The sequence below is a fragment of the Trachypithecus francoisi genome, unplaced genomic scaffold (genome assembly GCF_009764315.1).
Source record: "Trachypithecus francoisi isolate TF-2019V2 unplaced genomic scaffold, Tfra_2.0 Lachesis_group5, whole genome shotgun sequence".
NCBI classification, from domain to species: domain Eukaryota; kingdom Metazoa; phylum Chordata; class Mammalia; order Primates; family Cercopithecidae; genus Trachypithecus; species Trachypithecus francoisi.
The window spans coordinates 104919872-105064050 of NW_022681470.1; the positions used below are offsets into that span (position 1 = coordinate 104919872).

At 44.5% G+C, this 144179-nt stretch overlaps 2 protein-coding genes across 2 annotated transcripts; one reads left to right on the forward strand and one right to left on the reverse strand.

Annotated features, from left to right (window-relative positions):
• Window positions 1-201: 201 nt before the first annotated feature.
• PTGFRN (prostaglandin F2 receptor inhibitor) lies at window positions 202-80148 on the reverse strand. Its single transcript, XM_033199213.1, has 9 exons — window positions 79818-80148; window positions 44622-44990; window positions 41638-42051; window positions 35790-36170; window positions 23093-23518; window positions 17437-17856; window positions 10425-10532; window positions 5599-5904; window positions 202-3772 (listed from the first exon to the last, which is right to left on the reverse strand). The coding sequence occupies exons 1-9, from the start codon at window positions 79864-79866 to the stop codon at window positions 3606-3608; spliced, it is 2640 nt and encodes an 879-aa protein (XP_033055104.1). The 5' UTR covers window positions 79867-80148; the 3' UTR covers window positions 202-3605.
• Window positions 78732-80916, forward strand: LOC117076135 (vegetative cell wall protein gp1-like). Its single transcript, XM_033199215.1, has 2 exons — window positions 78732-78916; window positions 79189-80916. The coding sequence occupies exon 2, from the start codon at window positions 79560-79562 to the stop codon at window positions 80241-80243; it is 684 nt and encodes a 227-aa protein (XP_033055106.1). The 5' UTR covers window positions 78732-78916; window positions 79189-79559; the 3' UTR covers window positions 80244-80916.
• Window positions 80917-144179: the final 63263 nt, after the last annotated feature.

Genomic DNA, 144179 nt, shown 5'->3' on the forward strand with positions numbered 1-144179 from the left:
TCACCTTTCCACCTGGTGGGAACTTCAACACTGATCCCATCAAATCCGTTTCTTCTCTTATCATCAGTGAAAATCTGCAGTGCTTTTACAGGATTCAAAGAGATCAGAAGGTGCTAAAGTTCCTGCTGGAATCCAGTCACAATCCCTCATGCTGAAGATATGAAAGGATAACAGAGGCCAACATCAAGCTCCTCACACAACTTCAATTTAAATTAAACTTCCTTTAATGAAATAAAAAACAAATGGTGCATTGCATAATATTTGTGGTCACAGTATAAAACAATACAATTAGTTCATATAACATTGGATATGGACAAAAATACACAAGATCCTTTCTTTGTCTACGGAAAATTCTGCAGATCCTTATGTGCCACACTTAAAAAGAAAGTCAACGTTTTTTCTTCTAGGGATCTGCACACGTATTTATCACTGAGAATTTGGTCAAACAGTGGAGGAGAACTTACCCAAATCCCAGTTCCCTTCTTCCTCTGTTGTCATCGGTGAAGCTAAAAAAAAGTTTTCTGAAAGTAGCAAGTTGTGTAGTATTGCTTATTATTCCTGCCAAAAAGGCTCAGTCTTTGGCTCACAGATGTCAGTGACAAAATCATGGCTGCAGGCAGTCTGCAAAGCAAGAAGCAAGGGCCACCGGGGAAACAGACGAAGGTCTGGGCAGGAGGGGCCTCCTCTACCAAGATCTCAGGGAGCCCCTCAGATGGTGGGGGTGAGGTGGGGAAAGACACTCAAATACATACATTTTTAAATTAAAATTTAGCCCAGTTGGTGAGTCAGAGTTCTACTGTCCCATGAAAAATCTGAAAAGTTGTTAAAAAGTTGATTTGCATTTTCCTTTTTTTCAAAGTGAAAGGTGTATGTAAACATCATAAAGTAAACAATGTACAGAAATTTCGAGGCTTCTATCTGAATATAGCTTAGGCTCTTTCTGGGGCTATTTTTATGATTAGGAAAAAAAAAAAAACCCAAACTTTTATAAAGTTCCTCTTTGTTAAGAAGTGCAATTCCACCCGTGAGACGTGGCTGGGTCCCTCTTTCATTCACACCAGTGCTGCTGGTAGGAACCTCTTCTAGAAGAGCACTTGTCGCAGGGGTCGGGGGGGGGGGGGAGCCCTATTTGGTACAACAAAAGAGTGCATCTCACCACATGAAAAATACACATTCCTGGCAAATGTATATCCCTAGAAGGAACTAGGTCCTTGATACAATGCCCTGGGATTTCTTGCCCCTTCCTCCCAGCCCCCAGGTGACATGCAGCTTGGGTAGCCCAATGGACACGGGGCAGGTGGGTGGAGGTCAATGCCTTAACAACTCCAGCCCTGAACTGCAGCATCAGTATGAAAGGAAAAGGTACAGTGTGTAAGCACCTGTCACATTTACCACCATCGAGTGTCTGCTGTGACTCAGTCCATGGTTTTACACACACCCGGTCATGTCCAAAGCTAAGCACCCTTTCTTCCTACTAAGAAGGGCCTGTGCCAGTAAAATCCTGAATCTCCTTTTAATAGATGCAAGGGCTGAAAGGGCACTAGCTGTTACTAATACAGCACCTGTTTATATATTTGTTCTCTCTTTAATTCTCACCTGTACAATCACCTACAAGCTGCCTCTTCTGAAATAGCAGTTAGGATATAACATGCAGAAAATACCCAAATCTAGTGCCAACAAGGCCTCGTCCTCTTCCTCTAGTCACTCAGGCCCTGGTGGGGTATACCTGTTGCCCGTCTTCCCACCACAAGCCCGGACCAAGGAAAGGCTACTGTCAATGCAGAATCTAATGTTTCTATCCCGTGCACGGTCCTCTTGGGGGGTAAAACTCAATGGGAATCTGCCTCCGGGGCGACTCAGTGTTAAGTGCGGAACCGGCCGTTGGGGAGCAGGGGGCAAAGGTGAGCCAGGAGGAGCACAACTCCTGGCCCACAGTGACAAAGAGCTGCACATGAATGGCCATCATTTTGTATTAGTTTATTGCTCAAAACAAATGAATCTTTTTTTCCCCTTTGGAAGAGAGAGCAGTGTTAGATCCTTCAGAGCCAGGATAAAAGCAGAGGATTGCAATTAGGGCATGAGTCACCAGCAAGCCTCAGAAAACTCCACTGGGATGCTTCCGAAAGGCCAGTGCTGTACAGGGGGCGAGACGCTTCAGGGAGCAGGAGGCTCCGAGGGGAGAGCTTTTAAAGCAGCAGCAGAAGCCCGGGATGTAGAAGATCTCTTTCTGTCTACTCTCCTATTCCTGATGGGAGCAGTCGGGCAAAGCAGACCGCTCTCGACTCTGCTCTACAGGCCATTCACATGACAGCAAATTGCTAGGTTTCCTTCATGTCCCTATTAGGAAAGCAAACTTACCACAAAGTATACCCTTTCTCACTAACCCCCTGCAGTGGACCTTCAAAAGACCTGAAGGACTGGAAAGGTCATAGAAATTACATGGTGCTTCTAGGTAATTTCTGATTCCTTGAAGTCAGTCAGTCTCACAATGAGCAATGTGCCTTCAGGTTAAGGAGCCCAAGCAGCGTGTGAAGGGCATGGTGTATCTGTGGGTTCCCCTGCAAGTGTCTTGGTGACCAATGCCTTTGCCTCCCACAATGGGCAAGGCAGAGGAATAGTGGTGGCTTCTTTAGTCTAATTTGCACCTGGCACCACTCTGACCCTCCCGGCTCCAGCTGCATAAAAAATAACTTCGCGGGATCCCTCTTCTGCTCTTCCTGGGGTCCCCTGAGGCACAGTGGCCTCACAACTACTGAAGCAGGTGTCTGTTCCTTTCCTTATCCCCAACCTCTCCTTCCTTGCAGCCCTTCTTACTGCCCTGGACAGAGGTGGCTGTGTACTTTTCTTCATATTCATTCTTAAGGCTAAGGTGGCAAGATAAGGTGCTCAGTGGAGAGCCAAATTCTAGATTCCAGGGCCGCCATTTCAGCGCTCTCACAGAAAACAAATACAAAATAAATGGAAAAGGGACAGAGAAGCAAAAAAAAAAAAAAAAAAAAAAGCATTTGGGCTCGATAAGAAGTTATATACTCCAAGTTTGGATTTCAAATGTAGTCTAAACCCCTGAAAATAGGGGGTAGGGTAGGGTCGTAAAAGCCACAAATTAGCCTTCAGCACAGGTCTGTGTTGTCTGTCAGCCCGGTAGAGGGTGGCGCTCAGCAGCTCTCTGAGCACACGCCTCCAACGCGGAAGCTGGCTCTCAGGCGGGCAGGCACATTCTCACTGAAGATAAAGAACTCTGCATGCCATCACCCCTTCCTCACCACAACCCCGTGAAACAAAAGCTATAAACACACACAAGTCAGAGGATCTATAAACCAGTGGGAGAAAAATAATTAGATGAAGGTTAACCATTAAAAAGCTGCAGCTGGGAAAACACACACTCGATTGTTACATCAGAAAGTGCCGTGGGAAGAAGAGCCGTGTGCTGGTAAACATGTCCGCGCTCAGAACTTGACATGCAGAAAAGAGAGAGCGCCAAGTCCCACCTGAGATTAGAGAGGACTGGTTTTTAGTGTCACACACTTTGTTTTAAAATATCACTGTCCTCTTCTTGCCTCAATTGCTCCTAGAACGTCCCTCTGTCACTCCCCTCCCGGGCCAGCCTAGTCCATCTCCATCGACATGAGCCTGCGGCGCTCGCGCCGTGTCTCCTGAACCTCCTTCTTACAACACCAGTGGGAGCTGCAGTACCCGATGAGACAGGACAGGAGTCCGATGACCGTGGACAGACCCACGCCGATCAGCAAGGGATACTTGAAGGCGTTCAGCACTGGGAGGGAGAGATCAAAGGGGAAGCTGGTCAGTGCTGCGAGGAAGGCTGCTTTAGGGGCACCCTCACCTCCCTTCCCCACTGGAGCAGGATCTCCCCGAGAGATAAGGCCTCATTCCTCCTGCATCTAGCACCTAGCACACGACTGGAGACCGGAGAAGCTCAGCCTTATCTGTCACAAAAATGAGCAAATGTCTTCCCACCCAGCTCTGTGGGGAGAATAAAAACTATAAAGAAGATTTCACTCGATGCCTTTGAGTGTCAACTTGCTTTTTAGGGTTTTGGCAAAAGATTGATTTTTAAAAGTCAGTATAAGGGCATCGCACATTCAGCAGCAGATGCATCCTTAAAAAAACTGCATAAATCAATCCTATGCATCAAATAACTGAAGTGTACTAAGGGAGCTATTTTAAGTAACACTATAGTAAATTATCTAGCAAAGTGAATAATTACTCCCTTGTTTGTTAAATCTGGGTTTTTATACGGAGTTACTTCAAGCAAGGAATTCCTAAGATACAAAATATGGTACAGATGACTTAAGTGTCAGAAATGCACAAACATCATTTAGATTCCACCCTTGAAATCCCACCTTCCCTTCCCATAAGTACCCATGCTCCTTGGGTGGACGCTGCCACTGGACTAGGTGCCTTATGTTTGCTAAGGTTTAATTTTCAAAATAGCCCCGTAAGACTATTAGCTCATTTTACGGAGAAAATGGATCAGAAAGGCTAAGTAGTCTGTGGAAGAGCAAGGGCTCTAATTTCCATCTGACCAATCACTAGGTTTCTACTCAAAAGCTTTCTACTCATCCTCGGACGCCCCTGGACTTTAATTCTCTTTATGGAGTTATTTCAACTAACATGTACTTTCTGAAATTTTCCACAAAGGAGACATGTTTGTTGTAAACCAAGGAACAACTGTCCCCATTCTGGGATGCTCAGGGAACAAAGCTCTGACTGTCTAGTTAGGTCGACCCTGGTGTTCGTCGTGGTCCAGTGAGGCTGGGAGCTCATCCTCCCATCTTGGGGCTCTGTGAAGTACCCACTCTTTGCCAGTGACTCCGGGAGGAATCTCTTTTTTTTTTTTTTTTTCTTGACGCGGAGTATTGCACTGTCGCCTGGGCTGGAGTGCAATGGTGCGATCTCGGCTCACTGCAACTTCCGCCTCCTGGGTTCAAGCAATTCTCCTGCTTCAGCCTCCTGAGTAGCTGGGATTACAGGTGCCCACCACCACACCAAGGCTAATTTTTTTTTTTTTTTTTTTTTGTATTTTTAGTAGAGACGGGGTTTCACTATGTGGGCCAGGCTGGTCTCAAACTCCTGACCTCATGATCCACCTGCCTCAGCCTCCCAGAGTACTGGGGTGACAGGCATGAGCCACTGCGCCCAGCCGTGAGTCTCTCTTCTTTAAGAAGCAAAACCAGTGGTAGTGAGAGTAGCAGATCACTAAGCTACAGCTCCCCTATCGACCTGAACCCTCTCTCTCAAGGCTGCTCTCTGTCTGCGCCTGGCAGAATCCGTGCCAACCCTCGGACACAATAAAGCGAGTTTCTATAAATGTATGGAAGAGGCAACGCCTTGAAAATTTTTCTAGTAAGTCTTGAAAATCATTTATCAATGGTGCCACCAGCACATAATAGCACAGCTGGGGAAACAGCAAGGGCTGCTGGGGCTCCTTCTGGGTGTAGACTCAGGCCAAGTCTAGAAAGAAAGCAGGACATGCTACAGCACATTCCTCAAACTGTGGCCACCTGGGTTCTGTCAGCTACAGCCTGGCACAGAAAGAAGACATTCCCAAACACTGAGAAATTTGGGTGACATTCTTACCATCCATTTTCACAGTTATAAAAACGGGCTTGGAGTGGATCTCTGTCTCCTTCTGCCAGGAACCTGTTGGTGACTTCACCCATGGAGTCACGGAACAGTAGTAGTTGCCAAAGTCCTGGTCCTCAGAGCCATGCACTTGCAGCAAGAATTCCAGCACACTCACGCGCTCCAGGCTGAGGTCGCTCTTCCAGTCCCTCTGGGAGGTGGTCACGATACCCTTCCGATCCAGGGAAGACAGGAGCACAGGAGCCTTGTCCAGGCCAAAGGAGTGCACCGCAAACCAGGACACATCAAAGGCCATGTCATCTGTGGATTACCAAGCCAAAACCCTGGGGTCAGTGCAATGGGCAGAAGTCACATGTATGGCCACCATCCATGTATGCGGCCCTTACTACGTATGGCAAGCACAGCACTACATGCCTTCGGTCTCACTGAATCCTCACAGCAGCCCTATGAGGAAGGCACTATCATACTTTTATTCTGTTATTATTGCCAGACTATATACCTGCTCAAGGTCATGTAGCCAGCAGGTAGCAGAGTGTGCAGCTTAACCCAGGGAGTACAGCTCCAGAGCCCAGCTTCTTAACCACTGCACTGCTGCCACCCAGACTCAGGGGCCACAGAAAGAAGAGTCAGGGTCAAAAACTGTCTCCCACAGAGAACACTGATCCGAAAACTGGTATGCGGGGACACTGCAGGCTCTGTCTCCCAAAGAAAGCCAGCTCCTTTGACATTTCAGGCAGAAGAACCCAAGACTGGAAGGACACGAAAGTCATATGGAACAAAATGTACATAAAATGAATTGCACTAAATTTAGAGCTGTAAACAGTTTAGGTTTTATTGTACACTATGGTTTTTCTTTCCTTGCAGAAGTGCTTAAGTTCAAAACGAGGAAAAAAAAATGTCAAGCTGAGAAAATGGAACACAGTTTAACAGTCCCAGAGAGTAATGCTGAATCGTAAAGTACTCTGCAAAATTAAGGTTCTAACAGCCTCAAATAAATTAATATGGGCATAAGAGAAAGAAGACTTTGGCACAAGTGGTAATTCTCATGGAATGTGAAAACAGAGCACACATCATAAGCCCTTGACCTCTTCCCTTGACTGGTACCAACCATTATCAGCTGTGTCGGCTCTGAGCTTCATCCAGCAACAAAAGACAACAGCCACAACACTGTTTTCTCTTAAATCCACTTGAGAAAGGATTTTATATAAATGTCAAATAACAATTTTTGCTGAACAAGAGATAACATTTATTCATTTAGTCAAAACACACTGATAGCCTCAAAAAGCACATTATAAGGCAAATAAATTATGTTCAGATGCTTACATATTAAAAACGTAAGCAGAACTAAAAGCAAGAATTTCTATGAAATTATCCAAACGATAATTCCTTTTTAGCTCACTCTAAACATGTAATATCTTCTCTTTTTCTCCCACTGACCCACTGTGGCACTTGAGCATAACTTTTTTTGTTGTTGTTCCCAGTATCTCTCCAAGGAAACCAGCTCCCTGGGGGCAGAGGGTGTGCCATAAACAGTCTCAGGCTCTCACAGTGCCAAGGGCAGAATGGACACCCGCATCACTCTCTTGTCTTCAATGAAAACTCTTAACTCAGTGCTGCTGTCACCTGCAGGTGCTGGGTGGTTGCTGAAGGCAAAAAGCCAAACCAGGTTCCCAGACTCTAAGCCCTGATCCCCACGGTGCCTTACGGTATGGGAGCCAGGCTCCAGGGCCAGGCTGCCTGGGCTAGCATCCCAGCACCAGCACTAATGAACCATGTGACCTGGGCGAGTTCCCCAAGTTCACTGAGACTTAGTTTCCTCATCTGCAAAATGAGAATGACAGCACCCAGGGTTAAATTAACTACATTCATTAAAATGCTTAGAACAGCACCTGGAGCACAGTAAGTGCTCAATAAAAGTTGGTCACCATGAACATTATCTCCACAGTACAACACACATGCTCCTACACACAGACCTGCTAAGGGGAAGGGCATTACCAGCTGCAGCAAATGCCGTTGGTGCCGGTCCACACCAGCTGGCAGGCTGAGCCTCTGGCTGCTGCAGGCGCTGGCTGTTAAAACTCACACACCTGTACCCTTCCCCTCTCCAGAGGCCCGGGCTTAGGCTGACACAAGCCACCACCTGGAGGTTCTGAAACACCCTCACTCCTTGGCCACTCAGCCTGTGGACAATGACTGACTAGTGAAGGGACAGAAAAGCCCAGTCCCCTTCCCTCCGGTGGGCCTGCTCTGTGGTACCCTCATGCTCCAGAGCTCCCCGTGGGGAGGTGGACTTGCTCCGAATTCATGCCTCGACCTCGGCCTTCTTCTCCAGCTCTATCTCAAGTCCCTGCCTCCCTCAGTGTTCTCCTGAGAGCACTCCCTCAATCCACCACTCACATGCTTGTCTTGTCTGTCTTTGCTTGGGGAGAACCTGACCTAAGATACTGCCTCAGAAGGGCCACAGTCCGCTGTCCCCCACCCCTGCTCTGCACAGAGCACCTTGGGCCACAAATCACTTATGCAACATGTCCTTCACAAAAGAGCATTCCCTCACAGCCCACAGCATGTGTGAGGAAAAACTAAATTACAACTTGTGTTTAATAATTCAGAATCTTCCACCCACACAGTCCAAGAGTGCAAAGTTCTGCAAAATTGTGATCTGAAAGATAACAGCTACCTATAGCTTTTGCAATTAATTACACTGGAGGAAAAGACTTTTACATTAAGGGCACAACTGGTGACCTATTAATTTACTGAGAAAGAACATTTAAAGGATTTATTTTTGTATGTATCATAAATGAGCTTTAAGGGCAAACATGGTATTACATTTTTCCAACTTTTGAAAAGGATTGTCCTCCCTTTTCCCTGGTAGTCTCTTCTACTTTTAGCTTCATTTTCTCTTCTGAATCCTGCTTTCTGTCCTCAATCTTCCCCATCTCAGGTACAGGAGTGGCTTCTCATTCCTCTTCCCCTGTGAATGGAGCTGACCAACTACATGGATGTAGATGGGATTGTTTCTTTTCCTTTTCTAACATCTCCCACAAACTCTCCTTCTGTTTCCTACCTCTAAAGATCAACCATGTTCAGCTTCCCTACTAGAGCCAATTTTGGTATCAATCAACTAGTCCAGGGGTCAGTAAACTGCAGCCTGCAGGCCAAGTCCAGCCCACCACCTGTTTTTGTAAATAAAGTTTCACTGAGGCCGGGCGTGGTGGCTCACACCTGTAATCCCAGCACTTTGGGAGGCCGAGGTGGGCGGATCACGAGGTCGGGAGATCGAGACCATCCTGGCTAACACGGCGAAACCCCGTCTCTACTAAAAATACAAAAAATTAGCCGGGTGTGGTGGCGGGCGCCTGTAGTCCCAGCTACTCGGGAGGCTGAGGCAGGAGAATGGCGTGAACCCGGGAGGCAGAGCTTGCAGTGAGCCGAGACTGCACCACTGCGCTCCAGCCTGGGCGACAGAGCGAGACTCCGTCTCAAAAAAAAAAAAAAAAAAGTTTCACTGAACACGGCTATGCCCATTTGCTTACACTATTATCTATGGCTTCTTTCATACTACAATGACAGTGTTGAATAGTTGCCACAGAGGCCATCTGGCCCGCAGGGCCAAAATATTTCCTACCCAGGTCCTTTACAGAAAATATGTGCTGACCTGAACATTCAACTGGGAATCCTGCAGAAGCCAGATGTCCACCTGGATGGTGGCGGCATCCAGGTCTCTGCTTCCAGATGCTAGTGTTACCCAGTCCCCTGCTCAGGGACTCACTGGATTCACTGCAGGCTACCACCCTTTGCTTAGAGCTTGCCCCTTCATACAGAATGGAAAGCTAATTTTAGTTTCTCCCCAGGGCCACACTTCCAGCAGTCTCCACACAGAAACTTGTGACCTTTGTAGAGTTTGGCCTTTTCAAGGTGCAGATTTAGCCGGCAGCCATGGCTCTACTTGTGATGGGGTGGGTCAATACAGAGTGTTGAGGGTCAAAACATGCAGGAGAAAAGGGAAGCCCATAGGGAATTAGGTTCTTCATGAGTTCTTTAGGAAAAGGCAGAGGTGGGTACAGTCCAGCTCAGTAACAGAGATCCCTGAGTGCATTTAAAGTTCTTTCAAGCCTTATGGGTGGAAGAGTGAGAGAGGGACATCAACTGGTCACTGAATGGGGCTAAACAGAAAAGGAGTAAGACTGATGCATCCCACAACTCTTAGGCATCCTGTCAGCAATGCTAATATTTTCTGCAAAGAAAAGATGTATAATGATTTCCTAAGAATTCTAACTACAATAGCACCCTCTGGTCACCGGTTACTCCTTTGCTCTGTATGTCTTCATAGCATTAATTGCTGTGATATTATAGAGCACTTTATTTCTTGCCCATGTCCTCATCTAGGTTGCCATGCTCCCTGAGGACAGACTTTGGGCATTTTGTTCACTCCTCTATTCCCAGTATCTAGAGCAGCACCTGTATACCAAAGGAACTCAATACATATCTGAATGAATAAATGAGTGAAAGATACAAGAGGAGGAGCCAGACTCTGCCAATGGGTTTCAAATCAGCTCGAAACAGGCCTGGAAGTGACCCACTAACTGTCTTGACAGCTCAGAGTCAAATGTCTGGATGCATTCCCACACCATCTAGCAGATAGATGCATCCACTCAACAAGTATTTATTAAACACTTAATGAGTACAAACTACTAAGCCAGGCAGTTAGGGGATAAATAGATAATCCTACCCCTAACCTACATCTGTGTAACACAGTGCGGATGATATAAGAAACATTTACAGAAAGCAACATGGTGAAGGGGTGAGGATGAGTGAGGTACCTGGATCCAGTGCTGCTCCCTCGACAGTGATGATACAGAACAATTTGATCAGATCTCCCCGGATGACTGATGGTGTGTCCGAATGCACAGAAGCATTAAATATAGGACCTGGAAAAAAAGTAATGCCAGCCTCATTATTCTCTTTCATGCTTTTGTCAAATTCCATTCTTTGCACTCTAAGGGGCATCAAAATGTGGTTCTCTTCCCTGGGAACTGGTCTAGAAACTCACAGAATAGGTGTTCCAAGGTTGCCTCTCTTCTATTCAGAGAGACACGGGCATTAGGCACATCCAAGTGAGCTTCATCTTAAGATTACAACCAAAATAGAACTCTTCTGAAAGAATTACTTTTGCTCTGGCTTTTCTTTCTGATGGCCACAGTGACCTCATTCGAAAGCTACCCTCCACCCTGGAACAGCCTGGGCTGGTTCTAGTTCAACATAGTTCACTTCTAGGCCAGGGTGGCTTAGGGATCAGAGGAACAGGGACTGAAGCAAGAATGCTTTTGGTCCCAGTGGAGTAAGTGGCCTCACTGCACTGTGCTAGGTGCTGGGGAAAGGGGCCTTGTTACCAAGAGTCTGAAATCTGGTAAGGAGACAGACATGCCAACAATGATGTTTCTATGAGGTATGGTGGGAGAACTCAAGGCACAGCTCCAGCCTGCCAGGGAAAATGGAGGCAGCCTGGATATGCCTTTTTCCTTTTTTTTTTTTTTTTTTTTTTTGAGATAGAGTCTTGCTCTGTTACCCAGGCTGGAGTGCAGTAGTGTGATCTTGGCTCACTGCAACCTCCACTTCCTGGGTTCAAGTGATTCTCCTGCTTTAGCCTCCTGGGTAGCTGGGATTACAGGCATATGCCACTATGCCCTGTGGATTTTTGTATTTTTAGTAGACACAGGGTTTCACCATGTTGGCCAGCCTGGTCTCGAACCCCTGACCTCAAGTGATCTGCCCATCTCCCAAAGTGCTGAGATTACAGGTGGATATGCCTTTAAAAGACTACTCAGGTTGGGGAGGCTGTGTGTTGTAGGAAAGCTGGAAGTATAGGGAAACTTTCAGTATTTTTTGCTCAAAAGCTGGGAACCTAAAACTGCTCTAAAAAATAGTCTGGGCCAGATGCAGTAACTCATGCCTGTAATCCCAGCTCTTTGGGAGGCCGAGGCAGGTAGGTCGCTTGAGCCCAGGTGTTCAAGACTAGCTTGGGGAACATGGCAAAATCCCATCTCTACAAAAAATACAAAAATTAGCTGAGCACGGTGGTGCACACCTATAGTCCTAGCTACTCAGGTGACTGAGGTAGGAAGAGGATTGCTTGAGCCTGGGAAGTTGGGGCTACAGTGAGTCAAGACCGTGCCACTGCACTTCAGCCTGGGTGATAGAGCAAAATCCTGCCTCAAATAAATAAATAAATTAAATTAAAATAAAGTCTGGTAAACAAAAACAAACTTACAAAACCCTACCCGAACTGGATTTGTCTTACATGCCTCCCTGAGAACGCTGTAGGCAGAATTATTATTTTTAACTCACTTATGAATTCCTCTTAGGTGAGAACATTCCATAGCTTTCAGCTTAGCTAATCCTAAGGGTTCAATGTTTACTTTATCCCAACTCCTAAAATCTAGGAACAGGCAAACCTAAAAGAAATTCACAGAACATCAATGCTATGGGACTCCCCTTGGGTCTCCTGGGAAGCAGCGATTGAAGGCCCTAGGTGCTGACTGTAAAACTATTTAGAAGTTAAGAATATAGGTAATACTACTACTTGTTCAGATTGCCAGAAAGAAACAAGTATCCTAAAGTACCTTTTCTAAACGTGCAGAAGAAATGGCCATGACAGAGGGAGTAACATGATGAAAGGGCTATATTTTCATTTTGACATGATGACTAATAAGATGAATTCATCAGATTGCTTTCCTAACCAAGTATATAAATACTTTGTGCTTTCCTGGGAGAAAGGTGAAGGATGGTTATAGAATATTGAACCCTGGGGGTTAGGCAGCTCTGGATGGGGAACTGCTGAGAGTTCTGATTATTCAGGGAATAGCAGGGGCGTATGTAACTCTAAGGGGATAAAGAACTGACAGAATGGCTGTTCCAGGAAATGGGGAAATGGATGAAAGCAAAGACAAGGAAGCCTGACCTATTTCTGGACATCATCCCCTTCAATTAACTCAGCTCTAAGCCCTGGCTCCCTCAGGCCTTATACCCTGGACTTGCTCTGCCTGGAGTGGTAAGGTGGGGCAGGATTAAGCCAAACTGCCCAGAGTTGGCTCTGTGTGGTGACTGGGGACACTTATGCCATAGGCGGCCATCTGTCAGTGAGTACAGGTTAGCAGCAACCATGGTGAGCAAGGGGGGGTGTGTGTCATATTTTTCTCAGATTAGAAATGTCATGGTAATACACAGAACTACACTGAGGGGCTTTTCTAGTGTTCAGGCCCCTCCTAAGAGAACATAAAACGACAAAACATTAAGAAATTCTCATGGATTTATCTGTTTAATTTGAAGCAGCAAAGAAGACTTACTTAATTCGAATAAATTTCACTTTTTCTTTATGTTTCCAAAGAAAACCCAAATACCTCCTAGGTCACATTACAGTTCTCACTTCCCCTACTGGACGTGGGAATCAACGGAGCATTTGTGCTGCAGCTCACAAGGCAGACAAGGACTGGGGGAAAAGGCCTGCATTGTGGTGAGCTATTCACAGGAGTGGATTTCCTCCTAATGAAATCAGCAGCTCACTGTTAATATGGGTCATTATCCCAGGCTTAGAAATATTTTCATTATGGTCAATTTCTGTGGTAATGCTGTTTTTGTGAGGGGATTTGTCTGGTTTACTTCACAGATGACAGGGTATGGTACAGAGAGTTTAAATGAACAACCAGAGTCACTAGGGGTCCCCCAACTCCTAGTCTGCAGAGAGTATAGGAACTACTTAACTTTTAAATACAAACATTGACATAAACCATGTTCCAACCTTGGCTTCTAAAAAAAGCTGTTACTGGTCCTTTTTTTAATGAAAGCAAAAGTTACAGACCATCTGCATGTCCATCCATAGAGTAATGGCTAAGCAAATTCAAGTATGTAAAGTTATTAAAGGTGGTACTAATATTTACCTAGAACTGGTTACAATATGGAAAGTGCTGATCTTATAACACTAAAGGGAGAAAAGCAGGTCCTAAAATTGTATGTACAGCTTGATCTCAAAGTCATGAAGAAAACATACAAGAAAAACATTCTAGGAAGATGAACAACACAAATTAACAGTCTCTGGTAGGAGGATGGATGAGTCTCTTTTCCTTCTTTCTACATTACTCTATTTTCAAATTTTCTATATATATTACGAAGAAAAAAATTTATTCTTCTTCTTTTAAAAGGCCAAAGCCTACACTATCATATTTAAATACCATTTTCCTCTTGACACTTTGAATCAGTAAAAGCTAGCACTCAGTAGGGCTCCTTGGTTTTCAGTACCAAAAAGCAGATGCCCTGAAATCAGGGGACAGGGAGGTGAACATTGAAGAACCCCTTCGTTGCGTGTCTTAAGGTATGTCACTGATTTTTAGGAAGCAAAGGCTGTTCAGTTTCAAATCAATGTTTGCTGGTGGCTATTCAGGGCTACAGTATTGTGCTGGGTGCTGAATTTGATGGCAGCTTCTTCTAATTAAAATGTGAACTGGCCATGACAACTCTGTGGATTAAATAAAATAAAAACCTTAGGCAATCTACTCAACCTGGAAGCTACAGTGGTTTTATCTGTTATGCTGAGATTTAAAGAATTGAGGAATAGATTCAACATCCACTCCTCACCCAGAAATAGATACAAAAGACTCTGTGTCTCCCCTTTTCCACATGAGAGTTTAAAAGAAAGATCAAATAACAAATGTAAAACAAGATGGAACAGATTCCTACAGACAGCAAAACAAATACACAAATAAAGGACAAAAACCACATAATCATCTCATCTCAATAGACACAGAAAAAACATCTGACCACATTCAACACCTTTCCATGACAAAAATACTCAACAAACTAGGAATGAAAAAAAAACTAAGAATGGAAGGAAACACACTAGGAGTAGAAGGAAACTTCCTCATTCTGATAAAGGGCATCTATGAAAATCCCACAGTGAACACGATACTTAAAGGTGAATGAGACTGAACACTTTCCCCCTACGATCAGAAACAAGACAAGAATGTCCACTTGTGCTACTTCTATTCAACACTGTATTGGAGGTTCTGGCTGAGCAATTACTCAAGAAAAAGAAATAGAAGATATTCAGTTTGGAAGGGAGAACTAAAACTAGTTCTATTCACAGATGACATAATCTTGTATTTTAAAAATTGTAACGAGTCCCCAAACTTTAGAAATAATTAGAATTAATAAACAAGTTCAGCAAAGTCACAGGATTCAAGATCAATATACAAAAGCCAGTTGTACTTCTATAAAACTGCAATGAATAAACAAGCAGAAAAGTAAATTAAGAAAGCAATTCTATTTACAATAGCATCAAAAAGAATAAAATACTTAGGATAAATTTAACAAAAGAAACATGATTTGTACACTGAAAACTACAAAACACCATGGAAAAAATTTAATACCTAAATAAATGGAAAGATATCCCATGTTTATCAAATGAAAAACAATATTGTTAAATGGCAATGCTTTCCAAATTGATCTACAGATTTAACACAATCCTCATCAAAGTCCCAGATGCCTGGACTGTGGAAATTAACGGGCTGATCCTAAAAGTCACATGGAAGTGCAAGGTATCCAAAACAGCCAAAACAATCTTGAAAAAGAACAAAATTGGAAGTCTCCAACTTCTTGATTTCAAAACTAACTACAAAGCTACAGTAATCAAACAATGTGATACTGGTATAGGAAGAGAAATCTAGATCACTGAAATAGAATTGACAGTCTAGAAATAAACCTTAACATTTATGATTAAATGATTTTTGACAAGGGTACATAAACAAATCAATGGGAGAAATACACTTTTCAATAAATGGTGCCAGGACAACTGGCTATCTCCTTCCAAAATAATAAAAGTTGGATCCCTTCCTCTTAACTACATACAAAAATTAACATGAATCATAGCCTAAAATGTAAGAGCTAAAACTATAAACTCTTGGAAGAAAACATAGGTGTTAATCCTCACAGCCTTAGCTTAGGCAGTGATTTCTTAGACATAGCAAAAACACAAGCAGCAAAAGGAGAAAAAAAAAAGCAGATGAACTTCATCAAAATTTAAAAATTTGGTGTTTCAAGAGACATCATTAAGAAAGTGAAAGACAACACACAGAATGGGAGAAGATATTTTCAAATAATAATGTTTATGGCAGCACTATTCATAATAACCAAAAAGTAGAAATAGTCTAAACGTCCATCAACAGATGAATGGATAAACAAATGTGGCATATCCATACAATGAAATATTATTCAGCCATAGAAAGGAATGAAGTACTGATACCTGCTACAACATGAATGGACCTTGAAAACATTATGCTAAGTGAAAAAAAGCAAGTCATGAAAGTCCACATATAATATGATTCAATTCATATGAAATACCCAGAAGAGGCAAATCTATAGAGACAGAAAGTAAATTAGTGGTTGCCAGGGGCAGGGGCATGGGGGCATGGGAATGATTACTAACGAGAGCGGAGTTTCTTTTTGAGGTGATTAAAATGTTCTGGAATTAGATAGTGGTGATGGTTGTACAACTCTGTGACTATACTAGAAACCACTAAATTGTACACTTTTATAGTGAATTTTACGGTATGTGAGTTCTATCTCAATAAAGCTGCTATTAAAAACAAACAGATACACAATAAAGGAAGCCTATGCTTTCTCTGCTCTTTCCAAATCTAAGGGCTTAAATCAATATTTACCCTTTAATTTAAAGGTCAAGCGATGTTAGAAGATTATTTCACTATATACCATAAAAGGTTATAATAATACAAAATAATATTAATAGAAAACAAACTTTATTAGAGTCTAGCTTATCTTTAATATAAATACTAATTATTTAATTCAATAAATATCTTGCATTCATTATACTGATTCAATTGATACCTGAATGTTTACAGAGGAGTATCAATATATACATTCACAAATTTCTAACTAAAACCCAGGAACCCAGGGCAGAGTTAGTGAAAACATTTAGTCTTAAACTCACAAATGATAATCCTTTGCATTGATATTCTAAATAAGATTGGGGTTGAAATACTTTCAAATCATCTTCCTACTGAAACACACACATACACAGACAAAGGCTGTTAAAAATCTTCCACTTTTGGCAAGTCATTTAACACCTTGGGAGGCTCGATTCCCTCCTCTCTTTCTTTATACTCCACCATGTTCCCTAAAGCATCTGAAGTAGCTGAGCTTCAGTTCATTTTCTTAAAATGAAAGCAGAAATGAAAACATACACTCATCCAAAAACTTGTACATGAATGTCCACAGCAGCATTATTTATAATAGCCAAGAACTGGAAACACCCAAATGTCCATCAGCTGATGAATGGATAAACAAAATGTGGCACATGCATACAATGGCATCTTATTCAGTCATAAAAATGAACAAAGCACTGATACATGCTACAATATGGATGACCCTTGAAAACATTTTGCTCCAAAAAAGAAGCCAGATACAAAGGCCACATATTATATTCCATTTATGTGAAATGTCCATAATAGGCAAAATGTCTAGAGACAGAAAGTAGATCATGGTTGTTGCAGAATGGGAGGTGGGGAATGGAGTGTGAATGGAGGATATTGGCTGAGGGGTCCAGGTTTCTTTTGGGGTCATGAAAACGTTCTAAAACTGGTTGTGGTGATGATCACACAACTTTGTGAATATGTGAAAAGTCACTGACTTATGCACTTTAAACAGGTAATTGTATGGCATATGAATTGCATCTTAACAAAGCTGTTTTTAAAAATGAGGGCATCTGATCAAAACCCTAGAGTCTCTTCTAGCTCCATCTAGGATTCAACAGGACTCCCTGCTCACCTGAGGTTTGGAAGTCTATCTCAATAGGATTGGAGAGACTGGTTGCTGCTTCTCGCCAAAGGCTGCCTCTGACAGGAGACCAGGCTGTCACCATGCAGCGGTACAGCCCTGCGTCTGAGACCTGAGTCTGGTACATTCGATAGCGGAACTCATCCTCCTGCACTTTTTCTAAAACAACGCCATCCACCCGTGATGCGTCTGTCCAATTCTCCAGCTTCACCACAGAATCCTGGTCCAGAGAGATGATGTACTTCGTTTCATTGGGACTGGAGAGGTCGCCGACAGGCTTCTCAGCCGTGATGAGAACAGAGTAGCGTGGCGACTTAATATTCTTGGAAGATACTTTGCAAGTCATCTCAAATGTATTTCCTGCAGCAAAGAAAGGCTTTGGCTGCCTCGCCTTCACCACAAGCACAGAATCTGGAAGGAAGGACCAGAAGGATATGATTTCCAACAAGATCAGTTAAAATAAAAATGCAACTAAAAGCAAAATAACCAAGAAATAGAAATTTATTTGCAAATTTCCACACAAAAGCACCTATGAAAATCGGGAAACTCAGAAAGAAAATCATGTGTATCTATAAGCAGGCTAAAACCACCCCATTGGAAGTTAACAGTCTGAAATTAATCAGTGGGTGTCAGGAGAGAGGAAATTATGGTGAGAACCAGTTTTAAGGCTTTTTAAGTCCTTAAGAAGTTTCACCAGGAAGAGTTTGGTAACCCACTATTGGTGCTCCAAAAGATGCAAGGCAGAGGGCACTTCTAGCAAGGTGGGAAAGACATGGTTGAACACAACACCATGACCTCCAAGCCAGGCTCCTGGCCATACAATTTGCCTCTCCTCCCCAGGGGTCTGCTAAATGCAGGGAAAGTGCCCGTAGCTAAGCCAGCCTGCAGGGAGGAATATAGCAAGGGAGAAATGAGTTCTCTCTGTTTAATCATATGATAGTGACATTACAGATTTATTGCTAAAATGACTGTAGCGTATATATTTGCAGATCTAATAATTTCCACTTGGTTTACACTTTAATTTCAGAAATGCTATTTAAACATTTTGAGAGGTGTCTATGGCTATGCTAACTTTAGGTTTAAGCGGATTACTCCTTGTGTCTCTGTCAAAACAACAATGCCTACACAGGTACACATTAGAATTCATCTATTACAGTAGCACAATATCAGGCACTTGGAAGGTGCTTAAATATTTGTTGAGTGGATGAATAAATGAATTAGACACATTCTTTTTATCCTTTAATAAGATGATGAATCCTATAATCCGTCCAGTTACAAGATGAGATTTTTACGTTAGATTTTTTGGAACACTTGTTCTACCAAACCGATTAGCAGAACATATATATTATGAACTCTCTCCAGAACCACTGACTGCTGAGCTTCCACTGAGCCACCACATTCTTTCTTGATTTTCCTGTGAGTTTGGTCATTCATTCACCAATTTAAACATGTATTTATTGAGAGCCTTCCATACTGCAGGTACTGGAAACATAATGGTGAATAAATAAATACAAAAATCCCTCCCTTTATATGCTAGTGAAGGAAGACAAATGAAATACACAAAATATATGGTATGGTTAGATGGCGATAAATGTTTAAGAGATAATAAGCAACCAAGGAAGAGAAAAAGCGTGGATTTGTATATGGAAGGAAAGTGTGTGTGCCGCAACCGTAAATACAGAGATCAGGGACATCCTCACCGAGGAGGCAACATTTTAAAAAGAACCTGAGCTGGGTGTAGTGGCTCATGCCTATAACCTCAGTGATTAGAGAGGCTGAGGCAAGAGGACTGCGTGAGGTCAGGAGTTTGAGATCAACCTGGACAACACAGCAAGACCCTGTGTCTCGAAAAATAAAATTAAATAATTAGCCAGGCACAGAGCATGTGCCTATAGTCCCAGCTACTTGGGAGGCTTGAGCCCAGGAGTTTGAGGCAACAATGAGTTATGATGGTGCCACTGTACTCCAGCCTGGGTGAGAGAGCAGGCCCATGATTCTAAAAAAAAAAAATTAAAATTAAAAATAAAATAAAATAAATAAAAAGGACCTGAAGGAAGTGAGGGAGCAAGTCCTATCTATCTTGGGAAGAGCATTCTAGGCTGATGGAACAGCAGGCAGAAAGCTACAAGCCAGGAACACACCTGGTATATTTGAGGAGCCCGGAAGGGCAGAGTGGCTGGATGGAGTGGGTGCTGGGGAGGGTGCTAGGTGAGGCCAGAAGGTAATGGGACCAGTTGGTACAGAACACCTAAGACCACTTAGAGGATTCTGGGTTTTGCTCTGAGTGAGATGGAGAGGCTTTGAAGATTCAGACCGGAGGAGTTTCAGGACCTGACTTATATTTAACAGGATTGTTCCAGCTGCCGTGTGCTAGGGCAGAGCAAGGAGACGAGCTGGGAGGCCAGGGCTGTAATCCAGGCAAGGGTGGTGCCGTAAATGGCAGAGTGTGAAAAGTAACCAGATTCTAAGTCAATTTTAAGAACGAGGAGTCCAGGATGAAGGTTTTGGGCTGAGCCACTAGAACAATGGTGCTGGAGAAGGCTGGGAGAAGAGAGCTGGCAGATGCGATGGGAAGCGTCCTTTTGAACAGGAATTTGAGATGCCCATTAGTCAAATAGTGTCAAGAACGTAATGTAATATTGAGTCTGGAGTTCTGGAAAGAGGTCCGGGGTAGACATGTAAATCTGCAGTCACTGGTGTCTAGGTGGTATTTAAATTCATGAGATTAGAGACATCACCAAGAAGGTGAGGTTAAATAGAAAAGAAGTCCAAGTCCAAGGACTATGTCCAAAGACTATGTCCTGAGGTAGTCTAATGTTCCAGGGTTCAAAAAATGAATAGAAGCCAGCAAAGGAGGCGGAGAAATAGCTAATAAAGTTGGAAAAACGCCCTGAGAAGGCAGTGTCCCACAAGCCAAGGGAAAAACCAAAGGACTCCCAAGAGGAGGGAATCACTTGTGTCAAATTCTGCTAAGTCAAATAAAATAACTGACAATAGGATTTTCCAATATGATGATTACTGGCCACCTTACCACAAGCAGCTGAGGGGAAAGCCTGATTCAAGTAGGTACCAGAGAGAATGGAAGGAGAAAAACCAGACACACTGAGTATGTATACATCAAATATTACTGTTATAAAAGGAAAAAGTATTAAGTAGACAAATGGGTGCCGGCAACAGACAGATGGATGAAGAAGCAAGATCAAGATTAGCATAAAAAAGGTGGGGACCTGGCACGGTGGGTCATGCCTGTAATCCTAGCACTTTGGGAAGCCAAGGCAGGAGGATCATTTGAGGCTAGGAGTTCAAGACCAGCCTGAACAACACACTGAGATCCTGTCTCTACCCCCACCCCTCAAAAAAATAGCCAGGCATGATGGTAAAGGCCTGTAGTGCCTCTAGTTCCAACTACTCGGGAGGCTGAGGTGGGAGGATAACTTTAACCTACCTAGGAGGCTGAAGCTACAGTAAGCCATGATCATGACACTGCAAGTCAGCCTGGGTAACAGAGCAAGACCCTGTCTCAAAAATAATAATAATAATAATAAGCTGTATGTGGTGGTGAGCACTTGTAGTCCCAACTGCTCAGGAGGCTAAGGTGGGAGGATCACTGGAGCCCAGGAGGTCGAGGCTGCAGTGAGCTACAATCACACCACTGCACTCCAGCCTGGGCAACAGAGTGAGACCCTGTCCCTAAAAACAAAACAAAACTAAAACAACAAAAAATACCACAACCCTCACTCCCTACCCCCTCTTAAAAACCCAAGGAAACCTGGATCTAACAGCACATTGACGGACCGATGGGAAAGGTCCAGAAGGGAGAGAATTACTGAAGATGTAAGAGAGAGCAGCCATGGTCTAAGTAGTGAGAGCGGCTGGCCTCTGCCAGGTCGTATGCTAGGTGACCTGGTCTCAGCCCTGGGGCAGCGTGAATGAGTATTCTCCTGATTATTTCTACTTTTAGGAGAACAGGAAGCAGGGCCAACAGCTGAGAAAGAAGCTGTGGGAGGAGGTTTGCAGAGACAGAAGGTTGTATGCAGTAATCACTTAGGAGAGTGGGGAGATAAACAGACTAAGGAAATGCAGAATAATTCTCAGGCAGTGCTGAGAGCCCACTTGTCACAAGTGACCACTACTTTAAAGGGAGACCAGTCAACATGTTTGAATGTTCCTCTCCAACCACATTAGCTCTGTGGGCACGGGTAGGGAGGCTGCAGAAAGCTGCCTTTGAACTGGGCTGTGGTTTGGCCAGAGTCTAATGCAAACTGAGAAAGGAAGGGAGCTAGGGGTGTATGCAAGGGAATGATTAAGACTGACTGGGAATTTAGGCTAGGTAACAGTAGGTGACCACATAACTTACCCCTACCTCCCAGCTTTAGCTCTGAGAATGAAAGAAGGTGCTATCATAACGTACACCAGTCCAGGTGTACGCTGGACTACAAACAGGCACCCTAGTGAGAGAGACGTGAAGACACAATGGGAGTGAAGGACGATGTCAGGTGGTAGGATTAACAGATTGTTGGCCCCAGTAGGATTCGGGGATTGTTGCTGGAGTACTAGAGGGAGCGGTGTAGAAAGACAGGAGATATGTTTAGAGAAAAGGATGCTTGAAATTGAGACTGTGGAGGAGTTTCAGTTATCAGAAGGAAGACGGTCTAATGTAGCATATAAGCACGGGAGTGTAGGACCAAAATAGGATAGAGGACATGATGACTAGAGAGAGGAGGACAAGCAACTGAGAATGACAGGATTAACTGTATTACAGTTCGACACCTTGGCTGCACATGAAAATCACTATGGGAGCATTTAAAAATTCCAGTGCCCAGAATGCGTACACTTCAGACCAATTAAAATAGAATTTCTGGTGGGACCCGCCCGATCTTGTCTGATCTTGGAAGCTAAGCAGGGTCGGGCCTGGTTAGTATTTGGATGGGAGAATTTCTGGTGGGACAAAGCACCAGCATTTTTTTTTTTTTAAGTTCCTAGGGGTGCTTCCAACTGTGACCCAGTGCTCTACACAGATACTGAAGTTACCAAGATGGGAGCAGTGTCAGAGTGGCCATGAAACAAACACTAACATCCTCAAAGAACGAATGAAGGATCTAGGAGGCAACAGGCAATAGTAACGAGAAGAGGTGGTATGCTGTGATGATGACATGAGATTCGAAGCTAGATATTTTTAGGAGTGGGCAAAAACAGCCTGGAAGCTGCAGGGAGGATCAAGGAGGGCACCTGCTCCACCTCTAGGCCCAGTTATGAGAAGTGTGGGAAGAAAATGGGCACCACTTAGGTGGGCTCTGGGGGAAACTGTCCTCAGAGAGGTAACTGTTTCTCCGGGGAAAGAGTGTCCTCAGAGTCATCAGGTTTAACATAAGAAAGAGAAAAGGAACATTCAGAGGTAAAGTCCAGGAAACAAGAGACTTGGCTGATGACAGTGAGTTGGAGAGGGACCTCTCTGGGGCTTAGGGATAGAGGAGGGGTGATAGTGAGTCCAAAGAGGTGTAGCAGGTCGCATGGCGATCAATGTCCAGGACATACATTCCTAGTGTAAGTGACAACCTGCAGAGGGTGACTGTGCATCTGAAAACACACAGAGGCATGACTTAAGCAAAGACAAAACAAAAATGAATAACAAGAAAAAAGTTCCTACCTTCTAATGCCCAAAATATGTTAATGGGCTTGGAGAAGACATCCTTGCTTTTCACCCAGCTGTTGTTCCGCTGTTTGGTCCAGGCAGACACGACACAGTAATAATTGCCTCTGTCTTCCTCTGTAGTCCTTTGGATCCGGAAATTGAACGTGTCTGTATGTTCCTTAGAAAAAATAAAGTCTCCATCCTGGGCCCGCTGCCTGCTCCTCTCTCCATATTTCAGCGTCCAGTCCCCATCCATGATGGCAAGCAGCTCGCTGGTCACCACATCGTCGCTGCGCCGGTTCATCCTGTAGTACCACGAAACTGTGAATCGGACATTCGCCTCCCCACTCTTCGTGTCCACCACCCGGCATGCCAGTTCTGTGGGGTCATCCGCAAACCCGGGGACCTTGGAAGCATTCAGGTACACCTGGTAGTCTGGTTCTGAACAAGAGAGACAGAAAGGCCAGGATAGGAAAATAATTAGAGCAACGTAGCAAGAATTAGCAAAAGGAATGAGACAAGGACTGCTTTTGTTTGGACAATTAAAGGTTTCTCCTGCCAGACTACAGAGACAGAAATCAGTCATTGCATTGGATAGGATCTTGTAACAGTGTTCTTGCAAAACCTGTAAAACACTGCCTCTCATACCTCCCACCCCAAGAACACCTCCCAAGGGCGGAAGCCCAGTGTCCTCGGCCAAAGTCTTGATCTTTCCACTGCACTGGGGTCTGCTGTCAGTTTCCCCAAGAGGTTAAGTTCTTCTGAGAAGAATCTCTTAAGAAGGTCAGTGTTCACCCCCTACCAAGATTGCTCTGGAATGCCAAGCAAGACCACAGACCTCCAACGCCCCCACTGGAGCAGTATTGGAAAACCCCACCCAACACTAGGCCCATCAGTCTCACAGTGGTTCAGCTTCCTGTCATCCTTGGCCATGCCCCAAATGCAAGGCCCTCAGGTCATCACTCCCCCTACATATTCCTGTCCTCATTTTACTGTTCCTCTGCCTTTTTCTGCAGAATCTGTGTTCAGTGGTCAATAAGCACTCCCATCCTCAAACTCTCCCACAGACATTCTTGCTACTACCACATGTAACTCACCTGTGTCACTGTGAATCTGGCCCTAGTGAGCACCCCATGACCCTGCAGGGAAGGGTGGGAGGGAAGCTAGCATTCTCCTAGCATTCCCTTTCCTCTGCCACAGTCCTGTTTTCACTGGGAGAAAAACCCCTCCCTCCTCTGGGGTTCACTGCATCAATTTAATCCATTTCTGCACCTCCATGGTTCTGTCCTCCTTCACCCCAAGGCTTCCTCCACACCTGCCAAGGAGCTGGTGTTGGAATCCTCTTGTGGTTTCCTCTCCTTTCCCCCAGCTCCTCTACACCTGATTACTTGAGGTTCTCCAGTCTCCACACAGTCTCACGCCACTGTGATGACCTGTTCGGGATGCACTACAAACTTCCACTTATTCTTCAATGTCACCTGGGTCCCCAGAAGGGATGTCCTCTGTGCTCCCATAAGCCATCTATGCACCCTTGGATGCCAGTTAGCCCACTCCACAATGACTCTTTGCTTACAGTCTCATCCTCAAGCTCCAAATACACTGCCTTTTATGCAGTAGGCACTAAATGTTTACTGCCTTAATGTTCAGGCTTTTAGAAAAGGCTACATTTTTCTTCTTTTTTTTTTTTTTTTTTCTGGACAGAGTCTCACTGTGTCTCCTATGTGGAGTGCAGTGGCGCCATCTCAGCTCACTGCAACTGCCTCCCAGGTTCAAGCATTTCTCATGCCTCAGCCAACCAAATAGCTGGGAATTCAAGCACACACCACCACACCCAGCTCATTTTCGTATTTTTTTAGTAGAGACAGGGTTTTGCCATGTTGGACAGGCTGGTCTCAAACTCCTGACCTCAAGTGATCTGCCCACCTCAGCCTCCCAAAGTGCTGGGGTTACAGGAACAAGCCACCGTGCCCGGCCTATAAAAGCTACACGCTTTTCTTCCATAGCACTTTGCCTTCTGGGAGAAAAATAATACTACCTAAACAGAACGTTCCATTTATCAACACTATCTTTATCTGCATCACTTTGATCAAAGTTTAGTTTTATTTAACATTGTTTTCATTTATGACATACAGATTACAAGCTGCTGAGGTCAAGGAACTTTTCTTGTGATTTACACTTCTAATGGAATTTATAACATCATGATTTCTCCAAGAATGATTCAGTGGGCCAGGAAATGGAAAGAACTCAAAATCCTAAATCCTCAAATGTCATATTCGCACGTATTTAATTGCTTGCACCCATCCATGAGAGCACATTGTACTGTGATGTGGACACCACAGAGAAATCCACACGCTGTGGGACTGCCAGGGCTAGAGAGGAATCCAGCGGCCATCCTGACTGCTCAATTTACAGGCTCGTGTGCTGTCACACTGCTAGGGGACATCCTGCTCCTGGGCATGGTGCTAACACACCACACCACACATCATCCTAGCAAAAACTGACCGAAGGACACACACCACCCAACTGTGTTTACACCATCATATGCAAAAGATAAGGAATGCTCAAATTACTCCACAACTAAACTTTCATGTCAAATTCTGGATGCAGCAATGTGGGTGAAGAGCAGGATAACTAAGTCCATCTCATGTGGAAAGGGCAGATTTGCACCAGCTGTGCACAGAGCAAGACTGCCCCAGAACACTGAACATTAATTATCTGCAGGCAGCAGCCAGCAGTGGCTGTTACATGGAGACTCAAGTCCATTTCAAGCACAACGCATAAGACTCTTCCTGTGTGGCATGAGACTGTGTGGAGACTGGAGAACCATAATCCTGCACAGCAAACTGTGAGGCAGCAGAGAACAGTGGTGAGGAGACGAGGTCTGGAGTCAGACTGTGTTCAAATCCTGGTTCTGCCATTTACTTGCTATTGACCTTGGGTAGACTACGCAGATCTCTGGTGCCTCACCCATAAAAATGGGGATGATAGTAACTAGCTCGTAATGTTATTGTGAGGGTTAAGAGTTAAAATAGGCCAGGCGCGGTGGCTCAAGCCTGTAATCCCAGCACTTTGGGAGGCCGAGACGGGCGGATCACGAGGTCAGGAGATCGAGACCATCCTGGCTAACACTGTGAAACCCCGTCTCTACTAAAAAATACAAAAAAACTAGCCGGGCGAGGTGGCGGGCGCCTGTAGTCCCAGCTACTCGGGAGGCTGAGGCAGGAGAATGGCGTAAACCCAGGAGGCGGAGCTTGCAGTGAGCTGAGATCCGGCCACTGCACTCCAGCCTGGGCGACAGAGCGAGACTCCGTCTCAAAAAAAAAAAAAGAGTTAAAATATACTGTACTTAAAATGCCTAGACTGATGCCTGGTGTGTGTGTGTATGCAGGTACACACATATTCATATACACAGACACGTGTATATATTTGTGATTATTATTCGCAGTTCCCATTTCTGAGGGGAGAGCTTTTTTTTCTTTTTTTTTTTTTTTTTTTTGGAGACGGAATCTGGCTCTGTCGCCCAGGCTGGAGTGCAGTGGCGCAATCTCCGCTCACGGCAAGCTCCACTGCCTCCCGGGTTAACGCCATTCACCTGCCTCAGCCTCCCTAGAAGCTGGGACTACAGGCGCCCGCCACCACGCCCGGCTAATTTTTTTGTATTTTCAGTAGAGACGGGGTTTCACCGGGTTAGCCAGGATGGTCTCGATCTCCTGACCTCGTGATCCGCCCGCCTCGGCCTCCCAAAGTGCTGGGATTACAGGCGTGAGCCACCGCGCCCGGCCCGAGAGCTTTAAATAAGTTAGTGACTTGCCCACACAGCTCAAAAGTGGCAGATGGGAATGAAGCCCTATCAAGCCCTATCTTCTCCCACCTTTCAAGTACATCCTTAACTCACAGATGAACCAAACCTATTGCCTTCTAAACTTTGTATTTTCTAAGTTCCACTGACTGACATATGATTTTTAGGAACGCTGAGTGCAGTGCTGCCATGACACTAAGTTACTGCCACAGGGAATCTGACCCAGAAGACAACTCCCTGCAGGCCGTCGCCTCAGCCTCACTGACCAGTGTGATCCAAAACACCATGAAGTTGCCTGTGGGGACTCCTCTTCTGTCTCCTCACAGGTGACAGACCCTTTGATCCTTCATGGTTTACTTCCACCCCCGTGCAGATTCTTTCAAAGTGGCACCTTTTCAAAGGCTGTCAAAATGATGATGAAAGACGCGAGATGCTCATTGCAGCATTATTCACAAGGGCCAAGATATGGAAACAATCCGTGTCCATCAACAGATGAATGGATTAAAAAAATGTTGTATATATACACAATAGACTACTACTCAACCATAAAAAAAAAAAAAGAACAAAATCCTGCCATTTGCAACAAAACGGATGAACCTGGAGGACAGTGTTAAGTGAAATAAGCCAGGCACAGAAAGACAAATACCACATAATGTCACTCATATGTGGGAGCTCAAAAAGCTGAGCTCATAGAAGCAGAGAGTAAAATGGTGATTACCAGAGGCTGGGGGATGGGGAAGGGAGAATGCTAGGCAAAGGACGCAAAATTTCAGTTAGACTGGAGGAATAAGTTCCAGAAATCTATTGTACAACATTGTGACTATAGTTAATAACCATTTATTGTATACTTGGAAACTGCTAAGAGAATAGATCTTCAACATTCTCAGCACAGAAAATTGTAAGTATATGAGGTAATGGATATGTTAATTAGCTTGATTTAGCCATTCAACAATGTATACATATTTCAAAACACCATGTGATACACCATAAACACATATAATTTTAATCTGTCAATGAAAAAAACACGTTCGAGTGACTTGACTCACCTATTAGTGGTCAGATCACAGAACACACAGAAAATGGGTCAAAACTAGCTCCTGTGCCAACCACCTGGGCAGCTCTCTCTCTCTTCCCACTCCCTGGCCTGCTCACACCACAAAGCTCACTCCCCCAGACATGAAAACCCAGCTCTTCCTTAGCCTCCAGACCCAAACGCTGGCCTCAGCTGAGGTCTGGGCATTCTGACTGGGCATCCATGGCATCTTGACCGCAGCACGCTCACAACTGAATTCACCTCACTCCACATCTGCCTCTGCAAACACACAAACACACACACACACAGCGAGCAAGTGAGAGAGAGAGAGAGAGGGCTAAAACCTTGCTCCAAACACAGCCAGCCCCACCTCCAAACTTTTCAACAACCATTCCTGCTACCACATTCCTGCCATTCATTCTCAAGGTCGCTCAGTGTCAAAGGTGTGCCGTCTTCAACGCTCTCCCTTCCATTCCACCTCTCCACTCTGAGGGTTCCTGAGTCTCGCACATTCTACCTCCTCAGTGTCTCTTCCATTTCTTTGTTCCCAGGCCTGATGCAGAGTAGACACTTCATGAATATTTGCAAATAGAAGCGAAAACCTCATGAAGAACCCCTTCACCCTGGCTCTCACTCCCTCTAGCCAAGACTGTAACAACCTCCCAATGCCACCTGACATGACTGACATGACTGCTTGGGCCTCTGCTCTATAAGCCTCCCATGGCTTCTTCCCTCACCTACTGAGTTAAGAAAATGCTCCCCAGCCTGGCTTCAAGGCCCTCCACTGCATGCACCCAGCCGCAGCAACCACTGCCTTCTCAACTCCACTCAGATAGCACCTCTCACCATTCCTTAGCTAATCCTATGCTTCCAGTTTCTCTGCCTTCCTTCCTGCTGTTCTGTCTGCCTCAGCACCTGGGCCACCTGCTCAGTAAGCAGTTCAAATAATGACTGAAGAGATTCTTTCATTCTACTCCATTCTCCACCCTGAAATGAATCTGTTTGAATCCTACGTATCCAAACATAGCGGAATGAGAGTATGGGGGACTTGCACAATGTGTGCATCTAGCTATAGGAATTCCAGCTTGCAAGGAAAGAACAATCTCTTCATTGACCTCAACAGTTGGTCTCTTCATTCTCTCTTAAAACGAACCTTAGGCCTCAGAAAAGGAGGTCTCAGTTTTAATGCAAAGGCAAACAAAAACAAGTGGATTTTTGGCTTGTGAACTTATGAGGGGCAGGTTCATTTGAACTATCCGCCAGCCTTGTAGGTCAACTTTAGACTTACACTCCTGGAGAACATATGATTCTACCATGTCAGAATGGTAGGAGTAGGAGTGGGTTCTGATTTCTTTTTTGTTTTGGTGCATGGACAGAGATTGTCCTTTAACACTGTTTTACAATTTTAAAAATGGTTTGCAGAGATTGTGCCCTTCTTCAACGCCTGTCATGTACACACCTCTTCTGTGGATCCTCTCCCACTCAACGAAGAATGCCTCCTTTGAACTCGCATGTCACACTCCTACTTCATATTCAACAAATCCCACCACCTGCCAAGCTCCCAGCTCTCGAAGGATTTTATGCGAATCCTGCCTTGAACTTTGGTTATTTGTATGCATGTCTTAGGGGCCTTCCACAGGACTCTTCCCAGGGCCAGGGATTGCCACCTTGATTCTCTGTACGTGATGTGCATGCAGTGCCTTGTACATAAAAAATACTAACATACTGGCTGAATTGAACTAAATTTAATATTTTGCATTAAAATGTTCATTTTGGGCACAAGCATTTCACCACTGATTACTGCTACATTCTGCTTGATCTCATCAAGAAATCAGCTAAGAATGCAATGGTGGTTATGTTTAAAAACTGCTTATCATTAAAGATGCATACTAAAGTGGTGAACAGTCAAATGACATGATGTCTGGGATATACTTTATACTCTTCCAGAAGAAAACAGTGTGTGTTTTTGTGTGTGTGTGTGTCTGTGTGTGTCTGGTGTCTGGAATAGGGAAGAGAGATAAAATAAGATCAGCAAAATATTGATTATTGTTGAAGTTGGTGGTTATTTCTTCCCTGTGAATATTTGTAAATTTCTATTTTTGAAAGTTAAAAACAAACAACAACACACATTGTAAGCCCTCTCACAGAATACTGAGGCCAGTCCAAGTGCGGCATCACTGACGTTCTGAGAAGCAGGGATCTGCTCCCTAATCTGGATGCCAGGAAGGTGTCTGCTCAAGTCCACGCCATCTCTCAAGCAACACACAGACTCCAAAAGAGTGACCCTCCCCAAAAGAAAGGCTTTAAAAATAATGGCTCATTAAACTCCTTTGTCACAACTTTCAAAACAATGAAAAGCTTTCAGAATCACTGGCTAATTTGTAAAAACAAGTATTGTGTGCCTACTACGTGCAGGAGCCTGATCTAGAGATTTTCACACAAAATACCTCCTTTTACTCTCATGACAATTTTGTAAGGAAGGTAGTATTATCCCCATTTTACGATAATAATGCTAAACAACGAGCTTTTATCAAGGGCTTTCTATATGCCAGGCACCAAGCTATATACTTTCCTTGTGTTTTCAGTTAATCTCCATAACAACCTTATAAAATTGGTCCCATTTTCACGTACACTTCCAATTGAAAAACAAACAAAAAGCAAAAATGAAGCCCAGAGGAGCTAAGTTAGAAGACTAAGGCCTTGCAGAGTGTGTGAGAGCAGAATTACAGGACAGGCTTTGGCTCCATGGCCTGGCTCCTAGTATGATCAAATTGTGCAACCTCCTTACACACCCAGGTTATTAATCTTTCTCAAAGCCTGCTACGTCCCAGAAGACAAGAGTGATAACAACAGCTGAAGCACTAATCCTGAACTGTGTACAACAGGACCATGTTCTAATACCCGCTCTGAAACTTAGTTAACTTGGCACAGCTAATTACAGGAATGGCTGCATGCACCAGTTAAAAGAAACAGAAGGAGTACTCAGCCTCTGCTAATGACAGGGTTTCATTATTTTGAATTGGGTAGGTACTTTAGAGGCAGCTAAAGCATATTGACCAATTGTCAAAATGACACCACGATCATTATTTGTATAACAATTAAATATTCACCAACATTTAATGAGTGAAGGCTACAAATAAGGAGCTATTGTTGGGAGGGGGTGGGAGGGGGGACTCGTTACCTTACTGTGGCAGAACCATTATGAGGACGTATGGAGCACTAGCCATTTCAGAGCAATAAAAATAACATTTGAATGCAACATCTATGCCCTGCACCCAAAGAAATACTCATGAAGGGCCAGGCATGGTGGCTCACACCTGTAATCCCAGCACTCTTGGGAGGCTGAGGTGGGCAGATCACCTGAAGTCAGGAGTTTGAGACCAGCCTGGCCAACACGGTGAAACCCCATCTCTACTGAAAATACAAAAAAAAAAAAAATTAGCCGGGTGTGGTGGTGGGCGCCTGTAGTCCCAGCTACTCAGGAGGCTAGGGCAGGAGAATCGCTTGAACCCGAGAGGCAGAGGTTGCAGTGAGCCAAGATTGCACCACTGCACTCCAGCCTGGGCGACAGAGCAAGACTCCGTCTCAAAAAAAAAAAAAAGAAATACTCATGAAGTTTTTCTTTCTTCATCCTCATTTGCTCCTTCCAGAGAAGGAAAAGTGAATTACCAGCCTTGAGGGGGAGGAAAAGGGCTGGATGTGGTCAGCTCAACACCTTTCTTTAGCTCCTCTTGGGAGCAGCTGCTTTTAGGACACACGTTCCTAGTCCTCTACGCTGGGCTCCTCCGTACCCTAAGACAAACTCTTAGGTCTTAACTGGTTAAGAACTTGGTGGGGAAGACCCTCAAACACGAACAAATCATCATCGCTACCACCAAGAAAATGCAGTGAGCATTTAAGAGCCAGGCACCGTACTAAGCGCTTTATATGCATTTTCATATTAAACCAGGAAACCAAAACTTACTTGGAAATGTTCATCGACACACCCGAGGCAACATCCCTAGAAGGTGGTGAAGGAGGACTAACACAGGTCTCCTGACTCCAACACTTGGCCACGTGCTCTCCTGCCTTCCAGAATAATCCTGGACAGACAGCTGATAATAGTTATCCTTAAAAAACCTACAGGTCTAAATCTTATCTCCTATAAATGGCCCAGAACTCTAAAGTTTCTACCAAGTACTTAGCAGATTAACAGCTCCTTTTAAAGAAAATAATTACCTTCCTTGCTGGCGTACTGCTGAAGAGGGGCCAGTCCTTTAGTGGGGAAGAATGCAAATCAGGTTCTTAAGACTGAACAGCAGAACTCAACCCTGCCTCCTCCAGCTCTTATATCCAAAGCCTGTGGAACCCCTTCCAATTAACACCACAGAAGTCTGGTACTTCGGGCAGAGAGCTTAACCATGAACTGATTAGTATCCAACTCTTGCCAAAGGCTCATTTAAGACATCTGATAGCAGAAGGAGATGGCTTAATGTGCAGATTAACTAGCCATTCTGCTAGGTTCTCTGTTTTAGACATACTAAATTGGATCAACACAAAGCATCATTTGTCGTCACAGTAATTCAGCTTCTTACAGAAACCCTTCACACACTTAAGATTTATGTCCTCAGCTTTTATAGAGGGTGGATATAAGAAACATCCATTTAAACAATCATTTAGGGCCTTTTGTAAAAGAACAGTTGAAAGCCCTGTCCATTATGTTTTCCAATGTCCCAAAATGAAAGAGCACATGATAAATTCAGTGCCAAGAGAAAGTTTGTCTCTCTGAGAGAGTTTGTTTTCCTTCCTCAGAGGAGAACTGTATAATCACATTTTTTTTTGTCTCAACTCTTCAGAACTTCAGAGGCAATTTCAGTGCTCAAATATAATAACTAATTCATACCAATCACCTTGTAATATCTATTCTTCTTTTACCCTTTTGATCTTGATTTTATTTTTGTGTTTCCTGCTTTAAATTGTACTTCATTTTGCAAGCCAACTTAAATCTTTTTTCTTTCCCTTCAAAGTAGGACATACATTCTAAGTAAAAGAGGATTTTTCTCACCCTCTAAAAAATTATCATGATCCTCTCAATGGCTGCAAGTGCTCTGGACTTGCCAGACCCATTCACGTCATCGCCCTCTCTTCCTGCTTAGCACAGTAGAATTTTAGAAGACCCCAATCAGCTTCAACCCCCTCACCTAGCTCAGTATGCAAGCCCCAAGCAAATGAAGCCAAGAACTACCCTTGGACTCTTAGGACTATGCTCTGGAGTTTCAGGAGTGAAGCTGAGTCCCAAGGCCAAAAATATTTTCACATTGAACATCTAATGCATATAAGGTCCTTAGTCCAGTGCCTGGCACACAGTAGAAACTCAATAAATGGTAATTACTCATTTTAATCTGCCAAGTGGCAAAACTGAGTTTTGCATCTTACCTGTGTAGCAAACCAGCTCTCTCAAGAGACAACATTCCAGAGTTACACGACCTAAGACCACCTATATAAACAGAGTGCTTGGCAGGTTGTCCATCTTTTTTGGTCATTTCTCAATTACCTTATATTCATCCCAAGTTGTATGTGGTACGGTATCCATATGCATATACGTGCACGTTACGTATCTCGAGACAACCATGGAGTGTCAGGCCAGGCTCACTGGCTTCTGGACCGAGTCCAGCAGGGAATTCTTTGAGAAGGACCTGCTGCTGTGCTCATGCCCTACCCGCTCCTGACAAGTGTCCAAGCAGCTGTAGTGGTCTGAGTCATAGGCACAGGGAAGGAGGAAAAGATTTAAGAGGAACACAAAAGAAGAATGCAATCGTTTTTCATACCACTCGCACTTTCGTTAGGTTTACTCAGGGGCAAATATCTCTGAATATCCTAGGAGGTGAACATTACTGCTTTCCTAGCAATTCTAGTTTTCCTATGCACAAATTTTAACAAAATTCACGTGTGGGTACTGGTTTATTTACCCACTCAGCTAATATTTATTGAGTGCTTATTACGTGCAAAGCATCGGGGAAGGTACAGGTTCTATATCTGTTAGCATCAGTCAGGGAAAAGCACACTGATGACTTTCACAATGGTAGTGGCACTCCATAGGAAAACAAATGACAGGATCCTTTGGATAATAACTGAGCCTCTTCCACAATTTAGTCTCTTTATTTCTTTTCACTCTCTGGAGAACACAGCTACCAAAAAATCCCTTCCAGTTAAAGAAGCCCATTTCTCCCAGAGCTCCCTCCTGTTGTCTGACAGTCCCTGCATTTCCCCCCGGGTATGCCGGGATCAATGCACAAGTACTTCAAAGAAGCCTCAAATTGGAGTGCAAGCAGCACTTTCAATGAAAAAAAAAAAAAGTCCTCGAGCTGGGATTCAGAAGTTGAAGGGGGAGCCGGTACGGAGAGCCAGTGCTGGGATTTGACAGCACCATACAATACACCAAGGATCAGAGCTGTGAGACAAATTCAGCTCCAGAGATGAAAAATCTTCTTTTGGTGCTGACAACATCTGTTTTATTTTGAAGGTTGCTAAGGAGAGTTCTAGCTGGGCCAACATTGTTCCAGTTCAGTACTTCATAGTGACTCTCTTGCACGGGGTTCAGACGGCAGGAATAAAAAGCTCACCAGATAAATCCCGCTTCTTTCTTTTCAGATATCAAAGGATCACTTTGCGAACAGGGCTGATGAACACCCTGCCTCGTCTCCATCGGAATCGGATTGTCCTTTCTGCTTACTCTCATTGCTCTTCTCCCTGCCCCCTCTGTCTCCACTGGCCAACTCCCCATCTTTGCCAAATAAAGGCTTATTAGCGGGGAGAAAAAAGAGAGTGAATATGCCACTAACCCAAAAGAAGATTTCCATGCAGAGATAAGGAAGAGATAAGTATGAGGTGAAGGTCATAGCAGAAGGATCAGAGAAAGGAGGAAATGGTTTCCTGGCCTTTAAAGATCTGTTTTGCCTGCTAATAACCAGAGCAATGCCAAATGCCTTCATCAGGGCTCAGGCACTCATGGACAGTAGAGAGAGCAAAACAGGGGAGAATGCGATGGCAGGCCTGTCCCATCTCTGTAATAATGGAGGTGGGGAGCAAAGCTTTCCACACCCAGCTTGACCTCATCCCTCCTTTGATTACTTGCAATTATAAGACACAAAAAAAAATTAGGAAAAGTTAGTGTACATTTTGCCGAGAGGGCAAACATTTAGGGAAAAAAGAGGTAGGGGAAGAGGAGCTTAGTATAAAATAAGAGGACATGCCAAAGATCTTCACATATACAGTGGGTTGTTATAAAATGGGTGGCAAGGTGGTCAACATTTGAGAGCCACGCTGCTCTTCCATTGGGGAAATTATATCCGGGGTGAGAGCATCCACAAAACAAGCCAACAGAAGCAGGCGGGCCCTTTAGTTGTAACTGGTATATAAAGATATATTGTGGGATTCCAGGGTGTGACGTGGAAAAAAAAAAAAAAAAAAACGCTTTCCAATAACTGAAGGAATTATCTTTCTGCATTGGGCTTTGGAAAAACACCAGCTCCTGCCAGGGAGCACCTAGGAGTCTAAGAGAAACAAACGAAGAATGGCAGCGTTCTCCCTCCAACAAAGATTCATTTCAAAGAGCCATTCAGCAGTGCCCTGACCCTGCAAATGTCGACAACAAAAGGAAACTATATACTCTCAAATGAGGGTATTGAGACAACTGAGGCCACATTATCTAAACATTTCCCTTGCCTGCCAGATTCTATTTCATCCCCAGCTTGGGATCTATCTGGGCCAAAGTATGCATGAACCAACAGAAATAATGTCAAAATAATGCAAAGTGCAGAGCCTCCTGAGATAACTCCTTCAGATAACTCCGAGGAGGGGTTAAGCTGGAGAGGTTAAGAGTCATTCCCCAAACCACTCACCTAGCCAGGTCACACCCACACCAGCTGGGGAAGACACGGCCTCTGCCACTTTGTGCCAGCTCCTGTTGTGTCCAGGTGCCCACAGGGACACATGGCAGAAATAGTAGCCAGAGTTTTCTTTGCTAACATCCCGAACCAATAAATGGTAGGAGCGTGCATCCACATGACTCAAAGCAATGTGAGGCGAGCTGTGCACCAGGGAATCACGGTCAAGCCGCGCCAACACGTGGGAGCCAGGTAGGGTGCTGTCAGGTGTCCTGCTGAAGGACCATGTCACCTCGGGCCGGACGTCATCCGCTCGGTCTGTTGTGATGTTACAGGTCAGGTCCAGTTCCTTTCCTTCAGCCACGGACACATTCTTGGGCACAGCTGCTCGCAGAACTTGAAAATGAAAAACAAATACATCTAGGTAATTGATTATGTTTGCCCCTTCTATTCTCCACCCTCTTTAGAGCATCTCCTTTTAAGTTCTTATTTACAGCATTAAAGTTAGAAGGCTTTGTACAGTTGTAAGTGCTTCAGAATTATTTAATGAATAAATTAACAGAACATACCACATTTCTTTTTATTTTATAAAAACGATAGCCACAAACATTTATATATACCTGCTATATATGCCAGGCAGTGTTTTGAGTGTTTTACATATAATAATCCTCAAAACAACTCTAAGAGGTAGGTACCACTATTATCCTAATTTTACTATGAGGAAACTGAAGCACAGAGAAGTTAAGTAACTTGCCCAAGGTCACACAGCTGATAGGTGGCACAGACGGAATCCAAATCCAGGCTATCTGCCTTTAGAAACTCTGCTCCAACCTGCACGTTATGCACATGTACCCTAGAACTTAAAATATAATAATAACAATAAAAAATTAAAAAAAAAAAAAAACTCTGCTCTTCACTGCTATGCTATCTTTTGATAAGCAGTCTACTGAAGACTATAAAACTAGCTGGGCGCGGTGGCTCACGCCTGTAATCCCAGCACTTTGGGAGGCCGAGACAGGTGGATCACGAGGTCAGGAGATCGAGACCATCCTGGCTAACACGGTGAAACCCTGTCTCTACTAAAAAAATACAAAAAATTAGCTGGGCATGGTGGCGGGCACCTGTAGTTCCAGCTACTTGGGAGGCTGAGGCAGGAGAATGGCGTGAACCTGGGAGGCAGAGCTTGCAGTGAGCCGAGATCACGCCAGTGCACTCCAGCCTGGGTGACAGAGTGAGACTCTGTCTCAAAAAAAAAAAGAAAAGACTACAAAACTAAAATTATACATTCTCCATGTGCATGATGAAACTTGGGTGATTTTACAGAAAAGGAAGGTGTGGTTCTGACTGGTACATATTGTTAGCTGGGGGCTAGGGAATGGGGCAGCAGAAGTGAGGGTGAAACTGTCTAAGGGATAAATGGGAAAAGTCCTAAACAGAAGGGCCAGGAAAGTGAAACCAGACAATTTTCCTTGAGGCAAGTCTTCAAAATGTAATGTACTGAGAGTATCATTTATTTCTTAGACATACCCACATAAAAGCCAATCATAAAACATATCCTAAAACTAAAATACGATGATTTTTCGATTATCTGCACTACTGTCCTTTCTCATTAGTGTGGATAATTAAAAGCAGACTATATTTAGATGAAGTACTGAAGTATTTAGTGTCACAGATTCAAGACAGATCTAGTTCCAGCATTCCCCTGTCAAAGCTTTCACGTGGAAACATTTTATTCGATTCAGAAGATTTTAAAAGAGCATCTGTAATCTGAGTAGAAAAACATCAACTTGTGAAATGCCCGGGAACAATTACTTAGATGACAAGTACCAAGCACCTCCCAGGGGTTTCAAGCGGAGGCACGGCCCTGGCCTTCTAGCAAGTCGCTGGCATCAACAGCATGGCGCTGGCCCCAGTAAGCTCAGGGACCCAAGTCAGAAAAGACCAACTCCAAAGCCCGTGCTCTTCGGCGTAAATTACTTTCATATGAATATGTCCAAAGCCTGACAATATTTCAAACAAATATTTCAAGTCAAGTTCAAGATCCATCTAGACAGAAGACAGAAAATGAGGTGGGCACAGTATTAGAAAAGGGAATTTAAAAGTTCATTTTCTCCTTCCACCTAGTCTCCTTATTCTTTCTCTCCCTCACCTCTTTAAAGGGGCCAAAAGTAACCTGAGGGTATCATTTTTAGAGGACTAAGTATGGAAACTGCTGCCCTGAGCCAGGCTCTGCAGTTTGAACCATTCTACACTCAAAGCTTGGGGCCAGAAACCCTGGAATCCTGCTGGAGTCACCTCTGCCAGGACTTCAGCTACTGGAAGTAAAAGACGACTCAGGAGGGAGTCGGGTCAGTGAAGAAGTACTTAACAAGCAGCTGTGGACTCTATGGATGGAGAAAACAGAGTCTCAGGTTCAGAAAATATTGGCAGGGATGTCTCTTCAGCTGTGTAGTTCACTTTGTAATTTTCTCTGTGCAAGTGGCTCAATATCTTGTCACATCACTAACCAGAGGTCCCACACATTCTGGATTTGGGAGTTTACTGCTGGGAGACAGGATGGAGTAGGTTAAAGGAAAATAAAGGACCAGTTCTAAGTATTTGTAATGAAAGAAGGGACCTCAGACAAAGCCTGTGGTGGGGCAGGTTCTCTGTCTCTGAATATAACTAAATCCATAAATCAGACACAAAGTTTGCAGTAACCAGACCACTCCCATGATAGGGAGGAGGGGCTGGAGAGGAAGCTCACTGCCACATGGATAGCACAGCTTCACTCTGTACCATTTATCATAACAATGTGATAAGAATATATAAGCAACCAGCTACGGATAGTGCAGGTGTGCACAAGAAGAGAAGGACCATGAGCCTAGTGTGGCGGTTCTTAGCCTGGGGTCCACAAAGAGAATTCAGAGAGTCTATGAACTTGGATGGGAAAAAACTCCACCTTTACTTTTATTAATCTGCACCTGAAATACAGCATCTCCTCCCACTGTGAAAGTAAGCAACAAACCAGTACAGTATTGCCTGTGTCTGGGACTACCCCAAATAGAAATCACAGATACCTTCTCATGACATTAGTTGCTGCAGACATCCTGAAATATCATGTAGACTCATTACTATTCAGAAAGTACAGTTGTCGTTAAGCCTGCCACTATCTTATTATCAATGCATTAATAAAGCTGCATAATATTACTACAAAACCAATTTGCTTTACAAGCATTTTGATAACTATTTCTATTAATTATTTTCCTTTGTCATTTTGTATACTGTATTTTATGAATTAAAACATGTTAATTCTGAGAAAAGGTCTGCAGGTTTCAAAAGGCTGTCGAAAAGTCTCATGGCACGAAAAGATTATGAACGCTGTTTCATCTGAGAGCCAGATATTACCTGCCTAATAAGTTCAGAGTGTTCAAGTCTCTTAGGTAGATATTATAGGTCTTACGGTGTGTTTGAAACAAAAAAAAAGTCTTTACAATTCATATTCTTTCATAAAAGTGTAACTTTCTACAAAGCTGAAACTCTTAACTCTTCTGCCTCATTAAAAGAGTTGTTTGATGCAAGTTTAATATACAGAGGTTTCTTAGGGCAGATTCCAGAGCAATCACTTCTGATCAGGAAGGTAACTTAAGTCCATCTGGAAAGCGATTTCTGCAGCCACTGGAGGCCAGATTGACCAGTAACGAGCAGCTCCTTTCCTCGATGGCCACAGTCACTCAAGAACTTCAGACCTGCTTTTACACCACCCACTTTTCCAAATCCAGGTTCTGTGCTGTGGTATAAGTGCAGAGTAAAGAGCTCAGGACAATGCAGCTTCAGAGACAAAATATTCCCCCTGCGTATTGTTTCCTGCTTTCCTTCCCATCTGAACAACAGAGATGCCACATATTCACATTCATGCTCAGGAAATGAGTCCAACAACCAAGGTCTTCCCAGTTTAAAAAACAGAAGGCAGCAGCAACAGCAGCAAAGTACTCTGAGATCTGAAGATGTCAGACTTGCAGAAAACCAAGGACGTCCATTCATCCTGAGCAATGACATTGCCCTGCCTTGGTCTCTATACACTGTCTCTGTGAGGCCTGAGGCACAGTCCATGGGAACAAGCCTCAAATACCTCTGACTTAAGGGCCCAGAACAGAGCTGAGCACACAGTAGGTTCTCCATTGATGCTGGCTAGACAATGAGTCAACAATAGCATGTTTTCCTTTTATTTTTATGTGTTTTCTTTTTTTTTTTTTTTTGAGATGGAGTCTTGCTCTGTCGCCCAGGCTGGAGTGCAGTGGCCGGATCTCAGCTCACTGCAAGCTCCGCCTCCTGGGTTTAGGCCATTCTCCTGCCTCAGCCTCCCGAGTAGCTGGGACTATAGGCGCCCGCCACCTTGCCCGGCTAGTTTTTTTGTATTTTTTAGTAGAGACGGGGTTTCACCATGTTAGCCAGGATGGTTTCGATCTCCTGACCTCGTGATCCGCCCGTCTCGGCCTCCCAAAATGCTGGGATTACAGGCTTGAGCCACTGCGCCCGGCCTTATTTTTATGTGTTTTCTAAAACGCATTTTGTATTTTCTTTTTTTTTTTTTGAGGCGGAGTCTCGCTCTGTCGCCCGGACTGGAGTGCAGTGGCCGGATCTCAGCTCACTGCAAGCTCCGCCTCCCGGGTTCCCGCCATTCTCCTGCCTCAGCCTCCCGAGTAGCTGGGACTACAGGCGCCCGCCACTTCGCCCGGCTAGTTTTTGTATTTTTAGTAGAGATGGGGTTTCACCGTGTTAGCCAGGATGGTCTCGATCTCCTGACCTCGTGATCCGCCCGTCTCGGCCTCCCAAAGTGCTGGGATTACAGGCTTGAGCCACCGGCCCGGCCCTGTATTTTCTTAATTACTTCTATAACTGCAATAGAGGGTTGGAAAAAAAAAAGCTGATTCACAGATGACAGGACAAAGGGCTTCTTGTATAGACCCCAGGACTGGATGCTCCTGTGGTCTGTATGACACAGGAAAGCAAGTGGCCCTGCTCTAGAGAGCTCCTCCCACTACCAGGAAAGGCACATCTGAGGGGACCGAAAGGCAGGCCTAGAGAATACAAGTTAGATGAAAGGTTTTGGGATGAGCCAGGCACACACCCCAACAGCTGCAGAGAAAGGCAGGTCCAAGGACTCAGGAAACACCAAATCCGATAAAGCTTACGGGGCAGGGTGTGGCACCTTCACCCCAAAGCCCCACTGAACACCAAGCCCCACCTAATCTGGCTGAGGGACTGCAGCACCTAAACTCTGAATGAAAGATCTGCCTTCCTGTTATGTGCAGGCTGTGGTTTTCCATGGACATGAATTTAGATAAAAACAGCTGCAAAGCAAAACAACAGGCATCCTCAGCACAAAACAAATGCACCCCCATACACACCTCCAGCCTCTCAACACCCTACTCCCTTCTCCCCTAAAAATAAGGCCTCGGGCCGGGCGCGGTGGCTCAAGCCTGTAATCCCAGCACTTTGGGAGGCCGAGACGGGCGGATCACGAGGTCAGGAGATCGAGACCATCTTGGCTAACACGGTGAAACCCAGTCTCTACTAAAAACTACAAAAAACTAGCCGGGCGACGTGGCGGCGCCTGTAGTCCCAGCTACTCGGGAGGCTGAGGCAGGAGAATGGCGTGAACCCGGGAGGCGGAGCTTGCAGTGAGCTGAGATCCGGCCACAGCACTCCAGCCTGGGTGACAGAGCGAGACTCCGTCTCAAAAAAAAAAAAAAAAAAAAAGGCCTCACATGGGAAGCAGAAACAGTTGTCAGAAGGCCATGGGGCTCCCTGGCCCAGTTCTTTATATCGCTATCATTAGTCACAAAATAACAGCACCTATAATGCATCGTTTCCAGCTCACCTGTCGGCTGGATCACCACGGTGGCAACTTCCACGGCCTTTTCTTGGATTTCCTGCCAGTTGCCCTGCTCGGCGATCCACTCGCTGACGATACACCTGTAGGAGCCCTGGTCGGCAGACAGAGCCCGGGACACGGAGAGGCGGTAGGCGTCACTGCCCACGGTGTCCAGGCGCACGTCCCCACTGTGGTAGCGCTGCTCATACCCCAGGCCCGGGTGGAACCTGCCCTCGTGGGTCAGGGCGAGCACGTTCCGCCGGGCCGGGCCGCGGTGCAGCTCCCACAGCAGCGCCAGGTGCGTGTGCAGCGGCGAGGCGGAAGCTGCGGTGCAGCGCAGCTCGAAGGGCTCCCCCTCCCGCAGGCTCAGGCTCGGCGGGGGCCGCGCGCTGGGGCCCACATGCAGGGAGTCGGCCAGCACTGCGGAGAGACAAAGCTGGGTCAGCAGCCGGTCCACACCGACCCCAGCCAGCAAGGGCCAGTCCACCACTGCAACCACAAATTTCCTCCTTCCTCCCCAATTCCAGGGCCCAGTGGGCACGTTTTCCCATTTGGATTCATCTGTAATCTCAATTGACTTTCTGACTTAAAGAAAAATAAAGGTACCAAAAAACGCCATGCTAGAAGTGGGTGGTAAAAACTCCCTGTGGGAGTCGTGCCTTGGGGATGGGATGTGCTTCTGCCACCCTTAAGGAAAGTTACTTTACCCCTCTGTGCCTCAGTTTCCTAAAAGGGGCATGACAGCTGGACCTTCGTCACAGAGTTGACATGAGAGTTAAGTTAAACAGGGCAAGTTCCCAGGACCGTGCCTGGCACTCAGCAGTCATGATGAATCATTGGGTATGACTGTCAAACATTTCTTTGGTTAGGACCAGGACTAGGGTAGGGAGCCTGCAGAATCTGCAGATAAAATGACCTTCTAGACTTAAAGTAGCAAGATCCACAGCGGAGAAAGGATGGCATGAGCTGCCTGTTGCTTGCAGCCTGGGGAATGCCCAAGAATGTCTAGGGTGAACACAGCATATCCACATGATAGGAACCGGCCCAGGCACTTCTACAGTCTAGAAAAAGGGGGCGGCGATCAAGTAAGTATCGGTGGTGTATTCAGGAAAAAAGCAGTAAGCGATGAATACTGCTACTCTGGTAACCAGAAAGGGGGCCACTACCAAGCAGCAGGAAACATCCATCAGGCTTGTCAATGAGCTGGCTAAGAGGACCCTCCAACACCACTATTCATCAGCTCTTTGGTTTTTTTCCCCCAATTCCACACTCAGAAACTAATTCAGTGTCCTTGAGAAGGGGCTATTCTAGGTAACATTTAAAAGCTGCTACATTTTTAGGACACATCCCGAAGACCCATCTCTACTGCAAAATAAATATAATGACCTTCTAGTATATATATATCCGTCTGTGAGTCTGGTTAATATGACTCAGTTCTCAAGGCCAGCTCATCTCTCAGAGCACAGATGAATGGTTTCAAGAGCCATGAAGCTGCAGGCCATGCAGACCCTGGACCACACATGGCAACCATCAGAGGCTCCACCTGGGCAGCAGTCAGTCTCTCTCATGGTCATCCATTGCTTTCCTCACCCAAGAAAGGCCTCCTCTTGTGTCTCCTGCCTTCCACAGACAGCAGAAGAGGCTGAAAGACACTGGAGGAAGCGGGATGGGGGTGGAGGAATTCTCCCCTTGCCCTCCCTCCCACTCAAGAGGAGACTCCAAGGGGACACAAGGGTGTGTCTGGCTTAATGAAAAGGTGGCATGTGGCATTATTTAGCTCCAATACAAGAGTGTCTTTTTCTAAAAAAAATGTCTGGGATTTTTCTATAGGAATAAAGAGGTAGGTTGGGTGTTTCATTACCTCTTTAATGGACATGGCAGTTTTATCCCCTGATGAGTCTAGTGAGGGAACAGTCTCTGAGCTATGGTAGGGTTCTACAAGTCATGAGGGAATGAATGCCTCAATCAACCCTCGCTTTTTATATCATCATGTGCATTTTCTACTTTCTGATAATTACACACATTCTGACCCAGACATAAATCCTTTTGGGAACAAGGCAGGGTACAAATAAATGCATAATTAAGTAACAATAACAACAATTATAATGTTTCTATTTTCTTAGCCCCAAATTAACATGGTTTGTTCTTGCTCGTTTACTAATTAGCTGTGTGATTTTAGGCAAGTAATTAACCTATGCTCTTCCATTTTCTCATGTATAAATTAGGGAAATATTCTGCCCTATTTTGATTGGGTTCAGAGAATTGAATGTGTGAGTACATCTAAAAGGACTTGGAAAATGAAACAAACAAACAAAACCCCCAAAACAAATCCCAAAACATTCCAGGTACATAAGGTGTAATTATTTGCAAAGCTAGGTCAATAAGCTAGTAGAGACCACGTCTTCTTTCTCTACCTATAACACATACAACTTCTGGTACAAACAAGTACTTTTAAATCATGAAAGTCACAGAGAAAGACATGAACTTTGAAATGCCTGTTATTCCCATAAACCTGAGCATCATTAACATGACCATCCCCTTCCTGTCACTAACCACTGAATGCTTACCATGGCACTGCTCTAAGGCTTTACACCTGGTAACTCACCTGTCCTCACAACCTTTAAGGTTACAGGAGGAAGCTGAGGCATGTAACATGCCCACAGCCATGCAGCGGACAAGTAGTAGAGCCAGCAACCGGACTAAACAAGCGCAGGCAACCTCGCTCCAGAGCCAGCTCTCCACTACCACATCATGCTGCCTCTACCTCACTGGGCATAGGGTGGCTCAGAACCATACTGGAGTGAAGAGAAAGGGCCCTCTAAGGTCATCTGGCCCATCCCTGCCTTTAATCAGGTAAGTCATGATTATTTCCCTGGACAGAGGAGGGAGCAGAGCCTCAGAGAAATTAAGTCTCTTGACAAAGTCAACCACAGCCCAGGGGCAGAGAAAGGTGTGGCCCCTGGCATAACAAGCCCATGTGAGGACTGTACCTTTAACCTGCACTGTGTCCTCATAGTTTCCCTGGACAGTGGCATCTGTGCTGGGGGTTGAACATTTGTAGTGGCCTTGGTCTGAAGGCTGGACGTTCTTTATGTGGAGCTCCACGGCGTCGTTGGCAGTCCGCCTTAACAGGATCTCGCCCCTCTGCAGCCGCTCCTGGTACAGCTGGGCTGGGAACCCCACCTCCCAGGTGCTTGCAAGTTCCACAAAGTTGCTCCCCAAAGATGAGAAGCTCCAGTCAAAGTTCTGCTCACTGGGGCCATCATAGTCACTGACGTTGCAGGGGATGACCAGCTCAGTGCCCACCACTCGAACCAGGGTCCCTGTGGGGACTCTCACCACACGGCCTCGACAAAGAGCTGCAATGATAAGAGATGAAAGGCAGGTCTTTAATCACAGCAAGTCTTCCCAGGACAAATGTGGCAAACCTGTGGATGCTCCTGCTCACAGGCATGGCAGAAACGTGGAAAATGTGTCTATGCAGAAGGTTAGGCCTGTCCCTTAAATAATGAGCCACGAATGCAACCTCAAAATGAGCGTCTCTCTCACAACCAGTTTCCCAGGACTAAGAGGGAGGAAGATAAGCATTAAAAGCAGGCTGACGGTAAACCTCAATAGTTTCTTCCCTCCAGTTACTATTTAACACACCCTAACCACTCGATGTGATGTAAAAATATTTTAGGTTTTGTGTGAAAGAAAATGGCACAGCTAGTCAAGTGTTTACATTTCTGCCCACCCTATATCAGCCCTCATCCCTAGAGACCATTATCCTCTGGGGCTCCTGACACCTGATTTACAATGATGGATGCCAATTTTTAAATCCTAGAGCAGCCCTGCTGATAAAATGATTTAACTCCTGTTATCTGACATTGCCTATAAATTAATTTTAAAATATGATGATTTTACCAAGTATTAATTTTCTATTTTCTGACTCATTTCCTTCTCTACTCTTTGTTCTGATCTAAATTCAGAATGAGGATGGGGAAGTACAAAGGGAGAGAGGCAGGCTGGTTGCTGGGTGTTCTTAGGAATGCAGCGGCTGGTTGCCGGGGATAAGCCCAGTGGACACAGACAAGACTTCACTGGCTTTTCCTTCCCTAAGAGTGTGCAATTCCCAGGACTCTCTGGTAGGGACCCTACGACTGGCATCTGTGAGTCCTTTAAGATGTCTCCACTGCAATCAACTTCAGCATGATTTTGCAGTGTATTTACTACCTGTTTAGCATTTCAATTGCACCAAATAAACACATATGGCTCCTTCTTGATGTTCTTGCAACAATATATAAAAGAGAAAGCATGTCTGAAATCAAGGAGACCTAAGTTTCAATCTGAGACCTCTCTTACCTTTGACTTCTGCCACTATGAATTGGGACAAGAAGGCTTCACTGAGTTAATGAATTAAATGTCTAGGTGAGAATCTGCCATGTAATAAGGGCTCCAGGAAACGGGAACCTTTTATTAATATCGTATGTTTATCATTTGTTATAGGTTGAATTGTGTCCCCATCCAAAATTCCTACGTGAAACTTCTAGCCTCCAGTACCCCAGAATGTGACCATATTTGGCAGCAGGGTTGTCACAGATATAATTAGTTGTGATGAGGTCATACTAGAATATGGTGAGCCCCTAATCCAATATGACTATCCTTAAAAAGTGGGTAATTTGGACACACACATGCCCACAGGGAGAAAGCCACATGAAGATAAGGCAGAGATTAAGCAGATATGTCTACAAGCCAAGGACCTTCACAAATTGCCAGCAAGCCACCAGAAGCTAAGGGAGAAGCATGGAACAGCTTCTCCCTGTCAGCCCTCTGCAGGAACCACTCTCGACACCTTGATCTTAGACTTCTGGCCTCCAGCATTGTGAGGCAATAAATGTCTGTTTAAGCAACCTGGTTCATGGTACTTTGTTGCAGCAGCTCTAGCAAACTAATATACTACTGCCACTGTTTTTTCACTGGTTTAATTCATGTTTTCAAATTCTGGGTTGCCACCCTTTAGTGGCTTGTGAAATGAATTTATAGTAGTCGTGACCAGCATGTGCATGTTTTTAAAGACAAAATTAAACCAAATAGAAAATACTAAATATTAGTACATTGCACTTAGTAAGAGATAAATATTGTTTCATTACATTTTGTTAAGTTAACAAAAGTATGTGTGTACCAGAAGATGATGAAAACCTTATACCTTAATTTGAGTCAAGGTTAAAAAAAAAGATCACCGTGTTAAAGCTATCTCATTTTCTCCACCTCTTATTATTTACTTTGAAAAGCGAAACAGGAAGTATCCATGTAAGAAAAAAGGTGATGGGGAAGAGTGTGGGTTCTGAGAAGGGGCTAACTGACTGCCTTCCCCTCCCAGCCCATCTGGGGGGGCAGGTCCAGACTGAACTCCAGCTCAAAGAAAAGTTGCTGAACCCTAAATCACATTACTCTCCTTAAAAATAAAATAAAGTTATGGGTGCTGGTAACTTAGAAGAACTATGGGTCACATATCTTTCTGCAGAGAATGGTAGAACCAACCCCACATACTGCTGAGGAGGAGTGCTGGAATGTGATACTTCTTTCTTTCCTTCCATCTATCTTTCCTTCCTTCCTTTTCTTCCCTTCTTTCTCCCTTCTTTTATTCCCTTCCTTTCTCTTCCCTTCTTCCTTCCTTCCTTTTTTTTTTTTTTTTTGTTGCCCAGGCTGGAGTGCAGTGGCATGATCACAGCTCTCTGCAGCCTCAACCTTCTGAGCTAATGCAATCCTCCCACCTCAGCCTCATGAGTAGCTGGGACCACAGGTGCACACCACCACACCCAGCTATTTTTCTATTTTTTTGTAGAGATGGGGTCTCGCTATTTCACCCAGGCTGGTCTCAAACTCCCAGGTTCAAGCAATCTCCAACCTTGGCCTCCCACGGTGCTGAGGTTATAGGCATGAGCCAGCCCACCTAGCCCATGCTACTTCTAAGGCAACTCAGTGGCTCAGGATGACACCCTGACCTCACACCTGTTAATTCTGGCAACCATGAGGCAGACCCACAGTGGCTGCCCAGCTTTAACTGTCTTAGATGAGGCTGACGGTACCCCCAGTCCCAGGTATGGGCACTGGGGCTAAAACCAGGTAAATCAGAATTCTCCTGGTTCTTTTTTGCTGAAGCTTCTTAGAGGCTTTAGCTTCCAGTGGAATCAAGGTAATATAAAGATAATGTACTCTAAACTGCACACAGGCGGGTCTCCTGACCATAAGGAGAAGTTATGCACAGGAGAAAAGACCCAGGCCCAGGACCCAGCACCTGAACGACAGAGGTCAGAAAGCCACCCCAGTTGCTGCCAAATGGCAGCATCTGAGCTTTTGGATCCAGTCATGCCTTCTATACCATTCCCAACACAATCGAACATGCACTCTCATGTGTAAGAATGTACACCCACACACACAACCCCACACCCCTTTCCCTGAACATTTTAGTTTATTGCAATTCCATTCATCCCCACTTATGTTTATTTTCTAAAATTTTTGTTTGTTTTGAAACAGAGTCCCACTCTGTCACCCAGGCTGGAGTGTAGTGGCACAACCGTAGCTCACTGAACTCCTGGGCTCAAATGATCTTCCTACCCCAGCTTCTTGGACAGCTGGGACTACAGGCGCCATGACACCATGCCCAGCTAATCTTTAAAAATGTTTTGTAGAGATGGGATCTTGCTAGGTTGGTCTCAAAATCTTGGCCTTGTGATATGGTTTGGCTATGTCCCCACCCAAATCTCATCTTGAATTCCCATGTGTTGTGTGAGGGGCCCAGTGGGAGGTAACTGAATCATGGGGGCAGGTCTTTTTCATGCTGTTCTCGTGATAATGAATAAGTCTCACGAGATCTGATGGTTATAAAAAGGGGAGTTTCCCTACACAAGCCCTTCTCTCTTTGCCTGCCGCCATCCAGGTAAGGTGGGACTTACTCCTCCTTGCCTTCCGCCATGATTGTGAGGCTTCCCCAGCCACGTGGACTGTAAGTCCAATCAAACCTTTCTTTTGTAAATTGCCCAGTCTCGAGTATGTCTTTAACGGCAGCAATGAAAATGGACTGATACAGTAAATTGGCACCAGTAGAGTGGGGTGTTCCTGAAAAGATACCCAAAAATGTGGAAGCAATTTTGGAACTGGATAACAGGCAGAGGTTGGAACAGTTTGGAGGGCTCAGAAGAAGACAGGAAAATGTGGGAAAGTTTGGAACTTCCTAGAGACTTGTTGAACGGCTTTGACCAAAAGCCTGATAACGATATGGACAATAAGGTCCCAGGTGAGGTGGTCGCAGATGGAGATTAGGAACTTGTTGGAACTGGAGCAAAGGTGACTCCCGTTATGTTTTAGCAAAGAGAATAGCAGCATTTTGCCGCTGCCCTAGAGACCTGTGGGACTTTGAACTTGAGAGAGATGATTTAGGGTATCTAGGGGAAGAAACTTCTAAGCAGCAAAGCATTCAAGAGGTGACTTGGGTGCTATTAAAGGCATTCAGTTTTATAAAGGAAGCAGAGCATAAAAGTTTGGAAAATTTGCCTGACAATGTAATAGAAAAGAAAAATCCATTTTCTGAGAAGAAATTCAAGCCAGCAGCAGAAATCTGCAATAAGTAATGAGTAGCCTAATGTTAATCCCCAGGACAATGGGGAAAATGTCTCCAGGGCATGTCAGAGGTCTTCATGGCAGCCCCTCCCATTACAAACCAGAGTAGAAAAAGTGGTTTCATGGGCCGGGCCCAGGGTCCCTGTGCTGTGTGCAGCCTAGGGACTTGGTGCTACTCCAGCCATGGCTGAAAGGGGTCAATGCAGAGCTTGGGCCACGGCTTCAGAGGGTGCAAGCCCCAAGCCTTGGCAGCTTCCACGTGGTGTCAAGCCTGTGAGTGCACAGAAGTCAAGAATTAGGGTTTCGGAAACTCCTCCTCAATTTCAGATGTATGGAAAAACCTGGATGAAAGGTGTAAGTTTGCTGCAGGGGCGGGGCTCTCGTGGAGAACCTCTGCTAGGGCAGTGCGGAAAAGGAAATGTGGGGCCAGGACCCCCACACAGAATCCCTACTGGGGCATGGCCTAGTGGAGCTGTGAGAAGAGGGCCACCATCCTCCAGACCCCAGAACGGTAGATCCACCAACAGCTTGTACCATTCACCTGGAAAAGCCACTGACATTCAATGCCAGCCTGTGAAAGCAGCCGGGAGGGAGGCAGTATCCTGCAAAGCCTCAGGGGCAGAGCTGCCCAAGACCATGGGAACCCACATCTTGCATTAGCGTGGTGATGTGAGACATGGAGTCAACGGAGTTCATTCTGGAGCTTTAAGATTTGACTGCCCTGCTGGATTTTAGAGTTGCATGGGGCCTGTAGCCCCTTTGTTTTAGCCAAATTCTCCCATTTGTGGGAGGGACCCAGCAGGAGGTAACTGAATCATGGGGGCAGGTCTTTCCCGTGCTGCTCTCATGATAATGAGTACGTCTCATGAGATCTGATGGTTATAAAAAGGGGAGTTTCCGTGCACAAGCGCTCCTCTCTTTGTCTGCCACCATCCACGTAAGATGTCACTTGCTCCTCCTTGCCTTCCACCATGATTGTGAGGCTTCCCCAGCCACAAAGAACTGTAAGTCCATTAAACCTCTTTTGTAAATTGCCCAGTCTTGGGTATGTCTTTATCAGCAGCGTGAAAACGGACTAATACACCTTGGCCTCCCAGAGTGCTGGGATTATATCATTATAGCCACCAAGCCCAACCTACTTATGTTTCTTAAAGTAAAGGTAATTTCTGTCACTGGCAACTCAAAGAACACTGAAATAATGTATCACTACCCAGCAGTGACGAATTCTCTGAAGCCATCATTCCCACAGTTCACAAAGAAATGAGGTGATCACTTTTTTACATTTAATTCTTGAGACAACCAGACAATTCTGAATCTCCCAAAGAGATCTTCTAGAAGAAAGCATCATGGTGGAGATTCTTTAGAGGCAAAACAGCCTTGTGCTTAACCCTCTTGTGCCTCAGTTTCCTCATGTGTGAAATGGAGACCATGGTCACCACACTCCCTGAGGGCTATAGTAAGGATTAAATGAGGAAATGCACTTACAACACTCACGATCCCTGGCCTGGGGCAAGGGGCTGCAGTTATGTGCTGGGCAGACCACCCCTAAGATAAATCTGATCATAATCATTCACCTTGCTTCCTCGGCTAGGTTTACAGAGGAATTTCCTAATGTGCTCATCTTTTCCATTCCTATCCCTTGTCAAGAAGCTGGCCAGGGTGGACGACCTATCCACAAGCATGAGACTGCATCCTTGTAAGGTCTCTATCTTTATCCTTGTGATGAGAGCTTTAGAAACTGATTCATCTCCTTGTCTGGACTCTCCAATCCTCCCACAGGGCTGCCAAAATCATATTTTCCACATACAAATCCAATGTCACTTCACTGATCAAAAGTCTCTAATGGCTCCTTATCACCTATAGGACAAAATCAACCCATCAGCCTCCCCCATCGCTGTCACCCCGGCCCAGGCCAGCACCCCTCTCATCTGCATTACTGCAATGTCCCTTACTGGTCTCCTGGCTTCCATTCTTGTTCTCTATTCTCAACACAGCAAAGTGATCTTTGAAAAATTTAAGTTGGGTTATATCTTACTCTGGTCAGAGGTCTCCAATCCCTTCCCATCTCATTCAGATGAAAGCTGAAATCCTTACAGAGGCAATCCTTACAGGACCTGGCCTTTTTTGTTTCTTGGATCTCTTGTCTCTTCCTCTTCCTCCACTATACTCCAACCATGCTCTGCTCCCAAGGTTTCACCTACTGCAACCTCAGGGCCCTTGCACATTTCCTCAGCCCAGGACACTCTCAGACATTCATCCCACTGGTTCCTTCACCAGCTTCAGATCTGTATTCTAATGTCACCTTCTTAATGAGGCCTTTCCTGACCACCCTAAAGTGGCACATCCCCATTCTTGCTCCTGCCACATTTTCTCCTTATCCATTATTACTAAAACACTTTATGAACATTTATGTTTTTACTATTATTTATTTTCTTTTTTTTCCCCCAGTAGAATGTAAGTTCCATATAAGTAGTGATTTTTGTTCTGTCCATTGCTGAATGGCAGTGCCTAGAACAGGACCTGGTAAAATAGTAGTTGTTCAACAAATATTTGTTTAATGAATGAATGAATGAATGAATGAATGAAAGACATACAAGACCATTCATGATCTGGCTCATGGTTACTACTTTAGCTTCATCTCCGACTGTTCTCCCACTCTCTGATGCTTCTATCCCACAAAACAAACATCTCTTCACTTTCTGGAAATGCCATGCTCTCTAGTGCTTCATGGCCTTTGCTTTCATGCCTCCATCACCTGGAATACCCTCTTATCAATCTCTTCACCCTCTCGCAAGAGGCAGCTGCAGCACCACCTCCTCTGTGAAGCCTTCCTCAACTCCCCTAGGATCACTTAGGTATTCCTTCCTTCACGTTCCAACTCAACCTGCAAAAGTACCTTCAACATCGGCTATATGATGGCGCCACTGGGAAAAGTAAAGCAGATATGAACAGATGCTTGAAAGATCAAATTCTAATCTGAAAAGATATAAACCTGAGCACTGTCTTGCATGCAGAACTAGGATGCCCCCCTCATCCATGCAAACCAAGATTTTAAATTTTGGTAACAGAATTTCAAATTGCCACCAAGCAATCTGGTATTTAGCACAGATTTCTTGTAATATTGTTAAATAACAGCTAATGATATTTAAAAATAAATATAACTTGGAAAAAATAGAGCATACGGCTCTTTTCAAATCAAAAAGAGTATCTACATAGCCACATGTTGCCAATTTTTGTCAAAACCTTTTGTAACAGTTGATAACTGAGGGAAAAAGAGGAAAAGAAAATTTTCCTCTATTTTTCCAAGTTCTACCAGTGTTCAAACTGAAAGTCCCAAACACTTCTTTATCTGAACTGTATTAGTTTAGATCCCCATAAAAACGTCGTTACTAAGTAACAATCTTGAATTATGGCTTCGTTTGTTTTCAGCAGTCAATATAAGAAACTTTCATACAACAAACATTTATCAGTCTTAAAATCCTATTGAGGACACTACTGGGTGGTTCAATAACACAAAAATCCACATAATAAAATTCCATTAAAATTTAATACCAGAAAAAAAAATACCTGTTGATGGAACATTGTACATTATTTCCCAAAAAACAAGAACTACACAGGTTTCTCTTACCTCTCAGGGCAGTTACCACAGCCTCAGTGTACCTTTGATACCCAGGACAAAATAAGGGCACTTTAATTATCAGCTTTGTGCAGTGTTTCCGTCTATGTATGTGTATTTCATTGGAAGTTGGCTCAAATATTTGGGGGTAGTAAGCAGAGTTTAAATTTCAAAAGACCAATAATTGAGATTTCTACTTTTAGATTTTTGCTTTTTGCTATGATAGAGTAGCTAATATCAGACCACTCCGCACCCCCTGCCCCTACCCTCACTCCCACTACAGAAACCATAAAAGACAGATAAAAGCTAACTGAATGCAGTGGTGAACAACCAAGGCAGCCAGGCTCAAGGGTCCAAGATCACAGAAAGATACTGAGGTGGACTCAACAATACCCACTGCCTTTTCTCTTCAGATATTTGCTATTTTTAAGTGGTGCAGACTAGAAACCAAGTAGAAGTTAGTAACTCAGAGCTTCCAGCACCTTGTGGGGCCAAGAAGACAACTGGAGTTCAGGGATACTAAGAAGGTCAGAGTTTGAGGAGCAAGATCCTAGGGAAAAAAAGGCAACAGCAAGAAGTGAGTTTGACATACTACATTGCTTTCCCCTCAAGGTAACTGACATTATGAAAGATACATTGAAGGGTATGGGGATGTGGCAAGTGGCTGAGAAGCTAAGCAGAAAATAAACACTAGGGGGCTAAAAGCTTAAGTAAAATTTTTGACCATCTCACAATATGGGGAAACAAAAACTAGAATTCTGAGTCCACAAAGGAAGGTGGTAAACACTCAGATTTTCAGTTACAACTCTGGAAGGGCTATGCTCTTGGAATAAGAGCAAAGCAGAAAAAGCAACTAGCTCTCATCAAGACGGAAAGACAGTCTCAAAGCTTCTCAGTTCCTCACTGGATAAAGATGAGCTTCTCTTACTCTACAGGCCTGTTAGGAAAAAAGTAAATCTTCTCAGATAGAAGATAACATCACATAGAGCCACTACAATTTTTCAGTGCTCAATCAAAACTTACCAGGTATTCCAGATGACAGAACCAAATGAGTAAAAACAAAAGAGAAAAAATAGACAATAGAAACAGACCTGCAGGGATGCAGATATTGGTTTTATCAGACATAGATTGTAAACTAACTATAATTAATTTACTAAAGAAATAGAAAACAGGATTTCACCCAAACTGAAATATATTAGAACAATCAAACTGATATTTTAGAACTAAAAAAAAAAATACAATATCTGAAATTAAGAGGTCAATAAACAGGTTTGGCAGCAGATTAGATGCAGCACAAAAGAAGTCAGCAGCCAGGCACAGTTGTTCTTACCTATAATCCCAGAACACTGGGAGGTTGAGACAGGAGGACTGCTTGAGCCCAGGGGTTCAAGACCAGCCTGGGCAACATAGTGAGACCTTGTCTCTATCAAAAAAAAAAAAAATTAGCCAGGTGTGGTGGCACACATCTGTAGTTCCAGCTACTCAGGAGGCTGAGGTGGGAGGACTGCTTGAGTCCAGGAGATAGAGGCTGCAGTGAGCCATGACTGTGCCACTGCACTCCCGCCTGGGCAACAGAGTGAGACCCTGTCTCAGAAAAACAAAACGATCACAAAAGAAAACAAAATAAAACAAAAGTCAGTAAAAGTTATCCACACTGAAGCCCAGGGTATAAAAAAGAATGAAAAAAAGTCAGACAAGAATTTATGAGACACGGTAAAAAGGCCAAACACATGTGTCACAGAGGGCCAGAAGGACAGGGAGAGACTGTAGTAGAATTAGGCACAATTTTTGAAGAGCTAATGGCTAAGATTTTTATCAAACCAACAAAAGACATCATGCCACAGAATCAAGATAAGATATGGATCATAAACAGAATAAATACAAAGAAAATCACACCTAGGTAAATCATAGCAAAACTGCTGAAAGGCAAAGAAAGGAACAGGAGTACAACTAATGGCTAACTTTCAACAGAAATGATGCTCATGAGACGACCACAGAATGACATTTTTTAAGTGAGGAAAGGAAGTAACTGCTAACCTAGGATTCTGTACAGACAAAAAAAATCCTCAAATAGGAAGGCAACATAAACATGCTTTCAACCAATTCTCAACTAGGGAAAAAGAATTAATTGCACCAAAAAGAAATACTAAAGGGAGTTCTTCAAATAGAGGGAACATAATCCCACTTGAAATCACGGAAATGTGAGAAGGCAAAATGAGCAACAGAAAGAATAACTATGTGGCTAAACCTACTGAATATTGACCATAAATACAATATTAGTAAAGTCTTCTGGAATTCAAAATATATACATAATTAAAACATATGACATCAATAGCAGAAAAAGTGAGGGGGGGTGGAATACATTGGAGCTTAAATGTTGTAAGATCTTTCATTATCCTGGAAGCGTTAAAAGGATCACTAGTAGACACTAACAGGTCACTGATGTGTGTTCTAATCTCTAGAGTAATTCTAAGAGAGTAGAAAGTGTTCTAATCTCTTTCATTCACAAAATGAAAGACTGAATAACAAGCTAATTGGTGGGGGAGGGCTGAATAAAAAATACTTGATTAATCAAAGACCCCATAGTTTCAGCTAAAATCATATAAGCATTTCTCAAAGTACTTATTTCATGATATATTCAGTTTGATTTACTATCAAGTCTCCTAGTCTCTCTCCACAACAATATTAGGATCGAGTAAGAGGAAAAATAATAATGTACTGTGTGTTTCTTATATGACATGCATTGACTGACTGAGCCAGGCACTATCCACAAATTGTCTTAATCCACAGAAGACAACTGTAAGGTAGCTATTACCACCCCTATCATACATACGAGGAAATTGAGAATCAAAGAAGTTGAATTACCTCCTGAAGGTCATAACAGCTATAACATGAGGGACTCAAACCCAAACTTGATAGTGCAGCATAAGCCAAAGATAGGTTGAATTTGGTTTGCCTTCAACTGCATTATATATTATCACTCTCTGTCGATTTTTGTCTTTAATCTGAGTAGCAAGAAGAAACAGCTTAAAATTCCCTATATTTCATATTCTCCATGGGCAATGGAACCAAGATAGGCAGCAAAGTAACACAGAAATGAGTCACTGAAAGAAGAAATATTATGTACTTTCAATATGAAGCAGATGAGAGAAATAAGAGAAATTGGATTAAAAATTTCTTCAAAAATTTTTCTGATGTACTACCTTTGTTATTTTAAGTGATACCAACTTTAACATCACACATATTTACACTCAAAAATGGTGCAGAGAACTTTATTCCAAAATCATACATACAGGAGGGACTTTTAGAAGCCCTCTGCTCTGACTTCTCAGCAGTAGAAAATTAACAACCAGGAGTTAATTGTTTCCAGATTACCATTTCCCTATCTCTGGAATACTCAGGAAAGTAATTAAATACCTAGACTTTCTTCTATCAGGTGGAATAGATAGGGACAGGTAGAAAAAGGCAAGTTTTTCAAGGTAAACAACTACTCCTGCAATGTTTATTTCAGTAAGTGCTACTGGCAACCATGAGGAATAATTAAGAAAGACAAGGTAATGAAGACTACACTTCATTTATCTATACTTTTCTACTTCCTTCTGATATCCATGGGAAAAGGATTTTATTTATCAGGTTATCATCAACATTATTTTAAATCAAGACCTGCAGAGTACAGCATATTTGCTAAAAATTCTTGCAATTGTTTCTATTACTGCTCAAATTTTGTCATTTCACTGAGCTGCCTAGAAGCAAACAATCTGACTTTCCAATCTGAACCATTTGTAAGATAAGTATCAGCAGTTATTGAATCCAGTGGTACAAGTGAGTTGAAATGCTGAAACTAACGAGGTTATGGTTTTCAGCATGCCTTGTAAATGGGTGCCTAATTCCCACTTCCTGAGTCCTTAAAAGGCTTTTAGGAGAGACTGGGGCCTATGGATTTCCACATGGAGTTCCCAGCCCACATGTGAGCTAGAAATGAATGCACAGAAAATCAAACTTATAAAACCTTATAGTGCCTTTATTGGAGTAGCTGACTCAACAAATGAAAAACCTTTGTCTCCTCAAGTCTGCCACTGAGAGGTGTGGCAGGAAAGGATCATGCCAACTTTCATCCAGACGGTCCCTAAGTAATAAAAATGCAGCAAGGCACATTAAACAAGCTATAGCCAGCAGAGCATGTGTAATAAAGTCACATATGGCAGAACTTCAAAACCCCATCCAGAAGCAAACAAGGTTCTACCAAAACAGTGCTTATAATCATTAAAAAAAAAAAAAAAGGCCGGGCGCGGTGGCTCAAGCCTGTAATCCCAGCACTTTGGGGGGCCGAGACGGGCGGATCACGAGGTCAGGAGATCGAGACCATCCTGGCTAACACGGTGAAACCCTGTCTCTACTAAAAATACAAAAAATTAGCCGGGCGAGGTGGCGGGCGCCTGTAGTCCCAGCTACTCGGGAGGCTGAGGCAGGAGAATGGCGTGAACCTGGGAGGCGGAGGTTGCAGTGAGCTGATACCCGGCCACTGCACTCCAGCCTGGGTGACAGAGCAAGACTCCGTCTCAAAAAAAAAAATTCAGCTAAGACCTCACTGAGATACACCAGACAAATGTAAGATAAGATAACTCATTCAACACACAGCTATTGAGCAAGAAATCCCTGTCCTAGGTGATAAGTGAGAGTGAAAGGTTAGTCAGCTTATGGATCTTCTTTGAAGGCATGTATGGTATGCCGAGAGTCAGGAGGTGTGTAACAGTGGAAACTGTCATACAGGCTGTATATCCTTTATTCAAAATGTTTGGGACCAGAAGTGTTTGGGATTTCAGATTTTCAAATATTTGCATTATTACCAGTTAAGGATTCCCAATCTGAAAATCCAAAATCTGAAGTGCTCCAACAAGCCTTTCCTCTGAGCATCACCTCTGAGCAACATATCAGTGCTCAAAAAGTTTCAGATTCTGGAGCATTTCCAATTTTGGATTTTTGGATTAAGGATGCTCAACCTGTACAAGGAAGGATATAAATAATCAAAGAGAGGCACTAACAGGTGCCTCAGGGGTCAAAAGAGAATGAGGACATTTCCATCCAAAGGGATTCATAAAAAGCTTCACGCAGTGTCAATATTCGAATTAAGCCTTTGAAAAATGGTTGGATGAGGGGGAGGTTGAACAGAAGATATGAAGGAGGAAAGTGACCAGAGATAAGGGGTGTAGCATAAACAAAGACCTAAGCACAAGGGGACATAGGCAGGTAGTGATAAAGATAGGGTGACTAAAACAGTGTATCAAGAACAGACTGGAGAGGAGATGTGGAGGCCCAGAGATCATTCAGGGGCCCTCTACCAATGGCGGGGAGAGGTAGTAAGAATGACAACAAGGGCAATGACGGGAATCAAAAGGCAGCAGCCCTGAGAGCCGTAACAGAGGAATGGACAGCTAGTAGACCTGTGATGGGAGAGAGAAGCCAAAGGGAAGGTAATCACTGGTGAAATCTATTTTCTATTTATTTTTTAGTTATTTATTTATTTTGAGATGGAGTCTTGCTCTGTTGCCCAGGCTGGAGTGCAGTGGCGCGATCTTGGCTCACTGCAAGCTCCGCCTCCCGGGTTCATGCTATTCTCCTCTCTCAGTCTCCCTGGTAGCTGGGACCACAGGCGCCGCCACCACGCCTGGCTAATTTTTTGTATTTTTAGTAGAGACGGGTTTTCACCATGTTAGCCAGGATGGTCTCAATCTCCTGACCTCGTGATCCGCCCGCCTCAGCCTCCCAAAGTGCTGGGATTACAGGCATGAGCCACTGCGCCTGGCCTATTTTCTTACAGTAAGATTCTGACCAGTAGAAATGTCCATGAGGCAGTTGGAATGGAAACCCCTAGAAAATATTTGAGCCTAACATCAATGTGGAGTCACATGCATGGTGGGGAGCAGTAAAGAGGAAATCTGCCCAGCAGTGAAGATGTGGGAGTCAATGAGGCCACCAGGAGACAGTTTACTGTACAAATAAGAGGGAATGGGACAAAACCACAGCAAAGTCCTATGTTTAAGGCACGAGCAGAAGAAAAAGAGTCAGCACAGAAAAAAGAAATAGTAGCCAATTAGGAAGAAAACCAGGAAAGGCTTATGCCCTAGCAGCCAAGGGATGCAGGAATTTCAAGAAAGGGTTTACAGTAACACTTACTGGTTTTTTATGGACAGACTCATCTACTTGCTCCTGGCAGACTGCAAGCTCCTTTAAAGCAGGAGCTGTTTCCTACCCATATCTGCATCCTGCACAATATCTACAGCAGACTCCTACTGTATGCCTTTGTTCGAAAAAAATGAACAACAATGTCAAACATGCAGAAAAGTCAAGGAAGGTGGGTGTTGAGAAAAAGAGAAATGAACTGATGGCTAAGTAATTACTGGCAACCTCCAGGAAAGTGCATTTTCAATGATGGGTATGGGATCTGGAAAGCAAGAGCCAGGAGAGAAGGAACAGAAATGTAGGGAAGAGAAGGCACAACCATGAAAAAGGCACTGAAACAGCAAGCAGGAGGTTCATCCTGCAAAGTCAGCCAGTCAGTCCCCCAAAGCACCTTCTAGGCACTGGGGACACATGGCCACCAGTCCCTGCCTGCAAGAAAACTGTGTTCAAGAAAAGAGACAGTGATGAAGTGATGAAGTAGACCCACTGACAAATGCTATTCCGTTAAAATACGACAATATGAGGTGTGGTCAGGAAAGGCCTCTCTGACAGGGTCATGTCTGAGTTTAGACCAGAATGAGGAAGAGACAGTGACTGAAGCTCTGGGGCAAAACTGCTCCAGACACAGAACAGCAAATATAAAAGTACTGTGACGGAGCAAGCTTGGTGTTTAAAGTATAGAAAAAAAGATCACAGTGACCTATTACAATGAAAGAGGGGGCAGGGGCCCTGGATTCTGGTTGAAATGGGAAGCACATAAACGAGAAAATGATAGAGCCTGCTTTCTTTGTAGAAATTTCAGTCTGGCTGCTGCGGGAAAGATAGATTATATGGGGCCAATTTGGAAGCAAGGGCACCAGTATGGGGGAAGTTTCTGTAGACCAAGCAAAAGCTGATGAACACCGGCCTTGGTTGACAGTGGTGGCGACTCTCAGGAGGAGTCACATTCAGGACTTAACTTGTATATAAATGAAAAGACAAACTGACTTTTTGAATGTGGGGAATGAGGAAGAGAGCAATCAAGAATGATCCTGGCTTGAGCATCTGGCCTACAGGGTGATGCCATTTACTGAGACAGCAAAGTAATTAGAGGGCAGCAAATCTGTACCAAGGAAAGCAAGAGTTGTCTTCTGGTCGTTTTAAATGTGAGGTCCCTATCAGACACCAAGTAGAAGTGCAGTGGAGTAGGCAGCTGGATGTTTAAGTCTGGAGCTCAGTGGGGAGGTCCAAGCTGGAGATACTCACTAGAGAGTCATCAGCACACACAGAGTATTTAAAGCCACAGGTTGCCGGGGGTCATTTAGGGAAAGAATACACAGAGAGAGGAAAAAGAGCCAAAGATAGAGCCCTTACTTTTTTTCAGGTTAGATGGAGAAAAGGATGAGTAAAAATATTTAAAAGTTAAAAGTTTTGAGGCAAAAGCTTGAGGTTTCTTCGCTAGGTCTCTATTGTCTCAGTAAAATAGCAGAAAGGAGTTCAGATGCTAAGGATCCTGACAAAGGTTTAGAATAAGCATCAGAAGAAATATAATAGGAAACCATCACAAAAGGAACACAAAGGAGAGGTGAGCTGCGGTAAAGATGCCAGGACTTTGTTGGAATCTCAAATGGGCAGGCTTTGAGATTTTCCCCAGCAAGATCATAAAGCTCAGGCTTACAAACTACGATTGGTGTGAATTACTGAAATATAATACAATGTGAGGTCTGGCAAGGAAATATGACAGAGGGTCCCAGGTTGTTAACAAGCTCACTGCTGAAATGCTGACCACCAGAGTCTGCCCTGCCTTAGGAGCCAAGTAAAGTGAGAATGGCCTGGTGGACTGAAAAGGAGGAATGTTCAAGATCAGGGAATCACAATTAGGATGAAGAATAGGTTCAACAGATAGGAGGGAATCTGAAAGGAATAAAGCAAGGAGGTTGTGGTCACAGAGGGAAATATCAGAGTTGACAATCAAAAAGGTGAAAGAATACTAAGTGATGACAAGGCCCAGGTGTGGCCATTAAATCTCACAATGTCTGTTATTTCTTCCAGGGGCTAAAATTATCATAGCAGGCACTCTCTGAGTCCTTGTTAGCCTGTGCCTGGCTACAGAAACACGAGGAAGGGGCAGTGTGACCAACAGGTCACAGGGGGTAACAAGGGTGGTCCAGAGACTTAAATCTTATTTCCAATTAACATTTACATGACAGTTCTGGCTCTAACGTTATCTATCCTGCCATTTATATCTGGAAATCTTCTTTCAGGCTTCATACACATGTTCTCCAAATCAAACAAGATTAGAAAGGAGGCGACAAAGACTTTGCCTTTCATCAGTACTGACACACTCTTCACAGTCAATGCAACTTTTCTTAGCTTTTGCTGCCAAGACAACCATTACCTTCCTGCATCACACCTGTAATCTCAGCACTTTGGAAGGCTGAGGTGGGAAGATGGCTTAAAGCCAGTAGTGTGAGACCAGCCTGGGCAACATAGTCAGATCTCGTCTCTACAAAAAAAAAAAAAAATGTTTAATTAGCTGGGCGTGGTGTCATGTGCCTATGGTCCTAGCTATTTGGAAGGCTGAGGCAGGAAGATGGCTTGAGCCTGGGAAGCAAAGGTTGCAGTGAGTCATGATCTCACCACTCACTCTAGCTTGGGCAACAGGGAACAGGGCGAGACTCTGTCTTGGAAAAAAAAAAAAAAAAAAAAAGAATGGCAAGCAAGGCAGAAAGACATGCAGTGCCACCAACAAGTGAGGAACAAAAATGTAGGGTACTTCTTCAAGACTGGATCATTAACTAACTGAATTCCTTCTTACTAGTGAAGCACTAGATCATATAACTGATACTGCTTCCAGTTTTGTGGCCTTTGAGAGATCCTGGGAGGCCAGAACCATGTCAAACCTTTAATTCTACATTATGAAACTGTGAGGTTTTGTCACCTGGCTAAGCTGGAACTACATATCCCAGAATCCTCTTATCTGTGTAGTTTCAGGTTAGGGTTTGACAAAACAGAACTTCATGTGAGATTTGGGAGGTGGAAGTCAAGCGGCAGCCATTACACTTTGGTATATGGCTCGTGGTTAAAGGCAGTGTGGGACAGATGTGAAGGTGCTAGTGGGCACCTGTTTGTCCTTGGCTCTTTCTGCTCCTGTTTTCTTCCCAAATGCTATTTTTTTGGACCAACATGACCCCAAGACCACTAGATGCTTGGCTGCAATCTCGGAGCTAAGTGATTACCCTTCTTCAGAACCCTAAACCAGCCCATTCTGCCTGGCTTCCAGATTCCTCTTCACGCTTCAACTTGTCCACCTGCCAGTGCTTCAAGACAGCTCACTAGTGACTTTTCCCTGATACTTTAACTCTCCTTTTTAGGCCTTCACTTCCCCAACTCCTTCCATAATTGTGTAAGGTCTAATTCCTCTAATAAATGTGTTATTCCACAATATTTATAAGGGTTCTGCTTCCCTAATGGAATGCTAACACAGTAAACCAAGTATTGAGTAGCCAATTTCCCCTTAAGGACTCAGTAATTGGCAAAAAAAAAAAAAAAAAAAAAAGACATCTTACATGCATAGCATTGCTTTATAGTTTGCAAATCCTGTTCATATGATTTAATATTCAACCTTGAGAGTATTAAATAAGGAAACTGAGGTTCCAAGAAGTTATGTGACCAAGCGATAATAAAAAAAGATGCAAAAACCACTTAGAGGCAATCTGTACTGATGATTAACCAAAATAACTCAATAACACAAAATGATTTAAACAATTCTCTGTCCAAGGACCAGAGATAGAAAAGGCTGAGGCAAGATCTATCCACAAGGTTTATTTTAGCGCATTCTATAAAATTAACAGCTGCTAGAGGCCCAAGCACCGCTCAGCATCCCTTCCTGCTCAGCCATTTTCAATCCTCTCCACGTTCAAACTGGCCAACATCATCTGCCAAGTTCTGTGTGAACACCTGGTCCTTCTTTTAGCCTCTAGTTTAAGAGAATTAGAGATGCATATTATGTTTAAACTTGCATATGAGCATAATAGGCAACCAAGATAATTGGGGAAACTCCCCACCAACGTGACTCCCTTCCTTAGGCAGCTCTGTCCTCTCTCTCCTTATTTGACTATTCCCTAGATCCACTGTCTGCTCCTCCTTTGCCTCAGCCATCCCTCCTCCCCAAAAACACTTTAAGCCTGCCCTTCTCATTTGTAGACACAGTGCCAGAAGCCATGGGTGGTGAGGGGTCTATGCCAAGCTTCCCTGGTGAGGCTTAGTAAGTAGTACAGTGTTATTTAACAGTTTGGCTTGCAGGGAATTAAATTTAAAAAGATTCTGGGTTCACATGCCCTTTAAGGAACACTTTAACTACAATCTGATACTTCATTCCTTCATTCAGCATTTTTTTGCTGCATGCCTACTGTGTGCAGAACACATCATCATGGACAGCTGATGAGCTAACACCTGGCCAAGTGTCAGAGTCGATAAAGATGGAACAGTATGTTGACTTATAGAAAAGTTGGAAGGAGATGAGTACCCAATAAGATGGAGACCTTTTAAAACATCAAGTAAATAAAGGAAAGGAGAGACCTCCAGCTTTTTAGGGAAGGCAGAATCAGGAAAAAACAGACAAATTCATCTATGATGTTAGGCTTAAGTTTCTTCAGGTGACACACAAGGCTCTTTACACTCAGGACTTTCTCTCCAGTCTCAATCCTTTCCCTCTAAAAGACCCTACAACTCAACCCTCCACAACAGTTGCAAAAAGTTTTCTTCATTTATTAAAAACCAATATCCTCTTATGAATGGTTTTATCTTTTCTTTTTTTTTTTTTTTTGAGACGGAGTCTTGCTCTGTCGCCCAGGCGGGAGTGCAGTGGCCGGATCTCAGCTCACTGCAAGCTCTGCCTCCCGGGTTTAACACCATTCTCCTGCCTCAGCCTCCCGAGTAGCTGGGACTACAGGCGCCCGCCGCCACGACCGGCTAGTTTTTTGTATATTTTTAGTAGAGACAAGGTTTCACAGTGTTAGCCAGGATGGTCTCGATCTCCTGACCTTGTGATCAGCCCATCTCGGCCTCCCAAAGTGCTGGGATTACAGGCTTGAGCCACCGCGCCCGGCCTTTTTTTTTTTTTTTTTTTTTTTGAGAGGGAGTCTCTCTCTGTCACCCAGGCTGGAGTGCAGTGGCATGATCTCAGCTCACTGCAACCTCTGCCTTCTGGGTTCAAGCAATTCTCGTGCCTCACCCTCCGAGTAGTTAGGAGTACAGGTATGTGCCACCACGCCCAGCTAATTTTTGCATTTTTAATGAAAACAGGGTTTCACCATGTTGGCCAGGGTGTCTTGAACTCCTGGCCTCAAGCGATCTGCCCACCTCAGCTTCCCAAAGTGCTGCGATGACAGGTGTGAGCCACCACACCAGCCAGTTTATCGCTTTCTCTGTGCTCTTCCCTTTGTCTAAACTACCCACCCCTTCTCTGCCAGAAAAAAACCTACTGATCATCAAGACTTAATGAGCTCAAATGGGTCCAGCTTGCTGAAGGCTTTCCTGATCCTTCCCTGCCTGATCCTTCCCCGCCTCAGCCCCCAGCTCAGGCAGAGCTTAGAAGATGCCCACTGAGGGTCTGCTTGCCACCAAGATCACCTGGAGCCAACTGCCTGTCAGCCTCCCTGTGAGGCTCTGAAGGGGCTTCTCATCACCACACCTCCAGCCCATCAGCATGCCTGCTGATGCAGTGACTGTGATCACTCCTATCTTAATGAGCTTCTGGAATGTTCAGGCCAGAAATGATCTTCGGATCATCATCCGGGGGGCTTAACAAAAAGTACATAATCTCATTAATTTCAGAAACAGTCCTTCATCAATGAATTTTCAAAAATAGCCCTTCACCAGGCTCATTACAGAAAGCACAGATCATGTAGCTGGGGCAACTGTGACACACAGCATCAATCAAGAGACCAGTTCTCAGCACCCTGGGAAGTGACACACTCAGGATTCTAAACCTCAAAACTCACCACATCACTTTTGTTTACACTCTTCTTTGGGGCTAGTAAAAACCAACTATCTGGATGCTTTGGATCCTTACAAAAGTCCCCAATCCAGACATGGCACTAATGCCTTTAAAACTACATGCAGATCGGGTGTGGTGGCTCACGCCTGTCATCCCAGCCCTTTGGGAGGCTGAGGCAGGTGGATCACAAGGTCAGGAGTTCAAGACCAGCCTGGCCAAGATGGTGAAACCCCGTCTCTACTAGAAATACAAAAATTAGCCGGGCGTGGTGGCAGGCACCTGTAATCCCAGCTACTCGGGAGGCTGAGGCAGAGAACTGCTTGAACCTGGGAGGCAGAGGTTGCAGTGAGCTGAGATCATGCCACTGCACTCCAGCCTGGGCAACAGAGTGAGACTGTCTCAAAAAAAATAAAATAAAAAATACATGCACAGGTAGAGATGAGACATAGGTAGTGATATAAACAGGTACAGAAGATCATGCTTACCTTTTCTGCACAAGCACCTCTGCCTAAAGTACTCCCAGAATGTTCTCCCTGTTCTCTAATGTTCAGTTTGTTTCCCCTTTGTTTAACACTCCTCGGATGACACTTCATCTATGCCACCTCTCTTCCTGTGTGTGTCATGCCTCCACATTTAGACTGGTTGCTGGAGGAGTCAAAGGACTGTGTTGATCTACGTTTTCAGGGACCCCCAGATCCAGAATAATGCCCGACCTGGGGCAGCTAATAAATAGTGGTTATGAACTAGGCAGTGAGCCCAGGCCCACGCTACAGGCGGCAGTACTACTGCCCCTTTGCCCAGATGTGGCTCAGTGTTGGCTGCTCCCTAGAACAGTGATGACAAGCAGACGGTCCGTGGTTTGAATGAACCCAGTCATAAGACACTTGACACATATACTCGGACTGAAGAAGTCTGCTTCTCTAGACTATGACCAGCCAGGACAAAGCCCAAGAAGGGAGCATATGCCATTCTGGGGTGGAACAGGTTGTATCAACCCTGCAAAGGGAAGGGGTGGAGGCAGTGGAGAGACAATAATGAGAACTCATGAGTCATCTGTCTTCCACCCAAGCTGCCAAGGAAAAAACGAGAAAATCCACAGAAGGAAGAATGGAGACTTTAGTCACCCCTTCTTTTTCATGTATAGATTTCATTTTCTCCTACTCTACCACAAAAACCTGTCTTAGAAGTGAAGTCACACGCAATTCTTTCCAAACGAAAGAAGATAAATACGCACACATATGGAAGATAGTTAGGACACATAGATAACTTCTGCCCCCTTTATAACTTAAGGTCCACAATTTTAAATATATATACTATATACATCTTACAGGCATGTTTCTAAGCACATACATTAATTCAATTATTCAAAGATTCAAGTTCCTACATGCTGGGGTAAGCGAAAACAGACACGATCCCGCTTTGGAGCTGCTTACGGTTGGGTGAGACACACAAACCCTCATCCTAATAAATCACAAACCAATGGCTGTGCTCTGAAGGAAGGTGGCTGAGTAACAGCCCACCACCAAGAGCTGGCGCAGGCCGGCCCATGCTGTAGGCGGCAGCACTCCTGGATCCAAACATGTCCTCATTTCTCTGAGGAAATGAGGCTTTACTTGAAATCCAAAGAATCAAATAACTGGAAATAATTCCAAGACAGATACATAAACCAAAGAAGGTGTTGTGTGCATCTATCTTGCAGTCATTTCTAAGGACTGGAGTGAGGGATACTTGGGAAAACCTCAAGAAGGGTCACCAACACTTGATTATATGCTCAGTTTTCACACTTCCTTGTCTTGAGGCCCAAATGCCTTAAATGAACACATTGGACAGAATGCAGAGCTTGCCTCATCATTGCTGTTTTCTAACGACCAAACTCACATCCTGCTGCATGATAACTACCTTTCAGCCTGTGGTGTGAGCTAACTCGGTCCTGGAACATGGGGTCCCTGAGAGTACCACTGGGCAGCGTATACCACCTTGCTACCTCTGTGGCCCTCCCTAGATGGGTGAGCAAAGGTACCTACCCCAATTATTTATGGGCCAGGTACGACACTAGGCTTTCTGGGATTCATACTACTGTTTCCGCTGAAACTTGTTTGTGGGATAAATGGTAATGAAAGTGGGACTCCGATGAATGGATCACATGATTGCATAAACCTTGTTTCCATAGAAAACCAACTAAAATTCCCCATCATTGCTCTAAAACTTATGTGTCTCTTATCAGGTCATAGTCCTCTGAAGAAACGCTCTGATAAACTATCTGGGGGGAACATCCCTAACTGTTTTGTGAGTTGTTTTCCTTATAAGAAACAACCAAAAATAGGATTATGGCCTGACTTATCACCTTAATTTAGCAGGCTGGCTTCCTGTAAGCCCCGGCGGATCTCTCCAGCCTCACACATGCTGGCTCTTAGCTGCTCTGTGGGCGCTGGCGATGCTGCCAACATCTTTCAGGGTGACTTTGCTCACATTCCTCTTCTCCAGCAACCTCCCTTCTTCAGAGTTTAATATCCACATCCTCTAAGGTCTCTGTTATTTTTCCAACTTAAGTTAGCTAATCCCCACATGGGACACCAACCTGTACACATGTATCTACTCCTACCTCTGAGAAACTGTACTGCCCACTTTCATACCTGAAATGCATTTCCTGCTCCTGGCTCCCGACGCTTCAGTCCCACCTGCTCCATGGAGCTTTTCAATAATAACAGTCCCTGGCCTCCGTTTCATCTCTATAATTCTGACAGCCCCATATGTACAGTGATCTAATAACTCATTCACCCAGGCCTTTAAAAAACACCTATGATCCATTCCGCCATTCACTTGTAACTGGTTCCATTCCATTTTGGACTTTGTAATCTTATACAATGTCAGAAACACAATTAACATTCCATTAATGCTGTTGAAGTACTAAAAAAATAAGATCCCAAAGAAAAGCAGCAATGTCCTATATTGAAGAGTAAAGCTGGATACAAATAATGTACTCCTTCAAGGGTTATAACTTTTTACTTTGACTAAGGTGACTAAGTACCCTGTGCTGTGCCATGCCATGAGTTAGACACTATGGTCTTAACTTGGAACTTACTGTAAGGATTTCTCAATCCAAGATGATGGACTGTAATGTCTTCTAATAAATAAGAAAATGTTTGGATGTGCCAGCTTTCAGAAAATGGAAAAATGAATAGTTGTGCCAAAAATCTGTGTGTTTTTTTAACTCCTCACTGCAACATAAGCAAAGTAGTGTACACTGGACAGACACCAAATCAGCTAATATTCTCTTCTCAGTACATTCTAAAGGCGGCAATGGTTTCACAAAGCACTATCCACACCTACACCTCTGAAACAGAACAAGACAGCAAGCTACTTCAAACATGGTCCAGAATTCATGAGTTCTTGTTAAGCCTCAAAAATATCTGCATCCAAAACCACTGAGATAAAATCACTGGGCTTAGCAGCAGCATCAACAGTAACACCTTAAAGTAGCCAGGGAGGGCCAGGCAGCAGCCAAGATGCAGTGAGGACTGAGCTCATACACAGAAGTTCCTTCTATAATACGTCGGCTTTCTAGAATGTATCCTTTTAGTAGGTGGTATTTATCCAGCATCATTTTGAACCTTCCTTATTCAGACCAAAGCAATGAAAAGGAAGAAAGTCCCCAAATGCTAGGAGCACACTTTTTGGCCAGCTGAGTCTATTGATTGGAGATGTCAGAATTTCAACTCTTCGGCTGGGCATGGTGGCTCACACCTGCAATTCCAGCACTTTGGGAGGCTGAGGCAGGTGGATCACTTGAGGCCAGGAGTTCGAGACCAGCCTAACCAACATGGCGAAACTCCGTCTCTACTAAAAATACAAAAAATTAGCCCGATGTGGTGGCACATCCCTGTAATTTCAGCTACTTGGGTGGCCAAGGCATGAGAACTGCTTGAACCCGGGAGGCAGTGGTTGCAATGAACCAAAACTGTACCACTGCACTCCAGCCTGGGCAACAGAGCAAGACCCTGCTTCAAAAAAATTAAAGTATTTCAACTTTTATACCCTTCAGGAAGGGTGTAAAATCCAAAGTAGTGGCAATATTTATACACATCTAAAGATGTCTGTGTCTCTTCTCACTGTGGTCTGGGGTACACTGGGGAAAGGGCAACCTGTGGAGCATCTTCTAGGCTCTTTCCTAGGCTGAAGGGAGAAGACACAAGTCACATTTGTGAGGGCTGAGGCTTGATTAGTCAGCCCCAGCTTACTCATGGCTGATATCCTCAATCAAAACTTGCACACACAAAAAAAATCAGTAATGATAAGAAACAGTCTGTCATCTAGAAATGGCTTATTGTTTTACTGTTTCTGTGACTTCCCCCAGAGGTCTGCCTGAAAGCCCAGTTAGCCTGGTGGTGGGGACACCTCTGTACCCTAGAGAACCACAGGGAAGATCTTTAGTGCACAGGAAATGGGCTGGAATGAGGCAGCAGTTGCCTATACAAGGACCGAACAATTTCCAGAGCCCCCAGAGGCACCAACCTACTGTTGTGAAGAGGCACCAGGCAGGTGAGAGACAATAGGCACAGGCTGCAGAATCATAAGTAGTGCTCGGAAGATGGGCCAAGAGGCCACATGGCCAACAGCAGGGGTCAGCCTGAACTCAAAGAATTCTGGAGATAGAAGGGGAGACCTTCGAGATCAGCTAGCCCAACCCTTATTTTATAGGGGCTGAGAGCTATTCACCAACTTGTCCAAGGTCACAAAACTAGTGAGTAGAAGGACAAGGGCCAAAATCCAAGCCTCCTGTCTTGAAAGACAAGGAAACAAATGTTATCACAATTTAGCTAATTATATCAATTCCTTTCAGTGTTTTCAAAGATATATTTTGACTAACATGTAAAGACATACTAGTGTACTGTGGTTATGAACCCACACTCTGGAGCCAGACTATCTGGGTTTGAATCCCAGGTCTGCCACTTACACTGTGACCCTGAGCAAGTGACTTCACCTCTCTGTGACTCAGTTTGCTCATCTATTAAATAGGGGTAACAATAGCGCCTACCCTCATGGGACTATGAAGCCTCCTAAGTAAGTTCATCTTTGGAAAGTGCATTAGCCGGTCTCAGCTGCTCAGGAGGCTGAGGTGGGAGGATGACTTGAGCCTGGGAGGTTGAGGCTGCAGTGGGCTATGACTGCAACGATACCCTCCAGCCTGGGTGACAGAGACCCCATCTCTCTAAAAAAAGAAAAGAAAAGAAAAAAAAGAAGCATAGTGGCTGGCACAAAATAAATGCTACAAAAAAGGTAGACAGGAATTTCCTAGGAAGGAAAGAACCCTCATATTGGTTTCTCTGCATCACACCTGGTCCCCAACCCCCAATTCATCTTAGTCATAGGTTACTGCCTTTTCCCCACAATGCCTGGGGCTAATGCTTCTAAGTCACACCCTTCTCTCCTAATCCATTCAGGCGCAACCCAGTCAGATATTAGCTCAAGCAGCCAAAATGGTAGAAGAGGCAAAAATTCTGAATAAATGCTTATGTCACTACTGGCCAACCAGCCTGTCACCTCTTAGATCTCTGCTGCCAAAACCCGGAACTCAAAAGTTACCTCTCTTGACCCTCACCTCCTACTTTTCTAGACTACCCACTCCCTTGCACCTCAGAATCTGCTTTTATGCCCTCATCATGTCCTCCAGGCCCTCAAACCTTCTGCAGGTGCATCAGGCCTGGAAGCCTCACTCACCTGCCTATCCCACCTGTACTGCTTGGCTAATCTTTCCTGTGACGTTCTCATCAGTTCCCTTGGTTCCTTTATCCCTCATCCTTCCACCCTCATTCCATGGAGAGACCACATGATGCTGTCTCTCTTAGGCTGCCAAACTTGGTGGGATAAAGCAAGGAAACTAGGCCCACTGCCTCCACTACAGACCTATGCTATCCTCCATCCTTCATTGCTAACTGAATGTCTGTCACATTCCCATGCGGTCTAGCCCCAGCCCACTCTCCTCCAGCTCTGACTCTGACCATGGCTTTGCCTCAGTCCCACTGAGAAAGCCCAGACTACCAAGTAATTTGTGTGCCAAACACTCCTCCAGACATGCTTCTCAAACTTTAGCATGGATTTGAATCCCCTGGGGATCTTGTTCAAACACAAACTTTGATTCACAAGGTTGGACCTGAGGTTCCCCCAGGTGCTGCCAATGCTGGTGGTCCACAGAACACACTTGGGGTAGCAGATTTCTAGGAACTTACACACACTAATGTTTGCATTCTTCTAAATATATTGTTTTTAATCTTCATGGAAAACCTTCAAGAGAGGTATTATTCCCATTTCACAGAGACAGAAAGTGAGATTCAAAGAGGTTAGAAAATCTGTCCAAGGTTCATGCTGAGGGGAGGCAGGATTCAAATGAAAGGCTGATTCTGAAGCTGAACCCCATTTTTTCCTCTTTTAATTGGGAGATGAAGTAAGGATAGAAGAGTATAAAGAACAGAAGTAGGTTTTAAAAACACACATGTTATGGCTTATTTGTAATACAAACTATTAAAATCTTCTTAGCTCGGTGGCTCAAGCCTGTAATCCCAGCACTTTGGGAGGCCGAGACGGGCGGATCACGAGGTCAGGAGATCGAGACCATCCTGGCTAACACGGTGAAACCCCGTCTCTACTAAAAAATACAAAAAACTAGCCGGGCGAGGTGGCGGGCGCCTGTAGTCCCAGCTACTCGGGAGGCTGAGGCAGGAGAATGGCGTAAACCCGGGAGGCGGAGCTTGCAGTGAGCTGAGATCCGGCCACTGCACTCCAGCCTGGGCGACAGAGCGAGACTCCGTCTCAAAAAAAATAAAAATAAAAATAAAATAAAATAAAATAATAATAAATAAAATAAAATCTTCTTAGCTGATGTGAATAAGAGAAAGATGGATTATAAAATGCAAGAGTCCCTTTGCTAGAGATTCTGCCTAACAGCCAAAGACCTAAAAGCTATCAGAGAGTAAGTTAATTCCACCAATCAACATGGAAGAAGACATCCGAGGGACACAGAGGAAACTTTATATGTGTACAGATAAAGAAAGAAAGAACATACAGGCCAGGCGCAGTGGCTCACGATATTTTGGGAGGGTAAGGCAGGAGGATCACTTGAGGCCAGGAGTTTGAGACCAGCCTGAGAAACACAGCAAGACCTTGCCTCTAAAAAAAGATAAAACATTAGCCAGGCATGGTGGTGCAGTCCTAGCTACTCAGGAGGCTGAGGTGGGAGGACTGCTTGAGCCCAGGAATTTCATGCTGCAATAAGCTGTGATTGCACCACTGTAATCCAACCGGGGTGATAGTGTGAGACCCTGTCCTAAAAAGAGAGAGACAGGGAACAAGGGAACATATAGATAACCTCTAACTAGCACAACTGGGGAAGCTTTGGGGCTACTCTTAGGGCAATCTGAGAGCACTACAGAGACTGCAGAGAGCACCACACTGCTCTCTGCATGCTCTCCTCTCCCTCTCCTTTCTCTCCTCTCTGGCTTTTCAAGGCTAGGGTTTCTATTTGCACCCCAACCCCCCGTGCCACCTTCTCTGGAGTCCACACCCAGTAGTCATGGCTGCTCACTGCTCTTCAGCCTGTCCTTTGCCATGAGAGTCTCCCAGCTGGCCTGTGGGCCTGTTGGAGACTCCTGGATCCTGTTTAAGTTGATCTGGTTCTGCCGTGCCCTGAGCCACTACCCTCACAGTGGTCTTCTGCTCCACACCACTTGAAAAGGTGGGCGATCGTTTCTGACTCAGAGTTCCTTCCCCACCCCACCCACTTCTCAAGTTCTGTGATTTCCCTTCCTTCTTCACTGTTTGGGTAGACTTCACAGTGCCCATATCCAAGGGCTTCTCTGTCTTTATCCTTCCAGTTCTGCAGCAGCATGTGACCAATCCCTCTTTAACAAGTCCACTCACACCCATCTTTGCTTTGCTTCCGAGAGCGTGCTCTCCCGGTACTTCTCCTGTTCCCTGACTACTCCTAGCACTCTCCCTTTCATTTCCTGTCTCCTCACTGCAGGCATTTCCAAGAACCTGCCCTTTGACCCTCATCTCAATCGTCCACTTTCTGACATCTAGTGCATTTTGTCCGACCCTTTGAGGGCAGATCTGAGTCTGCTCTGTTCATAGAGCAATCCTCAGAACAATGCCTGGCGTGTAATAGCAGGCGCTTGCTCAATATTTGCTGAATAAATGAGCTGCTAGCCGTGTTACTGAGCTTCTCACCTTGCATCTTCAAACAGCTCATTCCAAGGCTCGGGCTAAAGGGCTGTAGTTCACCAAGCGAAGGAGAGAACTGCCAGCCTTCGTCAAATCATAGCACACACAGGAAATGATAATATCTGTGTAGCTCTCCGGGTAAGCAGGCCTTTGGATTTAGAGGCAGCCCCTCCCTGTGGGTATCAATATCATGACAACCCACCTGAAACCCATGTGGGTCCCTTACTGTGGCCCATTAGCTGGGAAGCTCTGTCTAGTCCAGCTCTAAAGAAGAGCAAGGAAGAGCCATTATCAGAATATTCTTGGCTTGGAGTTACTTTTAAGCTCCAAGAAGTAACTCACCTGTCTGCCTACTATCTCTATTTCATTAGGATTCCAAGGTAGCACCCACTCTGAAATGTGCCCGGAACCCTTAGGCACAATTTCACTCTTCACCATTCTAAGCCAAATTCATCCTAGACAGAGCAACAGTAGCCACGGGTTCTTCTCCACTCCTATGAAATACCCCAAGTGATGTAAATATTTTCACATTCCAACTGCTTGTAAAGGTGAGAAACAGGATGCAATTAAAGTCCCAGAACATTTTACTTAGACTTGAATCATGCTGCTTAGTGACTCCATAATCTACCACAAACACTTACAGAGTATTGTGGAGAAATCAGCCTTCAAAGAACACAAGCAAATGCACAGTGCCATGATCTCCAGCCTAATGGAAACGCATATTGCTGGGACGTGACAGTGTTAACTACTGGGTCGAATTCTGTTGCTTCCCAAAGACTACAGTTGGTGTGGGGAGAAATAGCCCAAGATCGAAAAAACCACCGACTGTGCCAACTGCAGCACTTCGCCTTTTCCAGAAGATAAATTATGAAGAATTTTTGCCAGTTCAAGTTATTTTCCCAAAGCAGAGTCAAATGACCCTTGCAACCCTGCCTTTAAGAAACCAATGCAATTAAACGAAAACAGCTATGAACTGCCTGGACAGCATCCCTCCAACTTCGTTTCATAAAGTGAGATGCAGACACACACCGCAGACAAGCACACACCTTATTTAACTGCCAGACTCAGTGCCAATGTGAAAATGCACATTCAATCTATGGGTGGAAAATCAGCAAAGCAGCTCATCGCTAAAACAAAATAGCCACATAAATGTCGACTAGCTTGCTGCCTTGCAAGGAATGATCACTGACAACTAGAGTTCCTATTCAGCAGGCTAATAAGAATAATTATAGCCAGGGCAGGCATTAATCAGCTTGGCAGATACAGGAATTCTGTTAACAAGGCTAAAATGAGTGCCAAGGAACCTCTGAAGGCCACAACACTTCAAAGACTATTAAAGCTGGATGGATTCACTAGGGTTCCTCCCGCTGGCCTTCCTCCTCCTTCAGTGCTTTCCAGAGACAGTTGCATTTCGGCCCGGCCTCAGAGCCGACATGGCCACCTGCTAGGGTTGCAGAGATGCCACACCTGTGAGGTGCATGCTGGCACTATCCTTCCCTTCAGGAAGTGTGCCTGGGCTGCACTAATCCTGGATCCTCCTATTTTTAAATGCACTTTCACTTTCAAACCACTATCATCCTTCTTCACCCAAGCTAATCTCAAGCAACACACAGCATAAGGTTTAGCGACTATAAGTCAACTTTTCCTTGGAAGAGACAGGATGGAGTCCTGAGATCAGATCTTGGGTCTGCTAGGGAATATCTGTATGACTCTAGACAAGTTAACTAACTTTTCTAGGCATCAGTTTCCTTATCTGTAATAAAGAGAAAATAATAGTGACTTTCTCAAAGTATTGCTGTGAGGAATAAATACCAGAATGTATGTCAGAGCTTGACGCTTGATATGCCATCTAGAAATAGTAGCTATTATTAGTCTGTGCCCATTAGGTGCAAAGCCTTGTACAGAAGCTATGAGGAAAAAAAACAAACAAAATATTGAGTATGCAGAGACACACACACATTAGATAGGAGTGGCTGTGCCTGGGCAGGAGGGTGGACACATTTTTTTCCTTTTTTTTTTTTTTTTTTTTTTTTTTGAGACAGGGTCTCACTTTGTTGCCCAAGCTAGAGTGCAGTGGTGCGATCACAGTCCCCTACAGCCTTGACCTCCCAGACTCAAGTGATCCTCCCCATTCAGCCTCCCAAGTAGCTGGAACCACAGGCACATGCCACCATACCCAGCTCACTTTTCATATTTTTTAGTAGAGATGGGGGTCTCACTATGTTGCACAGGCTGGTCTCGATCTCCTGATCTCAAGCAGTCCTCCCGCCTTGGCCTCCCAAAGTGCTGGGATTGCAGGCATGACCTGATATGTTTAGCCCAGATTTTTCTTTTGACCTTATATCCTTTATAAGTAACACAGAGACTGCTATCTGTTCCCTCAAAATCTGTCCTTCCCTTCTTCCATAGTAGCTGGCACATGGCTTCCCAGCTTTCCTTACAGCTAGTGTGGCATGGGCCCAAAGTCTCTCCAATAGAACATGTGCAGAAATGATGTGTGCCACTTTCAAGTCTGACCCACAAAGCCTCCATATATTCTACTCCACGCTCTTTCCTCCTTTGTAGGGGCTGGAATGGTGAAGATGACTACCAAAGTGATCTTAGAAACTGTGAGTTGAAGACAGCGGAACTGCCACCAGCTGAGGAGCCAGAAAGACTGTGGAAAGCAGGGTTCCCACCCAACCCTTCCCTCTGAAGCATCTCCCTCACATTGTTATATGAGACACATCTATTGTCTGAACCACTATGCTTTGAGTTTGTTAGAGCAGTTTAGCCTACCTGATTAATACAAAGTCCTTTTATATTATTTGAATTCTAAAATACAGATGTAATGCTTTTGACACCTAAAAAAGTATCTCAATAGATTTAAAAAAATAAAGACATAAATGAAGAAAATGTGTTAATCCCACCCTACAATCTCCGTGCCTTCTACTCTCCAATTTATGTTGAACTAGTTGAGGGTTTATCCTCCTCAACACACCACCCTGTCCTCCTAATCTCGCCCTACAAACTTTTAATGGCTATCCATTCCCACAGATAAAACGACATATATATTTATAAGTATTCAGTCAGCCAATATGTAACAAACACCCAGTATGGGTTATATATCCTATTAGTAATAGGGACATTGCAGTGAACAAAACCAATGTGGCCCCTGCCCCCAGGGGAAACAATCAGAGTAGGGTACAGACAACTACATACAATGAAGTAAATATATGCTCTGATGACAGGGCACAGACTGCCTGGCAGCACCCAGAGCGCCAAGAAATCTACCCCTCCCAGTCCAGACTCCTCAGCACAGCATGCAAAACCTTCAGGATCTATCTCAAACCCACCTTTCCTCCCCCATTATTTCCTCCTCCCCCAAATAATTGCACCCCCATTTCCTTCTCCTCCCAGCTCCAGTTACGTGGAACTTACGTGCCATTTCTGAATGAGCCATGTACTTTCACTCATCCACACTTTAGGCTTTTCCCCAGAGCCTAGAATGATCTTCTATCCTTTCTTTCAAAATTCTAATTATCCTCAAGGCTCAGCTCAAATGTCACCTCTTCAGCAAAACCAGCCCCAACCCCCAAGTCAAAATTAATCATCCCCTTCCTTGTTTCCCACAGTTGGTTTCCACGTCAGGTATTTCATTCAGGCCTGTGGTTAAGCTATTTTATTCTCTGTCCACTCACACCCACCAGCCGCTCAGGCAGATGCTGTGTCTTGGTCATTTGTCTGGGACTCCTAGTATTGAATACATGGTTGCACACAGAATGCCACTCTCTCTGTGAATGTGGCACATTTCTTGAGTGGCCACTCAAGAAATGCCACACTGAGTGGACGGGCAAGACAGATCAGACACAGGCAATGGATGTGAAACCTGCTCTATGTGGCTGGGTGGGTTCTGGTGTGATCATGGTAGGCAGGTTTAGAAAGGCTTCATGGAGAAAGTGAGTTTTAGGGGAAAAAGGAAATACTAATACACAGGCAAGAGGTGAGAAGTAGAAGGGGCCAGAAAGTTTAATATAGTCTACATAAAGGAGAGCAAACAGGTTAGATAGAACAAAGTGTCTGAGCCAGAGAAGACTGGAGGGGAGGACACAAGGGGCAACATCTCCTTGGAAGAAAGTCATAAGGACCCAGTGAGAACAGGTGGGAGCCCCAAAAATGATCATTTAGGAAAAGGATGAGCTTAAAAGGGAGGCTGGAGGAAATAACCAACCAGGAAGACACCAATTGTGTGGGAAACAATTGGGACCTGGGCTAAGACAGTAGCTGTAGAAACAGGAAGGAAAGGAAGAAGCTGGAGTCTGTGCTATGGGGAGATGCAAGAATTGAGAGACTATGTGAATGTGGAGGTCAAAAAGAGCAGTGATACCAAGATTACACTCAGGTTACACCCTAGGAGGAAAGATGATCTTGCTTATCAATGTATTACATTTCAGGGATCAGTACAGTGCTAGAGTAGTGTAACACAGGGAGACCTTCCCAGAGGTCAGGCTGAAGTCACACCGAGTGAGATTCTATGGCAGCAAAGTTATCAGGAGGGTCATCAATGGTTCAGAGAACTGTCAGGCGAAAAGGCACTGGCTAGTGACACCACAGAAATTCCCAGTGTAATTCATAGGAGGCATCCAGCCAGGACAGGATATGCTGGAGCACAATCAAGATTTCCCCAAGTTGTGCTTTCCCCACTTCTGTTTTGCTTTTGTCAGTCTTTCTTTGCCCCCTTCCCTCTTCCCCCCTCATTATGATTACTCAAGGGCATTGTTTTCAAAGTTTTCAAAGCTCTACCTCATCCCACCCTCATAACTGGTACCCAGGTTGTTCAAAGAACTGCACAACTCTAGAGGGAGTCATTCACACAGACTATAAAGTGAACAGCAGCTCCCGAAGTTGCACAGTGCACAATCTGTGCAAACCCAGGCCATGGCCCTGCTTGACCTAGACACACACAGTCAATAAATGTGTGTGGACTATAACAGCAGTGCACCACTAACATACAACTGACAAGGGCCCCGCAGTGAAAAGTAAAGATTAAAAGCACTACCACCGGGTGTGGTGGAGCATGCCTGTAATCCCAGCACTTCAGGAGGCTGAGGTGGGAGAGTCCATTGAGCCCAGGAGTTCGAGGCTTCAGTGAGCTATGGCTGTGCCACTGCACTCCAGACTGGGTGACAGAGTAAGGCTTTGTTTCAAAAATAAAAACAAAGCACTAGGATCAGGGACTATAGAAAAGATGCCATAAAACTAAGTGGAAGATCTGGAAGCTTTCTGCACATGGGCTGAAGCTGAAGCAATGTGGCTGGAGGAGCTCTCTGAGGGAGTCAGTTCAGAAAATCTCTTCAAGGTGAAGGAAGAAAACACAGCAGCTAGCAAGGATGGTTCACCAGCAGCAGGAGTCACGGGGCTTAGAGCAGTGTGGGCCCCCGGTGTCCCCAGTAGGGGAGTGGCTATAGAAGGCCTTCTCTGGGACCCTCCGACCATAAGTGCAGAGTAGTCATTTGCCCTGTGTGCAGCTGGGACCTGGATGGGACGGGCACCGCACACCATGCGCTCTGTAAAAGACTCAGATCTGCCTTCTCTAGGGGCTTGGAAGAGAACCCCAGGCCAGGTCACAAGAATCATCTTGTCCTGGTTGACACTGACCACAAGGATCCAAGAATATCAAAGCATTTAAGAGTCGGCCCTGGGGTACCATGGTGAGCACTTAATAAACAGATTTCCGTGGCTGGCTAGGATCACCATGTGGATCCACGTGAAGATGGTGTCTGTGTATGGAGTGAATGGAAAATGGAGAGGGAAAAAACCCACAAAAGATTCCTTGGGTGGGGGGAGGGCGCTGGGCCAAAACCTCACGGGGCACCAAGGGTTTCCGGAGGGTGGAAGATGAGGGGACAGTAAGGGAGGAAAAGTAACAGGTAGAAAAAGTTGGAGAAGCCAGGCTCTTAGGTCTTTGTGTATAAACACGCAGCTAGGCAGCTTCAAGAAAAGCTAAAAGAAAAGACTGAGGCAGACAATCTAGCCACGACGAAAATGACGGCAGGACTCGCCCGCCGATTTCCATTGTAACGCTCCGGGCCACCCTGTGACCTTCGTGGAAGGAAGTTGAAGGATTCTCTCGCTTCCCTGGAAAGGCAACTCCGCGCGGGCTGGGTGAAGAGAGACCCGGCCGGCGGTGGCTATGGCGGGGCATATCAAAGGCTCACATTTCCGCTCTCGAGCCGGGGACCCGGGCCGGGACCGCAGCACCTTCCGGGCCGGGAGTTCAAGGTGAGCCGGGCTCCCGGCGGCCAACAGGTAGGGAGGGCTGGGGAAAGCCGGCCCGGGCCACTCCCCCGGCGCATGTTGGGGGCGAGGCTCGGCCTGGCGGAGCCGCCACTTGCACCCCGCGCGCGGGGCCCGGGCGGATTCGCGCCAGGCTCCGGGCGGCCCCGCGGCCGCTCCCCGCCGGGCCAAGCAGCCCGCGCACCCCGGCCGGGTTTCCTGGGAGCAGCCCGGGCACAGTCAGTGCCCCAGGCCGCGCGCTGCAGCCGCGCCCCGCCGAGCCCTCCAGGGCCCTGCCAGACCCCCTGCGCCCCGCCGAGCCCCGCGCACACTCACCCAGCGACAGGAGCGCCAGCAGCAGCGGCCTCGGCGCCAGGCGCCCCATGCTCGCCCGGCGGGAGCGACTCTCCCCCTCCTCCTCCTTCCCCGCCGCCTCTCCTCCTCCTCCTCCTCCAGCTCCGGCTGCTCCAGAGTCGGCGCTCCTCCGCCTGGGCCGCGCGCCTGCTCCGCTCTCCTCGCGAGCCGATAAATCCCAGCGCTGGGGCGTACGTGCGCCCCTGGCTCCGCTCGCTCCCTCCCGCCTCCTTCCCTCCCTCCTCCAGCCGGCCGGGCCCGGGAGCCGGCCCCGGCGATCCGAGTGTGCAGCCCCGACCGCTTCCCGAAAGCAGAAGGGAAGAACCGCAGCGCCCGCCCGCGCCTCCCATCCGGCGCTTTGCCAGCAACAAACACAAACTTTCCCAAGCCCCTCCCCACTCCAGGTAACGGAGGAAGCGCCGGGGCCACCCGCTTAAAGGCGAGGAGGCGTCGGAGCCCACCCTGCCTTCCCCTCTAGGCCCCCACCCCACGAGAAACTTTCCTCCGACCTTTAAAAGTTGGCCTGGGAAAGACTCGTCTGGAAATCCCTTCGCTTTAGCCCTATCCCGGGACACCCCGCGTTCCATCACGCTGGAGTCACCCACGCGTGTCTAGTCTATCCTCAGTCAACTCCCCGCTCGTTCGGCCTCTCGTCCTGAGCTAAACACCCCACCAACCAGCCGCTTGGCCTATGCCAAAAATTACGCAAATGGGAGCGAAGGAACTGAAAGGACTTTTGAAGGCCACGGATTCCAACGTCTACCAAACAGAGGCCTTAAGTGTTTCGGTGAGGTGCCCAAGGATTCACAGGGAAGGGGCAAAATCAGAACCCCGCTCTCCTGACTGCGCACTCCCAGATGGTTTGGGTGGGCCTGCCTCCTCCTTACCCAGCACCCTCCCTCTCCTCGGCGCCTGTGGCACTGATTAGAACAGCTCCCCACAAAGACACCCATTTAAAAAACAAACAAAACCCAAGTGTATTAATAGCTATAGTACTTCATATAGAAGGTACTCTTAAGACTTCATATTTATTGCTCTAAGTGGACACCACTGGTTGCCAATAAAGACTCATACTTCCCCCCACAATAGAGTTGTGTGCTTTTGATTTGAATAAAAAGGCCCCACGGGTATTGAGAGAAATGGAGCATTCCTTGCTTGAAACTTAGCAAGCATGATTCAAACACGCAAGGAGCAGGACTGGTGCCCACTGCCCCTCACTGGTCTTTCATTCACATATGGAAAACGGATCACAGATGCTTGTGCGGAAACTGCCCACACTGGGGAAGAACACTACTTTTACTCTCATGCATCCATCTTTCAACCAACAAATGTTTCTTATTTCCACTATCAAATGTGTGATTAGCCAGATATGAACCCTTTGGAAAGAGACTTAAAAATTCATTCCTGGTGGTGCAACGTTATTGTACTTAATGGCACTGAATGGTACACTTAGAAATGTTTAAAATTGCCAGGCATGGTAACTGGTACCTGTAATGCTAGCTACTCGGAAGGCTGAGGTTGGGGGGGGGAGGGGGAGTGGGGAGCGGGGGCGAGGATGGTGTTGCTTGAGACCAGGAGTTTTTATTTGTTTTGTCTTTTTTCTTTATTTCATTTTTGAGACAGGATCTCGATCTGTCACCCAGGCTGAAGTGCAGTGGTGCGATCAGGGGTCACTGCTGCCCTGACCTCCCAGGCTCAAGCAATCCTCCCACCTCCACCTCTCAATAGCTGGGACCACATATGTGTGCCACCACACTCTAGCTAATTGTTTCTATTTTTTTGTAGACGCTGGAGTCTCCCTATGTTGGCCAGGCGTGTCTTGAACTCCTGGGCTCAAGCGATTCTCCTGCCTCAGCCTCCCAAAGGACTAGGATTACAGGTCTGAGCCACTGGGCCAGAACTTTTTCTTCTTTTTCTTTTTTCTTTGTTTTTGAGGCTAGAAGTTTGAGACCACTTGGGCAACATTGTGAGACACTGTCTCTAAAAAAAAGTTGTAATTTTAAAATGGTAAATTTTGTGTTATGTACATTTCATACAATAATTTTTTTAAAATTTTTTTCTGCCACCAAGCCTTTCCTGGTTCTATTCATACACACTGTAATTCCTTTCTCTTCCCCATCCCAATTCTTCCCTAGAATTTTGCAGGGAAGTTTTCCAATTTCATTCAATCAACCTTGAATGCAAGCCTAATGTTAGGCCTTGGAAAATAGTGGAGCTTCAGAGAAATGTGAGGCCTGGCACCTTCAGCAGCTCAGATTTCAGCTCATCCTCCATCTTTCCTTTTCTTAACCACCTAGAAAACTTAATGTCTGAACCACACGTTGTGGCCCTTGGTCACATTCATTTTAGCAAAACATATACACTGCCCCCATTTCTGTCTAATAATGCATGGGCCTAAGAGGCTGTCACATTTTCACCTTGTATCCCACCTTATGGCAGAGTGGATGTTTTAAAAACTCCTTTGTTTAATAAACAATGCGTGACAGGGACTGTGCCTAGCACATGGTAGGTCCTAATGTATATTTATAGAGTGAATTAATGGCACACACTGGGCTAGATCCTGGGGGTACAGGGATGAAGCAGACAGTTCCTGCCCTTGAGGAGCCTACAGTTTGTGCATTGTGATAGCATGTGCAAGGTAGAGTCGTGACACCACAAGGGAGTGGCCAGTCCAGGAGGAGGCTGTCATGACTATGCATTGAGTCCTGAAAAATTGGTAGGTCTTTAGCTGTGGAGTGTAGGGATAAGCTTACAATAGATGTTGTGTATTTAATGTGATAGAGATTCTTCTTACCTCACCCACCCCCAGGCGTTATTAAATTAATGGTGCACCTTACAATCATGGGAATAACAGTGGTTAACCGTTGAAATGATGAGAATAAATAAAATTGTCTAGGTAAGGCAGGTAGAATGAGAACTGAAGTGGGTAGCCTGCTGGTGGCTGGCAGTTAACTGTCATGGGAGTTAACCAAAGAGACATTTTTTTTAACAAAAAATAAGCATAAATTGATAACTCTAGACTGTTGGTTATAACCACCACACCCTTTGCACATTCCTGACTACCAATGGATAAAGGAAGAAGCACTCACATCAGACTGGCACAATTTGTTAATTCATGACTCTGGAATCTGATGATGCTTTTACTATGAAAGATATTTATGGCCCGGCACGGTGGCTCAAGCCTGTAATCCCAGCACTTTAGGAGGCCGAGACGGGTGGATCACGAGGTCACAAGATCAAGACCATCCTGGCTAATACGGTGAAACCCCATCTCTACTAAAAAATACAAAAAACTAGCCGGGCCAGGTGGCAGGCGCCTGTAGTCCCAGCTATTCGGGAGGCTGAGGCAGGAGAATGGCATAAACCCGGGAGGCAGAGCTTGCAGTGAGCTGAGATCCAGCCACTGCACTCCAGCCTGGGCCACAGAGCGAGACTCTGTCTCAAAAAAAAAAAAAAAAAAAAAAAGATATTTATTTACCAGAGTGAGTAACCTTCTATACAGCTAAGGCTTTTGCCCCAACCAGTTGTTCTCCTGTCTTAGTCTGTAGGCTTGCCTGGGGCAGGGAGACTCACTCTCCAGCAATTCTAATTGATTCAGGCCCACCCCCAGGCAGAGTGCTGACATGGGTTTCTTTTCTCCAACCATAGTGCCCCCAAGGGGCACTGGTCATAGCAGTCAGACGTTATGGTCTTCTGGTTGCACATGTCTTTCTGCAGGTGATACCCCTAAAACCTCACAAGAGTCCTCATACTACTACGCCAAACAAGTTTCCCTGCTGAGATCAGGCAAAAACATCATCATATTATTTAACTTTGTGAATGAAAATGTTAAAAAGTTCCCAGTGAATGAAACTGCTGATCTAAGATTCACCTAGACTTGGGGTTTTTGGCCCTGCCACACGCACACAGTCTCCAAATGACCCTGACCCCTACCTACTTCAGCAGGGGCTCAGGGAAAGGAGTATGTTCCATGGCAACGTTTCATTCCAGTAATCATTTTCACTCTCAATCTTCCTTGTTCCATGTCCAGATGTATATTTTCCTGGTTAAAGTTAAACAGGGAATACTAAGCAAAAAGAAATTTAGGATTAAATTATAGAATTAGAAAATGAAATTAAAAGTTAAAAAGGGAGGGGTGGTAAGAGTCCTGAAATACTGGTGAGATTAGTGGGAAGCTGTAGAATGCTCATCCGACAAGTTTGAAAACAGCAAGGGACCTCATCTGTTTGGTGTGGGCTAAGCAGGGTCCTGCCTGAGGGCTGGTCCTGGTCCATAACCACCCAACTATCAATCCTCCCCATCTTTTCTTCAGCCCTAAAAGACTGAAGTGGAACATGGTGGAGAAAGTGTTCTTAAATGACTTAGAACTGTTCCAGATTCCACCTCCACCAGGCCAAAAGTGTCTCCCTGGGAACCTACCCCACATAGCATCACGCCTGCAGGAACACTGCAGTGGAGAAGTGTGAGGAGAAAATAAGGAATTAGACAGAGGTGAGGCTTTGGCAATAAAAGCTCTCCCCAAGACTGAGGCTATTTCCTGTGTTAGGAGCCAACAGGGCCCTTGCCCTGGAGGGGCTTATCATCTAATTTAATACATGAAAAACCTGGCATGAAAAACCTGGAATACAGTGAAGGAGGGGGAGGAGATGGAAATCACAAGAGCAAAGGAATTGAAAGAAAGGTAAATACATAAGAGAGACACAAACCATTATGTGTTGTATTCTGCAAATATGCTATCATCTGGGCTGGAAGTATCCCCTCAAATGAACAGAGACAGCATCCCTTGTGCAAAAGAGAGGCTAACACATTAGAAATAGCTGCAGGCACTGTGGATGTTGGAGTAAGTTCTTTACCTAAGGTCAGGGCTGTCAAGTAGGATGGAGCCCAAGGGTGTCCCATCGAGCGAACATTGTGCGCTGTCTCTGAGCTGCTATGCCCGGGAGAGGCCTTTATCCCCTCAGAGGAAGGGCGTTTATCCCAGTCTTCACACATAAATTGGGAGGGGAAGGAGGGAGAGGAGGAGGAAGATGTCCTCTTCCTTTTACCATTTCCCCACTTGCCTTTCTCACCCCACGTGAGCTGCACTTCTGGGTTCAACTAGAATATTGTCTTAAGTTCCAGGCACTATATTTTAAATACAACATTTACAAACTAAAATGTATCCAGAGTAGGGAGGGTTGCTGGTGAAAATACAGAATGCCCAGTAAAATTGGAATTTCAGATAAATAAGAAATACATTTTTAGTATAAGTATGTCCCAAATACAGGAGCATACTTACACTAAAAATGTATTCCTTGTTTATCTGCAACTCAATTTCAACCGAGCATTCCATATTTTTATTTGTGAAATCAGGCAACCCTCATCAGGAGAAGAGTTACCTTACATGGAAAGAGGTTCTTCGGGAGCTCTGAGGAGTTGTCTTCAGCTGTTTTTGAACTGTTGCACTTTAAGGGAGGAGTAGACTTTGATTCGAGGTCTTACTCTGAGTCACTGGGTAAAAATTGCTAAGAGACAAAATTGGCTTAGTTTGTAATAACCACTTAGCTCAACGATGAGGGGAGTTACATTATACAGTGGTATCCTCTCCTCTCTAAAAAGCATCCAGCCTGAGGTTAAATGCTTACCTGTAAGGCATTAATGCCCCTCTAAGGGGACATTAGGTGGAGCCATGGACAAACTGACCTTGAAGGAAATCCTTTCCAATCCCAAGATTTTGAGATTTACCTAAATCCAGCCAATTATTTTTTCTAGTCCATCTTCCAAACTTCAGCCTTTGTCCTTGCTACACTTCTCCTTCTCTAACTTAAGGCTGAGCCGTAGATGTGCTCTGCAGCACTAGAGAACAGAGAAACTCATAGACAGACGCCATGGTTTTATTAGGAAATCTGCGATTACAACTCCTGCTCACCACGTACCCTCCACTGGAGAGGACTCACAGAACGATTATTCTAAAACGGAGCCATCGTTTTGGTAGACATGGCCACATTTTTTATCTACTTTGTAACTCATAATCCCCTTCAGCCAGTCACTTGTTGCCCAGGTACACTTCGCAACATTTTGCAACTTTGTCTATCTTGGAGGGTGTACATGGAATGGCATTTTGCATAGTCAGTCATATCATGGCTACTTTAATGAATGGTTGTTCATCCACCTGCAGCAGAAGCAGGTTTGTTGCACCTGTTTTAATATTTTTTCCAGCTTAAAATTATTGTATCCATGCTTTATGATATGAAGTTTATGAGGTTTCAATCACCCATTGACCTCTGGGTTGGAAGGCAAAGTTACTTTCTGAGGAGAATCTTGGATGCCCTCCCCATGAAAACACTGAGGGTCCTGAGTCACAGCCGGCTGTCCTGATGTGGCCCCACCTAGAACAGTCACCATCTAGATGAGGATTTCAAACTTACTGCCCCTTAATATTTTTTAAATGCTCAGCTGGGAAAAACAGTATTTATGGAAGATTATTAAAGTAAATGCAGTCTGTACATTTTTCTAGACACCCAAAAATATATCCCTAAATTATGAATTAAGTAGAACATCAGTGAGCTTAGTACCTGGATATACCATATCGGCACCCTCATAAAGTTGCTTTTACTGAATTGCATTTTGTCATGATACCATCAGCCTATATTGAGGGATGTCCTAAGAAACAGCTTTGTGCACTTCATCATTTTGTTTCCCAGAAGGACAGGTTTACAGATGCTCTTCATTAAATCAGACAGCAGCCTCTCTACTTAGGATGCATGGAGGAATTTTACTCTCATCTTAGTACCACAAATAGTTGTGCTTTTCCTTAGTGACTAGTTTCTTTTTTCCTATGGATTCTGTAAATATTGTAACTGATGGTGTTTCCTTTTCATGGTAGTGATTGGGAAGGTTATGTTCAATTCTATGACCTACCTCTAGCAAATGAATAAAACTATTTTTTTTGTTTGTTTGTTTGTTTGTTTGTTTTGAGACAGAGTCTTGCACTGTCACCCAAGCTGGAGTACAGTAGTATGATCATGGCTCACTGCAGCCTCAACCTCCTGGGCTCAAGCGATCTTCCCACCCTAGCCTCCCAAGTAGCTAAGACTACAGACATGCACCACCATGCTCAGTTAATTTTAAGAAAAATTTTGTAGAGACAGGGTCTCCCTGTATTGCCCAGGCTGGTCTTGAACTCAGGCTTCAAGCAATTCTCCTGCCTCAGCCTCCCAAAATGTTGTGATTATAGGCATGAGCCACAGTGCCAAGCCTTGGAGAGGACTTATAGCATGAGTTTTGCATAACCTCCCTGCTAGCTCCTCCTTACCTTGCCATCCTTATTTTCCCTTTCCCTCATTTACTATTTTTTTTTTCATTTTCATTTCTTTTCTATGTTCATGCAATTGCACAATGCAGGAACTCCTTCCTACTGTAAAATTCTAGTCCACACCTCCTGCCCTTCAAGAGACATTTTAAATTCTAACTCCTCATTTGCAGATTAAATGCAATGAGGTAATAATCACAATGAGCTCTGCTTCCAGGGAAAGACTGGAATGTGATTAGGCTGTGTCAGCCGCCCTAGAAGTCGAGGCAGAGTGTGATGAGAAAGGGCAGTGCCATCCACCAGAGTCACAGGAGCTCCTGAAAGGATGTTGTTTCCAAAAGCAGCCGACAGTTGACTCTCCTAACCCTAGAAAACTGCACTGCTCATCTGTCTGTACTGGGTTAGCAAATATTAGGGTTCATTTGCTTTCTCTAAGCACACAGTGGTTGAGGTCTGGAGTGGCCTGCGTGTCCAGGACAGATGAATGGGAGTGTGCCCGATTCCATGCAGTGAACAGCTCAGGTGGTATGGTCCAGCCAGCACCAAGTCGCTTATGGCTCCTATGTACTCTGCCATCTCCTGCTGTCCCCTCCCTCAGAAATGCCTTTCACATGTCCCATGGCTACTCCTGTAGGTTAGGTTCTCTTGAAAGCAAAGCGTGAGACACTGATTTGGCTGTGAGTTCTTTATCTGGGAAGTGATCTCAAAAAGCAATGATGAGGGAATGGGAAAGCAAGTCAGGGAACAAGAGAAACTCAAAAAATATGTGTTATTGAGGTAAGCACAGCTATGAACAAACTGTGTAGAATCTGCCTTCGAACTGTCCCTCAGGGGACAAGAGGCTCAGGTATTTACTCCCGGATTCTTCTGCCTCAACAGCTGAGCTTTGTCCCTACGGCATTCACTCCTCCTTGTCTCCGGTCTGCACCTGTCTGAGTCTAGAGCCCTGAAGCAGACAAGTGGAGAGACAGATGTGTGTGAGGTGGGCCACCCCAGCATACTCTGAACTGTCCACATGGCTGCACGGAAACCCCGGGAGGGGCCGAGGGATACAACTATTCATTACTCCCCCAAGAGCTCTCTGTATTTCACCAGCTGCTGTCTCCACCGTGTCCATGTCACCACTTCTGCATCTGATGCTTGTTTCACGGTTGTGTATCTGTCCTAGTTTATGTGTCTGTCTCCTCTACTAGAATGAAAGTAGAGGCTGTGTTCCATCAGCTTTGTTTCCCAGGTACCCAGCACAGCATTCGAAACATAGTAGGTCTGCTTAATAAATGCTTCAGCTACACTTAGAATACTTATGCTTTGATCTCTCTTATATATTGGAGTGCCACATAAAATTTTGTTTGAGGAAAAAGTAATCCAAAATCACTGATCTAACCCAACCCCCTCATTTTAAGGATGAGGCGTCTGAGGCTCAGAGAACCTAAGTAACTTGTCCAAGATTACACAGTATATTAAAGTGATTATGGAATATTAAAATGGTTTCACAAAGTACATCAAATGCAGACAAGGGAGCCGACTGGAGTTACAATGTGAATTATTAGCACTTCAAATGGAAGGTATGACCACCTCTGTGCTAGATTTTCACCAGTAAATTGCTTAAAATAAATTAGCTTGGAAAGTTCCTGAGCTCTGATTAAAGAAGTGAATGGCTTGAGTGAGGCTCTCTCTTCTAGGGGAAGATATTCACCTACTGTAAACACATTTTCAGGTAATGTACCAAGAACTTTGAATCAGAATGAACTCATTTTGCATTCTCTTCCTCCAACCTGTTCATCTAACATGGCGGCTATAGGGATAGTAGCATTTTCGTTTGTAATTTAAAAATGAAGTCTGGCACGTACTACTGTCTCAATAAATTGTGTTAGGTTGGTTGCCTTTTTTTTTTTTTTTTTTTTTTGAGTCGGAGTTTCGCTCTGTCGCCCAGGCTGGAGTGCAGTGGCCGGATCTCAGCTCACTGCAAGCTCCGCCTCCCGGGTTTACGCCATTTTCCTGCCTCAGCCTCCCGAGTAGCTGGGACTACAGGCGCCCGCCACCTGGCCCGTCTAGTTTTTTGTATTTTTTTTTTTTTTTTTTTTTTTGAGGCGGAGTCTCGCTCTGTTGCCCGGGCTGGAGTGCAGTGGCCGGATCTCAGCTCACTGCAAGCTCCGCCTCCCGGGTTTACGCCATTCTCCTGCCTCAGCCTCCCGAGTAGCTGGGACTACAGGCGCCCGCCATCTCGCCCGGCTAGTTTTTGTATTTTTAGTAGAGACGGGGTTTCACCGTGTTAGCCAGGATGGTCTCAATCTCCTGACCTCGTGATCCGCCCGTCTCGGCCTCCCAAAGTGCTGGGATTACAGGCTTGAGCCACCGCGCCCGGCCGTTTTTTGTATTTTTTTAGTAGAGACGGGGTTTCACCGGTTTAGCCGGGATGGTCTCGATCTTCTGACCTCGTGATCCGTCTGTCTCGGCCTCCCAAAGTGCTGGGGTGGTTGCCATTGTTTTTAATGGCAAAAAACCACACTTACTTTTGCACTGACGTAACAAAAGTCCTCTCTTAGCCCTCCCCCTTTCCTGTGCTGCCTTCCTGCCCCTAGCCCGTCCTCGTGCTGCAGCATTTGGCACATGTGTGGCATACAGAATGCCAGGGACAGCCAAAGCTTATAATGAAAACTGAGAAAAACAGAAGCGTACCACTTCTCACTGTGTGCTAGTATTAAAAGAAAAGGAGGTGATATTTTTGATATTGGGGTAGGGGGTGGTGTTCTGTGAGTTGTGGGAACTAGTCATTCCTTCCCAGTGAGAAAGTTGGGATTTATTTGAACAGACATACTCATATGAAACCTTTCTTATTTGCCCAGACATGGGTCAACATTGCTCCAGAAAAGAGGGGCTGGTGTAGCGTTTCCATGATCCTTGATGCCATGATGAAAAAGCACTTGGTGAGTGTGAGGCAGACACCTGTTCCTCATCTGTGTGGCCCATTCTTAAAGTGTTCCTTCTGACACTCACCCGAGCCAAGTGATGAAGAGCAACGTGGTGAAATTTTTCATCAAGCAATGCAGAATAGAGGTTGAGAGAAGCAGATGCGGAGTTACAGACCCTGGGGGAACATCCCGGCTCTGCCAGTTACAAAAGCTGCCGACCCTGGGCGAGTTATTTAACCTTTTTGTGTGCAGTTTCCCTGTCTATAAAATGGAGACAATAATAATATTTATGGCAAAAGATGGCTCTGGGGATAACCGAGAAAGGATTTTAAAAAGTATTTATGTAGGCCAGGTATGGTGGCTCATGCCTGTAATCCCAGCACTTTGGGAGGCTGAGGCACACAGATCCTTTAAGCCCAGGAGTTCAAGACCAGCCTGGGCAACATGGCAAAACCCAGTCTCTACTAAAAATACAAAACATTAGCCAGGCATGGTGGCATGTGCCTGTAGTGCCAGCTACATGGGGGCTGAGGCAGGAGGATTGCTTGAGCCCAGGAGGAGACTGCAGTGAGCTCTGATCATGCCACTTCACTGTCGCCTGGGTGACAGAGTAAAATCCTGTCTCAAAATAAAATAAAATAAGTATTTATGTAATAGAAGCTGTTGGGTTGCGTCTCAAACTTGCTTCCACCTCTACCTCCATCTTGGCAGACAACCAACTGTCTACCAGAATACCAATGTGTCCCATTCCAGAGTGTGCTGATATCAAAGGAATCAGCTCTCCTGCCAGGGGCCGTATTTCCAGCTCCCCTTCCATCTAGATGTGGCTGCATGGTTGGTTCTTGACAGTGAGTGTGAGGAGAAATTATATGTGTAACTTGGATAGTGGGCAGGTTGAGAAGTAGTTGTGTGGCTTCTCCATGCTTTCTTCTTTGGACTGCTAGTTAGAAGCAGAGGCCTAAGATAACAGAGCCACAAGATGGAAGAGAAATAAGAGTCCCTGAATCTCCACATGGAAGAAAGCTGCCCCCAAACAGGAACATCTGCATTGTTCTGTTATGGCAGGGAGAAGTGAGTTTTGATGCTGTTAAGACACTGAAATGTGGGGGCTTACTTGTTACATCTGCTACAGCTACCCTAAGTAATACACTTCCCTTTTCTTTCAACTCTTTTCTTTGAATTTTCTTTTCTTTCTTTCTTTCTTTCTTTCGTCATAGAGACAGGGTCTTGCTAATTGCCCAGGCTGGTCTTGAACTCCTGGACTCAAGTGATCCTCCCACCTTAGCCTCCCAGCATGCTGGGATTATATGCCTGAACCACTGCACCTGACCACCTCTCCTGTTTTCTAACAGAACCTCAATGTTATTGAGGGGTCCACCCAACCTCTGTTGAGCCATCTGCCTCAAGGGAGACTGGCTGAAGACCTAGTCTGAGTGGACGATTCCTGAGTGCCCTATGCCTGAGCACTATAGGGTTCTAAACTTCAATTCTTCTCAATTTTATTCCTTGTCAGTGATCAGCTTAAGCATGAATATATGGGAAAATTCTGGCTAATGAGATGTGAGGAACTCTGGGAAGGATTTGTAGAAAGGTCTTTTTTCCCTCCCTCCCTCCCTCCCTTCCTTCTTTCCTTCCTTCCTTTTGAGACAGAGTCTAGCTGTGTTGCCCAGGCTGGAGTGTAGTGGTATGATCTCGGTTCACTGCAATCTCCACCTCCCGGGTTCAAGAGATTCTCCTGCCTCAGCCTCCTGGGTAGCTGGGATTACAGGTGCCCATCACCACATCCAGCTAATTTTTGTATTTTTAGTAGAGACGGGGTTTCACTGTGTTGGCCAGGCTGGTCTTGAACTCCTGATCTCTTGATCTGCCCACTTCAGCCTCCTGAAGTGCTGGGACTGCCAGCATGAGCCACCACACCTGGTCAAGTCTTCTTTTTCTTATATAAATATAGCTACTCTAGCTTTCTTATGATTATCGCTTTTTTAAAAATTGTTTTTGTATTTTTATTTTTAGTTTAATTTAGGTGTAATTTACATATGATAAAATTTACCAATTTAAGCATACAGTTTGATGAGTTTTGACAAATGTAGACAGTCATATAACCACCACCACAATTATGATAAAGAATATCTCTATTTCCCCCAAAAGTTCTCTGTGCCCTTTTGTACACAATTTCCTCCCTCTGCACCCAGTCCCTGGCAACACCTGATCTGCTTTCTATTACTATAATTTTGCCTCTTCTAAAATTCCATATGAACAGGATCCTCCAGAGAGATGACTTTTTTCACACAGCATAATGCTCTTGAGATTCACCTACATGGTTGCCTGTGTCAGTGAATTGTTCCCTTCTGGTGCTGAATAGTATTCCATTGTATAGTTATAACACACTTGTTTGTCCACTCACCAGTTGAGGCATGTTTGGGTTATTTCCAGTTTAACCTATTATAAATAAAGGTATTATAAATAAAGGTATACATTTATTATAAATAAATGTATGCAGACATGCATTTTCATATCTCTTAAGAATAAACCTGGGAGTGGAATTGTTGAATCATAGGTCAGGTTTATGTATAAGTTTTATACATAATTTAAAAATATATATACAGGCCGGGCACGGTGGCTCAAGCCTGTAATCCCAGCACTTTGGGAGGCCGAGACGGGCGGATCACGAGGTCAGGAGATCGAGACCATCCTGGCTAATACGGTGAAACCCTGTCTCTACTTAAAAAATACCAAAAACTAGCCGGGCGACGAGGCGGGCGCCTGTAGTCCCAGCTACTCGGGAGGCTGAGGCAGGAGAATGGCGTAAACCCGGGAGGCGGAGCTTGCAGTGAGCTGAGATCCGGCCACTGCACTCCAGCCTGGGTGGCAGAGCAAGACTCCGTCTCAAAAAAAAAAAAAAAAAAAAAAAAAAAAATATATATATATATATTATATATATATATACAGATTCATGTATGTATAAGTTTTCAAGGAACCACCCAACTATTTTCTAATAGTTTGGAATATATTGTTTGACATTTCCACCACAAAAATATGAGCGTTTCAGTTCTTCTGCAACCTTTTCAATACTTGGTATTGTCAGACATTTTAAATTTAAGCTATTCTAATGAGTGTATAATTATGGTTTTTATTTGCATTTCCCTAGTGACTAATTATGTGGAACATCTTTTCATGTGTCTTTTTGCCATCTATATATCTTCTTTGATGAAATATCTATTAATATATAACGCCTATTTTTAAATTTGATTGCTCTTATTAATGAGTTATAAGAATTCATTGTATATTTTAAATATAAATCTCTTATCACATACATGTTTTGCAGATTTTTTTCAGATTCATGTTTGTATAGTATTATTTTATTCTTTTACCTTTACCTGTCTGTGACTTTATATTTAAAATGCAGGTTTAGTATACAATATATAGTTGGGTTTTGCTTTCTTATCCTTCCTGACAATCGCTGACTTATAGTTGATGCATTTGAAACATTTACATTTCATGTAATTTCTTTTCTTTCTTTCTTTCTTTTTTTTTTTGTTTGTTGAGACAGGGTTTTGCCATGATGACCAGGTTGGTCTCAAACTCCTGGCCTCAAGTGATCTGCCTGCTTCAGCCTCCCAAAGTTCTGGGATTGCAAGCATGAGCCACTGCATTCAGCCTAATGTAATTTCAATATGGTTGAGTGTTTCAGTCTATGATACTAATTTTTTTTTTTTTTGAGATGGAGTCTCCCTCTGTAGCCCAGGCTGGAGTGCAATGATGTGATCTTGACTCACTGCAACCACCACCTCCCAGGTTCAAGCGATTCTCCTGCCCCAGCCTCCCAAGTAGCTGGGATTACAGGTGTGCGCCACGATGCTCTTAGCTATTTTTTTATATTTTTACCGGTAACGGGTTTTCACCATGTTGGCTAGGCTGGTCTCGAACTCCTGACCTCAAGTGATCCACCCACCTTAGCCTCCCAAAGTGCTAGGATTACAGGCATGCGCCACTGCACTCAGTCGATACTGATATTTTTAAAGTTTATTTTAATTTTGTTTATTTTATTTTTATTTGTTTTTACAGACAAGGTCTTGCTCTGTCACCTAGGTTGGACTGCAGTGGTGCAATCATAGATCACTGCAGCCTGGAATTCCTGGTCTCAAGTGCTCTTCCCACCTCAGCCTCCTGAATAGCTGGGACTACAGGCACACACCACTGTACCCAGCTAATTTTTAAATTTTTTTGTAGAGGCAAGGTTTTGCCATGTTTCCCAAGCTGATCTTAAACTCCTTGGCTCAAGCAATGCCCCTGCCTCCTGAAGTTCTGGAACTATGCCCAACTGATCCTACTATTTGTCTTGTTTCTTTTTTCCTTTTTCTGCCTTTGTTTGGATTGTGTTGTTTTGTTTTTTAGTGTTTCATTTTATCTCTTATTTTAGCTTTTAGCTATAATTATTCACTATTTTTTCTAAAAGTAGGTTCTAGGCCAGACACGGTGGCTCATATCTGTAATCCCAGCACTCTGGGATGCCGCCGCAGGCAGATCACATGAAGCCAGGAGTTCGAGACCACCGTGGCCAACATGGCAAAACCCCATCTCAACTAAAAATACAAAAACTTAACTGGGAATGGTGGCACATGCCTGTTATCCAAGATACTTGGGTGGGCTGAGGCAGGAGAATCACTTGAACCCAGGAGGCAGAGGTTGCAGTGAACCGAGATCATGCCACTGAACTGCAATCTGGGTAACAGCAAGACTTTCTCTCTCAAAAAAAAAAAAAAAAGTGGGTCCTATGCTTACGATCTGCATCTTTAACTTGTGGTCCACCTCTACATCATATTATACCAGGTCTCGTATAATACTAAGGCATGATCTTTCTGAGGACTCTACTGAATGCCCAGGTGTTCAGTGAAAACTCTCCACCTTAGCTGACTGGAATACTAACAGTTATCATTCCTGTGTGAACACTGGGAATTGTTCAGCTTACAGATCTTCAACGATTATTTTATTGCCAGTCCTTGTGCATTTTTAATCTGAGTCTGTGCAACTTAGTATTCATCCAAAGATTTACAAGTTCTCTTTGTGCATATTTCTGGGGATTCTTTCCCTGTATAGCTTTCTCCTTTCCAGTATCCTCCCCACAAAATTCCAACCTCTACCTCCCTGAACTCAGATCTCAATCTCCCAAACTCAGAGAACATGCCATGCTCTGCTTGGGATGCCCTACTGCTCTGTGGTCCAGAAAGTACCTCCAGGAAGGGAGTTGGGCAAATATAGGGCTCATCTAATCTGTTTCCCTTCTCTCAGGGATTACCCTGTAATGCTTGTGTACGATGTTAGAAAACAGTAGTTTCATATATTTTTTCCAGTTTTCTAGTTGCTTTGGTGGGATGGCAAGTTTGATACCAGCTACTCTTTCATGGTCAGAAATGGAAGTCCTTTTTTTTTGAAACAGAGTTTCGCTCTTGTTGCCCAGGCTGAAGTGCAATGACATGATCTCCGCTCACCACAACCTCTGCCTCCTGCGTTCAGGAGATTTTCCTGCCTCAGTCTCCTGAGTAGCTGGGATGGTTCAATCCCAGGCTCCCCTGACTTCAAAATTACACTGTTATTTAGTCTTCCTAATATTGATGGTCTGTGAATTTAATCTAAATTATAGTTTTTTGGTTTTTTTTTTCACTTAAAAGAACCCATTGATTAATGAAAAAAAGTGCCTTACAAGGACACGTGAATGTTTGCCCAGACTTAGGGAAAACGAAAGTTATAATCTGAATCCTGCATCCTAACTTTCTGCCTGCCTGTTTCCGAGAAGAAAGATGTGTGTGCTGCTTGCTAGGGTAGCTAACTTAATCATAATAAAGAATACCTGAACAGGAAAGCTAAGCAAGCAACTGAGAGTTAGAGTTAGGTCTCCAGAAACATCAGAAGTGCAGCAAGGTCAAAACGTACAGCCTGGGAGTGTCACCAGGGCCACCTGAGCTGAAGGAAATTTTCAAGTCAGCGTCAGTGACACAGGAGATGGGAAACAACAGTGGCTGGGGAGAAGCCCCCAAGACACATGTCGTGATCCTGTTATGGTCAAGAACCTTAAGGTTGTTAGTTTAGAGATGCTAGAAAGAGCCCATGGTCTCTAAATCTTACCCTGTCTCTACTAGGAATGCCAAGACAAGAGCAAAACTGTCTCCAAAAAAAAGGAATGCCAAAGTCAGTTTTTTTTTGAGACAGAGTCTCACTGTGTCACCCAGGCTGGAGTGCAGTGGTACAATCTCGGCTCATTGCAATCTCTGCCTCCTAGGTTCAAGCGATTCTCCTGCCTCAGCCTCCCGAGTAGCTGGGGTTACAGGTGCCCACCACCACACCTGGCTAATTTTTGTATTTTTAGTAGAGACAGGGTTTCACCGTGTTGGCCAGGCTGTTCTCAAACTCCTGACCTCATGATCCATCCGCCTCGGTCTCCAAAAGTGCTGGGATTACAAGCCTGAGCCACCGCGCCTGGCCCAAAGTTATAGTTTTAAGACTTGGGGAGATATAAAAACTGGAACACATTGTGGTGGCATACAAACACAATAAATCTAGTAAACTCTTCCCTTAGCCACTTAGTGTAAGTGAAGTTTCTGAGGGCTATTATCAGTGGGGACTGCTGAGGTGGGGCAAAATGCCTAACGCTGGAGCTCTATGAGGCAAACATCACCGCTGCATCCTTTTGCAGTGTTCAACTCTAGAACAGGCACAGGGCTAAAAGGGCATATTTCTGTTCCTAACTGGCACCTTTCCCATAGAAGTTAGGCAATAACTGGAGTGAGTGACAAGTAATAACATTACCAACCAAGAGGAGGGCACCTGGAGTGTGTGTGTGTGTGTGTGTGTGTGTGTGTGTGTGTGTTGAAGGGGTGGTGAGAAGGAAGGAGACTCATACTTCTCTCCTCCAATCCCAGAAACCTGAAAATGACAATAATTTGGGTAGAACTGCCTTCAGAAGTAGGGAGTAGACAAGAGAAATCTAGGCATGACTGATGAATAAAAAGAGCAACAGAAAGTGCATTAGCCGTAAATGAGAACGTGGAAAAATGGAAACAGTGAATTTGTGTAGGGGGGAGGGGAGAGGATTATAGATGATTTTTTAAAAGTCTGTTATTTCAATAAATAGCTTTAAAAAAAAAGGACATCCTGTGTTTGAAAGTCAGGATTCTGTCTGGATATTCCCGAGTCTCCCATTCCAGGAATGGAACTCCCTGCCCTACAGGATGGCAGCACTTTACATTAATCCCAAGAACAAAGAAGGGAGACTTTGCCACATTTTAATGGCCTCCAGCTGCAGACCAGCCCCTCCCCAGCCTTGGCCTTAGCCACACCCTCTGAGTGTTCTGCTTTCGCACTCTCCAAGGTTTGGCTGCCTCTGAGATCAACCCCCTGGAAAATGTTACGGCTGGTGTCACCATTTGCAGAAACCATCCAGCCTCTGGTATGAGGAGTCTTGCTGGCTTTGCTCTTGCTGGGTTCTCCTATGATGAGAAACCCACGCAGCTTTGATTCAGGGCCATCTCTCTTCTCAGCAGCTGCAGGGTGAGCAGAGAGACTTTGCTGAGAGAGACTCTTAAGTTATGACCTGGGCTGGTTGTTCCAGAAATCTGAAGGCCTGACAGTCCCATCCAGTGGCCCATCCAGCACAGATGAAATGATGCAACATATAGCTCCCTCCAGCTTCACTTTCACAGCATCTCATAGGGAAGGTACAGCCAGGAAAACCCATTTCATAAATCACCAGATTCAAAGGTCACTCCCATGTTCTCCTAGCAAGGAGAATCTAGATTCTTAAATTATTTCATATGTTACAAATGATGAAGTTTTTACATTTTAAAAATTAAATGAAATGGTATGGTGGTTCTTCAAAAAACAAAAATTACCCTATTATCTGGTAATTCCATTCTGTTTTATTTACGTCATATTTACATTGTATAATTCCACTTCTAGATCTATACCCAACATTTTAAAATTAAAAGCAGGTACTTATACAGATACTTGTATTCCCATGTCATAGCATTACAATAGTTAAAAGATGAGAACAACTCAAATATCCATCAATGGATGAATAAACAAAATGTGATATATATGTGTGTGTGTGTGTGTGTGTGTGTGTGTATGTGTGTGTGTATATATATATGTATGTACACCCACACAATGGAATATTATTCAGCCTTAAAAGGGAATGAAATTCTGATACATGGATGAATCTTGAAGACATGCTACATGAAATAAAGCAAACACAAAAGGACAAATACTGTATGATTTTACTTCCAGGAGGTACCTAGAACAGTTAAATGTATAGGGACAGAAAGTAAATAGTGGCTGCCAGGGGCTGGGGAGAGCAGGAGGACCAGGGAGTTAGAGTGTCAGTGTAGGATGATGAAAAAGTTCTAGCAATGGGTATGGTGTTGGTTGCACAACCACATGAATGTACTGAATGTCACTAAGTTATCCACTTTAAAACTGTTAAAATGGTAAGTTTATGTTATGCATATTTTACCATAATAAAAAATGAAATGTACTAAGTAACTAACTCATTCTGTCCGCAAGTATTTATGGAGAATTTATTTGCCAGCACTGAACTAGACAGAACACAAGAGAGTAAACAATCTGACTGCCCTGGGGAGGTTGCCATCCAAGGTGCTAAATATACAATCTTGCCAAACTACCCTCATTTCTTCCTAGACCCTGTCAAGAGAATCCATGGATAAAAAATCCATTGATTTCTGCAAGATTTATTTTTAGCCTTGGTCCCCTCTACTCAGTCCCTTTTCCCATGCTTACACACATCTCCATGTATCCATGTGAACACTTATAGCACTGTGATATAGTCACTGGCCTGTATATTCATCTCCTCTTCTTGACTCTCGTCTTCCTAATTCACCCGTCCCTAGACTCTAACACTGTGAATGCTGTGCTCCTGAGTCAGGTGGAGAATGCAGGATGGAGCTCGCCACTCACAGTGTGGTTTGAGGACCAGCAGCAGCAGCGTCCCTCGGGAGCTTATTAGCAATGCTGACTTTGACCCACTCCAGACCTATTTAATCAAGGTCTACACGCTAACTGGATCCTCAGCTGACCTGTACGCACATTCCAATTTCAAAAGCCTTGAGTTAGAGGCCAATACAGGTAGATGGTGAGCTTGTGTTTGGGCGTGTGAGTTCACACATGCTTTTTACGGAGTCTGACTTCCCCAAGAGGAGGCCCTAAATGGTATCCTCTGAAAACATCCTCTCTGATCATTCACTCTGGCTCTAGGCTCGCCCACAGCTTTCTTCCAAAACGGTGGCTAAACTGCGCTTATGTAAGAAGTAGAGGAAAATGAGCCACAGTAAAGAGAGGATCCCAGCCTGCCTGGGTGGGGCAATGGAACCGTTGCTATTTCCTCAGATCAAATCTTATTACCACAGCAGTATTTTCACGGCAAAATCCCTTGCAGAGTAGATTTCTAAATTCCAGCTTACTTCTTTCAAAAAAGAACATCAAAGATTCGTATGATTTTAAAGGCACGCAGTTAACAAACATTTGTTAAGCTTCTACTTTAATTCCTTTCACAGAAGAGCAAGCCAAAGGCCGCGTGAGGCTGGAGATGCCTGTTGTGATTTGCCCTCTAGGATCAGGGCTAGACCAAAATTGTGAGCATCCTGGAGGCTAACAAGCTGGTGCCCCTCCAAATGGATTTTTTTTTTTTTTTTTTACTGAGACAGAGTCTCCCTCTGTAGCCCAGGCTGGAGTGCAGTGGGGTGATCTCAGCTCACAGCAACCTCTGACTTCTTTGTTCAAGCAATCCTCCTGCCTCAGCCTCCCAAGTAGCTGGGACTACAGGCGTATGCCGTGATTCTCAGCTAATTTTCATATTTTTAGTAGAGATGGGGTCTCCCTATGTTGGCCAGGATGATCTCCAACTCCTGAGACCAAGCGATCCACCTGCCTTGGCCTCCCAAAGTGCTGAGATTAGAGGTGTGAGCCACTGCGCTCAGCCTCAAATGGATATTTTTGAAATATTTGTTCAACATGTATTTAGTGACTTCAGAAATAAACTGATTTTCTATTAATAAATGTTCTATGTTGAAACAGATTATTAATTTATTCCCAGCAGCCAAAACAGAGTCCGGGTACTGATAAAACTTGGCAAAATATTTTTCCCTTTTCTGATGTTCTTATTCTTGCTTCAGCTTTCCTTTGCAATTTTCTAAACAAGGCAAATTCATGATAGAAGTATGAAAGGACTTAAAATGTAAGTAAAAATAATTCGATTACTTGATCTCACTAAGTAGCACTATTAGGGTTCAAAACCCTATTAGGTTTCAAAACTTATGCAATTGTGATTTCCAGTTTCAGGGTATGGTTGCATCAAGCCACTTACATATGGACATGGTACATCTGCATGTATTCCACAGGGATAGATCAAGGCTGGAAGAGTGTTTTTAAACTGACCACTTACAGGTGCTGTGTCCTCCTGGGAGAGAAACCAACGTTTACATGACTGGGGGGAATTATTGTGGATTCATTCTGATTTATATCCATGGTGTTCTGGCATCCTGGGCAGTTGTTTGTCTGGATCCTCTTATTCCAGCTTGGACTGAAATTCAGATGCATCTAGGCATATCTGGAGGATTAAAGGGGCAGGCCACCAGAGACTACTTACATGAAGGGCCAAGAAGAGTTGTGGAAGAGGCTACTGGAAAAGGAGTCATCCTACAGAAAGAGTCAGACACACAAACTTGTCTCAGTACCTCCTGTTCTCTAGTGAAAGTTTTTCCTGCCCCAGGACAACAGTAGGGGCTGCTGGAACATTTCCTGACGCCCTTCCCTTCCCCTTATCCCTGCAGAACATTTGAGTTGACCCAAAATGGTGGCTCTGGCACTGAGAACTAGTTGCATCTTCCTGGCTGCAGGCACCTGCAGTAAGCCATCACGGGACTGATGGAAACTAGAGCAGGAGGAGAGGGGAAAGGAGGACCACAGGGCAGCTGAAAGGGCTTGTTCATGAACATGCACAAATCTTACTAGGGTCTTAAAAATAAGTAGGCGAGATTGAGGCTGACCTGGGCGCCAGCAACAGTGGTCTGAGGGTGATTCTGTGTATACTCTAAAGCTTGTTTGTTCTGATAGAATAAACACTTAACTAGGAGTCATGACCTCTGCTCTTTCCTAGTTGGGTGACTATTGGCAAGCCAGTGACCTCTGAGCATTGGTTTCCTCATTTATAAAACAGAGCATTAATAACTGCCTAACCTCCCTGTAATCAGCCATTCTTGCATCGCTATAAAGAAATACCTGACACTGGGTAACTTATAAAGAAAAGAGGTTTAATTGGCTCATGTCATGGTTCTGCAGCCTGTACAGAAAGCCCTGAAGCATCTGCTCCTGGGGAGGCCTCAGGTAGCTTTTACTCATGGCAGAAGGAAGCTTGTGTGACTTGTGGCCAAAGCAGGAGCAAGAGAGAGAGTTGGCGGGAGGTGCCACACTCTAACAGCAAGATCTTGTGCGAACTGAGTGAGAGCTCATTTATCACCAAGAGGATGGCCGAAACCATTCATGAGAAATCCACCCCCATGACCCACACACTTCCCACCAGGCCCCACCTCCAACGCTGGAGATTACATTTCAACATGAGATTTGGGTGGGGACAAATATCCAAATTACATCATAAGAGTATTGAGTTTCATGTGATATAAAGTATTTGAAAGTGTTTTGTTAACTATAAGTGAAAGAAAGGTGTTATTATTTTAGCCAGAAGAAATGTCAACTCTCAAGCTCAGAGCCTAGGTGAAAGGGGCTGTAGACCAAGATGAGAGTGATAACTAGGAAGCTCCTGTTAGAGATTTTACATTTGTTCCAAGAGAGCTAATAAATGATGTAGGACAGCCGGCAGCAGGTGATTTGCACAGCAGCGTGAGTGAACGGTGCCCCCGGAGCTGTGAAACACAGCAGCTCAGGTTCTTTGGACCCCAAGTTTGTTCTTATTGTACTTAAACTTGACTGTGTGTTTGAATCACCTATAATAGACCACACTGTGCGGGACTATCAGTGAGGGTATCTGTTGTAGAGAAAGAATCTAAGGAAGGCTTAGAAATGATGGGCATAGTCTGTGAGTAGACACAACCACCTCCATATTACCCTGAGTCGTGGCAGAAAAAACTTAACCTAAGCTCTCCCAGACCATCATGTCATATCCTGTCTAGAAGGGGGCTTTCCCAGGCAGGGAGGAAACCCACTCAGCATTCTGAAGGTTATTGCCATGATGTCATAGTCTTGGGATTTTCAATAATAGACAAGCAACTCACCAAGAAACACAGGTTACGGCATGCAGTGCTCCAACAGGTTCTGGCCACGCAAACCAAGGTGGAGCCTGGGGTATCAGAAAGGCCTCTGTGGGAAATTAAAGTGGCCTTGGTTATGTTAGAAACTGCTGTTAGCCTCACCCTGGTGGATCCTATCACAATAGAAATTTGGGATGTTTTCACAGCCTAAGTGGGGTGTGCTTTCCTTGGAAAGGAATACTACAGAATGCTGTGCTAATCACATTTAGATAAAAAGCATTGCAGATATTTCGGTTGTCCATACAGAAAGCCTTAGCAGTTAAATCAGAAAATGCAGTCTTGGCAGGCACTGCTGGGGTTCCTGGAAAGCCATTCAGTACAGACACCTGGGACCAGATCCTAGGAGTAGCAGGAAGGTATTCCCTTCTTCTGCTGGCCAGTGACAGCTGCTTTGTGGTTCATCCCCCAGGGTCCTAAATGGTTCGGTTTTAATCAAACAATCCTCAGTCATCAAAGTTCCTTTAAGCCCTACATTTCTGAGTCTGTCATCAAATATTCATTGAGCAACTAAGTAATCAAGGCACAATCCTTAGTACTGTAGAATGGATATGGTTCCTTCTTCCCATCCCCCTGTCGTCCCCAGATCCTATCTATTTGAAAGGCCAGTGAAAAAGCTAGGTAACTACATTCTCATTTATTTACCATCTTCTCTTAACACATCGCAAGCACATTATTTTTCCAGTTAACTGAAGCTTATCCCATGAAGTGCCAAGATTTTATTTGAATCTGTTTTGATGGAAATATTTGCAAAATGTACTACACGGCTGTTTTCTTCCAGTGATGGTACAGAACATTGTAACCTTTAATGTTTTATGGTTACTATTTATGTGCAACAATTTGTTCAGAAAGTATTTATTGAGTGACTGTTACTGGTTGGGCACTGCTAACTCCTAGGAATACAGTGGTGAAGACTATATAAATCCTGCCCTCCAGGAGCTTCCAGGTAATGAAGGATACAGAGAAATTAGCAGGCAATTGCCCTATGGCAAACCACTTTCCATGATAGAGTAACCAGAGAGAAACATTTTCTATAAAACCTTCAGATCAGAAAATGACTGCAAAGGGGTGCCCTGCAGGCTGAGGACTGGAGTACCAGTAAAAAGTAGTTGAAAGCGGAATGAGGAAGTTGAAGGGAATACTCTGAAAAGAGGGAATTGTAAAAGCAAACATCGGCAGGCAACATGGAGCTTGAGGGAAAACGCAGAGAAGACTAAGACAGGGCTCAGGGTAGGGAGTGTCCTGTGGCGGTTTGCGCAGGGTGATTGGTGCAGACACGGCTTGGGGAAGGTGACATTAACAGAGCATGGACATGAAGAGCCTTCTGTGCCACTGGGTAAAAATTGGATCTTCGTCTTCTCTTCCACCTGTGTACAGTGCAATTTAATTAATCAATGAACAAATATTAATTGGCCACCTACCAAATGTCAGGTGATAATAATTGCTAACATTGAGGGCTTACTCTATGCTAGGCATTATACTATGCACTTGCATGGATTAATTTATGTAATCCTTATGAAGTAGGGATTAATCTTATCCTTAGTCTATGAATGAGGAAATTGAGGCTCCAAGAACTTAGGCAGCTTGCCCGCAGTCACACAGCTCATCTGGTGCATAGTGTGCTAGGTGGCACAGGTGATGAGTATGTGAGTGAGATCCTTGTAGAAGTACATGGCATTTTTATGGCCTAGCCTCAGAAGTCACAAACCATAATTTCTGCCATACTCTATTGGTCAAAGAAATCACAAAGACCCGCCCAAGTTTACAAGGAGAGGTCATTTGACCTCACCACTCCACAGGAGAAGTATCAATGTCACATTGTCAGAAGAGCTTGAGGGATGGGAGACATTGTGGCTGCCATCTTTGGAAAATGCAATCTGCCTTAGGCTACCTTAAGACAAAGTCCCTGGATTGAGGGCTTGATCCACTGCCTGCCTGGCATCACTGTGCTGTGTACAAACTGCAGAAACATGCAGCAGCCTTGCTACCAGCAGTTTGGTTTTGGGAAATCCCTGGCTGAGTAAATTATAGAGATAGAGGGTGTTTTCTGGATCCCCATACTGTGCTTCCTGGAATCATTTTTCCTTTGTATTGCCAAGGTCTTAGCACCAACACTAGTGTGGCAGGGTACATAGTTAGTATTAATTCCAATGATGTTGATGCTCTTTAGTCTACCAAGCAGTGGGGACAGCTGCCAGTGGGGGTGGCGGTAGTTGTAATGTTTGTTCATGAAAGTTCAAAACATCTGCCCAGGCACGGTGGCTCATGCCTGTAATCCTAGCACTTTGGGAGGCCGAGGTGGGCTGATCACCTGAGGTCAGAAGTTCGTCACCAGCCTGGCCAACATGGTGAAACCTCATCTCTACTAAAAATACAAAAATTAGCCAGGCGTGGTGGCAGGCACCTGTAATCCCAGATACTGGGGAGGCTGAGGCAGGACAATCACTTGAATCTGGGAGGCAGAGGTTGCAGTGAGCCGAGATTGTGCCATTGTACTCCAGCCTTGGTGACAAGAGCGAAACTCCATCTCAAAAAAAGAAAGAAAGAAAGAAAGAAAGAAAGATGAATACATCTGAGCCACCACTTCTCTCCAGCAGACAGCAGTAGTTTGTTTCCCTGAGAATTATGAACAAGATAGTTACCCCTGGAGAGCTTATCTAGGAAGGGGTATCCTGGACAGGGCTGAAATTTCTGCTAGTAAAATGATTGTAGGCTCAATGTATCCAGGAGACTTCATTAGCTCTCCTCATTTGCTGGTATTCCACCAGCCAAGATACAGAGAGAGGAAGTATTCAAACAAACAAACAAACAAACAGGAAGCACTGGATGACCAGATCCATTTTATTACAGTAGGTGGTATAGGGATGAAATCGCAGGAGGGGAGGTTGAATAAGTAAGTTGCAGAGGGCCCGGAACATCAGGCTAAAGAGTTTCTTTTTGTTTTGTTTTTTGTGACAGGGACTCACTCTGTCACCCAAGCTGGAGTGCAGTGGCATAATCATGGTTTACTGCAGCCTTGACTTCCCAGGCTTGAGTGATCCTCCTGCTTCAGCCTTCTGAGTAGCTGAGACCACCAGTGTGTGCCACAGTATCTGGCTAATTTTAAAATTGTTTTTAGAGATGGGGTCCCACTGTGTTGCCCAGGCTAGTCTTGAACTGGCCTCAAGCAATCCTCCCACTTCAGCCCCCCAAAGTGTGGAATTATAGATGTGAGCCACTGTGCCCAGTCAGGAGTTTCTTACTTAGTGACTTCTAAGCTTTTTTTTTTTTTGAGATGGAATCCCTCTGTTACCCAAGCTGGAGAGCAGTGGTGTGATCTTCGCTCATTGCAACCTCCGCCTCCTGGGTTCAAGTGATTCTCATGCCTCAGCCTCCCGAGTAGCTGGGATTACAGGCTCATGCCACCAGAGCCAACTAATTTTTGTATTTTTAGTAGACATGGGATTTCGCCATGTTGGTGGGCTGGTCTCAAAGTCCTGACTTCAGGTGATCCACCTGCCTCGGCCTCCCAAAGTGCTAGGATTACAGGAAGGAGGAAACATGCCCTGCCTTCCTCTAAGCATTTTTGATCATGTGACCATTAGTATGAATTTTTTTTAGCATTTTCTGTCAAAATGAATACTCATCACTGCTGTACTAGTATATGATGTACATCCTAAAACCTATTCAAGAATAGAAATTTATGCGATGAATATGAATAATTATTAAATATAATTTTTTTTGGTACCTCAATAGATTTGTGTGCATACACCCATGACTCAGCCACTGACTCAGACAACAGAAAAGGAGGGTCATGCTCTCAGAATAGGTGTGCTTAAGGCGGCATAGAAGGAACTCTAACCCAGTGGAGTTTCAATGGAGTTCTTGATAGCTCTAGATCTGGGCAAACACTGGCTCTCTCTGTGGTTTTATTACCAAGAGACTCTATTATTCAAGTGTGAACTCACCTGGCTCCCTCCTCATTTTTCACATCTTTCTCCTTTCCCAGCTGTTCAGGGTTGGAATACTCATTGCATTGTTCCCTATACTGAACAAACTGCACCGAGATCCGTAGACCTGCAACACTTCAAATAAAGGAAAATCATGCCTCATTCTGTCAAAGCTTTTTCTTGATCCAGCCTGAAAAGATACCCAGTTTGTCTTCTTCTTTTACCATGTGCTACAGTTTCTCTCTCATCACCAGAATCTTGATAGCTCCCTTTCTCTGGCGGCTTGTGTTGGAACCTCATGAATCACCCGATGGGCCAATACTGCTGCTCTGCGTAGGAGAATGTCTGAGAATATTGTGTAATACGCATTCAGCAGTGTGAATACGCACAGCTGTTGAACGTTAATTCTCTCGGCAGGCTTAAAAACACAAGTGCCAGTGCGTATTGAAGTTACAGTTCTGGCTGTCTGGTCCTTTCGTTTGTCCACAGTTGGTTGGAGAACATGGGCTTCCACTTTCCACCTGGTCCTGTGAAGGTTATCAGCCTGTGCCCTTCTACTACTGCTACCTTAGTTGATGTGGCCCCTTTCTTCACCTGCCAATGTCAAGGGCCTAGGTTCAACTGGTTATTCTAAGCCTAACAGGGGCACGGGCTTAACAAGGACAGCAATGACTAAGCCAGAGCTTTGCCGCGACATTAGGGCAGGGCCAGGAGCAGGGTGAGCAAGTGAGATGCTCGGGGCACAAAACGTAAGGAGGCCATCACTCTCGGGGTCACACCAGTGCAGGGCCAGCACCTGCAAGTGAGGCCTCCTTCAATTTTGCCCACTAGGCACTTCACTTGTCTCACCCTAGTCCTGGCTTTGCTTAAACCCCTTTGCCTGTCTAGACTGACTTAGCACCCAGGAATGAGCTTTCAGGATACGGAGAGAATGATAATTTTTACCAGGGTTTAAGCTGAATCTCATCTAGTCTAAGCATACCCTAGATACTGAAGTTTCCTCATTAGTTCGGAAGGGCAGAGTCCAGATGGAGTTGGGAATGCAGTCAGTGGTGATTCAGAGTTTTAAAAGTCTCAGCCAGGTGCGGTGGCTCACGTCTGTAACCCCAGGACTCTGGGATGCCAAGGTGGGTGGAGTTTGAGATGAGCCTGACCAACATAGTGAAACTCCATCTCTACTAAAAATACAAAATTAACTGGGTGTGGTGACAGGCGCCTGTAATCCCAGCTACTTGGGAGGCTGAGGCAGAAGAATTGCTTGAACCCAGGAGGCGGAGGTTGCAGTGAGCCAAGATCGCACCATTGCGCTCCAGCCTGGGCAACAAGAATGAAATTCCATTTCAAAAAAAAAAAGAAAGTCTCTGTCTGAGGCTAGGAAAATGAAATATCGAGGTTAGGGGAAGATAAATAATTCCCATCTCTTGCATATTCACACGTGTCACAGCAGCCTTTGGCAAGTGGACAGCAGCCGTCCCTCTGGTTACTGAGAGCATTTGAATCATACGCCTGGGTCCTGTTGGTTTAAGGAGCCCCAGCCTTTCGAGCTCTGACCAGTGGGCCATCTGTTACCAACTTAAAAATGTTGACTCTGCAAGTCTGCTGCTCAGCCTCCTTGGCCTGTGTCTGTTACATACACCATTCTAGACCTTGGCAGCAATACTTTGAGCTCAATTCCATTCACCATTTCATTCCTTCCAAGTCCTTCAGCAATGAATAGTACAGAAGGAAATGCTTCCAGATCATACACTTTTAACCTTTGCGTAAACCTAAAGGATAGGCTAAAGGAATAGCTTCAATTGCACAGGTTAAACATCTCTCCTGTGTCTGGACAGAGTCAAGGCAGTTGATAAAAGGAAAAAATGAGAGCAAAGAGTTTGTTTATTTTTCAAATTTTCAAATGGAAACAATCTAAATGTTCAAAATAGGGAACTAGCTACGTCAATGACGGTACATCAACTTGAAGGAATGCTACCCAGCAATTAAAATGTCAGAAAATAACCTTATGAAAATACGTTTATAATACAATGTTGTAACATCAGGAAATAATCATAATACAGAGTTATATTTCACTATATGAAACGTGTGAGTGCAAAGATGAAAAAAGCATGCATATATAAAATCAGTTACTCTGGGGTAGTAAGTTTAGTAGTGACTTCTTTTTTTCATTAGAACATGCTTTTAATGATGTTATTTATATAATGGTTATATAATGAATTTTTGATCCTTAAAGCATTCCTAAGCACTTTGGAAAAAATCAGATAATCAATCTGATGAAGACTGGAGATTTGTTGTTGTCCAGTAACTGAGTAGATCCCAGTCTGAGAGGCCAGCACGTGGGCTCTGGGTTCAAACTGTCTGATTTGAGACCATAGTTTTGCCACTTTCTAGCTATATTTTTACTTTTTATTTATGTATTTTTTAATTTTTGTAGAGACGAGGTCTCACTATGTTGCCCAGGCGAGTCTCAAACTCCTGGGCTCAAGCGATCCACTTGCCTTGACCTCCCAAAGTGTTGAGATAACAGGAGTGAGCCACCGTACCTGGCCACTTTCTAGCTATATGACCTTGAGAATATTCTTACCTCCCTGTCAAATGGAGATAAGAATGACATCTGTTTCATAGGCTCTTGCAAGTCTAAGTGAGTTGGTAAATGCTTAGAAGAATTCCTGGCCTAGAGTGAGGACTCAGTAAATGTTGGTTCTCATGATTATACTGTGGATAAGCCGTGTGCCATAAGCCACATGCTCTAAGCCGCATCAACCTGGATAAAAAAAAACTAAAGTCAGAGGAATTTCTCTGGCTTGACAGTGACCCATGCTTGAGGGTCTTCCTTGACTTCTTCCAGAACGCTTCAGGGTGTCTGGCAAGCAAGGGTGCCGGCTGCCTCGGCTGCAAGAAGGGAAGGCTAGCTCAAGGCCCACTGTCCAGGTGGAGAGGCCGGTTATCCCTTCCAAGGACACGGAGGTGCCTGCTGCTGAAGCGGCAGGGCTGGCAGTCGAGGTGGTGGTTACTGCAGATGCCACAGCTGGCACTGTCTCCTGCCCACAGTCACACGCTGGCTGCCCTGTGCCAATCAACTCTCAGTCCTGCCACCCTGTTGTGGGTGAAAGCACATCTTTGACTTTCCTTATGCTTGCAGCCCACCACACTCAGTTCACCAGGACAGGACAGAAGACACAAGTCTGAGTGACAGGCTCCAAGTTGCTCTTCATGCTCTTCCTTCTTGCCGCTGAAACATCACACCATTGGAGCCCATGTAAAACTAACTCTCCCCTCTCTCCCAGGAGGGCCCACAGGCTTCCTGCCACCGCTTCCCCCTTGTCAGAGGGACAAGTCCAGACCTGTCCAAATGCTCATGCTCATGTAAGGGCAATTCTGCTCCAGCTGAGACCCCTGCAGCACAATGCCAGACTGACAGCCAACCTGGAGAAAATGTTTGGATACAGGAATGAGAAACAGATGCCCAGATAGCCGAGGGCAGGGATGGCCAGAGAGGAGGGAGAGGGAGGTGCCTGAGTCGCTGCTGACTGGACACTAAAGGTGGGGGAAGGAGGAGGGAGGGCAGGCAGCTGCTGGAAAGGGGGAAGGGAGGTCCCTGGCAGATGCTAAAAAAACCCTGAAGCTCATTTGCGCAAATCAGCTTCAACCTCCCCAGAGTGTCTTCTTCAACACTCCATGCCCCCCTATTCTTCTCTGGCTTCTGATATATACAAAAAGGGATGCTTGAGGTTGGGGGGGTGGGGTTGTTCACCAGTGTGATTGACTCATACACCTCACCCCAGAGGCAGACCTATTATCTCAAATAATGCTTTCTTTCTCCCTCACCTGAGCGGGATTCGAAATGGGAACAACGTTCATTAGTAAAGGGGGGAGTGCCTGAGGAACACTGGATGTTGTGGAAAGGGAAGATGCAACGTAAAAAAAGCCCTGGTGGAAATAAAGTGCTCAACCAGTCCTGTATCCATTAAAGTAATAACATCGTTGCATGGCAGGTTTATCACTCCCTTGCAGCTCCTCAGTGTGGGAGCTGTGGCTCTTTTTAAAAAAGAGAACAGAGTCATGTGCTGCTGCTCCAGTGTGGAAGGGCAGGTCTCCCTGTCCCTCCCCCAGTGCTCCTCTCTTTACCCTGCCCCCTAGTCATGGACTTCTCCCAGCCTCTGGAACCAGCGCTAAAATTCATTTCACTCTTTAATTAGATTTCATGGAGTAAGGGATTGGGAGGGGTGCTGGGAAAGGCATTCATGTGCCCTCTTTCCGTGGAGAGGGGTAATGCTGTTGATAGGGGAGGTGGGACAATGGTTGCCATGGATACATATTCCCAGACATACAGACACACACTCATTTTAATGCCTTTTTTTTTTTTTTCTTTTTCCAGCAGGGGAAGGATCCGGTGCCCTATTTTTAGTGTCAGATTTCAGCAAAACAATTCACTTTCATTTCATATCACACACACACACACACACACACACACACACGCACACTCTGCTGGGTTTTAAAGTAGGTCACATTTCCTAACTGTATCAAGAGCTCAGATCTGTCTTGCTTGAGTAGTGTAAGCTTCCGCGGAAGATTTTACTGATTGAGACGAAGATCTCAGACTTGCCTTGGTACAGCTTTCTTTCATTTTGGTTTGACAGGCATCAGAATAGGCAGAATGAATAGCTGTAGGTAAATTCACAATTTAAAGACTAAGGCAAAATGTCTAGGCAGTGATAATAGGAAGGGGAGGTACAGAAATTAAAATGACAAACTCATCTGTTATTTCATTATCAGATTATCACTGATTTTTTTTTTTTTTAAATATTCCTTGAGCGCCCACACTGCAGAGCCCTTTAGGGAAGAAATAAGTCCTGACTGGTAGCTGTCCAATTTAAATTTTTGATTCTTGTTCCAGATAAACTGGGTATGTCAGAATATGTGAATCCAGAATTTGGGGTTTTACTTCTGCTCTATCCCAAGCTGCAATTTTCGAGTGTTTCTGTCTGCATTTCTTGCTTTGTGATCTTTGCCAAATCTCACAGTCCTTCTGTGACTAGAATACCCTATTGACCGGAATCAGTACTAGATGTTCTCCTAGCAGAACTAGCCCACGGCGAGACTGTAAATTGGTCAAGTGTCTTCAGCAGCCCTAGACACACACACACACCCGGATCTTCCCAGCCCTTCCTATTCCTACAGGGTTTCATTCCTCTTTCCAAGATGGCAGCAAATCTAGTCTAATTTAGGAAGGGCTATTCTCTCTTCACTTGAAGCTCTCTATTGTTAACTGGAGCCTTTTGATTTTAATGGGGAGGTTATTTTTACACTGGTAGGGACTTCTGGCTTCCCTTTCACAACACAAAGTGGGGAACTCCTTGTGTATAGAACCAAAGGGAACTCCACAGTCCATAGCTTCAAAAACAATAACCTAACAAAAAAAGAAAGGCTGGAGTGAAGCCCTCAAGATATAACATTGACAATGTCTTCCAGGTAGTGGATGTTGAGTAGGTTTTTATTTTTTCTCCTTCATAACCTTTTATATTTTTCAAAATTAGCTGAGCATACATTCATTGCCTTCTTAATCTGAAAAGAAAGTAATAAAAATAAAAACAAGAACTGAAGACTTATATTGAATGACTATTTGTGTTAACTACTATACTGGGAGTCTTTTGTGTGTAATCCTTATAACCACACTCAGAGACAGGTATTATGATCCCAATTTAACAGATGAGGAACCTGATAAGGAGAGAGTTGCCCAGGTCATACATACAACTAGGAAGAATGAGGATCCAAATACACATCTGTCCAAATTCAAACCCAAGTTCCGATATTATAAGCACATGCTCCTCAAATAAGTATAGCTACCATTTATTGAACACTCACTAAATGCCAAACTTATATATCTGTTTGATATACATGATATCAAATCAAATCTACACATTGGGTAGGTTTGTTTTAATATCTGCATTCGAAGGTTCAGAAAGATTAAGTAATTTGCCCAAAGTCACATAGGTAGTAAGTCATAGGAATGGGGATATTTGAATCCAGGTTTGTGCAAAGCTCATACTAGCCCCACAGCATTATGGGTTCTGATTGGGCAATTGGAAGAGCCTTAAATGGGCCTTCTCTAATACAGATGCTCTATTGTCGCATACACTAAACTCTACTGGCTGAAAATTCTGAGTTTTGACTAACCAGCAGAATTGACTTTCTTATTGCAGATCTATACCTCTTAATAGGAAAATGTCTAACATAGGACATTTAGTCAGACTATTCACTAACATGAGTCCTTTGCTTACGAACACATAGACTCATGTAGTCCGGGTCCCTGAATCTCTGGAGCACCTATCCTGGACAGTTGCATGCGTGGTGGCTCATGCCTATAATCCCAGCACTTTGGGAGGCTGAGGCAGATGGATCACCTGAGGTCAGGAGTTCTAGACTAGCCTGGCCAACACGGCGAAACCCCATCTCTGCTAAAAATACAAAAAATTAGCCAGGCGTGGTGGCGCATGCCTGTAATCCCAGCTTCTCGGGAGGCTGAGGCAGGAGAATCGCTTGAGCCTGGTAGGGGGAGGTTGCAATGAGCTGAGATTGTGCCATTGCACTCCAGCCTGAGCAACAAAACAAGACTCTGTCTCATAAAAAACAAAAGATAAATGTATTTTTTGCATTAGAGTGATTAAATTCTTAGGTCTACTACTGGTAGCCATTTAGCCTACCCTAACTAAACCATAAATTTGTACTCAAACAGGTGCTGGGAAGGGAAGAGCATGGTCCCTTTAAGTGATATACAATGGGGGAAGGGAAGTGCTGGGTAAAGGAGGGCGTGGTTCCTGGCTAGGGCTCCACCCACACAGACCTAGGTGAGACAGGCATTTTTGCATTTCCTAAGACCACCCTGGCCTGCCACACCACATCCTGTGCCTATAAAAACCCCGGAGACCCTAGCAGGCAGACACACAGGGAGTTAAAGACAGCGAGAGCAGGCGGTCAGCAGGGGAATATACAGGTGGCTGGAGTTGGAGAGGAACACACCGTCAGGCACCGGCCCGCCAGCAGGCCACCAACAGGCAGAACGACGCGGAGCTGGGCTGGGGCACTTAGAGGAGAGCCTGGGCCGTCGTCAAGCAGCTCGACTCCAGGGGAAAACCATTTCCCTTCTGGCTCCTCCATCTGCTGAAAGCTACTTCCACTCAATAAAAAACCTTGCACTCGGCCGGGCGCGGTGGCTCAAGCCTGTAATCCCAGCACTTTGGGAGGCCGAGGCGGGTGGATCACGAGGTCAGGAGATCGAGACCATCCTGGCTAACACGGTGAAACCCCACCTCTACTAAAAAAATACAAAAAACTAGCCGGGCGAGGTGGCGGGCGCCTGTAGTCCCAGCTACTCGGGAGGCTGAGGCAGGAGAATGGCGTAAACCCGGGAGGCGGAGCTTGCAGTGAGCTGAGATCCGGCCACTGCACTCCAGCCTGGGCAACAGAGCGAGACTTCGTCTCAAACAAACAAAAAAAAAAAAAAAAAAAAAAAACCTTGCACTCATTCCCCAAGCCCGCGTGCGATCCGATTCTTCCAGTACACCAAGGCAAGAACCCCGGGATACAGAAAGCCCTCTGTCCTTGAAGCAAGGTAGAGGGTCTAATTGAGCTGGTTAACACAAGCTGCCTATAGACGGCAAAACTAAAAGAGCACCCTGTAACACACGCCCACTGGGGCTTCAGGAGCTGTAAACATCCACCCCTAGACACTGCTGTGGGGTCGGAGTCCCACAGCTTGACCCTCTGCATGCTCCCCTAGAGGTTTGAACAGCAGGGCACTGAAGAAGCGAGCCACACCCCCATCACATGCCCTGCAAGGGGGACAAGGGAACTTTTCTCATTTCAGTACCAAGAGTGGGGCTGGGGCTGGTGGTTATTGTTGCAAAATCCTCAATTCCATGAGCAGCAGAAGTGTAGAAAACTAAAGCTAAATCTGTCCAATTTTTAAGATATTAGGGAAGTGGTACAGGCTATGCTCTCTGCCTTTGGCCTGCCATTTAAATTGACTAACCTAGCCTGGGCAACATAGCAAGACTGTTACAAAAAAATTTTTTTTTAATTAGCCAGTGTGTGTGTGCCTGAAGTCCCAGCTACTCAGGAGGCTGAAGTGGGAGGATTGCTTGAGCCCATGAGTTCAAGGTTATATGACTGTACCACTGCATTCCAGCCTGGCTGACAGAGTGAGAAACTGTCTCAAAAAATATGGCCAGGCTGGTCTAACATGGTGAAACCCCATCTCTACTAAAAATACAACAATTAGCCAGGCGTGGTGGTGCATGCCTGTAGTCTCAGCTACTCGGGTGGCTGAGCCAGGAGAATGGCTTGATCCTGGGAGGTGGAGGTTGCAGTGAGCTGAGATCGTGCCATTGCACTCTAGCCTCGGTGACAGAGAGAGACTCCATCTCCAAAAAAAAAGAAAAATTAATAATAAAAATAAAATGCTATTAAAAGCTGTCTGCTAGACAATGGGTGACAACTTAGCTGTTACTATCCAATTAAAGTTGTTGCTTTCCTTCCAAAACTTAGTGTATCATATAGCCTCAACTAGCTGCCATTAAACTGGGGCCAAGGGTGGGCAGAGGACAAAGGTCTGTAAGATCTGCGTCTTTAAGTTTAAAGACCATTTTTAGACAAGATATTTGGCTATTGTTACTCACACATGGAACTGATAGAAGGCAAATGGAAAAGATGCCTACTTAGTTTTTGAGGGAATTGTACTGCCAAACATCCAAGCGTGATGTGCCAAAGCCTGTGACTATTCAATGCCTAAAGCAACCTTTGTGCCTCCAACTATGCATTAACAAGAAACAGGCTCTGAAAGCTGTGCAGCAGTCCTCCCACCCCAAAGGGCAAACTCATCACTTCCTGCCTCAGACATAAAACCATGTGGGATAATGGACACAGAAGCACCTCCCACAGGACAGACGACTGACTCCTGACGTTTGAGAGTCCCCTCTATTCTTGCTCAGCAGGATTTGATAATTACTATAGATCGACTTCTGCAACTTTCACATTTTCTGACAGTTTTAATTGTGGTTTTCTTGTTCGTACTACATCACTGCATATGTAGTGGGTTATGGGGAAGATAACTCATCTTTTAGTTTATGGTTTGTGCTACGGTTTGAATATGGCTCCTTCAAAATTCATGTTGAAATTTAATCCCCGATGTCATCATAGTAAGGGGTGGAGGGGTTGGTCTTTAGCAGGTGATGATATTACGAATGAAGTTAGTACCCTTGTAAGAGGGCTTAAAGGGAGTCTGGCCCTTTTTTGCCCTCCCACCATGTGACAATTCAGCAAGAGGTGCCATCCTCAAGGCAGAGAGCCCTTGACAGACACTAAATTTGCTGGTGCCTTAATCTTGGACTTCCTAACCTCCAGAATTGTGAGAAATAAATTTATATTATTTATAAAGTACCCAGTCTAAGGTATTTTGTTATTGCAGCCTGAACAGACTAAAACAGCTTGCAAGATTGTGTAATATCATATCTGGATTTGAAGAGGGAGATTACACTTCACTCAGAGATCTTGACTTTGAGCTGGAGGCAGTCCCTGGATTTCTTCCGCTTGAGGAGGGATTGTGTCCTTTGTGGGGAAAGAGGGATGCTCATATATTTGGGGAGGTCAAAGGGATAAACTGTAGAAGAGAGACTGTTTAATTGTTTCACATTTGTTTTCTTCTATTCTTTTTGTTTTTCTTTTCTTTTTTTTTTTGAGATGGAGTCTCACTCTGTTGCCCAGGCTGGAGTGCAGTGGCACGGTCTTGGCTCACTGCATGGCTAATTTTTTGTAGTTTTAGTAGAGACGGGGTTTCACCATGTTAGCCAGGATGGTCTCAACCTCGTGATCCACCCGCCTCGGCCTCCCAAAGTGCTGGGATTACAGGCATGAGCCACCGCGCCCGGCGTGTTTTCTTCTATTTTAAAGTATTAGGACCTTAAATCTTTAGCTAGGTGCCTGCTGCTAGAAAGACTCTGCTTCCCAGTCTTCTTGATTCTCTCCCGGCCTTGGGATTAGGTTTGGTTAGTTAGATGTAAGTAGAAGTAGTGTGAGCAACTTCTGGAAAGTGTTCTTAAAGGCAGGGAGCTTTTCCTGCCCTCTACCTTTTTCTTCTTTCTCTTGGATGGAATGGGATATGAGGGATAGAGTTCAAGCATTCATTTTGGACCATAGGATGATTTAAGAAGTGGAGATTATGCAGTTAAGGCAGAAAAATAAAAATTAAAAAAAATCTGATTCCCTGGCACTGTAGAGCCCCTTACAACCTGTGAACTACCTATTCAGGCTTATATGAAAGAGAAATAAACTTTCATGTTATTTAAGCCACTGTTTTGTTTTTTGTTTTTTTTTTAAAAAAGGAGGTGAAGGTGTTGGGGAGTAGGGAGAACTCAACGTCCTGCTGCCAAACCTAATCCTAACTAATCCATGAAAAGTTGCTTTCTTGAGTTATGCCGATTTCCCTAAAATGGGCAGATCTGGGGACCAAAGACGAAAAGTGGTTTAGAGAGACCACAAATTGAAGTAAACATGATGCCATCTTATCCTACGACACATCAGTTAGAGGAGAATCCCAAGCTTAGGGAATTTGCATTCTGTTATACCACAATTTATATAATCAATATCTCTAGGAAAAAGGATTGCCTACCTCTCTTTGTACTGAGACACTGGAACTTCAGAAACCCAAATTCATTTATTCCTCTGGGTTTTAGCCAAGGAACTTGCCTGCAAAGCTTCCTGATTAGACAACCGTCTGCCAGGTTGGTTTGGGAAAAAGTGCTCAACTGGCACAGAATATCTATGGCTCTGGAAAATGACTAAACTATTCCAAACTGTTTTAAAAGCAAATCCATTTTTAATATCTCAACAACTGTTTAAATTTTGTTCTACCTAGTTTGGTATAAATCTATTTTTAATTTCTAGCTCCTTACAGCCTCAACTGACTTCAGTTTTTATGTGGAAATTTTTATATCTCATTTCTTTCAAATTCTACTTTACTAATTTGATGCAGTTGTAGCCTGCCTCTGATTCCACATAATTACTTAATCATTTCACTATAATATTGACTCAAAGATTTTGTTATTGGTTACCTAAATATTACTAGTTCCCTTCCGTTTCCTCTCTTGTACAATGACAGTGCTTGTTTATAAAACTGCTTTGAAATCACCAAGGGTAAGGAGCAACATCAAGATAAAGCACTGTGTTGTTCTTTCCTTGGAAATATGCCTTGGCTCAAATTTGAACTTGGGGTATAAATTGTAGAAGATTCTGCCAAGAGCGCTCCAGTTCTGATATGTGGTGTTAGATGAATTTCTGCTTCCAAGCCAGGTCATTATGCAACTTGAGGGAGATGGGAAAAAAGCGTCAGGCAGGAAAGGATGGATTTTATTCCTGGGCTATAATACTTTCATCTATTCAGAAATCCACATCTCCTTTTCTCCTTCCTTTTCTTCTGTCTCCTCTCCTTCCTCATTTTCTTCTTTCTAAATTTTCCAGTTCCTTCCCTCCCACCATCTCCCCTCCCTTTCTGCCTTCCTTCATCCCACAAATATTCACTGAATACCGTGGTAGTTAATCTTTAAAGATGGTGCCCTGCAAGGGGCCGTGGCTTATGCCTGTAATCCCAGCACTTTGGGAGGCCGCAGCAGGTGGACCACGAGGTCAGGAGTTCGAGACCAGCCTGCCCAACGTAGTGAAACCCAGTCTCTACTAAAAATACAAAAAATTAGCCAGGTGTGGTGGCGAGCTCCTGTAATCCCAGCTACTCGGGAGGCTGAGGCAGGAGAATCGCTTGAACCCAGGAGGCGGAGGTTGCAGTGAACCAAGATCACGCCACTGCACTCCAGCCTGGTGACAGAAAGAGACTCCGTCTCAAAGAAAAAAAGTTGGTGCCCCCAGTGAACTTGGAGGAGGTCACATGTAGGCACTCCAGACAATGGGCGGAGCTGAACTCCTAGCCAGCAGCCAGCATCCTGTGTCAGCCAAGTCTATCAGATGACTCCCGTCCCAGCTGCCATTTGACTCCAACCACATAAGAGATTCACAAGGAAGAACCACCCAGTTGAGCCCAATCAACCTAAGAGATTGTGAGATTCTAATAAACTTTGTTTCAAGTCCCTATATTTTAGGATGGCTTATGATGCAGCAATAGATTATTGAAATGAGCATTTACTATGGGCCAGGCACTGTTCTAGAATCTGGAGAGTCAACAAAACAAAAATCTGTGCCCTCATATACTCATATGCTAGTGAGAGATAGTCAACAAAAAAGATAAATATACAAAGGGTAATAAAAGCGAAGGAGAAAAAAAAACAAAGAGAGGGAATACAAAGCATGGAGATGATGGAGATGTTTTGGTTAGGTAGCCAGGAAAGGACTCACTCAGAAGATGATTTTTGAGTACAGAACTAAGAGAAATGGGGAATCAGGCATGTGGTTATCTGGGGCAAGAGTGTCTTGGGGGAGCAAATAGTAACTGCAAAGGTCCTGGTGTGGGCATCTGTCTGGTATATAGTCAAGGAACAGCACAGAGTCCAGTGTAGATGGGGCAGAGTGAACAAGGGGGAGGTAGTTGGCAATGAGGTTAAAGAGGCTGGGGGTGCAGATCAGTAGGGCCCCGCAGGACAGAGGAAGGGCTTTGGCCTTCATTCTGGATAAGAGGAGAGCCTCTGGAAGACTTTGAGCTGATGAGTGATGTCATTTGGCTCATGATTTTAAAAGATTCCTCTGGTTGTTCTGTCGAAACAAGAGAAAGCCAGGACAGAAACAGACTCATTAGCAGCATTTGTGATCATGCAGGAGAGAGATGATGGTGACTGCTATCTGGGGTGGCAGGGGTAAATGGTGAGGGATAGGGTACATTCTAGATTTATTTTGAAAGTATGGTTGATAAACTTCTGGGTGCAGTGGCTCACACCTGTAATCCCAGCACTTAGGGAAGCCAAGGCAGGCAGATCACCTGAGCTCAGGAGTTTGAACTCAACCTGGCCAACATGGTGAAACCCTGTCTCTATTAAAAATACAAAAATTAGCCAGGCATGGTGGTGCATGCCTGTAGTCCCAGCTACACAGGAGGCTGAGATAAGAGAATTGCTTGAACCCAGGAGGCAGAGGTTGCATTGAGCTGAGGTTGAGCCTCTACACTCCAGACTGGACAACAGAGAGAGACTCTGCCTCAGAAAAAAAAAAAGAGAGAGAGAGAGAGAGAGAGAGAAAGTATAGATGATAATAGATTAAATTTGGGTTGTGAGAGAAGTCAAAAATGAAGATCTGAGAAACTAGAAAATGAAGATCACATTAACTGAGTTGGGGAATGCAGCAGAAGGGACAGTCTGAGGTGGAATAGTTGGGGTCTGTTCTTCATTGTCTAATCTGTGCCATTCCTTCTCTTTCCTTCTTCCTTTCCTTTATTCTTCTCCTCCTTCCCCTCCTCCTCCTCCTTCTTCCTCTTCCTCTTTCCCTTCCTTTTCATCTCCTTCTTCTTTTTTTTTTTTTCCTTTTTTTTGAGATGGAGTCTCACTCTGTCGCCCAGGCTGGAGTGCAGTGGCGTGATTTTGGCTCACTGAAACCTCTGCCACCCGAGTTCAAGTGATTCTCTTGCCTCAGCCTCCCAAGTAGCTGGGATTACAGGTGCCTGCCACTGCGCCCAGCTAATTTTTGTATTTTTAGAAGAGATGGGGTTTCACCATATTGGCCAGGTTGCTCTTGAATTCCTGACCTTGTTTTTTTTTTTTTTTTTTTTTTTTTTTGAGGCAGAGTCTCGCTCTGTCGCCCAGGCTGGAGTGCAGTGGCGCGATCTCGGCTCACTGCAAGCTCCGCCTCCCGGGTTCACGCCATTCTCCTGCCTCAGCCTCCTGAGTAGCTGGGACTACAGGCGCCCGCCACCGCGCCCGGCTAATTTTTTGTATTTTTGGTAGAGACGGGGTTTCACCATGGCCTTGTGATCCACCTTCCTGGCCTCCCAAAGTGCTGAGATTACAGGCATGAGCCACCGTGCCAGGCCTTTTCATCTTGTTCTGTTTCATTGAACTGGGATGTCTCTCTACCCAGTTTGAGATGCAAATAATGTACCCAGTCATTTCCTACAGCACATTATTCAAGACCCCCCGCCATGTTAGTAATTGCAGGAAGTCCAAAAAGTGAAGCTAGCTTTTCCCCCTCCGAATCCATAGCCCCTATTTTAGGTCCAGGGAAACTTGAGTGCAAAGTGTCCAGTCCTGTTTGGTCTTACCTTAGCGTACTTGCTGGGCAGAGAGATACTTGGCCAACATGGGTCATGTTCCAAACATGGCAGTTGGGTAGTCTCCTCCTCTTGTAACAGCCACTGACACTTAGGATAACGTGTCTGGCCTTGACAGCAGCATCATTCTAAGAACTGATCCATTCCCCAATGTTATGCTCAATGACCTACACACAACCCAATCTCTAGGACTGCTCAGGAGAAGGATACTTCGGTTCCCTCATTCTGTTGCTTTCTCAAGCAGTGTTAGGCATCTTATGGACACACAACAGCAGATATCTGGGCTGAGGAGCAATATAGCCACAAGATGATTTAGAACCTTGGTAGAAGAAAAGGTAGATTAGAAAATTCATAGTGGTTGAGCCTTTTTGGTGGAAGGTAAGAATTTCAGTAAGTTGAAGCAATTCAACATCATCAAGTCTGGAAATAGAAGGAATACCTGAGCCCCATGCTCCAGCCACCTTATGGTGGATCTTTGAGGAAAGGTGCTTTTAATAGGAACTTATACCATAGCTGGTCTTAGCCAGTAAATATCGAATAGTGAGTAAGTCTTAAGGATTACAGTCAGGAGTGTGCTGCAAAAATGTTTAACCACTGGCTTCCCTGGAGAATGAAGGGAAGAAACCCTGACTGATAGAGCTGGCCAGTTTTCTTGGTATAAATACACCCATCATGACTGATTTCAAGCTACTAATGTGACATCACTCAATGTGAAGTTGGAAATGCATAGTACCTCACCATTATCTATAAAATTTTTATCAGTTGCAATAGATATTGTCACACATGCCCATGTGAAGAGGTCTCCAAACAGGCTTTGTGTGAGCAACAAGGCTGTTTATTTCACCTGGGTGCAGGCGGGCTGAGTCTGAAAAGAGAGTCAGTGAAGGGAGATAGAGGTGGGGCTGTTTTATAGGATTTGGGTAGGTAATGGAAAATTATAGTCAAAGGGGGTTGTTCTCTGGAGGGCAGGGGCGAGGGTCACAAGGTGCTCGGTGGGGGAGCTTCTGAACCAGGAGAAGGAATTTCACAAGGCAATGCCATCAGTTAAGGCAGCAAAAGTCCATCTGGATGTATACGTGCAAGTCACAGGGGATATGATGGCTTAGCTTGGGCTCAGAGACCTGACATTCCTGTCTTCTTATATTAATAAGGAAAACAAAACAAAATAGTGGTGAAGTGTTGGGGTGGCAAAAATTTTTGGGAGTGGTATGGAGAGATAATGGGCGATGTTTCTCAGGGCTACTTTGAGCAGGATTAGGGGTGGCATGGGAACCTACAGTGGGAGAGATTAAACTGAAGAAAGATTTTGTGATAAGGGGTGATATTGTGGGGTTGTTAGAAAGAGTATTTGTTTTATAGAATTATTGGTGATGGCCTGGTGCGATTTTGTATGAATTGAGAAACTAAATGAAAGATACAAGGTCCGATTAAGAGAAGGAGAAAAACAGGTATTAAAGGACTAAGAATTGGGAGAACCCAGGACATCCAATTAGAGAGTGCCCAAAGGGGTTCAGCATAATTACTTGCTTTGTTGGTGAGTTTTTGAGCTCTATCCTTGACAGAGTCCTCTTTTTTAAGTTGGAGGCTGAGCTTGGTGAGGTGTGTTTTTAAAAGACCATTAGTCCATTCTACCTTTCCTGAAGATTGAGGACAGTAAGGGGTATGAAGATTCCACTGAATACCAAGAGCCTGAGAAACTGCTTGGGTGATTTGACTAATAAAGGCCAGTCCATTACTGGACTGTATAGAGGTAGGAAGGCCAAACCCAGGAATTATGTCTGACAGAAGGGAAGAAATGACCATGGTAGTCTTCTCAGACCCTGTGGGAATGGCATCTACCCATCCAGTGAAAGTGTCTACCCAGACCAGGAGGTATTTTAGTTTCCTGGCTCAGGGCATGTGAGTAAAGTCAATTTGCCAATCCTGGGCAGAGGCAAATCCCCAAGCTTGGTGTGTAGGGAAGGGAGGTCACAGGGCCTGAACAATCCCTGAGGAGTAGTAGAATAGCAGATGGAACACTGAGAAGTGATTTCCTTGAGGATAGATTTCCACGATAGAAAAGAAATGAGAGGTTCTAAGAGGTGGGCTAGCGGCTTGTAACCTACAAGGAAGAAGTTATGAAATGACGACAGAATAGAATGGGCCTATGAGGCTGGAAGGAGATATTTTCTTTGGTCCAAGAACCATTTGCCTTGTGTGGGAAGAGATTGATAGGTGGAAGTTTCAGTGGTGGAGTAGGTGGGAGAACAGAAAAACTGCCATGAGGTTCAGAAGTTGGAACGCTAGATGCTTTTTTTTAGCTACTTTATCAGTATAAGCACTGCCTTGAGCGATGGGATCTGATGCCTTTTGATGGCCCTTGCAGTGAATGACTTTTTTTGGGAAGTAAAACAATCTTGAGAAGAGTTTTTATTAAAGAGGCATTAATGATGGAGGACGCTTGCAAAGTGAGGAAACCTCTTTCAGCCCATATAACAGCATGGTGGTGCAGGATATGGAAGGCATATTTAGAGTCTGTATAAATACTGACACGTAGTTCCTTTGCAAGAGTGAGGGCTCGAGTTAAGTGAATGAGTTTGGCTTGCTGAGAGGTAGTGGAGTGGGGCAGAGTGGTAGCCTCAATGATAGATGTGGAAAATACTATAGAATAGCCTGCCTTTGCTGGTGTGTGGCAATTAGGCCTGGTGAAACTGCCATCAATAAACCAGGTGTGATCAGGGTGAGGAATGAGAAAGAAGGAAATATGGGGAAATAGAGTGAATGCCAGGTGTATCAGAGAGATACAGTCTTGGGGGTCAGGTGTGGTATCAGGAATAATGTGGGAGGAGGGATTGAAGTCTGGGCCAGGAGCAATGGTAACTGTGGGAGACTCAACAAAGAGTGAGTACAGCTGAAGGAGCCAGGGAGCAGAAAGTATATGTGTCAGGTGTGAGGAAGAAAATAGATTTTGGAAGTTATGAGAACTGTAGAGCGTGAGTTGAGCATAGTTTGTGATTTTGAGGGCCTCTAAAAGTAAAAGCAGCAGTGATGGCCACTGTATGGAGACATGATGGCTAACCTAAAACAGTAAAGTCAAGTTGTTTGTACAAAAAGGCTACAGGGTGTGGTCCCATTCCCTGTGTGAGAATTCTGACTGCACAGCCCTGCACTTTGGCTGTGCACAACCCAACAATGAAAAGGGCTGGGACGAGTCAGGGAGAGCTAATGTGGGAGCAGTCTCTAAAGCTCTCTTCAAGGAACAGAAAGAGGAGTGGGGAAAGGATATAGGATCTATGGGGTCAGCTAGGTTTCCTTTTGTGAGTTTATATAATGGTTTTGTTAGGATGGCAAAATCAGGTATCCAAAGGCAAAAGTATCCAACCATGCCCAGGAAGGAAAGGAGTTGCTGTTTTGTACAAGGGATTGGGGTTTGAGAGATCAGTCTGACATTATCAGCAGGGAAAGCACATGTGTTTTTATGAAGAATTATGCTGAGGTAGATAATGGATGGAGAAGAACTTTGAGATTTGGAGGGGGAATACCTGATATCCCTTGGAGAATAAATGTTGAAGGAGCAGGAGGGTATCTTGTTGAGAAGATTCAAAGGAAGGGCTACATAGTAGAAGGTTATCAATATATTGAATAAGGTGAGAAGCAGATGGGTGGAAAGAAAGTAAATCATGAGAAAGGGCTTGACTGAAGTAATTGGGGCTGTTCCTGAAGCCTTGTGGCAGTACAGCCCAGGTAAGCTGCTGGGACTGATGGGTGTCAGGGTCAGTCCAAGTGAAAGTGAAGAGAGGCTGGGATGAAGGGTGCAAAGGAATAGTAAAGAAAGCATGTTTGAGATCCAGAACAGAATAATGGGTTGTGGAGGGGTTGTGGAGGGAGGTATTGAGGATAGGAAAGTATATGGGTTTGGCACCACGGGGTGGATAGGCAAGATAATTTGGTTGATAAGGTGCAGACCCTGAACTAACCTGTAAGGCTTGTTCGGTTTTAGGACAGGTAAAATGGGAGGATTGTAAGGAGAGTTTATAGGCTTTAAAAGGCCATGCTGTAACAGGCGAGTGGTAACAGGCTTTGATCCTTTTAAAGCATGCTGTGGGATGGAATATTGGTGTTGAGTGGGGTAAGGGTCATTAGGTTTTAATGGGATAGTAATGGACATGTGATCGGTTGCCAGGGTGGGAGTAAAGGTGTCCTATACTTGTGGGTTAAGCTGGGGGGATATGAGAGTGAGACGTGAAGGAGGCTTTGAACTGGGGAAAAGGGCGGCAAGAGATGTGGCTGTAACCTAGGAATAGTCAGGGAAGCAGATAATTTAGTTAAACTGTCTTGACCTAATAAGGGAGCTGGGCAGGTGGGGTTAACTAAAAAGGAGTGCATAAAATAACATTGTCCAAGTTGGCATCAGAGTTGGGGAGTTTTAAGAGGTTTAGAAGCCTGGCCGTCAATACCCACAACAGTTATGGAGGCAAGGGAAACAGGCTCTTGAAAAGAAGGTAATGTGGGTGGGTAGCCTCCGTATTGATTAAGAAAGGGACAGACTTACCCTTCACTGTAAGAGTTACTCAAAATGTCTGTGATGGTCCTGTAGGCTTTTGAGGTGATCGGGCAGTGTCAGTCCAAAGCCGCTAAGCCAAGAAGAGCTGGGAAGGCATCAGTCAGAGAGCTTTGGGCCAGAGTTCCAGGGGCTCTGGGAGTGGCTGCCGGGTCGGACACTCCGATTTCCGGTGGGATCCCACACAGATAGGACATGGCTTAGGAAGAATCGCGAGCCGCGGGCATTCCTTGACCCAGCGGCCAGATTTCTGACACTTGAAGTAAAATCCTGGGGTAAGTGGTCCTGGAGGAACGCCTGGCCACTGCGGTTCAGGTGTTTGGAAGTTTTTGTGTGCTGGAGATGTGGCTGGGGTTTGTCTCACAAGGGAGGCAAGGAATTGCAACTTAGAATATGTTGCTACTTGGTTGCCTGTACTCTACTGTTGTACACCTTGAAGGCGAGGTTAATTAAGTCCTGTTGTGGGGTTTGAGGGCCGGAATCTAATTTTTGGAGCTTTTTTTAATGTTGGGAGTGGGTCGGGTAATAAAATGCATGTTGAGAATAAGACAGCCTTCCTCTGGGGTCTAGGACAGTAAAGCGTCTAAGTGTTGTTGCCAAATGGGACATGAACAGGGCTGGGATTTTATATTTGATGAAAAAGAGCCTAAATGCTAACTGATTTGGGAGAGGTTGGACAAAGAAAAAAGGAGCACTAACCTTGACTATGCCTTTAGCTCCAGCCACCTCTTTAAGAGGAAATTGCTGGGCAGGTGGGTGAGGGCTAGTCACGGAATGAAACTGTAAGCCAGACTGGGTGTGAAGAGGCGAGGTGACAGAAAGATTATAGGGTTGGGGAGCAGAGGCTGAGGAAGAATTGGGACCTGGCTCGGCCTGGCGAGGAGCAGCCTGGGGAGAAGGGGAGAGGTCAGATGAGTCCATAGAAAACAAGGATTCAAAGGACTCAGAGCTTGGGGTGGAGACTGAAGGAACAGACAAGAGAGAAAGAAGAAAGATTTGGGACGAGTCACATTGGGAGGAGAGACTGGGGGGGACCAATGTGTAAAAGAATACCTGGACGTCAGGCACCTCAGACCATTTGCCCATTTTTCAACAAAAATTATCTAGATCTTGTAGGATAGACAAATCAAAAGTGCCATTCTCTGGCCACTTGAAACAACTGTCGAGTTTGTACTGGGCCCACGCGGTATTGCAGAAGAAAATAAGGCATTTAAGTTTTAGGTCAGGTGTAAGTTGAAGAGGTTTTAAGTTCTTGAGAACACAGGCTAAGGGAGAAGAAGGGGAAATGGAGGGCGGAAGTTTGCCCATAGTGAAGGAGGTAAGTTTAAAGAGAAAGGTAGAGACACAGAGAAGCGGGTGGGTGAGCAGCCCTGGGCTGCAATGTGGGTGAGCAACCAAAGCAGGCGTCCCCGCAATTGACTTGCCACCAAGGGAATGTGGGTGAATGACCAAGGCAGGCGACCCCGCAGTGATCAGACATCGATGGAGTGTGGGTGAATAATCAGGCAGGCATCCCCGCAGTGATTAAATGCCAAGGGAAGACTGTCTTCCCAAGTCCGTGACCGGCCCCGGAGTTTTGGGTCCACGGATAAAATGTGTCTCCTTTGTCTCTACTAGAGAGGGAAAAGAACTGGAATTGGAAGGACAGGGAGAATGAAGGGTAGCGAGAGAGGGAGATTGAAAGGTAGCAAAAGAGGCTGGAGAAGAGAGTGAAAAGACAGCCTAACCGATTTGAAATTGATGAGATGTTCCGTTCCTTGGGCTGGTTGGTCTGAGGACCCAAGGTCATAGGTGGATCTCTTCATGGAGTGAGGGTGAGGACAGGGGACTGGTCTCCCGAAGGATTTCCTCTGACCCGGGTCTTTGGCACCAAATGTCATGCACATTTATGTGAAGAGACCACCAAACAGTCTTTGTGTGAGCAACAAGCCTGCTTGTTTCACCTGGGTGCAGGTGGGCTGAGTCCGAAAAGAGAGACAGCAAAGGGTGGTGGGATTATCATTAGTTCTTATAGGCTTTGGGATAGGTGAAGTTAGGAGCGATGCTTTGCGGTCACGGGGTGGATCTCACAAAGTACATTCTTAAGGGCGGGGAGAATTACAAAGAACCTTCTTAAAGTGGGGGAGATTACAAAGTACATTAATCAGTTAGGGTGGGGCAGCAACAAATCACAATGGTGGAATGTCATCCGTTAAGGCTAGTTTCACTTCTTTTGTGGATCTTCATTTGCTTCAGGCCATCTAAATGTATACGTGCAGGACACAGGCATATAGCTTAGCTTGGGCTCAGAGGCCTGACAGATATAAATAACCTCAAAAGCATAGATAATAGGAAAATATGGTAAAATAATTACTAGTAAATTTTGAGTAATTATTACCTTTGTTTTAAATATAATGATTTTACTGAAAGTTGATATAATTTAATATTTATTACATTATATACATGTATCAAAATATCCCATGTATGATGTGCTTATTTCTTTTTTTTTTTTTTTTTTTTTTTTTTGAGATGGAGTTTCGCTCTGTCGCCCAGGCTGGAGTGCAGTGGTGCGATCTCGCCTCACTGCAAGCTCCGCCTCTCGGGTTCACACCGTTCTCCTGCCTCAGCCTTCTGAGTAGCTGGGACTATAGGTGCCTGGCTAATGTTTTGTCATTTTAGTAGAGACGGGGTTTCACCATGTTAGCCGGGATTGTCTCGATCTCCTGACCTTGTGATCCACCTGTCTCAGCCTCCCAAAGTGATGGATTACAGGCATGAGCCACCGCGCCTGGCCCAATGTTCTTATTTCACATTGCATGCCTGTATCAAAATATCTCATGTATCCCCATAAATATATACCTAACATAGACCCACAAAAAATTAAAAATTAAAACATTCTAAAAAATGTATCTCCCAAATATGTACAACTATGATATAACAAAAAGTTTAGAAAGATATATTTATTAATGGCTGTATTATACAACCAGCTTGCAACATTCCTGAAAATTTAACCATCAGTTCTTGCAAGTCAGTTTAAGCCAACTCCAGAATACCACTAGTTTCCTGCTCTTGGTAGCCAACTCTTTTGTTTACACAAACAGCCACTTCCCTGGTCTCAGACTGGCCCAATATGGTGGGTTCAGGACAGACATCAACCTTTCCCACCCAGTGGACCCATCTGACCTAAAGAGAATTCAGTCTGGTTCAGCTGCTTCCAGCCTCAAGGGAACTATATTGCCTAGACCTGGGGCCATGTCACCATGCCATATACTGTTACTTTCGAACCTCAGGGAGCAGGGACTTGAACTTTAATCCCTTGCCTCCTAGGGGGCACTGGGCTTCCAGGCAAACAGGTCCTCCACTTACATGCAGACCTGCATGTGAAAGAAGGGAAGGTTTTGACCCTGAACTAGTGAGAGAGAAAGGGAAAAAAGATTCTTTTACAACTTCTCCCAGGATAAAGGGCCTATTTGTCCTACGTTTATGCAACTAAAAGAGACTGTGAGTGATTTGTCACTGAACAAAGAATATCTGCTTCGGGACGATTTACCCTTCTACAGGACAATGGGTCTAACACTACTACATAATGTAAGCAACTATAGGAAACCACTTAAGAGGTTCTTCACAAAGAAAGGAAGACACACTTCAAAGTGATTTTCTGTCCTTGACTGTAGAGAGCAACAACTCCCACTATGGAAAAGAAAAACATAAGTTTATTCTATGGTGTGTGCCTCTGGAGAAGCCTCTGGTCCCCCTCCCTCAGTCTTCTAGTCTTTCCTCCCCATCCTAACTGTCGTTCTTCCTTCCCTAAACATTTATATAGCACCTTCCTTAAAATATGCTACCAAAGTGCTAGGAATGCCAAGATGAGTAAGAGGAGAATACACTCTTGCTCCCCTTCAATTCTTTCTTTACAAATCTGCCAGAGTGTTCTTTTAAAAATGCAAATCAATATATAACCCAACTCTCCCGCTTCTCCTTTCCCTTCCTTTCTATTCCCTTTTGTTCTCTGTCTTAAATATATGTATTGGCTTCTTGATTTTTTTCTTCATCAAAAAAAAAAAAAAAAAGCAATAATCTGAATGAGGTAGGTAGCCAGTTCAGAGGGTGCAGGCTCAAGGAGGGGTGAGCTGGGTGGGGCATAAATTGGGAGATTGGCTACATACAGGTAAACTGAGATAATGGGAGCCAGGCTTCCACTGTTGGAGAAGGGAGGCGCTGATATGGAAAGGGAGAAACCAAAATAATCTTCATGGTATTACCACTGTGTAAAGTGTGCTTTAGATAGGCAAGCAGGTAGGCTGGTAGGTAGATAGGTATGTTACCAGAAAGGGGTCCCGATCCAGACCCCAAGAGAGGTTCTTGGATCTCATGCAAGAAACATAAGTTTATTCTATGGTGTGTTATTCAGGAGGGTGAGTTCGTAAAATGAAAGTAAGTTCATTTAAAGCAAGTCCATTAAAGAAGTAGAGGAGGCCGGGCGCGATGGCTTATGCCTGTAATCCCAGCACTTTGGGAGGCCAAGGCAGGCGGATCATGAGGTCAGGAGATCGAGACCATCCCGGCTAACACGGTGAAACCCTGTCTCTACTAAAAATACCAACAATTAGCCGGGCGTGGTGGTGGGTGCCTGTAGTCCCAGCTACTCGGGAGGCTGAGGCAGGAGAATGGTGTGAACCCGGGAGGTGGAGCTTGCAGTGAGCCGAGATCACACCATTGCACTTCAGGCTGGGTGACAGGGCGAGACTCCGTCTCAAAAAAAAAAAAAAAAGAAGTAAAGGAATAAAGAATGGCCACTCCACAGGCAGAGTAGCCCCCCTGAGGGCTGCTGGTTGCCCATTTTTGTGGTTATTTCTTAATGATACGCTAAACAAGGGGTGGATTATTCATGTCTTCCCTTTTTAGACCATATAGGGTAACTTCCTGACATTGCCATGACATTTGTAAACTGTCATGGTGCTGGTGGGAGTGTAGCAGTGAGGACGACCAGAAGTCACTCTTGTAGCCATCTTGGTTTTGAGGGGTTTTGGCTGGCTTCTTTACTGCAATTTTATCAACAAGGTCTTTATGACCTGTATCTTGTGCCAACCTTCTATCTCATCCTGTGACTTAGAATGTCTTAACCTCCTGGGAATGCAGCCCAACAGGTCTCAGCCTCATTTCACTTAGGCCCTATTCAAGATGGAGTTGCTCTGTTTCAAATGCCTCTGACAGATAGATAGAGATAACTATAAATAGATAAAGAAATAATCAAAAGAGATGTAACTTTCTCTCTGTGTGTGTGTGTGTGTGTGTGTGTGTGTGTAGGACTGACATCCCAGTAGCAATAGTCCTGACTACTGAGTACACATAGCGCTCAGGTCTTACTTCCCAGAAGCATTTTCCACTACAAGGAACTATGGTTTCCTTGGACAAATAGCTGATTCCAGGGCTGCAGCACAGAAGGAACAACATAAGCCTGGGATATCTTATTGTAAGGTGCTTCTCCAAGAATGATGAGGGTGTGTTAAAAAGATACCAAAACCAGCTTGAAGGGGCCTCTACTGACCAAATCTGGGACAATATGTGAATCAAAATAAATAATTATAATCCGTTGGATAAAATAGAAGTCTCTGTGTTCACATAGATACAGATATATAAATGAACAAATGAAAATGAAGAAAATTATTTCTTACAGTAAAAGCCAACTATTAAATACAGAATAATCTGTTGAGCCTAGGAGGTTGAGGCTGCAGTGAGCTGTGCTCGTGCCACTGCACTCCAGTCTGGGCGACAGAACAAGATCCTGTGTCAAATAATAATAATAATGATAATGATAATAAACAGAATGAATACATAAATAAATACATAAATACATAAACAGTGAGAAAATCTATTTGACAGTCATCAGTGTGAGAATTAATTCAGGCAAGAAACTTCAATGGATGATGGTGAATGTGGGTCAATGTGGGTGAGGGCAGGGCCCAGGCGCACCCACTCCATCTCTTGGCATTTCCAGATCAGTGTGGCGGGAATGCTCAGGCAGATGTCCCTCAGAATTGTACCTGCATCGATATGCCTGGCATGAGCGCACAACTCTGTGCATCTCTCACACTCTGTCTCCTTCTTTACTGCTTGTGATCGTTCTAATTCATGAGTTTGAACACAATTTTATAAAAGATTTTCAAGCTGCTCCTGGAATTCAGCATGATACTATAATATTTTCTAACAGAATAATGATAACAGCTAACATTGGCTAGGCACAGTGGATCATGCCTATAATCCCAGCACTTTGGGAGGCTGAAGAGGGAGAATTACTTGAGGCCAGCAGCTAGAGACCAGCCTGGACAACATAGTGAGATCCCATCTCTACAATAAAATAAAAACTTAGCCAGGCATGGTGGCACATGCCTGTAGTCCCCAGCTACTTGGGAGACCAAGGTGGGATGATTGTTTGAGCCCAGAGGTTTAAGACCAGCCTGGGCAGCATTAAGGAGACCTCGTCTCTATTAAAAATAACTAAATAAAATAAAAAATAACAGCCATCTGAGTTTGGTGGCTCACATATATTGGGAGGCTGAGGCAGAAAGATTGCTTGAGGCCAGGAGTTCAAGACCAGCCTGGCAGCTTAGTGAGACTATGTTGCTACAAAATAAAATAAAATAGGCCGGGCGCAGTGGCTCACACCTGTAATCCCAGCACTTTGGGAGGTCAACGCGAGCAGATCACAAGGTCAGGACATTGAGACCATCCTGGCTAACACGGTGAAACCCCGTCTCTACTAAAAATACAAAAAATTAGCTGGGCATAGTGGTGGGCGCCTGTAGTCCCAGCTACTCTGGAGACTGAGGCAGGAGAATGGTGAGAACCTGGGAGGCGGAGCTTGCAGTGAGCTGAGATCGTGTCACTGCACTCCAGCCTGGGCGACAGAGTGAGACTCCGTCTCAAAAACAAACAAACAAAAATAAATAAACAAAATAAAATAAAAGCAAACATTTGAGTACTTTCCATGTGCCACATGGCTTTACATGTATTCTCTAATTTAATCCTTACAACATTCCTTCCAGGAAAGATACTCTTATCCACGCTCTACCTGTGAGAACACTTACGCCCAAAAACGTGAAATAATAACTGAGTAAGAAAAAGGAGTTGGCTTATGAATGCTGATAATGTGACTTAAGGACCTGCTAGTGTCACCAGGAGACTGTGCTGTCCCTGGAATATAAATCTGTTCTTAACAGGACTAGCCCGTGTGCATCAGGAGAGTACCTCAGATAAGACCCAAAAGGACAATGTCTAAGTAACTGTATTTGGCATTAATCAGCTAATGGAACACATGCCCAGACAGCTATGGGCACTTATCTTCCGGTGACATTTACATCTTCAAATGTAGTTTTCTTTTTCTCCTGCACATACTCAGATTGCCTATGATGATGTAAACTGGGAGGAGTGATTGGAAGCAGTGGAGACAGTGGGAGAAGTTAGACCAAGTTCAGATAATAAGGAGTGTATTAGTCTGTAGAGGGTTTAAAAATAATAACAAAACTGGCCAGGCATGGTGGCTCACATCTGTAATCCCAGCACTTTGGGAGGCTGAGGTGGGCAGATCACCTGAGGTCAGGAGTTTAAGATCAGCCTGCCCAACATGGTGAAACCCTGTCTCTACAAAAAAAAAAAAAAAAAAATTAGCTAGGCATGATGGCGGGTGCCTGTAATCTCAGCTACTCCGGAGGCTGAAGAGGGAGAATCGCTTGAACCTGGGAGGCAGAGGTTGCAGCGAGCCAAGATCGCGCCATTGTACTCCAGCCTAGGCGACAGAGCGAGACTCTGTCTCTAAATAAATAAATAAAATAATAATAATAATAATAATAAAACCAACTAAATGCCATCTGGTTTGTATAATCACATGAGCCATGGCAATTTCAAACAATGTAACTGACAAAATGCTCCTCCCAGCCAAGGGCTAACTCTTCTACCCTTGGAATGCTGCTGGTTGAAAGAGAACCATCTTAGATTCTGACTTTATTCAGCTTTGAATTCCCAGAATGCGCTATGTGTTGGATATAATAGGTGCTCAAGAAACGTTAAGTTGAAAATAACAAAATTGAGCTCAGATACCTCCTCAGCCCTTTAAAATCTGGGCTGGAGATCCCCAAAAGTCTTTGTCATCTCTCACAAAGTCTAGTGTCATCTCACAAGAAAACTTGCAGCCACACAAGCCCCCTCTGTTAAAACACAGGAAAATTGAGGTAGTTGCCCAAGAAATGTAGGCAAAGTTGGAGTTTTGCTGGAATGCTACAGACTTGATTTCCCACTCGGCACTTGCAGTGGTTACCAGGCATGCCACCAAGTGATTTTATTTATACATTTTATTTCCTTTTTTTGGAAAACCATTACAAATCCCCTCAGAATTCAGAATATTAAAGCATCTATTAGTTTTAGTTGGGCTCGGGAAGCTGAGTGCTTAGAAAATACTCCTCCTACTGCACAGGCACCCTCCACACTCTCAAATTACCCAAACCAGCTCATAATTGGGACCAGCTGGCAGGAGGAGAGAAGGAGGCCCCTGCGCTGAGCTAGGAATCATGTTACAAATTTCATCCCTAGAAAGAGGCTAGCCTTCATCCTTTAAGGGTTAAGATATGGGAAGTCAAAGGAATAGTGCTTAGAAACTGGAATTTAAATTGGTTAAATAGAACGTGAAAATGAAGAGTGTTCACATTAGCAACTGTAGCTCCTTGCTTTGTCTAGAACAAAGTATGTACGAAATAACTGAGTGGACTGTGCAGGGCTACAGTATCAGCTGGATTTTGCTTTATTGTTTGTCTTTCCAAAACTGGCATAACTGACCTGTATCCCACTCAGTATCTTTCCTTTCCCCAAAATTATCCCACTCAGTTTGGGAGCACAGACTTCCCCATCTGCACCAGGAAATGGCAGGTTTAAAATGAGTAATGTCTGTGACACCTGGTGCTCTCTCATCGCCAGTGTTTCTCTAGATTTACTTTCTCCTGCATTCACGCTAGGGCTTCTCAGCACTGAAGCTTGTGCCCCCGCCTTGCTTTGGTCTGAGCTGGAACAACAGCTCTGCTCTTGGAGAGCAACTCCTGAGGCCAGCCCTCCCAGCCTTGGACGTGGGCTCCCCATCCTGGATAGGGAATCTGGAGGAAATGGAGCAAACCCTCAGAGCCAGTGAATCGTTATTCAGGAGAGCCTGGGGGCAGCGGTAGCTGTCAGTGGCTGGTGGCCGTGGTGCTGGTAGCACTGTTCCAGACGTGTGGTTTTCAGTGGTGTGACCTTGGCTGCCTTTTCTGGTGCCAGCACCTTTGGTTCTTGCCTGTTCACTGAGCCAGATTCTCCAGGCTTCCTGTGGATTCTGTGAACTACTTGATTGCTCTGCAATAAATATTTTCTGCTTAACAGAGTCGATTTCTGGTGTCAGAAACCAAGAACTCTGACTGGTACAGCATCTGTCCCTACAAGACTCAGGAAACCAAGTCCAGTGCTCAAGAGGGTGAAGAGATTAAAGAAAACAGAAGTAGATTATAGAAAGGGAATAAAAAAGCAGAAAAAGGGTGCAGCATTGTGGAAGCGTGGGGAGAAGGAATGAGGAGTGTGGGGGAAGAAAGTAGAGGAATTGGCAGGTGAGACAGAGTAGCCTGGAAGGGGTCATTCACCTCGTTAAGGCTTGTAATAGGAGCCCTGAAGAAAACTGCCAAAGTGGCCTCCCTGAGGTATTTCTGCGTTTCTATTTCTGGTGGACAATGTGGTTTAAATGATTTTATGTGACTGTTTCAGGAACAACAGATCCTTGATTTGGACTTGATTTTGGAGATAAATGAAGGTGTTAGCTTTTACTTTTTGCATTTATCAAATGTGCTGCATGCTTGGAAGCACACAGATATACGGACATGCATATGCATAGTGTGATATGATAAATCTATGCATGAGAAATGTGGGTCTTGGGCTAGTTATGTAGGTGGAGAAATTTTATGTAACAAGTCTATTCAATATCTCAAAGGGAAAATGTTACTTACTGTGCCATATTAGCATATCATTTGTTTTATTCGGAAGACAGAATGAAAAATATTTGACAATTAATAGAAATCATAGGAAAAATTATGATTAAGTGCCATCTGCTGGCTTCCGTAAGTTTTATTTTTACGCAGCCTCAAACCTCTCCTCATAATTATTGAATGTCTCTCTTCTGCTGAGGATAAACTTGCTTGTTCCATATTTGGCCTATTAATGAGTGCTGCATTTTAAGGGGGTCTGTGCGTGTGTGTGTACATGTGTGTGAATGGAACTACTTTGGGAGAGCAAATTCACCTTACAGAAATCCATTTTCTTCTGAATTCTGATTTGAGAGAGTAGACTGGGGTTTATTTTAAAATTCTGTTTTCGTAGCAGATTGCAAAAGCTCTGTGTGCTTAGCATGTGTATGGAAGGGGGAAGGCGGGGGGCGGGGGATGGTGCTTTGAAAGTGACTTCTCTGGTTGGTTTCAATCCTCTCCTCTGAGAATGTATATGGTTTGCATCTCAAAAGCTCTGTCTAGCTTATGGCAGGTGAGGAATTTCCATGTCTCATTTTGATGACATTGCAACAAGGGAGCCTCTGATCACTCAAAAGTTGGTGGGGAAAAAACAAAAATACAGGTTCCATGTGGACATGTTTGACCCCCTTTCTTTGCATCTAGCTCTGGAGCTCAGACTGGAAGTGCTCAGCAGGAAACAGGTCTTGCTGCTAGTAAATTACCATGACTGTGTTTACATGGTGGGTCAACAGGCATAAGTCAGCTCTCCTTCTCTCCAAGTAAACCCTTGAGCTGATTATTTATCTGGGTAACTCACATTCCAAATCCATTTGATTTTTGGCTGTGATTAATGAAATTGGTTTTCAATATTTCCCAGATAATAATAGTTACCATTTACTAAGTTCCCGTGACATACTAGAAACTATGGTAGATTATTTCAAAAATTTTTCTTAGCATTGATTTATTTATATGTTTGAAATCTGTCTTTGAATTTCAATATTTAGTGTTAAATGAGTGTCCCTTTTATTATTTTAAGGTTACATTTGATACATAAAAAGAATATAGGTCACATATTTGTGTTATAGAAGGTAATAATAAAATGAATAGAACGAACTGTGTAGCTTTGTTTCGTCACCAGTTCTGTTGCATTGTGGTAGATTCTTTGCATGCATTTGTTCCATTTTTCACACTCTTATGAGATAGATGTTATTATTCCTCTTTGAAAAATTAGTAAATTGAGGCTCAGAAAGATAAAGCAGCTTCTCAATCTCACCCAGCCAGAAGGCAGGAGAGGTACTGTGGCCAACCTTGTCAGAACTCAGCAATATTCCTTTCCCCTTCCCTCCCTGAGGCCAAGGCAGATTTTTGTACCTTACAGTAAGGTGGGCCCTGTGGCTAGCTCATGTGTGCTTGTGTGAGTGTGTCACCCCTGGGCTGAGGCAGCGTGGCATTCCTGAGAGACTCTGCAGGCTTCCTCCTCCCTGCTGGGGTAGACTCCATTAGTGCTCTGCTCACATCCTCCTGGTGCTCACAGTTTGTGTTCATGTCAATGGCTTCTTACTGCAGTCACCTGCCACTCTTTGTTCAAGATAGAAAGGTAGGTGGGAACTGTCAGGGGGTGAGTCTGTCCAGGAGTGGCTGTGAGTAATGACACACAGGATTTGGTGGATAAATACCACCCCATCTTTGCCCCCTGAGTGGGACAACTCTGGGACATGTTCTGTTCTGATTTGCAGGGGCCCCCAGCAGTTACCTGTTCATTAAAGTACTCTATTGATTTCCTTTCCTTTCCCATCTCACTTCTATACTCCCAGATAAGTGGCCTGTGCTCATATCCCAGGCTCAGAGTCAGCCTCTGGAAGAACCCAAGCTGAGATACTTTGGCATGTGTCCCCAGGGTGCAGCAACTATATGATGAGGATCCTCCACAGGTGAGCTGTCTCCTCTTCAGTAAAAGATGCAGGACCCCAGGGGCTGGGAATGCTGTCTACCGCAGCCTTCAGTTGTCAATCTCTGCAGGGCTGCCTCAGCTGCCGAGAGTCACCCCACCCAAGGTTCGCCCCTGATTAACACAGAGGTATCAGGGTCCAGCCATCTTGGCCCAATTCAGAACATCTCTAAAGGGTTATTCAAGCTCCAGAGACCCCGTGGGTTAGGTGAAGGCTGGTGCTGGGCCTGCACTGCAGCTCAGCTCCTCCCTCTGCACAGTCCTGTTTCCTTCTGCTCTTTTTCACAGGTGTCAATCACAAGGGTACCCCTTAACAAACACCCTGCATGTTAATCTCCTTTCAGAGTCTGCTTTTCAGGGACCCTGACTCTGTCAACATGGGCCCCTGAGGCCTGAGTATAGCAGAAGCCCCATTCCCGTGGTGGACATTCCCACATTCACCCTTTGTTGTGTCCAATCAATGACACTCCACAGTTATTCTGTTATAACAGAATAATACAGTGCATTTCAATGTGCCTGACTCTAAAGCCTGCATTCTTTCCAGGTATTCGTCCATTCCCTAAAAATGATCATTCTTCACCTGGTTTTGGCTAGCAACTTAACATCCACTTGCATCTTAACTGCATTTTGGCTACTTACATGTTATGTCCTTTGACCTTAATTGCCCAGGAGGTGTCTGAGGCCAACTTTGCAGGTTTGACAGTGAGATTCAGAAGACTAACTGCACCCTCTGAGCCTGCAGTGCACCACCTGCAAGGCTGCAGCACTTTAATCCCATTTGTCTATGACCACAGTTCTGGAGGAGGTGGGGCATGGCAAGCACTTATTAACACATGGAACATGTTAATTCCACACACATTTTAAAGCACCTCCTGAGTGCCACACACTGAGGATATCATGACGGATAAGGAACAGCTCCTGTTCTCAGCCTTGTTGCAGAGACAGGGAGGTAAGCAAGTAATTGCAACGCAATAGTGTAAGAAAAAGTAAAGAGGCTCAGAGAAGGGGCCCGGGAACCTGATGGAAAGAATTCAGAGCCAGCATTCTGGGGAAAGTGCCATCTGCACCAGTTCTTAAACAATTAAAGGTGCTCATTAGTGCAGTAAGTGGAGGAAAGGAATTCCAAGCAGAGGGAACTAAGGCATAGAGACACGAAAAGTGAGGCATTTCGTTGACTAGAGCCTAGTGTGAGACAGCAATCAGAGAGGTGGGTCAGGAGGAAGGTAGGAGCCCTAACACTTATTGAGGAATTAGCATAAGCTGCATATTTTACATAGATTATTTCACTTAGTCCTTATAAGAGCCTATAAGATAAAGAGCATCTCTTCATTTACAGATTATTATGTTTATTGGAGAAACAACCTCAAGATGCTGAGTGGGGGCTGAGCTGGAACTTACAGTTTAGGAAGTATGTGGTATTTGTCCAAGAAATTACAAGGCTCTGAGCAAAGTGGGGAACAGAGGGAAGGACAGAGGGCTCAGATATCTGAGTGGTTTCTATGACACTTGGCAATTGATTGGCTGAGGCTGGAAGACTATTATCCATGAAGGCATCACTGGAAGGGCAGGTTCAGGAAAGCATGCTGCATTTGAGGTTCCTGCTGATGTCCAGGCAGATATTTCTATTGAGGAATTGAGTACATGGGATTTTGAGACCAGGGAGAGACCTAGAGTGGCAATATAGACTTGGAATTGTCTCCCTGTGAGTAGTAAATGAGGACATGGCAATGTAATAGAAAGAGCTTAGACACTGGAGAGAAACGACCCTGGCATCAAATCCCAGCTCTATCATTTACTGGTGGTACAATCTTAGACAAGTTACTCCATGATCTCAGTTTCCTCATTTGAAAAATTGGGGAACATAATGCTGACCTTGGAGAGTTATCATGAGCATTTAGAATGCCTGGTAGAATGTCTAGAGCATAACAAGTGGTTAATAAGTGGTAACTAATTTTGGGCAAGAAGGTGGCATGACATGGCAAGAGCACGTACAGTGGAAAGGAGGCAGGATGAGGATGAGGGGTGGAGCCCTGGAGAGCAGCAACATCCCTGAGGAAGGTAAACAAAACAGAGCCAGCAAAGGGACGAGAAAGAGGCGCCAGAGAACCAGAAGATGGAAGTGTCCTGGAAGCAAAGGGAAATGCTTCTTTCAAGAACAAGAGGGTTTTTGCTGGTAGATTAACTGGCATTTCACAGAGAAGGAAATACAAATGGCAAATACATAGATGAAAATTTGCTTTTGATCCCACTCATCGTTAAAGAAGTGCAGACTAAAATAACAATAAGGTACTACTTTTCACCATTCATTTGGTAAAGATAACCAAGATGATGGTAAAGTGGAGTAATATCCACCGTTGACCCAAGTGTGGAGAAATTCTGTGTGTGCTTGCGTACCCTATGGGAATATACATTCATATCACTTTTAAAGGGCATTTTGTCAAAATATATCCAAATTGTGAATGTATATGTTCTTGATCCAGGCATTGCACTTCTAAGAATTTACCTAGCAACAAACTCACAAGGGTACACAGATGTATCTTCTATGATATTAATTATAACATTGTTTAACACAGGAAAAAAAAAAAAAAAACTGGGAGCAACCTGACGTCCATCTGAAAGGAACTGGTGAAATAAAAACGTAGTGCATCCTTACAGCTTGAGTGGTTGGGAGATAATTGGGGTTGGGTTGGAGATATAGAGACCTTGGAACAGGAGTGATAGGAATGACAGGTTGTGTGTATCAGAATAGGTGGTGTACAGAGGCCAGAGAGGAGCATGCCCAATTTGTCATGTGGGCTGGTAAGAATATGGAGAGACATGTTGAACACAGTTTTGTTTGAGACAGAGATGTTGATGCTGTACACCGTGATAATTCTCTCTAACCCCATCAATCTTTAATAATCCTTTAAAAATCAGCATATATTTAGTATGATTGGATTTCTTGTAAATACTGGTCAAGGAACTGAGTTTTGTGTCAAGCATGGCATGAGGCCAAAAGAGAGTCAGTCAAGCAGATGAGACGGACGGGCAACATCTGGGTCACATATGCTTGTGTATGTGTAAAGATTTTCTTGAAGCGTTGGCAAAGATCTGTTGCCAAAGTTACCTCTAGGGGGCAAGACTGGGGGTGCTTGGCCGGGCGCGGTGGCTCAAGCCTGTAATCCCAGCACTTTGGGAGGCCGAGACGGGCGGATCACGAGGTCAGGAGATCGAGACCATCCTGGCTAACACTGTGAAACCCCGTCTCTACTAAAAAATACAAAAAACTAGCCGGGCGAGGTGGCGGGCGCCTGTAGTCCCAGCTACTCGGGAGGCTGAGGCAGGAGAATGGCGTGAACCCGGGAGGCGGAGCTTGCAGTGAGCTGAGATCCGGCCACTGCACTCCAGTCCGGGCGACAGAGCGAGACTCCGTCTCAAAAAAAAAAAAAAAAAATGACTGGGGGTGCTTTATGGAGGTGGACTTTTCAGTTTATCCCCTTCCAAATCACTAGCATTTTTACTTTAAAAACAATCTTTTTTTAAAAAAAGTATAGCACTCAGACAATATAACTGGAGAATGACAGTGACTCCTAACCAATTGAGTGCAGTGTCTCAACTTCACCCCGGATTTGATTCTTTCATGACTGTGAAGACTAGAATGAGTCTTTTATTTTATTTTATTTTATTTTGAGATAGAGTTTCACTCTTTTTGAGATGGAGTTGCCCAGGTTGGAGTGCAATGGCATGATCTTGGCTCACCGCAACCTCCGCCTCCCAGGTTCAAGCAATTCTCCTGCCTCAGCCTCCCGAGTAGCTGGGATTACAGGTGTCTGCCACCACGCCCGGCTAATTTTGTATTTTTAGTAGAGACAGGGTTTCTCCATGTTGGTCAGGCTGGTCTCGAACTCCCAACCTCAGATGATCCACCCACCTTGGCCTCCCAAAGTGCTGGGATTACAGGCGTGAGCCACAGTGCCCAGCCTAGAATGATTCTTGAAGAGAGATACAGGTGAAATGATTGTGCTTGCAAAAGGTTTGAAAATGACACATTTCTGAAATTACATAATTCACACATTACAGAAAAAGTACTATTTGTTGCAATTCATGCGTATTCACATTGTAAATAGTAGGTGCTCAACAGATGTGTATGGACTTCAATAATATTTAAAATATTTAACCTTTGCCCAAAGTTCAGATATACATGTATACTCTCATTTGACTACATTTTAAGAGAACCATACTCTGGTAATTGTTAACTGCCACTGTGCAGGGCAACCCCTTACTCTGTGTTTGACATAAGCACTGCACCATACTTTCCTAATCCACATCTTGTGCTATCCATGAAACCAAAACAAGAAACGAGAGTCTGATGAATCACCCACACAACACTTAGCAGTCACATACATGCTATTTTCAGGACACGTGAGGCCCACGTTTACAGTCATTTAGAAATTTTACCATTTAATTTTGCTCTCGAGGAGCGAGGTGCTTTTTTTTTTCACAAGCTCCAGAAGTTCCTGTTGCAATCCTAGGACTGAAATTTTCCATTTTGAGAGCAGAGTAATTGTTTGTAATGGTAGGCTCCCCCAGGCAGGCTGGAAGCAGAACTGGAAATGAGCACGGCTTGTCTGGCGAGGAGAAGTCCTGCACACATGTTCCAAATGATGCAAATTTTCCTGGCCGCACCAGTGAGTCTCTGTGGGCTGGGGTTCCAGCACCGTGTCCACCACATCAGGAAAGTGCTGCTTCCTCTGGCTCTTCCTGGCTCACCCCCACCTTCATTTCTTTCTCCCTAGTGCCAATTTCATTGGCTTATAGGCCTGGTCAGTTGTTGTCAATCTATTCTGCCGAGGCTACTCATGGCCATGGAGGTTTGGAGGGGATACCAGATTTTATTTTATAATTTTATTTCCCGACGTTTTATTACCACAATTTTGGAATACTCAGAAAAATTGAAAAAAATTGCAGTTAACACCCATACACTCAGCATCAAGATTCTAACATTTTATCACATGTGCAGGCACTAGTATTTGGGCCTTCTCTTTCCAGTACTGCTGGGGCTCAGCAGCCACACCTTTGTTCTGAGCTATCCACAGAACTCTCCCTCCTTTCTTAGTCACACTGATCTCCATGCTCCCAGTGCCTATGGCTATTGTAGACTTCAGTGCTCAACATTTAGCACTTGCATTTAGATCAGTGCCAGGCCCTGAGCAAGGCACAACCTACTTTTACATATATGATCTGATTTCATTTTTAGCCCACAAGATAGATATCATTATTATTCCTAACTTATGGTGAAGAAAACGGAGACACAGAGAGGTAAAGAGTCTTCCGAAGTTACTTATGGCTGAAATTATTACTATGAAAGCAGTAATCACAAATGAGATATCTTAATTTATATATTTAAAACAAAATATGTAGTTCCATTTCTTTTGTTTTAGGTGCTCCCGTTAGTATTTCAACGCGCACTGGCAGAATTACATTGTCATCACTGAGTGTGTGTTTCAGACTAAGATGTTTTGAAGCAGTTGTTTGGATGCTGCCTTTTGTTTTGTTTTTTTGAGACAGCGTCTTGTTCTGTCGCCCAGGCTAGAGTGCAGTGGTGCAATCTCGGCTCACTACAACCTCTGCCTCCCGGGTTCAAGCGATTCTCCTGTCTCAGCCTCCCAAGTAGCGGGGATTACAGGTGTGCACCACCATGCCCAGCTAATTTTTGTATTTTTCGTAGAGACAGTGTTTTGCCATGTTGGCCAGGCTGGTCTTGAACTCCTGACCTCAAGTGATCCGCCCACCTCAGCCTCCCAAAATGCTGGGATTACAGGCGTCAGTTACCACACCCAGCAGATGCTGCCATTTTGACGTGACTTTTTAGATATCTATACCCAGTCCCCAGAGAGGTTTTTGTTTTTGTAGCTGTAATTGTTTAATGTGGGTCATTTTAACTGTACCTCTCCATTTTTCCCTCTAGAGAATCAAAAGTGTCTCATTTGTTTTCCAGTGTGGCTTGGTGAAAATTCATGGCTATCAGTGACTTAGTGTAAATAATCTAATAAAGGAGTTCTGGACAACAGCAGAAAATACCATGCAGTTTCATGCTCATTTCACCAGTCTAAAAACAAGTCATAAAACTTTCTGTTATAAACAGCTATTGTGGAACCTCTGCTCCTACAAGATAGTAACAATGCAGCACATCAGGGATGATGGGAAACATTCAAGTACACCACAGGAAAAACATCTTATGCATTATCAGTTAATATGAACACAAGGGAGGGATTTTTAAGATGTGGGGGGTATGCAAAGGTTACCAAGAGCAAACTGCATTGCCCAAAACCAGCTCCCAGAGCTCTCCACCTTCTTCCCTTTTTGTAGCATTCTTTGCTAGAAAGCTAATCTATATGTGCCAATCTAAATTTATAAGGCACTTCCCAATACGCAAAGTCCTTTTCTAGAAATGTTCAGACCTGAGTTTCCGAATAACTAGGAAGAAAGCTGGCTAAGTATTATTGTTCTCATTTTTCCTTAGGCTCAGAAGTTAAGGGACTTAACCAGTATCACCCAGCTTTTCTTCTCCCACTCCAGGTGGAGCATAGGATTTAGAAATCAAAGACTTAGATCTGAATCCCATTTTTTGCCTCCTACTAGCTCAGAACTGCTGAGCCATTGACTTAACCACTCTGAGATTGTTCCCTGTGAGATAGCAATAATAAAATCCACCTTGTAGGCCTGAGGTTAGGATTACATTAAATTATGCATGAGAAGTGCTCTGTAAACGACAATATACTATATTAATTTGGTTATTATTAATGTATATATAATATGCCACCTATAGTAGCATATATTTTGCTCCATTAAACTTTTTATGATGACATTTCTAAGCATCACTAAAGTATGTTTGAATATAAAGGATAGATTTACAATGAACCCCCATGTACTCACCACTCAGCATCACCATTTATCAACATAAGGTCAGTTTTACTTTATCTATAACTTCTATTACCCTACCCTTTGCTACATTATTTTTAAAACAATTCCAGGCTTTATATAACTTATTCAAAAATGCTTAAATATATACCTCTAAGAGATAAGAATTCCTTTAAAAAAAATCCATAATACGTTATGACACCTAAAAGAAACTAACAATAATTGCTTAATACCATGCAATATCCAGTC

Bases quoted from the DNA above. Each gene is read 5' to 3' on its own strand.
- LOC117076135 (XM_033199215.1), top strand. From the start codon at position 79,560: ATGTTGGGGGCGAGGCTCGGCCTGGCGGAGCCGCCACTTGCACCCCGC.
- PTGFRN (XM_033199213.1), bottom strand. From the start codon at position 79,866: ATGGGGCGCCTGGCGCCGAGGCCGCTGCTGCTGGCGCTCCTGTCGCTG. The intron at 42,052-44,621 runs GTACAGTCCTCA...GTCTCTCCGCAG, and splicing joins GGACACAGTGCAGGTTAAAG to TGCTGGCCGACTCCCTGCAT. The intron at 5,905-10,424 runs GTACCTCACTCA...GGTAATCCACAG, and splicing joins GGGAGCAGCACTGGATCCAG to ATGACATGGCCTTTGATGTG.